The sequence below is a fragment of the Perognathus longimembris genome, chromosome 10 (genome assembly GCF_023159225.1).
Source record: "Perognathus longimembris pacificus isolate PPM17 chromosome 10, ASM2315922v1, whole genome shotgun sequence".
Classification (NCBI taxonomy): Eukaryota; Metazoa; Chordata; class Mammalia; order Rodentia; family Heteromyidae; genus Perognathus; species Perognathus longimembris.
In genome coordinates this window covers 28,783,980-28,928,158 of record NC_063170.1, presented here as the reverse complement: position 1 = coordinate 28,928,158, position 144,179 = coordinate 28,783,980, and the positions used below count along the sequence as shown (strand labels likewise).

The window sequence follows — 144,179 nt, the reverse complement described above, 5'->3', positions numbered from 1 at the left end:
CGCAAGCACAACCCAACAACCCAGGACTCGCTCTGGGAGGCATATCCCGCTAAAGTGCATGTTGTAGTGGACAACAGTGCACAGGAGGGCAGGGCCCCCGGCGACAGCGCCCGCTCTGGTAGGCGTGTACCCTGCACTGGTGGGCGGGGCCACAGCGGCAGCACCTGCTGCCGCAGATACGCCTATACAGGAGGGAGGAAAGAGCTACAAATCAAACCTGAGAAGGCACCCAGATTTCCAGATGCGCAAATCACAAAGAAACATAACTCAGTTCATCAAAGGACAAGCCAACTCGCCAGCTCCAAAAAGCAGCACAACTGAAGAGGAGATGGAGACTAAAAAAGCAAACGAGGCCATGTTAACAGGAATGATCGAAAGCGTCAGAAATGAAATCAGAAAAACAATTCCAGGAGTTTAGAGCGGAAATCTGGAAGGACACCCAGGAAGCCAAGAAAGAAATGGAAGCAAAACTGGATACAATGCAAGCCGCCTTTAAAGAAATGGAAGCAAAAATGGATACAATGCAAGCCGCCTTTAAAGAAAATCTCCACATCCTGAGAATTGAAATGCATGAAAAAATAGATTTAAAATACAACTCTTTAAAGGAAGAAATTTCCACGATCAGAGCTGATATGACAACCATGAATAGCTCTCTGACATCCATAAACTCCACAATTGAAACCATAACACAAAGAGTGGACCATATAGAATCCAGAATCTCTCGCCTGGACGATGAAGCAGCTGACAACAACCAGAAAATGACCACTCTCCAAGAAAAGGTGAAGCTTCAGGGAAGATTAATCCAGGAACTAATGGACAAAGACAAGAGATATAATCTTCACATAATTGGAATAGAAGAAGGAGCCGAATATCAGAACAGAGGGCTTAATCATGTTCTCAATAAAGTTATTGCAGAAAAGTTCCCCAATCTCACAGGGGACCCCATCCAGGTAATCGAAGCCTATAGGACACCTGGCAGGCCAGACCCCAGGAAAACCACCCCAAGGCACATAATATTCAAGACTACAGACCTCAAGATTAAAGAGCAAATTCTGAATTCAGCCAAAGCAAAGAAGGAAACTTTTTTCAATGGGAAGAGGATTCGAATAACATCCGACTTATCCACACAAACTTACCAAGCTTGAAGTGAGTGGAAGAACACCATCCAAGTACTCCAGAATAACAATTTACAACCTCGGATCAAATATCCAGCGAAATTGGAGTTCACATTCGAAGGGAGAACCAGATCTTTCCACACCAAAGAGGAGCTAAAGGAGTATGTGAATAAAAAACCAACCCTACAGTGAATATTAAGAGGGGAACCCCACCCAACAGAGATCGTAAAAGACACACAGACAGAATCAGAAAGAAACTTCAATAGCCAAAGTCCAGCAGAAAGACCAGCTCACTAAAGACAAGAAGAAAAAAAAAAAAAAACAGGAAAAAACAGCCCAACAAGAAAATGGAAGGAGAAAAAACACCCTTATCCTTGATCTCTTTAAAAATAAATGGCTTAAACTCCCCGATTAAGAGGAACAGACTGGCAGAATGGATCCGCAAACAAAAAGTTGACATCTGCTGTCTACAAGAGACCCACCTTACAGCAAGGGACAAAAACAGGCTTCGAATGAAAGGATGGAGCAAGATCTACCAAGCAAATGCACCCACCAAAACGGCAGGTGTGGCCATTCTGATCTCAGACAAGCTGGACTTCTCTTTAAAGTCCACTCAAAAAGACAAAGAAGGACACTACATATTAATACAAGGAAAAATCCAGAATCAAGACATCACGGTGATAAATGTATACTCACCAAACAAAAGAGGCCCGACATATGTCAAGCAAATTCTCACAGAATTACAGAGCAAGATAGACGCAAACACATTCATAGTGGGTGACTTTAATACTCCTCTCTCTACAAGAGACAGATCCAACATTCAGAGGATTAGTAAGGGAGCTGAGGACCTAAATAACACCATTTCCCAAATGGATCTAACAGACCTATATAGAACCTTTCACCCTACAGAAACCCAATACACCTTCTTTTCAGCAGCCCATGGTTCATATTCCAAAATAGACCACGTCATAGCCCACACAAAGAACCTCAGCAAATACAAAAGTATTGACGTCATCCCATGTATTATATCTGATCACAGTGGATTAAAGGTAACCCTCAACAACAAAGGAAACCACAGACACTATACACACTCTTGGAGGCTAAACCCCATGCTGCTATCCAACACTGGGGCCACAGACCAAATTAAAGATGAAATCAACAAATTCATAAGCCACAATGACAAAGAAAACACATCACAAAGAAACCTATGGGACACAGCTAAGGCAGTACTGAATGGCAAGATCATTGCAGTCAGCACCCACATTAAAAGAATGGAAGCAGAACAGGTGAATACCCTCACGATGAAACTAAAACAACTGGAGAAACAAGAAATGACAGAATCTAAAACGACTAGGAGGGGAGAGATCACAAAGATTAAAGAAGAGATAAATCTGATTGAAAATAGAAAGACCATTCAACAAATAAATAAGACTAAAAGCTGGTTCTTTGAGAAAATAAACAAAATTGACAGACCCCTTGCAAGACTCACAAAAAAAAGAAGAGAAGAGACTCATATACGTAAAATCAGGGACTCCACTGGAAAAATTACAACAAGTACACACGATATTCAAACAATCATAAGGAGCTATTTCCAAAACCTCTACTCAGCAAAAAACAATAATTTTACAGAAATGGATCAATTCCTAGAGAAGTACAAACTTCCCAAACTGAACCAAGAAGAAATAAATCAACTAAATAAACCAATCACTTACGGTGAGATACAGGAGGTAATCAAGAACCTCCCTACTAAGAAAAGCCCAGGCCCAGATGGATTCACCAACGAATTCTACAAAACCTTTAGTGAGGAGCTAATACCAATACTCCTCAAACTCTTCCGTGAAATAGAAACAGAGGGAGAAATCCCAAACTCATTCTACGAAGCTAATATCATACTCATTCCCAAACCAGGCAAAGATCCAACAAAAAAAAAGAGAACTACAGACCAATATTACTAATGAACACCTACGCAAAGCTCCTCAATAAAATATTAGCTAACAGGATCCAGAAACTGATCAAGAAAATCATACATCATGACCAAGTAGGCTTCATCCCTCAGTCACAAGGATGGTTCAACATCTGTAAATCAATCAACGTAATTCACCACATAAACAGATCTAAAATTAAGAATTACATTGTTATCTCAGTCAATGCCCAAAAAGCCTTTGACAAAATACAACATCCATACCTATTAAAAGCTTTGGAGAGAACAGGAATAGATGGAACATTCCTCAAAACAATAAAAGCCATATACAACAGACCAACTGCTAATATCATATTAAATGGAGAGAAACTTAAATCATTCCCCCTAAACTCAGGAAGAAGACAAGGATGCCCACTCTCCCCACTTCTGTTCAACATAGTGCTGGAATCCCTAGCCATAGCAATAAGGCAAGAGGAGGACATCAAAGGGATCCACATCGGCAAGGAAGAAATCAAGTTATCCCTATTCGCAGACGACATGATCTTATATCTGAAGGACCCAAAAAACTCAGTACCCAAACTCCTACACCTAATAAACCAATTTGGCAAAGTAGCAGGATACAAAATCAATCCACAAAAGTCAGCAGCTTTTCTGTACACCAGCAATAGACAAACAGAAAAGGAAATTATGGAAACAATTCCATTTACAGTAGCCAAAAAAAGAATAAAGTACCTAGGGATCAACTTAACCAAGGACGTGATCGACCTATTCAATGAAAACTACAAAAATCTAATAAGGGAAATCAAAGAAAACACAAGGAGATGGAAAGACCTCCCATGTTCATGGGTAGGCAGAATCAATATAGTGAAAATGGCCATATTGCCCAAATTGTTATACAAATTCAATGCAATACCTATCAAAATCCCAGCCACATTCTTCACTGAAATAGAGAAACCAATCCATAAATTCATATGGAACAGCAAAAAACCTAGAATAGCCAAAGCAATTCTAGGCAAAAAAAATAGTGCAGGAGGTATCACCATACCAGACTTCAAGCTCTACTACAAGGCCATCATAACAAAAACAGCATGGTATTGGTATAAAAACAGATCGGAAGACCAGTGGATTAGAATTGAAGACCCAGAAATAAAACCGCACTCTTACAGCCAACTGATATTTGACAAAGGAGCTAAAGACATACAATGGAATAAACATAGCATCTTCAACTACTGGTGCTGGGAGAACTGGGCAGCCATATGCAGAAAACTCAAAGTAGACCCAAGCCTATCACCATGCACCAAGATCAACTCAAAATGGATCAAGGACCTCAACATCAGACCTGAATCCTTGAAACTACTGAAGGACAGAGTAGGAAAGACACTAGAACTTATAGGCACAGGAAGGAACTTCCTGAATAGAGTCCCAGGGGCACAACAAATAGGGGAAAGACTCAACAAATGGGACTACTACAAATTAAAAAGTTTCTGCACAGCTAAGGACATAGCCACCAAAATAGAAAGACAGCCAACGATATGGGAAAGGATATTTACCAGCACAGCAACAGACAAAGGCCTGATATCTGTCATCTATAGAGAACTCAAAAAACTAAGCCCCTCCAAGCCCAATAAACCTATTAGGAAATGGGCAAAAGAGCTAAAGAGAGACTTCACAAGAGAAGATATAAAAATGGCAAAGAAACACATGAGGAAATGCTCAACATCCCTGCTAGTAAAGGAAATGCAGGGCTGGGGATATGGCCTAGTGGCAAGAGTGCTTGCCTCATATACATGAGGCCCTGGGTTCAATTCCCCAGCACCACATATACAGAAAATGGCTAGAAGTGGCCCTGTGGCTCAAGTGGCAGAGTACTAGCCTTGAGCAAAAAGAAGCCAGGGGCAGTGCTCAGGCCCTGAGTCCAAGCCCAGGACTGGCCAAAAAAAAAAAAAAAAAAAAAAAAAGGAAATGCAAATAAAAACAACCCTGAGATACCACCTCACCCCAGTTAGAATGGCCTATACTCTGAACTCAGGAAACAACAAATGCTGGAGGGGCTGTGGGGAAAGAGGAACCCTTCTCCATTGTTGGTGGGAATGCAAATTAGTACAACCACTTTGGAGAACAGTATGGAGGTTTCTCAAAAAGCTCAATATAGACCTACCCTATGACCCAGCCATACCACTCCTAGGCATCTATCCTAAACAGCAAAACCCAAGATATCAAAAAGACATTTGTACTTCCATGTTTATTGCGGCACAATTCACAATAGCCAAAATATGGAAACAACCCAGATGCCCCTCCACAGATGAATGGATCCAAAAAATATGGTACTTATACACAATGGAATACTACATAGCGATTAGGAATGGTGAAATATTGTTATTCGCAGGGAAATGGTCAGAACTCGAACAAATAATGTTGAGTGAGACAAGCCTAGAACACAGAAAACAAAGGGGCATGATCTCCCTGATATATGACTGTTAACAAAGGGAGACGGAGAGACAGTAGAGACCAAGTCTGTGAACACTGTATATGTGCTTGATACATTGTATATTACATATGGGTCTACCTGACCTAGACAAGGGATGGAAAAACAGGTTGTAAGATATCACAAGAAATGTACACACTGCCCTACTATGTAACTGCACCCTCTTTGCAGAACACCTTGTAAAAAAATTTATGTTCAATTAATAATAAAAAAATATATTAAAAAAAAAAGAAAACTGAATATTGTAAGAGATTTTCAAGTAGACAATTCCATGGAACTGATGGCCTGCTGCTAAATCTAAAGCGTATATGACGGGCTAGAGAGTCACTCCTAGGCAATGCCTGGGGTGGGGGTTGTGTCCAGATGGATTAGGGTGTGACTTCAGAAGAGAGGGAGGTAACTGCCCCCAGGTGTGCCAGTTACTTAGGTAACTGGACAGAGATTTAAACCGCTTGGGACATTGGCATGGAGCCCTCCTGGGGGTGGACCTTACAGATGCCACTGGCCAACCTTAGGCACTTAGAGGCACAGGAAACTGGAGAAATCCACTCTAAATAAATAACATCCTCATGATAGTTGGCTCTGGTCTGGTAGTAACCTGTTTCTTAGGAGCAGCAGTCCCATTGGACTGACCCTTGTCTCTGCTTTCCCCAACAGCCTGTGGGTGGAGTTACATTAAATTGCCTTGATGTAGTTGAGATAAACCTGATTCCACAAGCCGGAGGAAAAAATGTAGGCAGTTTTAAACTCTAGCAGCAAAGAAACTCCAGGAAATGTAAAGAGGGAAGTTAGTAAGGAAAGCCTTGGGAAAGGGATAGAGAAAACAAAATAGCTTCCTCTGCATAAAAAAGGGGTTTGAAAAGTAAGCATTGTCTTCAATTGTCACAGAATGTTCAAGTAAGTCGCTGAGGGTCTGAGTAGTGGGAAAAGACGTTAGAAAGAGAACTGGGGAAAACAAGTGATTCCCTTTAGATTAGAAAAAGGAAGACAATCCCTAGAAAGTTTGAGTATGTAGCAAATGGTGTGAGTATGTCTTAAAATTAGAGCTTATGAGTAAAGTTGATATATAATCAAATTGGCTATAATATAAATAGGGTCAGAATTGGGGCTTTGGTGTGAAACTATGTTTATGTGTACCTGCATCTGCAGGGTTAAGGGACTTGTGTGATGTCATCTAAATGTAAACCAGAAAGATGTGATGTAAATATCTGTAACTATTTGATTCCCTCGCTGAGATGGTCTTGCAAAGTAGCTGGAGCCTGGATTTGCTCCTCATGTGTAGCCTTAGGGAAAGAGTGCTGTTTGTTTGTTTGTTTGTTTGTTTGTTTATTTTGGCCAGTCCTGGGCCTTGGACTCAGGGCCTGAGCATTTTCCTTGGCTTCTTTTTGCTCAAGGCTAGTACTCTGCCACTTGAGCCACAGTGCCACTTCTGGCCGTTTTCTGTATATGTGGTGCTGGGGAATTGAACCCAGGGCCTCATGTATATGAGGCAAGCACTCTTGCCACTAGGCCATATCCCCAGCCCCAAGGGTGCTGTTTTTATGCCAATCAATCAGGAATCACTAGGGAAAACTTGGCATTTGGCAGAAACATATGGAAAGCAAAAAGGAGAACTGGTATCAGCCACTGTTCTCCTGGTCACCGTGGGCAACTATCTTGATAGCTGTGTTGGCAGGTTCTTTGGTTCTAGTACTTTGGGCACTAACTATTGACCCATGCCTTATCTCAATACCAGTCCCTAGACACTCAAGCCATTGAAATGGGCAGAAGGGGACCATGATTGGCCCCTTAATCACCAATAGAAGAGGGGAATGAAGAACCTGAGCAGCCAGTGTAATACGGAGGTCAGATCTGGCCAGCAAAAGAGGGCAGAAGTTGACTCCATGTCCACTATTTCCCCAGTCCCCCCCTGCTCAGAGACCCAGGAAGATTCCTCTCCCTGTAAACAATAGTGCCCCATGCCCCCTAAATCAGCATGCCAATTCTTTATGGGCGTGCCTGGATTCCTACAGGAAGAGAAGCCCCATCCCCAGGTAATGGGAGTTCCTGAATCCCAAGAGACAGGGGAGAGCATATGGCCTATAGGTTACTGAAGCTGTCTGTCAAGTGCTTGGAAATGGGAGCTCCCTGTGACCCAACTCTAATGCAATGGGCGAATGTTGCTATGTTATGACTTAAGACCACCTTTTTATGAGGCCATAGGACTTAACTCTACAGCTAGCCCCTCGGATGAAGTCGCTCCCACCCAATGTGACTGGGAAACAAGGAGAGCTAGGCCTGAGTGTTGGTTTCCTGGAAACTGTGAAAGGGGGTTGAACAATGAATCAAAAAGAAACACACATCCTGTCCAGATGCCCTGGTGACCTCACGTAGCTTGGTCTCCCCAAACCTATGATTTACTTGCTATGTAGGATTAACCCTATCCCCAAACTACTAAGCTAGAAAGCCCCTTCCCTTATGGGAAATGAGCACAGCCCTAGCCAATGAGTCAGAGACAGAGCTTGCCCGTGAAATACTGTCCTATCATGCGCTATCCTGCGAACTGCTGACCAGTCAAGTGTAAGCCGGCGAACTGCCACCCAATCGCAAAGCCACTGCTATGATTGTCCCTCCCCCTACCCCATTGTCAATAAAAACCCCGCTGAACAAACAGTCAGGACTCACAATCTCGGACCTGCTGCACCAGGAAGGGTTGTGAGTCCAGCTTGAGCTGCAATAACCGACTCTCATGGTCTTGCATTGGAATCAGGTCCTTGGTGGCCTTTGGCGGGGGGGCGGGGTCAAAGGCCTGGCATTTCACCTGTGATATAGGATGGGCTGGTACCAGCTTCCAAGGTACCAATGTTTGTTTAACACCTGCCTAAAAAGACACAAAGGAAAGGTTTTCTGTTCTTGTTATTGATGTTTGTTAAGCTTGGAGATTCTGTTAAATTTTGCCTGTTTTTGGCTAACTCCTAAGTTTTCTTTAACATTGACCATGTGGTGGACAATAGAATTGGTTTTAACAAGCACCATCTTGGTTCCATCAAGGTAAATTTCCAAAAGCTCTTGGAGGTGGAGTCCCACCCACCCCTCTGGTAATGGGTGTGCTGAATTCCTAGAGGCTGGGTGGGGGTGTGGAAACTTGGGCTCCCTGTAACCCTGCCCTGCTGAACTTGGTATCCGCTGCATTACAATTCAAATATTCAAAGGTGAAGGTGTCTTGCTGTGGCCCTGTTAAGGCTCTGACTGGCTCTGCCACCATTACACCATGCCATGTGTCTGTTCTGTTCATGTCCTGTCTCCCGTCTCCTGGACCTTCTCTGGTCATAATATCCCACTTCAGCCCCCCTTTGGAGCTGAATGGTTTTTTCAAAATGTGGCTTCCCTGTTTCCTTGCCATATAATTTGTGAAATTTTTTGTTTGCTGGAAACATTTTCTGTTTTCTAACTGACCACGTGGTTCTAAAATATGGGCAAAATCATGTCATTTTGCCACTGGAATTCCAGAAAACTTACATGGCCAATTAAAAAAAATCTAAGCATGCCTCAAAGCTTGTGCACAAGTGTCTGTCTCTGTGTAAAATATGTAAAAACTGGCATCATGGTTTCAAAATACGTGCTTTTGACTATTATTTTAACTTAAGTCTTGTGTTAAACTGATCCTTGCAAAATGCAAATAAAAACAACCCTGAGATACCACCTCACCCCAGTTAGAATGGCCTATACTCTGAACTCAGGAAACAACAAATGCTGGAGGGGCTGTGGGGAAAGAGGAACCCTTCTCCATTGTTGGTGGGAGTGAAAATTAGTACAACCACTTTGGAGAACAGTATGGAGGTTTCTCAAAAAGCTCAATATAGACCTACCCTATGACCCAGCCATACCACTCCTAGGCATCTATCCTAAACAGCAAAACCCAAGATATCAAAAAGACATTTGTACTTCCATGTTTATTGCGGCACAATTCACAATAGCCAAAATATGGAAACAACCCAGATGCCCCTCCACAGATGAATGGATCCAAAAAATATGGTACTTATACACAATGGAATACTACATAGCGATTAGGAATGGTGAAATATTGTTATTCGCAGGGAAATGGTCAGAACTCGAACAAACAATGTTGAGTGAGACAAGCCTAGAACACAGAAAACAAAGGGGCATGATCTCCCTGATATATGACTGTTAACAAAGGGAGACGGAGAGACAGTAGAGACCAAGTCTGTGAACACTGTATATATGCTTGATACATTGTATATTGCATATGGGTCTACCTGACCTAGACAAGGGATGGAAAAACAGGTTGTAAGATATCACAAGAAATGTACACACTGCCCTACTATGTAACTGCACCCTCTTTGCAGAACACCTTGTAAAAAAAATTATGTTCAATTAATAATAATAAAAAAAAAAACTGATCCTTGCAGCCAGTGAGTGGAGTCACAGTAAACAGCCTAGAGGTAATCCTGACTCCAATCACCTGATTCCAAGACAAAAGAAAAAAAACAAACCCGGTTTTAAACCCAAACTGGTCATATTTGGGTGCAAGCAAATATGCCTAAGAAAAACTCCAAAAGGTTCAAATATGCAGCACGTGGTATAAGTGCATTGATGTAAAACCAGCATGTTATTCTTTATGTCCAGCTATGCTAAAAGTCAAATGTACAACTGAACTGATCCTGGCAACTCTGGTAAAATAGGCTAAGATTTTGCTTCTCCTTTTTTTTCTCCTGTGCTCTTATAAACTCTTTAAAATCAAGGAACCAGAGTCATTTTGGAATTAGCATGCAAATGTGGGTGCTGACCTTGATTTTCCTGGCCCAGGATTGATATTTTGCTTTATAGGATGCAATAAGTAGTGACTCAGGATACGGGCTGATATGAGTGTAGCAGCTGTGGTGGCTCATGGCTACAGGAAACTGTCCATGGTCTGCTCCCAAACTGCCTGGCTTCAATACTGGTGGTTCCTTATTCTATCTCTCTTGCATGAGAGACTGTTCATGGAACAAATGAAGTGCATTTTACATCCTCCTCAGCATGGGTGTCTCCCCATGCCTGTCCTATCTAGGAATCACTGGTAGTGTTCCTGTGAAGATTTTCACTGGCCTAGAGTGCTCCTGCCCTGGCTCTGCCTGCCTCAAGTAGCTCAGTTCTGAAAGACTCACTACTGTGTATACTTCCAAGATTAGAGTTGGGTTTATAGCAGGCCTGTCATGGCAGAGGCAGCCGAGACTTCAAGTGTGCAGTAAGTTAAGACACAAAAGCTTCACTTGTGTTAACCAGTCTGTGTAGAAATCTGCAGGCAGTCCAACAAGAGGTGGGACAATCCATCTAAGAGCCACTGAGAGATGCTACTGCAGCCTCCCCCAGATCCACCCATCTCTCCTGCCTCGCTCCATCACACATGGCTAAGCCTGCTGATTCAGGATGGAAGACATAAGCCACTTCAATCCACTTAAGCTGAGACTTTTACATTGTTCTGACCCTTTGTCCTCTTGACTGTTTATTTGTGCTCTCTTCCACCTGCCGGTAATGTTAATCCCCATAAGCTAGACAACAAGGGACATACAGGCAAAGAAATGATACGATTTGGTTCTTATGCTATTTTGCAGTTAGATGCATTTTGGTAAATAGCAAAAAATGATGCGAAGTTTGGGTTCTTGCCATGATGCTAGTGTTTATAATTCTTTTTTTTTTTTTTTTTTTTGCATTTTTTTTGCCAGTCCTGGGGCTTGGACTCAGGGCCTGAGCACCGTCCCTGGCTTCTTTTTGCTCAAGGCTAGCACTCTGCCACTTGAGCCACAGCGCCACTTCTGGCCATTTTCTGTATATGTGGTGCTGGGGAATTGAACCCAGGGCCTCATGTATACAAGGCAAGCACTCTTGCCACTAGGCCATATCCCCAGCCCTATAGTTCTTAAAATAAGAAAACGTTGCTCGAGTTCAGAGGTTTTCTGAGAGTTAATTCAGATTACAGAAAATAGCCCAAGGAACTCTAAAGTGCTAGTCAGTGGCTGTTTGAAAATTCTTACCACATTTACTGAGTTTAATCATTCATTGTAGAACTCTGGCAAATATTTGTTGGTCAATCCTCAACAAGTTACAGGTAAGCTCTACTGCTATTGGTCTCCTTGTTGCTTAATCAGAAATAAAAAGCGCTTTTATGTGCAAGACTCCTTTGATTTCAGTTCAAAGCCATCCTGGACAGAAAAAAAAAATCCCTCTAAAACTCCATCTCCCAATTAACCAGCAAAGAGACAGACTGGAAGCATGGCTCAAGAGAATTGTATCATAACCATCCAAGTGCTGGAAGTGGCACTGTGGCTCAAGTGGTAGAGTGCTAGCCTCAAGCAGACGTTCTCAGGGACAGGCCTTGAGTTCAAATCCCACGAATGCCAACTGGGACAAGCTATCCAAGCAATGAGCACCTAGACCTTCAGGACAAGGTCAATCCTGACAATGAGGAACCATGGAGAGGAGTAAGAGGAGATGAAGTCACACCCTAAATGGAGTCACTTTAAACTTACCCTTTCAAAATTAATCAGAGCTGGGAGAACAAGAGGAATAGTTGCTTGCCTACCCAATGTCCATACCTGTCCATGTTCCAACTGGACAGGATCAAGAGGAATAGTTTCTTGCTCAACTAATGTCCATACTTGTCCACTTTTCATCTGGACAGGAACTTGCATTCTTGCCTTTACTTGCTATTTGTGTGTGTGTGTGTGTGTGTGTGTGTGTGTGTGTGTGTGTGCACCTCTGACTGTTTACTCCCAACTAGTCCACTAATCACTTGACCCACCCCCCACCCCAATACCTTTAAACACTGCTTCCTGCCCCCAGTCCAGTTATTCCTCCTTCGGATGCAATTGGGTTTATGCTCCAAATGGAACTTTTCTGCCTTGTGGCCAGGGTATGTTCTCCTGTGTCATTCATGTTAACCTTTTGCCTGAGCTTTTCAAAAGTCTTTTTTTAACAGATAACATTGTTTGGGAATGTGGCTTAGCAGTAGAGTGTTTGCCTAGCATACCTAGAGCCCTGAGTTGGATTCCTCAGCACCACATAAAAGAAAAAGCTGGAAGTGGCGCTGTGGCTCAAGAGGTAGAGTGCTAGCCTTGAACAAAAAGAAGCCAGGGACAGTGCTCAGGCCCTGAGACCCAAGCCCCAGGACTGACACAAAAGAAGAAGAAGAAGAAGAAGAAGAAGAAGAAGAAGAAGAAGAAGAAGAAGAAGAAGAAGAAACAGGACCCTCATCCAGGACACCACCTGGGAACTTGTGGTTCAAAGCCATCCTGTTACTACAGGCAACTGGAGGCTCCACCTAGACTGCCCTGCCCAGCTTAGATGTGGGTCCTGAAAACCCCAGCCTCAGGGACTCCTTGATGTGCCCAAGCTACAGAAGAGACCATGACACCCATTGGCTCTGGTAACCATTCTCATGGAAAAGATGAGGAGGACCTTTATCAACCAAACTGTCAAACAAATACTTCTTGGATGGTACCCAGTTGAAGGAAGAATCAGGGACCCATGACTACTTTGCCCCTTTATAGTAGGATGTAGCTCCAGAAGAAACAACCTCTGCCCATACTCCTGGCCTGGTACCCCTCCCTAGTTACTAATAAACAACAAATGGGGGAATGTTAGCATTTCTCCTGCATCAGGTCCTCAGCTCCTCCCATTAGCCCCCAGATGCACCCATACCTAAACTCTCTGCCCTAGAGCTATAATGGACCACTCCCATTCACCATCCAGACCTACCTGCTTCCCCTCTAGCCCATAGCCCCTCTTCCCCTCTCGAGCTATATAAGGGACCACCACCTGGATCAAGGCGCAGACACCATGTTGCTCCCTCTCCTGTGGGAGATATGGCCCTACTAATAAACCTTCTCTGGGATGGCCTGCCCATCTTGACTGCTCATTTCTGATCCTGTCCCACAGTTACCCTAGCCCTCTTGGAGTTCCTCAGACCTCTAGGTTTTTAGTGGTCCCTGTAATGGGGTCCCCTAAGGGAGGGGACCACAATATAATAGGGTCCGAGGGTGGGGGGATCCCCCATCTCTCCAAGAATCTACCACTTAGAGACAGTCTCAAGTAAAAAGATGGATTTATTGGGAAAGTAAAAAGTATACTGACTGGCCAGGGTCACGACCCAGACTCAGAAGCTGGAACCGCAACCGTTAAAAGCAGACTGGCCCTTGGGGCTGGGGATATGGCAAGAGTGCTTGCCTCGTATACATGAGGCCCTGGGTTCGATTCCCCAGCACCACATATACAGAAAATGGCCAGAAGTGGCGCTGTGGCTCAAGTGGCAGAGTGCTAGCCTTGAGCAAAAAGAAGCCAGGGACAGTGCTCAGGCCCTGAGTCCAAAAAAAAAAAAAAAAAAAAAAAGGCAGACTGGCCAGCCAGGGCCACAGCCCAGGCTCAGGAGCTGGGACCGCACAACCCAAGCCATGCTTGGGGTCGGGTTATAAAGGTAAACACCACATGGTTGAGCCTGCCACATGCAGGTGGCCAATGAGGTTACAACACTTACAGAGCATGCCAGGTTACACGCAGGTGGCCAATGGAGTTACAGCCTGTCTCATAGCAACTGTTTGAACCAACCTATCATTTTAGTTAGGCTTGGCTCATGGATTTGGCAGGGCTCACATGATGCAGGTGAATATGCCTACTCAGGGGAGGGCACAGGTTTAACCTTGAGCTTTCTACTACTCAGGTGGTCAAGCAGTTTACACAATCTTATCACAGTGAAGGGGAACTTCCTGGATAGGGCGGGGGAGATCTTAGTGAAGATGGAGTAGGCTTTTCCTCTCTAACTAATCTGAGATGGAGTCAATCTGACAACCCTCAACAGCCAATGATGGTGCTGGCCAGATCTGACCCCCATATTACAGTCCCTAACCTGGGAAGTTATCCTTACCACTGACAATGAACCAGAGTATTGAGTGCAAAATGGATATTTTGCAAGAGGAAGTGGGAAGAAACAGGATGAACAGAGAAAGAAAAACCTGTGATACAGGCCTGACGGCCTCTGGAAAAGAGGGCAGCCAGATTCTCGCACCACTGCTTTGCTCAGTGATTGTGTTTGCCACTAGTTACATAGAACTGTGAGCTCAGGCAAAGCACATCTCCTTGTCTACCAATACTGCTTCCTTTATCATCCTTTGGAAGCTCACAAGCCAGTTAACCTGGGAACCTTAGCTAAATTCTCTGGGCTCTTATCTTTTTCTTCCCAGTAGTTATCATAGTTTGTGTTCATAATGAGCTAGTTGATGTCTCTTTGCTAAGAAACTGTTCTATTCAAGCAAGGACAGTCTGTTTGACTTACTGACATCCCAGAATTTAGCCCAATGTCTGGTAGGTGTCCAACCTTATTGGTCTAAGGAGTCAAGATAGAAACTGTCATGGCAAACACATAGCTTTCCTAACTGTGTAGGTAGGTAATATTCAGTGTTCAAACTCTCATCTGATCCTTTGAATCAGATTTTGTCTTTAATATTTAGGACCCAGCTTCTAGCCCTCATCTGACCTACAGAGCAAAAGAAAAGCAAAGTTCATGCTGTTACCACCACCCGTTGCAATGACCACCCATGAACTTTAAAGCCTTAGTACATTGCAACAGGCAGTTCAAATTTCCACACTCAAGGTGTTACACAAGCCTGATACTGGGGGAGGGGTGATGTGGCATTGAATTAGAAATCACAATTTCCACTCCATACTCCATGTTTAGGTGTGCTGTCTGAACAAGCAATTTAACTTCTTTGAGCCTATGTAAAGAAGAGATAATACTGCTTTTTTGAGCAAGAAAGTGCTTTGCAAATTCTAGAGAGCAAGTAACACAGAAGCTACAAGAGGGCTTTCTTTTCCTATTGTTGTTTAGGTATGGGGATTAACTTGGGGCCTCAAGAATGCTAGGCAGGCTCTCTACCAAGGAAATCACACTCTCAGCCCCTGAAGCTTTCTTCCCCTTTTCTTTTCCCTTCCTTTCCCTTCTTTTCTTTATTGTGCTGGCACTAAGGCTTGAACTCAGAACCTTGAGTTCTCCTTTGGCTTTCCTGCTCAAGGCTGGCACTTGAGCCATACGTACTTCCACTTCTGGCTTTTTGCTGTTTAATTGGAGGTCAAGAGTATAGTCAGGCAGGGCGCTGGTGGTGGTTCACAACTGTAACCCTAGCTGTACATGAGACTAAGATCTGAGGATCACGGTTTAAAGCCAGCCCAAGCAGGAAAGTTCATGAGATTCTTATCTCCAAGTAACCACCAAAAATCTGAAAATGGAACTGTGGCTCACATCATAGTTCTGGAACAGTACCCAGTCCCTGAATTCAAGCCCAGGACCAGTGCGTGCACACACACACACACACACACACACACACACACACACACACACACACACGCTAATTCAGGATGACTTTGAACTGGGACCCTCAGGTCTTCGCCTTCTGAGTAGCTGGTCTACAGCATGAACCACCAGCAGTGGGTCCCTAAAGCTTTCTTATATAATCACTGGGAGACAAATTGGCAGAGGACATGTTAGGGACACTTGTTATGCCCAAGTTGCGAGAAGACCACCAAGAAGACCACTAAGAAGACCACCAAGAGCCAGATGTTCCGAAATGCAAAAGCAAAGCTTTATTCAGGTGAGCTGCAGATCGGGCCTCGACCCACCGACACAGCAGAGGTTAGGAGGTGTTAGGTCCTCTCCCTGAGGGCTCGATGTAGATGCCCCCACCTCATTAAGTCTCCACCCAGTTACCTGGGTAACCTGCAGACCTGGAGGCAGTTACCTCCCCTTTCCCTGAGGTCACATCCTAATCCACCTGGCCACACCCCTTGCCCCTGCCCTAGATATAAGGCAGGGCTGGGTGGGGGTCGCTTTCTCTCTCTCCTTTCTCTCTGGCCATGGATCATCTTGGTCACAGGCCATCAGTTCAGTAATAAACTTTCTCTCCTGCCTGAATACCGCGTGGCGTTCTCCTTTACCGGCTACCTACTTTAAAAACCTAACATATATGGTGCCGTGACTCAAAGAGAGAGAGAGAGTCTGAATATAAGTGACTTCTAATCATTTACCATTGCACCTAACAGGAGGAAGGCCCCGAGCTGAGATTTCACAGAGCTTATAAAGGCAAAAAACCAAGTTACAGCAATCAGGTGTTCAAGCAAGATTAGGATACAGGTACAAATCTGATTGGCTTAAGGCTCAAGGCATTCCGGGGAGGTTTGAGTTAAGCATTCCCAGGCGGTTAGAGTTAAGCAGGGAGTTTCCTGACTGGCTGGGCCCTAATAAGCTTGTCCTGCTAGCCGGGATAATTGGTGGCCTGGGTTACTCATAGTTTAAACAGACAACAAAACGGGGGCTGCCTGAAAATGGGGTTTACTTTAACTCTTCATTCCCCACTTCTGATAGGTAACTCGAGAACCAATCATGGTTCTCCTTGATTATTACTTTGATTCTGACTGAGAATCAGTAGGGACAGGTTGGTAGTGGCACTTTACTCAGTTGGTAGCGGGTGTGGCTCAGGAGGAGGTCCAGTCTCATAAAGGGCCTTTAGCTTGGGCCAGATCTCTTGGTGGACTTGCTATAGGGCTCTGAGGGGGGGATAAAAGCTCATAACAAATGCGATTGCAAGTTAGGAATAACATGTAGACGACATCACACAAGTCCCTTAGCCCTGAAGATGCAGGTACAGAAAAACATAGTTTTACACCAAAGCCCCAATTCTGACCCTATTTATATTATAGCCAATTTGATTACATACCAACTTTACTCATATGCTCTAATTTTAAGACATACTGATAGTGTTGTGCCAAGTCGCAAGACCACCCCCAAGAAGACCACCGAGATTTAGACACTCCGAAATGCAAAAGCAAGGCAAGGCTTTATTTAACGAGCTGCCAACTCGGGCCTCGTCCTACCCACCGACACAGCGGAGGTTAGGAGGAAGCCTCGAGCTGTGATTACACAGGGCTTATAAAGGCAAAGAACAAGGTTACAACAATCAGCTGTGCAAGCAAGATTAGAACACAGGTACAAATCTAATTGGCTCAGGGTTCCATTCTAAAATGGGGTTCACGTGGTGGGACCTGACTTCAAAGTCTGGCACCTCATTTCCCCCTTTTTCTTTTTGGTACCTTGGGAGCCAATCATGGCTCCATTCTGTCCATTTCAATGGCTTGCATGTCTAGGGGATGATATAGAGATAAGGCATGGGCCAGTAGGGCCCAATGTAGTAACCAAAGGGCCTGTCACCATTTCTTAAAAGAATAGTCTCTGTACCTCCGTTTTGCATGCCTCTAGTTTATCCTGCCTCATCTTCCCAAAAACAACTCTGGTCCCTTGATTTTAAAGGGGGGGCTGATGGGTGAAGATCATCCATCTTCTGTAACTTCTTCAGGCTGACTCAGGGGCGTAGACCTTACCTAGCCAGGAACCTATAACCTTAGTCTCAGTCTAACTTTCTTTTCTTGAGGCGAAGGCGAAGCGGCTGAGTTGGGTGCTTGGAGACCTCCCATGTTCCATCACGGTAGTTGTCATCCAGGGCAAAGGGGTCAGCTGGCCTGGCGTGGAAGCAATGAACCCAAGTGGCGATGCCGTCTAGGGTCCCTTCCACCGTGGTTAATCTGTTGATTGGGGGCATTGGCAAGCTGACAGGCCATTAACAGATCTCAATAAGGACACAACACAATCTCAGGTCTACAAGCTTTCTTTCCTAAACAGATGTATCAGCTTAAAATTCTTACTGCCAGTCAGGGCTTTGAGTAAATGCGGGGGGTGAGATTTTAATCTATCCTCTCATTTAACAAACTTACCCTTACTAACCACTATCACAGATGACTGGCAAATTCCTGCCCAGTAGACAGACATGGGCATTGGAAAGGCATGCTTATGAACTATTCTTCTAGGACTTCCCGGCTTTGATTAACTTTTGAAAGGCCAAATAGGAGTGACTCTAGGATCTGACACCATCTCTGCCATCCAAGCAGTGGCTTACTGCCTCTGGATGCTCCATCACTTTTGTCCCAGGAGGAGTGACTTTCCACTGGACTTGGACTAAGGGCCTGAGTGCTGTCCCTCAGCTCTCCAGCTCAAGACTAGCACCGTACCACTTTTGAGCTCCACACCACTCCGTTCCCAGCACTCTGCTGGCTGATTAGAGACAAGTCTCTCACAGGGACCTTTCTTTGCCCGGGCTGGCTTCGAACCGCAGATTCAGATCAATGAGTCTTATAAGGGGCCACTTTACTCCAATTATAAGCAAGAAGGTGGTCCACACAGAAGTAGTTTTTAAGCATGCTCTCTTACCTGGAACTTATTAAGGGTCAGTATTAGATCTTGACAAACTTGTAGGAATCACCTGTGCTTCTCTGTGGGCCTGCTGGAAACTGTTACAAAAAACCTACAAAGAAGCTGGAATGGCAATTAAACATTTTGGTAGCCATAATTCTCCCTTTCTCACTTTGCAATAATTATTTAGGACAATTTTACTTCCAAACTTCTTCCAAAAGGCTACAAAAACAAAACAATTAATACAAAAGGAGGAAAACACACAGGCCTAAGAAAAGTTACGAGTTGGAGATCTCCCAAGCTGGCCCACAACCTCCTACAAGGGTGCAGAAGGAATGGACCCGAGTTGGCCCACAACCTCCTGCAAGAAGGAGTGGACCCGAGTTGGCCCACAAACTCCTGCAAGGGTGCAGGAGTGGACCCGAGTTACGAGTTGGAGATCTCCCAAGTTGGCCCACAACCTCCTGCCAGGGTACAGGAGAAGTGGACCCAAGTTGGCCCACAACCTCCTGCCAGATAAGCAGAAGGAGCAAACCCAAGTACAAGGTGGGCGGGTTGAGTCTCGTTTAGGAGGTCCTCCTGGTCAGTTCCGGCCCAAAACCAAACTGACTCGCGCCCTACAAGCAAAAGCAAAACAGACAAACAGACAAATTACAGGACAAGACAAATGAACAGCGCTGTTTTCTTACCTTCGGAGTCTGGGATCTCGGGGTCTCTGGGGCTATCCCGGACGAGCCCCCAAATGTTGTGCCAAGTCGCAAGACCACCCCCAAGAAGACCACCGAGATTTAGACACTCCGAAATGCAAAAGCAAGGCAAGGCTTTATTTAACGAGCTGCCAACTCGGGCCTCGTCCTACCCACCGACACAGCGGAGGTTAGGAGGAAGCCTCGAGCTGTGATTACACAGGGCTTATAAAGGCAAAGAACAAGGTTACAACAATCAGCTGTGCAAGCAAGATTAGAACACAGGTACAAATCTAATTGGCTCAGGGTTCCATTCTAAAATGGGGTTCACGTGGTGGGACCTGACTTCAAAGTCTGGCACCTCAATAGCATTTGTTACATACTCAAACTTTCTAGGGATTGCCTTTCTCACTTTTAACATGCTAAAACCTTTTAATCTAAAGGAAACTGTTTTGTTTCCCCAATTCTCTTTCTAAAGTCTTTCCTTATACAGTTTTATAATCTGTGTCTTATAAAATTTAACATATCCCCACTCACACCATCTTCTACTGTTATGCCAAGTCGCAAGACCACCACCAAGACCACCAAGACTCAGATATTCCGAAATGCAATAGCAAGGCAAGACTTTATTCAAGCGGGGCCATGGCCGGGGCCCTGTCCTACCCACCAACACAGCAGAGGTTAGGAGGCAGCCTCGAGCTGCGATTATACAGAGCTTATAAAGGCAAAAGACAAAGTTACAGCAAAGAGGTGTTTAAGCAAGCAAGATTACAGGTACAAATCTGATTGGCTCAGGGCTCGAGGTATTCTAGGGGCGGTTAGAGTTAAGCATTCCCAGTCATTAGAGTTCTCGACCGGCTGGGCCCTAATAAGCTTGTCCTGGGTTTGCTCACAGGGCCTGCTTATTTTCAGGTTCATGTGGTAAAGTGGGGTTCGCGTGGTAAAGTGGAGCCTGACTTCAAAGTCTGGCACTTCACTACTTCCTCACGCCATCAGCGACTTACTGGAACATTCTGTGACAATTGACTTTTTAAATCCCTTTCTTATCCAGAGGACACCATTTTGTTTTCTCTATCCCTTTTTCCAAGGTTTTCTATACTAACTTTCCTCTTTACATTTCCTGGGGCTTCTTTGCTGCTAGAGTTTTAAACTGTCTACATTTTCTTTTCCTCTGGTTTGTAGTATCCGGTTTATCTCAACTACCTCAAGGCAATTTACTGACTTCACCCACAGGCTGTTGGGGAAAACAAAGATGGGGCAAGGGTCAGTCCAATGGGACTGCTGCTCCTAAGAAGCCAGACCAGAGCCAACTATCATGAGTTACTATTACAGAGTGGATTTCTCCAGTTTCCTGTGCCTCTAAGTGCCTAAGGTTGGCCAGTGGCATCTGTAAGATGCACCCCCAGGAAGGCTCCATGAAGATGCCCCCAGCAGTTTAAATCTCTGTCTAGTTACCTTGGTACCTGGCACACCTGACAGCAGTTACCTCCCTCTCTTCTGAGGTCACAGCCTAATCCATCTGGACACATTTTAATACTCTTGGACACACCTCCTACCACAGGCATTGCCTGGAAGTGACTCTCCAGCCTGTCAAACATGCTTTGAATTTAGCAGCAGGCCAGTCTGCTTGAAAATTTCTTAGAATATCTAATTTTTTTAATAGAGCTAGTTAACTCCAGTCAACTCAAGAATGTCCCCCCAAAATTGTAGTTTTAGCAGATCCAAAGCACTTTCCAGCAGAAATCAGCTGCATGTAATAAGAGTCCCATCTGAGGATGTACTGTTAGACTGTCCTTGATCCTCACTCAAATGGAATGGGCAGGGGCCATGGTGGTGTCAGGTAGCAGTGGCTTCCAGTGGTTCCAGTAGAATGTCATACCTTCTGCTGGGTTACCTGCAACTTTCTCCATAGACTGGTTAGAGAAGCTTAACCTAAGTTAACCTAAAGCCTAACTTTAGTCAAATTTCCTAGTATTTTCCTGATTCCTTCTTAAACACACTAGCTTTAGGCAATCAATGGCCCTTGGGTCATTTTGCCAGGGCAATAAGTTTAAATCAGATATTTCCAATAAGGCTAGGATTTGTTTTTTTAAGCCAACATAGAAGGCTTGGCCTGTAACCATTTCTCACAAGTGCAGTCTCTGTATACTGTTACCTCTGTTGTTTTCCATGCCTATAGTTTATCCTGCCTCATCTTCCCCAAAACAACTCTGGTCCCTTGGTCCTAAAAGGGGGGGGGGGCTGATGGGCAAAGATCATCCATCTTCTGTAACTTCTTCAGGCTGCCTCAGGGACGTTGACCTTACCTAGCCAGGAACCTATAAACTTACTCTACTTTACCAAGGGGTTGCAGGATCAGATGTCCATTAGGAGCTTTACTCCAAACTGGAAATTACATTCAACATTTAACTTAACTATACAGACTTCTTTTTGGGCTACTGCAGTGTAGCCTTTTAACATTCTAGTTTGTAAAAGCTTTTTCCTTACTGGCTGGGGAACTGATCTCTGATGACTTAAAAAATGCCTACATTACTTTGCAGGCCTTTAACAGATCTCAATAAGGACACAATCTCAGGTCTACAAGCTTTCTTGAACAGGTGTACCAGCTCAAAATTTACTGCCAGTTAGGGCTTTGAGCACATGCAGAGGGTTGGGATCTTTAAACTATCCTCTCATTTGACAAACTTACCCTTACTAACCACTATCACAGATGACTGGCAAGTTCCTGCCCCGTAGACAGACATGGGCAATAAAAGGCATGCTTACAAACTACTCTTCTAGGACCTCCCAGCTCTGATTAACTTTCAAAAGGCCAAACAGGGGTGACTCTAGGATCTGACACCAGCTCTTGGATCTGCCATCCAAGCAGTGGCTTACTGCCTCTGGATACTCTATCACTTTTGTCCCAGGAGTGACTTTTCACTTGACTTGGACTCAGGGCCTGAGTGCTGTCCCTCAGCTCTCCAGCTCAAGACTAGCACCCTACCACTTTGAGCCTCAAAGCGGCTCATGACTCTGTTCCCAGCACTTGTAATGCCCAGATTTCAAGGCCCCCAAAGACAACCATCAGAATCAGTCAAAGCCAAACTACAAGGGTCATTTATTATGAGTTTGAACCCGGACCCCCCCCCCCCCCCCGCGCGCACTCATTAACAGTGACGCTGAGAGGCCCCAGCACAATTCCAGCACAGCTTTTATAGACAAGTACAGGGAAGTTGGGGAAGACCCCCGGTTACAAGTACATGATTAGTTGACATTTGCCCTAGTTTACCAGTCACCTCAGGATTGGCTTGGATTTTCTTGCCGAACATAGGCGCCAGACAGCCTTAACCTTGGGGTACAGATTCGGGTGGGCCTCCAGGAATGGTCACGTAGCCACATTCCTGGAGCCAGATAGTTCTTGTCTCTTGTGCCCAGATCCGGGCAGGGGTCTGAGAACGGACACTTAGTCATGTCCAACCTTGAGTGGGCTCCAGGCGCGGACAATTAATCACGTCCTGGCGCCAGATGGCCGTTATCTCCAGTGCTCAGGTTCAGGTATGTACAGAGTTCACAGAGGGGTGGGGGGAGGTGGCGTGTGGTTACAGAGTAGCTATAGGAAGACTGCTGGTATTTTTCCACTTCCCCATGTGTTAGCAAGGTACAGAAGCAAAATAGCTGTTGGGGCATAATGGTCATAATTTTATTCTCTATGCTCTTCACACTCTGCTGGCAAACTAGAGATGAAGACTCTCACAGGGACCTTTCTCTGCCCAGGCTGTCTTCAAACTGCAGATTTCAGATCAATGAGTCTTACAAGAGGCCATTTTACTCCAAAAGCAACAAACTCCAAAAGCAACAAGGTGGTCCACACAGAAGTAGTTTTTAAGCTTGCTCTTACCTGGAACTTACTAAGGGCCAATGTTAGATCTTGACAAGCTTGTAGGAATCATCTGTCCTTCTCTGTGGGCCTGCTGGAAATTGTTACCAAAAACCTACAAACACACTAGAATGGCAATTAAACATTTTGGTAGCCATAATTCTCCTTTTCTCACTTTTCAATGATCATTTAGGACTATTTTACTTCCAAATTTCTTATCTAGAAATGTATTCTTGACTTCCAAAGCCTTTGTACTAACCTCTGCTTTAACACTAACACTTTAGCTTTTATCTGCATTGGAAAAACTCTGAAGTTTACAGGCATTCTGAAACCATGTGCGGCCCTTTGCCTCCGGGCTGCTTGTTTTAAAAGAGCCTCTTTTTTTTTTCTTCAGTCCCAGTTACTGCATGAAGACCTTTGAACTCAAATGACAATTTTTCCTTAATGCAAGAATTACAATTACAAAATTAGAAATACTTATCCATTTAGCTTTCCAATAAATTAGTGAGAAACGTTAGCCCATTTTGCCATTTCTTCCTACATACAGAGAGTTAATGAGAATTTACTTCTATCCCCATTAGTTTAACATATAACATATATCCTTTAAAATCCAAATTACAAAAATAGCACAGAAATCGAATCACATCAGATAAATAAACTTTTTAACCATTTAAAAAAACGTTTCCAATTCTTAGTACATCTCAAGGGACAGTCAAATCATTTTTTTAACAGTGATAAACCTTTACATACAAATTTCTGACACTTAGCTCTGATTTTTTTAATTAAACATTTTTTAACTATAGTTCCTCTTTAAAACAATGCAATAATCCTTTAAAGTATTTGGTAACGCCCAAACGTGATGAGCATTTGAATTTAAACTTTACATCATACTAACAGTCTTGAACATATTCACACTCACACATGCATACCCACATATTCAAAAGATCTTAAAGCGTGCAAAATAAACACCGGCCATACATTTTCCAGTGGCAAGAAGTATTTTTGTCAATCTTACTCCTGCAACATGCAAATTTTAAGACAAAACTTTTAACAAATAATTTTAGCATTCTCCAGCCTCATTTTCCAGGGCTTGATAGTCTTACTAAACATTTTAGCACACCAAATAATTTTCTGCTTAAGAAGGCTGGGTGGGGGTCCCCCAGAATTTTATTTGTGGACACTCACACTGATTGTGAGCTGTCGCCTGTACATCTTATGCAGGTTTGACACAGAAGAGCCTGTCAGAATCACAAACAACACAGACAACAGCACTGCGCGGGGGGGGGGGGGGGGGGGGGTCACTCCCCGCCGCCTGTGGGTGGCTTGGGCTGGACCCGCGTCCGTCCCTGTTGGCGGCTGCAGGCCAGGACTCGGGGCTGATGCATTCATGTCCTGGGCTGCCGGCGCCTGCAAGTTGACTGGGCGGCACCCTCCCGAGTGGAGGGCACAGCTGAAACATTTTCCTCAGAGTTCTCCTCTTGTAGAGTTAACTGGGGTGGGGAGTATGCAGGGGGAAACATTTCCTCCTCTGTGCTTCCTCCCTGGAAGACAGGTGGGTACAATTTCTTTTCTTCCTTCTTGGTTTCTCTCTTGTCTGGATGGCCCAAACAAGGTGTGTAAATTAGGCGTTGCAAAGTCCTGATCTTACCTATGTCAAAGCTCCCCGCTCGTGGCCAATTAGCTCCCTCAAAGGTGAGCCATTCTGACTTACACAAGGTGATCCACTTTCCCTTCTTAAGGGCCACACCTTGGTTCTGAGCTATCTCCTTAACCTCCCTCCAGTGAGCTAGGATCAAGTCTAGGGGGCCAGATGGAGGTACCCAAGATAGAACGTTACCCATCAGATGTTCAGTCCAAAAGGCTACAAAAAAAGTGAAACAATTAATACAAAAGGAGGAAAACACACAGGCCTGAGAAAAAGAAAAGCTACAAGTTGGAGATCTCCCAAGTTAGCCCAGGACCTCCAGCAAGGATGCAAAATGAGTGGACCCAAGTTCAAGGCGGGGTTCCAGGGGTCCCCCTTCAAGGGTGGAGAGTCTGGGGAGTTCCCCAGTCCCTCCAGTATTGCCGTGCAAGTGCATCCGCTTCGACAACCCCTTCAAGAAATACAAGTCGGAACAGCCATCCTCAAGAAGGAAGCAAAACAGACAAATAGACAAAAGACAGGACAAGACAAATCAACAGCACTGTTTTCTTACCTTCGGAGTCTGGGGTCTTGCGGGGGGGGGGGGTCTCTGGGGCCATCCTGGACGAGCCCCCAACTGTTACGCCCAAGTTGCGAGAAGACCACCAAGAAGACCACCGAGAGCCAGACGTTCTGAAATGCAAAAGCAAGGTTTTATTCAGGCGAGCTGCAGATCGGGCCTCGTCCTACCCACCAACACAACGGAGGTTAGGAGGAAGGCCCCGTGCTGAGATTTCACAGAGCTTATAAAGGCAAAAAACCAAGTTACAGCAATTAGGTGTTCAAGCAAGATTAGGATACAGGTACAAATCTGATTGGCTTAGGGCTCGAGGCATTCCGGGGAGGTTAGAGTTAAGCATTCCCAGGCAGTGAGAGTTAAGCAGGGAGTTTCCTGACTGGCTGGGCCCTAATAAGCTTGTCCTGCTAGCTGGGATAATTGGTGGCCTGGGTTACTCATAGTTTAAACAGACAACAAAATGGGGGCTGCCTGAAAATGGGGTTTACTTTAACACTTCATTGTTAACAATGATGCTGTGGGAATCCACATGAGGAGCCTGTGTGCTGGCTGTTGTTTTCTTGGTTGTGGAAATGGACTTGCATTCACTTCTGTCCCTAATGAGCCAAGGCAGATAGTGCTGATTCTGAGGTAGGTAGTGTTGTGCCAAGTCGCAAGACCACCCCCAAGAAGACCACCGAGATTCAGACACTCCAAAATGCAAAAGCAAGGCAAGGTTTTATTTAACGAGCTGCCAACTCGGGCCTCGTCCTACCCACCGACACAGCGGAGGTTAGGAGGAAGCCTCGAGCTATGATTACACAGGGCTTATAAAGGCAAAGAACAAGGTTACAACAATCAGCTGTGCAAGCAAGATTAGAACACAGGTACAAATCTGATTGGCTCAGGGTTCGATTCTAAAATGGGGTTCACGTGGTGGGGCCTGACTTCAAAGTCTGGCACCTCAGGTAGAAAGTGTATTTGTGTGTGTCTTCTCAAGTGGGCAGAGTGGATAATAATACAATATAGAAAGAATTTGGGTCTTAGACTTTTTAAGCTCATTTTGGGAGAATCTTTTTGCCTAGAGACTGAATGCCAGGCCACTGAGACAAACAGTGAGAAGTAGACCCTGAATACACAGGTATGGGGATGGTGAGGGGAGGGGTGTGTGTGGCATTGGGAACTACTAGATTAGAAGGCCAAATAATTTTTTTTTTTTGGCCATGGGGCTTGAACTCTGGGCCTGGGTGCTATTCCTGAGCTCTTCAGCTCAAGGCTAGCACTCATTACTTGAGGCACAGTACCACTTCCAGTTTTCTGGTGGATAATTGGAGATAAGGATCTTATGGACTTTCTTGCCCTGGCTTTGAACCACAATCATCAGATCTCAGCCTTCTGAGTAGCTAGGATTACAGACATGAGCCACCCATGCAGGCAATAAGCAATTGCTTTTAAGATAAGAATCCAAAATGTAAGTGTAAAGTCCATCCCTCCCCCCAGGCCTCCATGCAGTTGCTCCCCAACATGGTTGTCTCCACCGACTTACCTGGGTAGCCAGCATACCTGTAGCCCCTTCTCTGAGGTCACAACCTAATCCACCTGGCCACACACCCCTGCCCCTGCCCTAGACAAGGAGGGCCGCCATGTATCATCTTGGCCATTGGCTAGCAGTTTGGTAATAAACTTCATCTCCTGTCTGAATACCACTGGCCCTTAGGTGTTCCAGGAAAGGCATAGGAATTTCTCGTGCTGAGGCTAAGTTCCCCCACTGGTCAGAGGAATGTTGTCCTTTCACACCCAGCCTAAGCCTTGACTTTTACCAAGTTGCCTCCTTAACTTTCTCCATAGATGCATGAGGTATGTGTTGTTATCCCTATTTTACAAACAGGGAAAGTAGCTTACAAGGGCTAAGTGACATGCTCACAATGAGATAAATAGTAAATTACTACAAGCAAGGTTGAACTCAGGGCCACTGCCTCCTAGGTATTTTACTCATGGTCAGAACTCTGCCACTTGAGTCACACCTTCACTTCTGGGTTTTTACTAGTTAATGGAAATAAGAATCTCATGGAATTTTCTTCCCTGGCTGGCTTTGAACCATGATCCTCAGACCTCAGCTTCCTGAGTTGCTAGGATTACAGGCATGAGTCACTGGCAACAGGCTTGTTTTTTTTTTTTTTTTCTTTCTTTTTTTAATATAGTGGTTCTAGAGTTGAACCTTTAGTCTGGCAAGCATTCTACTATTTAGTTACACCCTAGACTTTGATCAAAATTGTATTAAAACTAAAATTTCCTGCCATCTTCCTCCTTACACTGCTGGGTTTATGAAGTACCTTCTGCCCTTCATACACCTAATGCGAATGCGTCTATTTGTGGAGTGTGGAAACTCTGGGTTGTATTTGTACCTGAAAATTCTTTTTTTTTTTTTATTTTTTTTGGCCAGTCCTGGGCCTTGGACTCAGGGCCTGAGCACTGTCCCTGGCTTCTTCCCGCTCAAGGCTAGCACTCTGCCACTTGAGCTACAGCACCGCTTCTGGCCGTTTTCTGTATATGTGGTGCTGGGGAATCGAACCTAGGGCCTCGTGTATCCGAGGCAGGCACTCTTGCCACTAGGCTATATCCCCAGCCCAGTACCTGAAAATTCTTACATTCAAAGAATTCACATGATAGAAAGGGACTGTAGAGGCCATTTAATCAAATTTATTCTGCAGATGAAGAGTGTGAGGCAGAGAGAAGGGGAGTGACTCCTCTCCAGGTTTTCTGTTGATTTTGGTGTCTTAATGAGATCCAGTGCCCACTCTGTCTGCTTTTTTGATATCTCCATTGACATGGCATCTTCTATTCCTACTGTAGCTTCACAACCTAGTCTTGCTCACTTGCTTTGCACAAGCCAGGGTAATCAATCTATTACCTTCACCAGAAACAACAGCAGTCCTATTATTAGTCCTCTACCCTTCAACCAGTACTTATGGAGGGCCTACTATGTGCCAGGAATATGATGTACAAGAAAAATGTGGAAACCAAGTGAAACGGACCCTCCCCCTGCCCCCCCCCCCCCCCCCCCCCCCGCTTTTTTTGAGTCCCTAGAAACAGCAGGCTTAGACAAAGCAGTGGGCCTGGAGAAGGGCAAAACCTAAGCTGAATAACTGGAGCCAAAAGCAGCTTGACCCAGAGCTGCTTGACTTTTGCAAAAGAAAGGAAGGAGAACAACCACTCAGTTTGCATGCTTTAGTTTAGGGGAAGTTCCAGAAAGAGAAAGATTTAAGGTTAATTAAGCTAAATAGCAAAATAGTCGCACCCTGAACCAAGAATTGTATTGCTTTGTTTACCGGAGTTTACTGGAATTGTAATCACTAACAATTCTGCTTCCATGTGTCTGCTTGCTTACTTTTCCCAACTTGCCTGTGTGGTACATGTGATTTTTGCCTTTAAAAATCCAGCCTTACTGAGGCCCCACAAAGTCCAGAGCTGTTTGTCACCATCCCTGTGGTGGTGATCAGACGCTGTGCACAGCTAAACAAAAGATTTATAGCCCGATTAAGTGCTGCTGACTATTTTTGTGGGTTCGAGGCCCACCCGGGTGTCCAGTATACAACAAAAAACATTGGTCTTGCCCTTCTGAAGCTTACAGAAGTGAGAGGCAAAGCATAAGCCAGCGAACCGTGCCTAAATAAGATCATTTTAAATGCCAGGAAGGAAATTAAATAGGAATAATCGAGATGGGAGAGTTTCCGGTAAAGGATCAGGAAAAGCCTTACCTATTTGGTTTGTGATTGTTCTTACTACCCTTGGGGGTTTTGCTGCCAGAACTGACATTGAGAAAAGGGTCGGGTGGCACAACCAGACCCCAAACGCCTTCCTATCAGCTGCCAGTGAGCAGCCGGTGGCCCCGGTGTGGCCTGGCTGATGAAATGCTGGGCAAGGACTGCACCATCTAGCTGCCTCGGTCACTGCAGGTGTTGGAGGGTGGGAGTGGCGGGGGCGGGAGGGGAGTCCAAGATGAAGCTGCAAAGACCTCCAAATTCACTAAAGCAGCAGACAGGATAGCCCCTACCCAACTCCTGCCATACCCTCTAAGGGGTCTCCATCTTCTCCTAGGGGACAAAGAGCCCTCCCAACCCAGAACTGGGGAGGACAACCGCTCCCGCCTCCGGCCCGCCTCGGTCGGGGCCAGCGCGGGGCGCTGTGGGACTTGTAGTTCGCCATCTCTCTGCGACTGCTCCGGGCAAGCCAGAAGGACTACAAGCCCCAGAGGGTAGCGCGCAGGCAGGGGGCGGAGCCGTGAGAGGTGGGTGTGCGAGCACGGGGGCCGCCGGTGCTGGCTTGGCGCTGGGATGCTGCTGCAGGCGCTGCCTGATCCCGGGAGCAGAGCAGGCGCGCGCCTTAGCCTGGCGCGGTGAAGGGCGACCCGGAGGCCACAGGCACGTGGCAGGCGCGTTCTGGATGCAGCCTTTGCAAACCACACCGAGAAACCCTTGGGTGCTGCGGTGGTCCGGCGGAGGGTGCCGGTCCCTGGGAATTGGATGAGCAGCGGTGGAGCTAGGCTGGCGTTGCCTGCTGGCGAGGCTTGGGGTTAGCGGGGAGGGAGGGTCCATCCTGTGCGGTGCGGGACGTGTTTGCGCTTTCTGTTTGTGCACAGGTTTCTCACGGGCGGCGCGCGATGCAGCGGACCGTGGCGCTGGTCCGGCGGGGCTACGGTCCCCGGGTCCCTGGCCCTTGGGGCCGGGGCCGGAGCCGGAGCAGCGCGGCGGCCGAGGCCCCAGCGATGCTTAAGGTGCGGTCCGAGCGCAGCCCTCACGAGCGGATCCTCACGCTGGAGTCCATGAACCCGCAGGTCAAGGCAGTGGAGTACGCCGTGCGCGGACCCATCGTGCTCAAGGCCGGCGAGATCGAGCTGGAGCTGCAACGGGTGAGCGCTGGCTTGGGGGCCCGCGAGCTGGGAGGCCCCGGGATGGATAGAGGGAGCTGGCTGGGGAGGAGGGCGGGTGGCAGCCTCTGTGTGGTCCTACTGCCAGACTGCCTCCTACCCTGTGGCCAGCTCCTTCATTCTGCCAAACTTGACTAAAACCACAGAATGCTGTCCTTTCATCCCTTCACCCACTAGTGCCCAGCACCTGGCACAAAGTAAGGCCTCCAAATGGTTCACTTGTTGAATTGTATTCAGTTATTGAGCGGCCTATGCTGGCAGGAACTGCACGTTCCTTATGTGTCCCACCCATGTGGAACCAAGATCTCCTGGAGGGAGAAAAACAAGAGGTATGGCGTAAGTGGTGGAATGCCTCCCTACCCAAGTGGTAGAGAGCGTCAGTTAGTGAGTAAGTGCTTAAAAAAAAAAAAAAGTTAAACTGGGAAATGGCTCTGTGGCTCAAGTGGTAGCGCACTAGCCTTGAGCGAAGAGCTCAGAGACAGTGCCCAGGCCCAGAGTTCAAGTCCCATGACTGAAAGAAAAAAAAAAAGTAAAACTGGCTGATAGAATGGGGTTTCTAAGTAGGGTGACAAGCAGGATGCCCTTTTGGGTAGTTGGAGGAGGAGGCTGTGGAGAGTTTCTTCCTGAAGATTTGTCTGCCTTGAGGCCTGTTGGGGCCTTGCTTTTGATGACTCCATGAGAAGTGGGGTGTAGAGCAGGTGGGGCAGAATTCCTTCTGTGTTCCTCCTGAACCTTGACTGACCAGCTGCTTCTCTGAGAGAACAGCCACAAGCTGTGCAGAATCCATTGAGAGGCATTTAGATCTTATTTGGTGGCCCTGCAGCTTTGTCTTGGTTGGCTGGCTGTAATCTTGGTTAGGGACCACAGAGGAGTGATTTCTGGCTCCCTTCAACAAGGGTGGTAGGAGTAGGTATGAGACATGCACTTGTAGGATACTAAGTTTACTGGGGTTTGGATTCAGAGTCTGGATCTCTTGCTTGGCAAGAGTGGTAAATTAACACTTGAGCCATGCCTCCAGTTGAACATTTTATTTTGCCTGCCAATTGGAGATGGAGTCTTTGGGTTAGCTTTGAACTGAGATCCTCTAGGTCTGTCTCCTGAAAAGGTAAAATTACAGGCATGAGCCACCGGCACGTGGCACTTGGCACTTCTGTTTGTTTTAGAGATAAGGGTCTTGTTATGTAGTTCAGATTAGCCTGGAGTGCCCTATGTTACCCAGACTAGCATTGAACTTCCAGTCCTCCCACTTCAGCCTCTGAGCTCCGGGATCACAGGCTTATAGATATATTCCTCAAGGTCCAACTAGGATACAGAGTTCTAACCTGGGTAGAATTCAGAAGGCAGGGTCAAGAAGGGTTATCTAAAAAAGGAAACAGGGCTGGGGATATAGCCTAGTGGCAAGAGTGCCTGCCTCCGATACACGAGGCCCTAGGTTCGATTCCCCAGCACCACATATACAGAAAACGGCCAGAAGCGGTGCTGTGGCTCAAGTGGCAGAGTGCTAGCCTTGAGCGGGAAGAAGCCAGGGACAGTGCTCAGGCCCTGAGTCCAAGGCCCAGGACTGGCCCCCCGCCCCCCCCCCAAAAAAAAGGAAACACACCTAAAGTATATAAAAGCGATGAAATAATTACCCAGATGCTCGCTTAAGATAGCTGACTCAGAATGTGAGTGGAGGGGCAGGTTCCATGATTTTGCTCCCAGAGAAACACCAGATCCCAATGTTTCCAGAGCAAGGTGGTCACATAGTGTCCTTGAATACATCTGAGGAAGTCCCAAGGAGGCAATGACACTTGTCCCCCATTCTCAGGACTGTGAGACTTTAATGAGTTTGTGGCTTGCTGAGTCCTCATTGGGACACAGTTTTGCTGACTCAAAACGGTGAGCTGCACAAGTCAGAGTCCAGTGTTTGCTGCTGACTCCTGGAAGAGCTAAGTTTAAAGCTTGGCTAAGAGAAAGCCAGCAACTTTTCTGTGCCTACTCGGCACAGAAAGAAAGCATGTCTTTCTTTCTTTTTTTTGCCTGTTTAGGGGCCTGCTAGTTTTTTGTCAAGTTTGGTATTCAACCACTGGAGCCACATCTCCACTTTTGAATTTTTGATTGTTGGAGCTAAGAGGCACAGGTACTTTTCTACCTGGGCTCGTGCCCAACCTTAGATCTCAGCCCCCCTGAGGAGCTATAGAATTACAGGCATGAGCCACCAGCACTGACAAAAGCTCCTCTTTGTGAGCTTTGCTCCTTGCTGATATCTGGCAAACTGCAGCTGACCCTTCTTGAGGCAACAATCTCCCTGCTAAAACAAAGCTGGGATTAAAATGTTCCAGGTTTATCATGTCACAGCTGATTTCTCTGGCTCCAGAGCTGGGAGGGGTTCCCAGGATTATGTCTACCTTTTGCAAAGTAGCAACTTTCTTGTAGTATGAAGATGACGAAGGTGCTATCTTTGCTTTTAGGGAGTTGACTGCCCTAATGTTCCTTCAGCCTCCTCTCCCTGAGTCCCTGAGGATTGGTGGGATTTTTCAGCAGGCATTGAAAAAGCGAGAGCTTTCCATGTAGAAGCCGTGCTGTGAGCAAAGACAGGGCCTTGGGAAGTTCCAGGGACTTGGAAAAAGGGATTAATACTGGAGTAGAGTTTATGTGACAGAGAGTTGGGAAGTGTGGTTAAGGTTCACCAGAAAGGAAACCCGCCAGGCAGAAAGGAGTTTACTGGGGGGAAAGCAAACTGCTAGCCATACAAGATAGAGGCATGGGGAGACAGAGGGGAAAGAAGAAGGGACAAAGAGAGAAAAGAGCAAGACAGAGTAAGAGAGAAAAATAAAGAGAGCGGGACTGTGGAAAATGTGGGGGATATGGCCAGGTAGATTGGATATGACCTCAGAGAATGGGGAGGTAACTGCCTCCAGGTGTGCCAGTTGTCTAGGTAACTCAGGTACTGGGTGCAAACTTAAACAAGTGTGGGGGGGGCATCTGCCTGGAGCCCTCCTGGGGGTGAGCCTTACAGTATGTGAAGTGGAAAAGAAGGTAGACTGGCTCAGAACTTTATGGTGCATTTTGGTTGGAATTGGGTCATCAGGAAGGGTTTCCAGTAGGGACGTAGCTTAGTAGTTGTCATGATTTCTTGGTCATTGGGCTAGAGAGGCAGAATCTCTTCTTTTTTGTTTCTGTTTCATGCATTTACTAGGGAATGAACTCAGGGCCTTGGGCTTTTGCTTGGCTTTTTTGCTTAAGGCAATTGAACCACATCTCTACCTCTGGCTTTTTGGTGGTTATTGAGGATAATTTTGTGAGAGACTTTTTGTTGTTGTTGCCAGTCATGGGGCTTGAATTCATTGCCTGGACGTTGTTATACAGGAATTTGTTTGGGTGACACAGAAAAGCCACATTTTGAGAGGTTGAATTGGGAGTCTTCATTAGAAAGCTGACAACTGCAGGTGGACTCCTGTCTCAAAGACCTGTAGCTGGAATGCAGTTTGGACAAAGCTTATTAAAGGTAGAAAACACATAACCAGAGTAAGAAATTAAACCTAACAAAAGTGTTAATCAGGGGCATTGGGACCCCATTATCTAGGGGAGGTTTTCCTTGAGCTTAACAACTCCTGACACATCTGTAATCCAAAGAATGTCGTTTTTTTCACCTTGAGAATTCTCAGAAAGTCCCCATCTTCTAGAAACTTCTATTAAGATGCCAAGATGGCGTCCACTATTCTTATTTCACTGTCTCTGAGCTTTTTTGTTCAAGGCTAGCACTCTACAACTTTGAGCCACAGCTCCACTACCTGCTTTTTTGGTAGTTGATTGGAGATAAAATGGGCTTTCTTGCCCAGGCTGGCTTTGAACCCTTATCCTTCAGATCTCAGCCTCCCAGGCACGAGTCACCAGCACCTGGTCATCTTCTGCTTTTTTCTTTTTTTGTTATTTTGTTATTGTTATAAAAGTGACATACAGAGGCATTACAGTTACGTAAATCAGATAAAGGGCGTTAGGAAAATGGAGGAGAATGGAAAAGGAATGGACTGAATTCTATCATTAACAGGCCAGGACTGTTTATTGCCAGTGAGGGGCACAGCCCTTTTGGCAGGTTTGGAGGTTGTACAAGGGACTGGATTTTGGGGTGGGCTTATATAGGCCTTAACAGTGAAGTGGAAAATTTTTAAAAATGGACTATAGTCTCTTGGCCAGGCCCAGAATGGAATGCTCACCTGGGGTGAGGGGCTACGGTCTCCTGAGGGCCAAGGTCCATGTCCTTGGCCAGGCCCAGATTGGAATAACCTGCCTGTGGACAGGCCTTTGTGGTCAAACCTGTTCATGTGTACTTGGTGTCTTGTTTGACCTCGGGGAATAAGACAGGAATCAATCCTTCAAAGAGTACTTTTCTTTTTGGACAGTGTCACCCCTTCCCTCATTCTCTCCCATTGTTCCCTCCCATACCACCTGCAAGTTGTACACTTCATTTTCAACATAGTCCAGTGAGTACTACGGCACCATCCTCTGATTTTTGAGACATTAGTTCCATATCCCTGTGCCTTACCCTATCCCCAACCCCGGGTTCTTTCTCCACCTAGATTCTTTTGTGTCTGCATTCAAGCTTGTCCCTCCCTGTTCTCATTTAATTGAGCCACAGATACCTAGACGCAAGAAATACAGCCCTAGCCTTGCCAGTATAGACTCCATTAATTCTGTCATTCGCAGAAGATAACCCCTCTTTGCCAGCTCAAACAATGCCCCTTCTGAGAAAGCCATATTTAAAATTTTCTTTTTATTAATTAGTTTAGTTTTACCTTGCCTTGGCTTTGCACAGCTTTGGCTTTTCTGTTTTGACATGTAGTAATGAGAGTTGGGCAAGTGTTCTAAGGGTATGATTTGGTAAAATGGGATGGACTAGAATTCATAAGTAGGGTGACTTGAGGTAAATTCCATATCCTTTTTTTTTGGCCAGTCCTGGGGCTTGAACGGCCTGAGCACTGTCCTTGAATTCTTTTTGCGCAAGGCTATAACTCTGCCACTTTAGCCACAGTGCCACTTCTGGCTTTTTCTGTATATGTGGTGCTGAGGAATTGAATCCAGGGCTTCATATATGCAAGGCAAGCACTTTACCAGAAGGCCATATTCCCAGCCCCCATATCTTCTTTAGGCCTTCATTTCCCTAGTGTATGTAGTCTGGCTGGCCCAGGATTTCCTGCCCTAAGCATTATATTTCTGAAAGTGTTATGGGACCCTGAGATAACACCTGGTAGTACTAGGACCTTTGTTGCCATATGGAATTATTTCAGCAGTGCTTTAAACGGTGTGGGCTGTTTGGCTGGCATGTAGCTGCACATGTGGTTATGGTGTTTGAGGTAACTGGAAGGACTGAATCCTCATCCTTTTAGCTCTTGTGACAGATGAGCCTGAAGAAAGCGAGGAAGAGGAGGCTAAGGAGTGTGAGGGGGCATGCTCCTCCACTTCAAGCTGTTTGTTCTTAGGGAGTCCTGTTTCTTTTGACAGCAACTCAAGGGGGTGCGGGGAGAACCTGTCTTACTTGTTCAGATCCTAGTGTTCTTTGGGAGCAGCACTTAAAAATAAGCTGCAATTGAAAAGATCTGACAGTTCTTAAACTACTTCTTTTTCCTTTGCTTTATTGGGGGTGGGATCTGGGGTTTGGCAAAGGTGAAGACAGAAGAATGGCTTTGCCTGTTCTAGGAGTATACATAAGCTATGTGTGGCGGTCAGCACTACAGTGCCAGCTACTTGAGAGACTGAGGTGTCAGGATCACTTGAGCCCAGGAGTTAGAAATTAGCCTGGGCAATTTAGCAAAAGGGTCTCCCCACAAAACAAAAATGAAAGTACACTTAGGCAAAACATTGAATAATAGAGGAGACTAACTGCTACAGCATGTGTGTTGCATGTTAGCACAGGTAAAGCAGTGTAACCCATGGCAGTTGTTCTTAGCTAAAAACTAAAATTGGTAACCCTGGGTATGCCAAGCTCTGGTGGGTCATTTTCATAGAGATTGCATATGGCTTTAAAGAAAATGGGATAATAAACTAGGAAAACTGTCGTTAGGAAAATGGAGAACGGAAAAGGAATAGGTTGAATTGGATTGTCAACAGGTAAGGACTGTTTATTGCCAGGTTTGGAGGTGTGCAAAGGACTAGATTTTGGGGTGGGCTTATATAGGTCTTGACAAGGAAATGGAGAATGAAAAATTGGCCATGGTTTGTTTGGGTCCCAGGGAGGTGTCTTTCGCCAGGCCCAGAGTGGAATTCTCTACCTGGGGTGAGGGGCTACTGTCTCCTGGGGGCCAAGGTCAGAATGACAAATGACACATGAGCACCCACCTGGTGCTTTGCTGATGATAGGGAATAAGTCAGGGGTCAGTCCTTCATAATCTGCTTCTTTGACCATCCCCTCCTCCAACCAAACTGCCGAAAGCTGGAGGAACCCCTTCTCGCCTTTACTATTGCTGGCTACGCATCCACCACACTTTATGCTAATGCAGTGGTAAATGCTTAGAAGTTCTGTAGGTTCAAACATTCCTTAAATCCTGGTTGCCTTAGCCATGTGACAGTTTATTCCTGAACCATACAACTGTAGTGTAGGTTTTCAACAGGATGACTCCAGCTCGGACCCACCCTAGTCACCTGGAGCCTGAATTTTGGATTCTGCCTTCAGGCACTCTAGGCCTCAAGCTTGTAGAACATCTTGGTCTCTGTTTATTCTTCTACCAAACTACACCATTGTTTCTTCAAAAGCTACCTTACAACGTAATATTCATGCTTTGAATAACTAGGAGCCAATTGAAATTATTACCTGTCTTTGTTCTCAGGCCTGTAGTCCTACATAGGAGGCTGAAGCAGAAGGGTCAGCCCAGGAGTTCTAGACCAGATTGGGCAACACAGGAACTTTCTCTTTGTGTTCAGGCTGATCAGAACTCTGTCTCCTTTTCTATTTATTACCTACGTTTCTTCCTTCCTTCCTTCCTTCCTTCCTTCCTTCCTTCCTTCCTTTCAGTACTGGGGCTTGAACTCAGAGCCTTGTATTTGATAGGCAGATACTTTACTACTGAGCCACACCCCCAGCCTTTTCCTACTTTCCGATCCTCTCTGGGACTAGGGACATGTCAGCAGGGCTTGCTTTTTCCTGCGTGGGCCTCAGCCTTGCTGTCACAAATGATCTGGTTTGTAGATCATTGAGCTTTCATTTCTATTTCTGCCTTTACAATTGTCACACAGACCTGGTTTTCAGGGGGCTTTAGGAAACCTGTCACTTGAGCTCTCACCTAATCTGTCAGTTATAGGTTTGTATTCTTCCTATTATCTCAGAGCTAGATGGTGTGCCGAGCCTGTTTCCTTCTCTGTGTTAGGCATATGGGTTCTGATTGGGTTTTGTTTCTGTAACCTCTTTGTGGAGCTCTCTGTAAGACTTCCTGTCTGTCCCAATCCCACTCATTGCTTACTTGGGATCAGGAGTTGGTCCTTTCACATAATGTTTCTGGGGCCAGTCAGACCTCTTCCCTAATCCCTTGCTAACCACTTTCCTCTCATTAGGGCATGGGTTATCAGTAGATATTGTTTTGGTTTTCTTTCCTTTTTTTCCTCCATTGGGAGTATTTGTTGAACAAATGGGAGGTTCTTTGGGGAGTAAACATCCCTATGAGTCTTGTGACAGGACAAGAGCCATCCCTGTACAAAGAATCTGTTTTGTTCTTCCTCTAGGTTTACTGACACATAAAAATTGCATATATTCAAGTTGAGTACTGGTGGCTCAAGACTGTAATCCTAGCTATTCAGGAGGCAGAGATATGAGGATTGCAGTTTGAAGCCAACCTGGGCAGGAAAGTCTGTTAGATTTATCGCCAATAAATTACCAAAAAAAAAAAAAAAAAAAAAAAAAGCTGGAAGCAGAGCTGTGGCTCTAGTGATAAAAGTGCTACCTTTGAGCAAAAGAAGCCCAGGGAGCCTGAGTTCAGTTCAAGTCTAGGACCAGTGCATATCCACGTGCACGCGCATGCGCGTGCGCACACACACACACACACTGCATATATTCAAGATGTGCAACATGATGATTTGATGTATGCATTGTGAAGTGACTGCCATGGTGATTTACATATTCATTATCACATGATGTTACTTTTCTGTGGGGAAGGGGAAGGGGAGAGGGGTGAGAATATTTAAGATCTACTTTTGCAAATTCCAAGAAGACAATTTATTATTATTAAATACTGCACATTTGATCACCAGAATTTATTCATATTAGAACTGAAGATTATATTATGACCCATATTTAATCCATGTTTTCCCATTTCCTCCAGACTCTGACAATTGTCACCTACTTTCTACTTCTGTACATTTCACATACAAGTTAGATCATGCCACACACCATACTTGTTTTATGGGATTTTTTTTTGTGTGGTGGTGAGGAGGTAGGTTTTTTTTTTGTGTGTGTGTGTGTGTGTGCTGGTAGTAGGGCTTGAGCTCTGAGACTTGATGTATCACTTAGCTTTTTCACCGAAGGTTATTGTTCTACCATTTGAGCCACATCTCCAGTTCTAGCTGTGTGTGTGTGTGTGTGTACATGTGTGTGCGCTGATACTGTGGCTTGAACTCCGGGGCTGGGCACCTAAGTTGGCACTTTCATCTTTTTGGTGGTAAATTGGAGATAAGAGTCTCACAGATTTTCATGCCTGGTCTGGCTTTGAACTGAGAACTTAAGATCTCAGCTTCTTTGAGTAGGTAGGACTACAGGTGTGAGACCAGCACCTGAATATGTTGATTATTTTTGAGACAGGGTCTTGCTTCCCACTTAGATCCAAGCCATGATCTTCAATTTAGGCTTCCTATTGTTGCTGGAACCATAGGCTTATGCCTCCATGTTCAGCTTCCTTCCATTGTAATGAAATCTTGTGGACATTTTCTGTCCCAGCTGATCTACAACCATGACCTTCCCAATCTCAGCCTCCCACGTTGGTTTAGATAAGAGTTGCATACCACTGCACCTAGTTATAGGTTGAGAGGGGCAGTGCTGAACTTTTCTTCCAGGGCTAGCCTTGAATTGTTGATCAACCTAGCCTCAGCTTCCCAAGCTAGGATTATAATCATGAGCCACTGGTGTCTGGCTGGTGAATCTCTTTTCCTCTCACTAATATCTTCTGAACTATACCATCTGCCACAGCCCAGGGGGCTTCTCAGCAGACCCCTGCTGAGCCAAAATGGTGGAGAGGGAGCCCTCTCTGGTTAAGACTTTCCTTCAGGGCTGGGGATATAGCCTAGTGGCAAGAGTGCTTGCCTCGTATACATGAGGCCCTGGGTTCAATTCCCCAGCACCACATATACAGAAAACAGCCAGAAGTGGCGCTGTGGCTCAAGTGGCTGAGTACTAGCCTTGAGGAAAAAAAAGAAGCCAGGGACAGTGCTCAGGCCCTGAGTCCAAGCCCCAGGACTGGCCAAAAAAAAAAAAAAAAGACTTTCCTTCAGAGCCATGCTAGAATGCTGGGTGAGATGTGTGCAGATGCATTGCAAGAGCATCCTGGTTTATGAGGATGCTGTGTGCTTTTCAGTCCTTGTGATCTGGCTTTAGGGGGCTGGGCTAGGCTGGGGGAGATATCACCATTGGGTATACTCTACCAGGCCTAGAGGAATCACTAGGAGCAGGAGTCTTTCCAGGGCTACTTGGTATTTCTCATCTCATGTAGGCTTTGTGTGCTTGGATGCAGGAATCTGCCCGAAACAGTCTCCTGAGTTGGTTGCTCTTGGCTGGGTAGGCTGGTTGCTTTGCCTATTCAAGGGAGCCAGTTTCCTGCCCCCAAGCTCATCCATCACAGCAGATTGTCTAGGACTGAGTCTCAAGAAAGGAGATGCCAGTGTTCCCAGGCTCTGTGTTGACAGGCTCTGAATTGAGTTTGCCTAGTAGAGCCAGGGTGCTGGGAGACAGGAAAAGAACATCCAGGGTTCTGTTTCAGGTATCAGGCTGGCCTAGGGCCTGAGTCCAGAGCCCACAGCTGTGTGTTGGTTCCTGGCCCTCATAGATATGACACATTTATTCCTTACTAAAAATTCGGCTCTGCCCCTCCACATAAATCACCTGTGTTTAGCTAGCTATGGGCCCGTAGCCTGGGGTGACTTAGACTAATGAAGGGCCCTATGGCAGGGGCTCAAACCAGTGCCAAGAGGTGTTTTGTGACTTGAATAACCTCCCTGCCTGCCTATGGAATAAGCAGCCCTAGGGCTCCATACCTGCAGCCTGAGTCTCTCCAGAATGTTTCTACCTCCCAGCCTAGCCTGGTGTAGTACACAGTATTGGCTGCTGTTGAGTTCCTAGGAATCTTTCTCCATGTTGTCCAGTCCTTAGGAGCTCAACAGAAGGGGTTTTCAGGCACCTTCCTACCCACAAGGTAAGTAACTTTCAAAAGCTTGGACCCTATTTGTGAAGACCCAAGGCTACTTCTGGGCTGCTTTCCTTAGCCCACTATGCTTCCTCATTTAGAAGTGGCAAATTAGAGTCCTAAAAACTTGCTTCACAGCTGCTTTTGTCTCTCAAACCTAGTGGTTTTTACTTAAGGTGTATACAGCACTGTTCTGAAGTTGTTTTTTATTCATGCATTGTGTGAAAGAAGTAATGAAAAATCAGTATCAATCAGGCACCAGCGGTCATCCATTATTTCAACTGTGAAGGGGGTTGAGATCATGAGGATTATGGTTGCAGACCAGACCCATAGCCCCCCACCCCCAAAATATGTTTGTGAGACCCTCAGCTCAACAGAAATACCTGGTCTGTTGGTACAAGCTTGTTATCCTAGCTATAGCAGAAAGTATAAATAGCATTATAGTCCAAGCCAGCCTAAGCAAAACGTGAAACTCCATCTAAACAAAATAAAACAACAACAAAAACAACAAAAACCCAAATCCAGAGCTTTTTGGGCATCAGTGGCTCATGCCTATAATCCTAGATACTCAGGAAACAGAGAGGTGTGGATTGCAGTGCAAAGCCAATCCAAGAAGGAAAGCCTACAAGACTCTCATTTTCGTTTAGCCACCAAAAGGATGCGGCTCAAGTGGTAGAGCACTAGCCTTCAACAAAAATGTCAGGGACAGCACCCAAGCCCTGAGTTCAGCCCCATGACACACACATAGAAACATAAACAGAGAAACAATAAACAAGAGCAGAGCTGGGTGGCTAGCTACTCCTCAGAGCTTGAGGTCTGAGGATCATGGCTCAAAGCCAGCCCACATAGAAAAGTCCAAGAGACTCTGTCTTCCAAAAAAATAAAAAAGGCTGAACCAAAGGCATGGCTCAAGTGGCAAAGAGTGCTTAGCCATGAATAGAAAGCAAAATGGAGCAAAAGGATGAAACCCTGAGTTCAAGCCCCAGTATTGGTACCAAGAAAAGACTGAAGGCATTCAAGCAGTCTGCCAACCCAATGTCCAGCATCCAAACCCCAGTAACACAAAACAAGCATCAAAATCATTGAATTATGACTTTAAGTTTTGTACTTAGGGTATCTTTTAGGGAAGAGCAACTAGAGATGGAAAAGTGGTCACCTGAGTGTTAGTGGTTCACACCTATAATCATAGCTACTCAGGAGGATGAGATCTAAGAATCATGGTTCAAAGCCAGGGCAGAAAAGTCCAAGAGAGTCCGTCTCCAATGAGCCAGAATAGTGCAGGACTGGAGGCAGGGCTGCAGTCAGGAGCTGAACCTGATCAAGGCCCTGAACTCTAAGCCACTATACTGGCCAAACAAAAAGGAAAGGAAAGTGGTCAGGCCTTTCCACCAGGGCTACCCCCTGGCATCGCTATCTCTGCCCTCCTTTGTTTCTCTTTCACATGTTTAGCTAAGATATTCTTTCAGCCACCCTGGAAGGTCCTATAACCTGTTAGCTTAGTTCCTCTAGGAGCTAATTTTGGATTTTTCATTGAGTTGTGTGGGCTTCCCACGTTTCTGTGATCCTATAGCCCTCTGTCAACCTCATTTTTGCCTTTACAGCAGCTGAGATATCTTTCAGTCACCTCCTAGGGGCATTCTTGGGTCTCCAAGCTCCTCACTGGGATCCTTTTCTGAGCAAAACACATGGCCCAAGCAGTGAATGACCTCAATTTTGCTCTTCCCTTCATCTCTGATGCTTTTTATAAAATTGTGAAAATCAGCCCATGTTCTTCAAAGCCAGGACTGCAAAAGAATAACTGAGCTGGTGGATATTTTCTTGAGAGTAGGGAGAACTCCATGTATCAGGCTATTTCTTTGTGTTGCTGTTGTAGAACTGTGTTTGGGGTAGAGGGCAGAACAGGGAGTCTGAGGTCTTCTTTGCTGACTCCTGCTGCTTCTATCACATTTGCCCCAAAGCCTTTTGTTAGTTTCTGTTTTTAGTTGTTTTGTTTTTTCCCCAGTACTGGCAATTTTTTTTTAACTTAGGGCCTCCCATTTTTTAGGCAAATACTCTACCACTTAAGCCACATCCCCACCCCTTTGCTTAGTCTGTTTTCCAGTCAGGGTTTCACTCCTCATCCACCCTGACCCCAGGCCTCCTAAACAACTATGCACCACCGTGCCCAACCCTGCAGAGCCTTTCTTTTTATGTTCTGTGAGGGATAGGTGGTGGGCCTGCTGCTGTCTCAAAGTTACCCAGAAAAGGTTTTCCAGCTTTTAAGGAAAGTGGTAGGCCATGGAGGAGAGTGGTTAAGGATAAACTTGAGAACCCAATTTTCTTGGGTTCAAATTATAGTACTTGTGTTTTATCAATTGCTTAATGTTTGTTTAGCCTCTTGTAGCCTCAGTTTCCTTATCTTAGAATGTGATAAATACTACTTCTTCATCTTGGGTGTTTGTGATAGTTAAATGGGATCAGGCATGTCAAAGACTTGTGATAAAGCTCAAAATAGGATGGCATATTAATATCTTGTGGGAGCCCTGCTTAGCCGCAGGAATCCAGGGTGTGAGAACTTTAAGTAACCACCTGTTGCCTTCTTTCTGCTTAGGGTATCAAAAAACCATTTACTGAAGTCATCCGTGCTAATATTGGAGATGCCCATGCCATGGGCCAGCAACCTATCACCTTTCTCCGACAGGTGAGCCAGCCCTTGGGAACAGAGGTTGCTGGGAAGGGTTGGCATAGCCTGTGGGGTCAGTCTTTGCCTCCTTGTCTACCCAGCCTCTTCAGGATATAGCAGGCACCAGAATCCCTCAGGGAGGTACCATTGAAGCACTCACTGGTCTTTGATGTCCTCTGGTTCTCTCCCTTAGCTTGTCAAAATTTCTTAAACTTAATTTTGGAGTTGCTTTGATGTAGAAAACTCACAGGAAGACTCTTCTGCAGCACAAGATCCTAGCTTAGTTAGAGAGGACATTTGTTAAGTAGCCAGCAACTAGGCAGAAAACTGTAGTCCCAGTGGGCTGGAAGGTGTTGTGAGAGTGGAGACACACCCTCCAGAGAGAGACTGCGGGGTTTTCCTGTTGGCTGTGCTGCCTGTAATAGGTGGTTTTAGGCAAGCAGAATTCCCCAGAGGACTGACTTAGAGAACTACTGAGGCCATTCTCCAGCCTGCAGGAACTTTGGGCTGTGGAAGCCTGTCACCTGCTGCTCTCCTGGCTGCCTCACTTTGGGCCAGCTCACTCCCAAGGGCCCTAGGTGGAAGCTGGTTTCAGGGGTTCAGTTTGAACACCACAAGAATGCTACATGGGCTGAAAGTGTGGTTTGGTGAACTGGAGGGAAGGAAAGCAGGCTAGGAGAACACCACAGGCAGCCTCAGCAAAGCTACTGAAAGCCTGTTTTACACAAAAATGTCATTCTGTGTATGGTTAAGGAGCACAAGCTGGGACAGCCAACAGAGTTGAGCACTGGCTACTCCACTCCCCTTTTCTCTACTTGTGTCTCCCATTGTAGAGGTGGCACAAAGGTGGAATGGTCCTTCCCCACCCTTGGGGGTCAGAGGACTGGCAGGGGCTGGGAGGCTACAACCCACAGCCTATAGACCTGAGGAACTTAACTCAGGAAATGGAAGAAAGCACCCAAAGCTGATAGTGGTCTAAATAAGGAATGTCCTGCGTTCACTACTGCTGATCTTCAGAGCATGCCAGCTGCCCACGGATATCAGTGTCCCCATCATGGGAAAACGGAACTGACCAAACAGGGAAGGGAGGAGAGCAAACTGTGGCTGTGCCAGAGAGAGGAAGGCAGGAGGAGGGTAAAGGGCCCAGTCCTGGAGGCACTAGCTTTGGAGGGAAGGGGCTAAATCAGCCTCTCATTAAGGCTCCACATGTGCATGCGCCAGGTGCTCTGGCAGAAACAGGCACCAAAACAAAACTTAGTCTCTACTGTCTGTCAAACCCTTCTTCTGTTATGCCCCAGTCACTCGATGACCTCCAAGAAGACCACTGAGAGCCAGACATTCTGAAATGCAAAAGCAAGGCTTTATTCAGGCAAGCTGAAGCTTGGGTCTCTCCCGTTCACCGACTCAGCGGAGATAGGGAGGAGGACCCGGGCTGAATTTTTGCTGGGCTTATAAAGTCAAAAACCACAAAGTTACAGTAACCAGGTGTTTACAGATCTGATTGGCTCTGGGCTAGGGGCAACATTCCAGGGTGGACAGAGGTTATCAAAACAGTCTCTCCGCTGTCTGTGTTCTGACAACCTGTCCTGCTACATGGAGTATTTGGCGGCCTGGGCGGGCTCATAGTGCCTGTTTATCTTTGGCTAGCATGGCTATTTCTCAGAGCCTGTGCAGGCCCAAGGTTACAGGCACAAAGTGGGGCCTGGCTGGCTTTAAGATAGCTTTGTTCAAGAAATTTACAGTTTAGCAGTCTCAGCAGAAACAAGTCAGTTCCTGGTATTCGGGTGGGCTCTGGGTTACTCAGTTTAAACAATAAACAAAATGGGGGCTGCCTGAAAATGGAGTCATTTTGGCTTTTCACTTCAAATCCAGCCCTGCCCAAGGTCATAGCAAACCTTGACTTTCCTGTAGCGCGCTGCCACTTGCAGCCTCTGTGTCTCCTATCAGTTTCGTAAGTGCCCCTGAGGACAGAGGGCAGACCACACTGTTGTTCATTGTGCAGAAAAAGAAAGGCTGGAAAGTCGCATGGCTGGTGTCAGATCTGCGAGCCAAGGACTCCACCCCCACCCTCCTTGGGTGCACCTGGCTCAGCTGGGCTTTGCTAGCACCTTAGTACACGTGTCCTTGGTTAATCCTCCTAATTTGTGAGCTTAGGCTGATTTTCTGTCACAAAGAAAGATGTCCCAGGATTTAAGTATGAGAAAGGGGGTGAGGAGAAAAGAACAGAGGGGGAAGCTGGGGTGGGAGGGCCTCAGCCATGGTTTGCAGGAGTTTTGCAGCCATGTTCCGGTCCGCTGGGCTTTGCCCTCATTAGTCCTGGCATCTAATCAGGAGGCCCCTGGTTGTCAAGACCTTGGATATCTGAGCTTACTATCCTTTATGGACAAGTTGAGGCCAACTGCTTTGTGGCAGCCTGTCTTCTTTGTTTCCTTATACAGCAACTCATTCTTGGTCCCCAAGCCCTGGCCATAGTATCCTCTGGCTCTTGACATTGAAAGAGCTTTCCCACAGAGCCCAATGTCCTGCTCACCCTAGGCCTTGATGGGCTCTACCTCAGTGGCTTGCTGTAGCCCTAGTTTGGGAATTTTCATTAACCCACCATCCCTAGTGTCCTTTGTGTCCCCATGTGGAATGGGAGTGTGAGGGGTTCCCCCTGTACCTGCTCCCTTAGGTGATGGCGCTCTGCACCTACCCAAACCTGCTGGACAGCCCTAACTTCCCAGAAGATGCTAAAAAACGAGCTCGACGGATCCTACAGGCTTGTGGTGGAAACAGTTTGGGTAAGACCCCAACTTGCTGGGTCCCCAGGGGTGTGAAATGGACATGGGTATCCAGAGTGGGTCTGGTCCCATCTTGGAACAGAGGGCTGTGCCTGGAGAGAGGAAAGGAGAGGGGATAGAAAGGGATAGGAGAAAGGGAGAGGGTCAGGGTCTGTGTGTCTGTATGTAGGGGGTGGCTGGTGAATAGCGTGTGCAAAGAAATCTTCTCATTTGTGTTTTCTAAATCTGTGGGGGATTGGACACTTCATTTAACTGGGTTTGGGATTTATAGCTAGGCAAAGGTGTAAGCAAGTGATTACCTTAGCTTTGAGGTTAAGAGTATATGCAGGGGCTGGGGATATGGCCTAGTGGCAAGAGTGCTTGCCTCGTATACATGAGGCCCTAGGTTCGATTCCCCAGCACCACATATACAGAAAATGGCCAGAAGTGGCGCTGTGGCTCAAGTGGCAGAGTGCTAGCCTTGAGCAAGAAGAAGCCAGGGACAGTGCTCAGGCCCTGAGTCCAAGCCCCAGGACTGACCAAAAAAAAAAAAAAAAAAAAAGAGTATGTGCAGTGCTCAGCTTTGCTCCAGTTTTCAGCCTTTCTGTGGCTAACCATGGTGACTGTCACTTGCTGGAGAAGGGATGTGGCCAGGATCCCTGTGATTTCCCTTCTGTGGCTTCCTTCAGTCTGATTTGACCTTCCAATGTTTTCAGGCTCCTGTCACCCTGGCTATGGTGCAGAGAGCCCACACAGAACTTGACTCCTGGCAGAATACTAGGCCCCAGAGGGCTCCACAGAGAAGCTCCTGGAATTTGCCCCACGGATGTGAAAATGATATTTTCTCTTCCTCTCCTGCCAAGATGGATTTCCAACCCCTGGGCCTCTAGTTCTTTGTTCTCATCTCATTTTCTTTCCTGTGTTTATTTTTGCCCCACTCCTTATCCCAGCACATACACAGAGAATCCAACTTGCCTTGCCCTGAGGAAACCTGTGTTTCATATAGCATTCTTAGGACATGTGCTTTAAGGTTCTGAAATGTGAGGATTTTGTGGCTTGCTCAGCCAGGGATTGTTCCCCCTCCCCCACCCAGCCTCAGTCTCTCTCTGCCTCTCCCCTGGACCCACCCTGCCCTGTGCTTACCTGTCTGGCAGTGGTTCTGCTGCCAATCCTTTCTCTGGGCACTACCCTTGTAGTATCCCTCACTGGCAATAACTAACGCCCCTTGCCTTTCTGCCTGCCAGTCTGAATGGGCTGTGAGCCAGTGCCTTGTGTGCCCAGGCCTAAACACAAGCTGGCAGAAAGCAGCCCATAGTCCAGAGTCCTGTTTACCATGCTCCTTTTTCTCCTGACCCCTATATTCAACCCAAAGGACAAAGGTGCTTCTCAAAGACCCCATAACCTCAGGCTCCTCAAGGCCCCAGGGGAGAGGCAGAGAAGGGATTTGGTGTTAGGTGTGTCTGATGTAATGGGAGGTAAAGAGGTGAAGAAGCCAGGTTGAAAGTAACACTTAAAAGAGCTTACCCTAGTAAGTATTCAGTAAATATTGAGTGGGTGGATGAACAGACAAAGAATGTATCAGATACATATGTGGTTGAGATGTTTGCCACAATTACAGGGCCCAGAAAGGTGGGAGTTCGACCTCAACCCATCTTCCCCCACTGACTACAGAGCCAGACACCCTGCCCCTACTTGTTCTCTTGCTGTTTTACAGGATCCTACAGTGCTAGCCAGGGTGTCAACTGCATCCGTGAAGACGTGGCAGCCTATATCACCAGGAGAGATGGTGGTGTGCCTGCAGATCCAGACAATATTTACCTGACCACCGGAGCTAGTGACGGCATTTCTGTACGTGTGGGTGTGATACGCTCTTACCTACTGTTCACTCACATGAAGAACAGGCTTGTATGTAAAGGTCTGAATATTTAGCTGGCTATCAGGGAGACAATCGACACGGACAGTGCTTTACCCTCTGGTCTTTCTGTCCTGATAGCTTATAGTACTGACCTTTTAGACTTCGTAAACCAGATTCCTGCTGCAGCCTTGATTTCCCTCCAAAGTACATACCAGCAGGTCATCTGGAGAGGAGTCCTGGGACATATAAAAGTGGCTCATTGGCCTCTCTGTCACTCAGTGAGTACCAGAGTTCCTCCTCTGCCAGGCACTGTGCCAGGTGCTAGGGAGATCTTGAGCAACCAAACATGTCATTTAGGCTCTGCCTACACACTAGTGCTGGGCAGATGACTATTAATGTCATGTAAATAAATGTCACAGCACTAGTTTTCAGTTTCTCTTCTACTTGGAAGAGGACAAAGTGCATAGGAGGGAACAGAAGTGACGCTGATATGGTGGGAGGGGGTCAGGAAGGTTTTTCCAAGCAAGCTCAGATACAGCGGCAATGGGGAAGACAGGAGAAGGGGGTGTGTTCTGAGCTGAAGATCCGTGTGAGCTGGAGGAAGCATAGCATTTGGCACTAGAGAGACAGGAGAAAAGTGATAGGACATGCAGTGAGAGACAAATAACAGAAACAGGGTTGGGGAGGCAGATGATGGCAGAGCCCTGCAGGGGCTTAGAGACCATGCTCAGCATTGGTGTAATTGTTCTAAAAACCTTGGGGAGTCATTGAAGTATATAAAGCAAGAAAGACACCAGACACCAGAGGCTCATGCCTATAACCCTAGCTATTCAGAAGGCTGAGATCTGAGGATCACAGTTGAAAGTCAGCCCTGGCAGGAAAGTGGATGAAACTTGTATCTTCAATTAACTACCAAAAAGCTGGAATTAGAGCTGTGGTTTAAGTGGTAGACAATCATTAGCCTGGAGAAACAAAGCTAAGGGACAACATCCAAGCCTTGGATTCAACCTCCAGGACCAGAACAAAAAAATATAAACCAGGGCTGGGAATGTGGCACAGTGGTAGAGTGCTAGCCTTGCATGCATAAAGACCTGGGTTCGATTACTCAGTACCACATAAGCAGAAAAAGCCAGAAGTGGTGCTATGGCTCAAGTGGTAGAGTGTTAAGCAAAAAGAAGCCAAGGACAGGGCTCAGGCCCCGAGTTCAAGCCCCAGGACTGGTAAAATAAATAAATAAATAAACAAATAGAAGCCAGAAGGACACGACTCAATATTCTTTTTTCCCCCAGTCCTGGGGCTTGGACTCAGGGTTTGAACACTGTCCCTGGCTTCTTTTTGCTTAAGGCTATAATACTACCATTTGACCCACAGTGCCACTTCTGGAGTTTTCTGTTTATGTGGAGTTGAAGAATCAAACCCAGGGCTTTATGCATGCAAAGCAGGCACTCTACTGCTAAGCCATATTCCCAGCCCCATGATTCGATATTCTTAAATTAAACTTTGACTTGTCTAGGAAGAGCCTCATGACGGATGGGAGGGAGTATTAAGGATTGAGAGAAGAGGTGGCTTTGGATTGGAGATCAGCCATTGATTGGGGGTAGAGCCACTAATAGTAGTTATTGCCAGAGGAATCTGGAATCCTGGACTTGGGGAAATGTGTTGCACTCTTTCTCCTCCACTCCCCTCTTTCCTGCTCCCCTTCCTTCTCCCCTCTCCACTGTCCCCTCTCTTACCTCTCCTCTCTCTTCTCTCACTCTACACCCCCATCCCACCCACTTTCAGTGCTAGGGATAGAAGCCAGGGTTTCCCTGATAGGCAAGTTCTCTACCACTGAGCTACATACATCCTTGCCATTCCTTTTGTCAGGCTCCTTCTTGGAGCCAGTGCTAGATGGTGTCAGCTTATTTTTTTTCTCTCTATTCATGGAGCCATATGTTATCTGGTCCACTTCTTATTGGAGCTGTGTTTGTTGTCTCCTGACCTCAAAGACTCCTGTTTTTGACGCTGAGTACTTAGCTCATTTGCTGAAAGCCATTCACATAAATGCATTACACTCTTACTTGAGCTTAAGGAAACAGGCCCAGAGATATTAAATAGCTGACCAGCTTTGTTTCCATTCTTGTGATGTTTGGGATTGTGATGGAATTCCAGCCCCCAACCACAACATCTTCCATTTCTTTTTTCTTTTCCTTTTTTTTTTTTGCCAGTCCTGAGGCTTGGACCCAGGGCCAGAACACTGTCCCTGGCTTCTTTTTGCTCAAGGCTAGCACTCTACCTCTTGAGTCACAGGTCCACTTCCCAGTTTTTCTGTTTATGTGGTGCTGAGGAATTGAACCCAGGTGAGCACTCTACCACTAGGCCACATCCCCAGCCCAACATCTTCCATTTCTTGTACTGTTAAGCTCCTTCTCCATTCCCTGAGAAACAGTATTGGCCAGGTCCTGGAGGAGGAAAGGGATGTGTCCACAAGATTCAGTGAAAAAGCTGTTTGCATTTTGCAATCTGGTGACTTTTTTTTAGTCTCTTCTCTGATAATTTTTTAAAAATTAATTTACTTTGTTGTTATTATAAAGGTGATGTACGGAGGGATTGCAATTACACAAGTCAGGTAATGACTACATTTCCTTTCATATAGTGCCTTCTATTCCTTATTCTCTCCCAGTCCCTCCCTTCCTGTCTCTACCTACAAGTTGTATAGTTCATGTTCATCAATGTCCAGTGAGCTCCATTGCTGCACTTTTTCACCCTTTTTCCCTAGAGCTGGTGACCTTCTTGCAGCAAGCAACCCAACAGTCTGGAATATGCCCACGTGTAAGATGGAGGCTTCTCCCTTCAGAGGGCTTTGGCTTATTAACTCTGAATTATTACCTCCTCCACCAACACCGGGCTGGTTTCCCACAGCTTATATTCTCAGGAATCCTACATAAACCCCGCTTAGCCTTGAATACAGGTCATCGCCATCTGGTGGCAGTGATCAGGTATTTCATTTCATTTCAACTGTTCCCTGGTCTTTCCAATCATGGGCAACTGATTGGGCTTATAGATAAAACACCCTCTCTTTCAGCCTAAGGTCAGACAAATGCTAAGAAAGGACTGGTTTGGGGACTTCTATTTAGGAAGCATTAAAAATACTAACAAGTGTTCAACTATATGCCACTCACTGTGCCAAGAACATCATAATATTCTACTTTGCTTATTCTTAGAGCAGCCCTTATGTTACAGATGAGGAAACGGACTCAGGGGTGTGAAACAACTTTTGAGTGAAAGGCTGAGGTTCAGACTGATCACGTTTGTGTGGCCCTCAGCTTCCAAAGGCTGGGAGAGGGGCAGGGACCCTCTAGCAGTGACTTCTTCATTGCAGACCATCTTGAAGATCCTTGTCTCCGGTGGTGGCAAGTCACGGACAGGAGTGATGATCCCAATTCCTCAGTACCCCCTCTACTCGGCCGTCATCTCTGAGCTTGATGCCATCCAAGTGAACTACTACCTAGATGAGGAGAACAAATGGGCACTCAATGTGAATGAGCTCCAGCGGGCAGTGCGGGAGGCCAAAGATCACTGTGACCCCAAGGTGCTCTGCATCATCAACCCTGGGAACCCCACAGGTCTGCACTTAACTCCTTTGCCACTTTCTTGGGGGGTGAGGGTGGCTGAGGTACTGGGTGTTTATGGAATCAAGTGAGATACTCTCGACTCCCAGTTTCCCAATACAATTCTAGGCTTTGCTAAAATAAACCGGAAGATTTTCCTTAGGTAGCCCCAGGGAGTGAGTAAACACAGGCAGTTTCTTAAGTTTTATTATTAAAACCAGTTCTTTTTCTTCTTCCTGTTCTCCCATTTGCCAAGACTAGCCTCCTTGAGATTATTCATGCACAAACTGTCATTGATCTTAGGCCTTCATTTACTTTCACTCCCACTTGTTTTTCTGAACCAATTTTTACAAGACTGGTGTGCACATTTTCTCTTTGATACAACATTACCATGTCGTACCTTGAGGTCTGAGAAGGAAATGGCCATATTCAGAACAAAAACAAGCCACAAAACAAAAAAGCCTATTTCTACAAGTTGAAAAGCATCCCCTTCCCTGCAATACTCAGCTGAATGACTATTTTGATCGTTCCGGGCTGCTAGCTTTATATGCCTCCAGTACTATTTTGATGCTGAGAACAAGGGCTCCTCTTTCCTCCTTTGTTGAGATAAATTGGATCTGGGCCCAAAATGCATTGGAATTCATTGTGGAATCTGCTTTTCCGGAACATCGGATGATGCTTCAATCAACTGAAAGCACCACTTGAATTCCCAAGTACAGAAAGGGGGTGCAGCTGCTAGGGCACTGGCATATTTTCCCAGTGCATTCGGGGGAGGGATGAAGACTCTACCCATGATGCTGTGGAAAATTGACACCTTAGAGTCACACTCTCAACGTGAGCTGTAGGTCAGAATCACAAGGGAGTTGGGGAGACATCTCAAGACTAGGCCTTATCCCAGACTTCTTGGGGATAAGTTCCTTGCAGCTGATGAAAATCATTTCTTTTAGCACAGTGGTTCTCAAACTTAAGCTGTTGGAAATACATAGTTTGGGTCCAATTCCTGCATATTTTGATGTCATTGAACTGGGTAGAGCTTGAGAATTTGAATTTTTAAGCAGATGTCAGGTTGGTGAACTATACTTGGAGCATCTTAGGGCTACATACACTTTTGAATTAGTACTTTCTTGGCCAGGTGTTTACGTGAATCCTTTTGACTAGCTAATCTGTGAAGAAAGAATTTTCCTGTTTTAAATAAAGGGGTCATATGAATATATGTTAATTAAGTACTTTGTATAAAAAGCAACTTTATGAGTTGTCAGAATCAGGTTTTATGCTCTGGGGCCCTTAATTTCTGTGGGTAAAGAATCAATCATCTATTAGAAGGGGGCTATTGGGAGGTGGATATGACCTGGGATGACTGTATCTTGTCTGGACCACACAGTTTACTAGTTTGACTAAGCCAGTCAAAATAGGCTGGTATAGTAAGCACTAGTACTCTTGTCCTTTCAAGATAGAAATCCAGTCAAGACTAAAGAGATTGGGTAGTGGAGCAGCGAAGTCCAGGGGTAACATAGGCCACCTGAATCTCCACCATTTGTCTGGAGAGCCTTGCTTCATCCCACAGCTCTGCTGTCCCTAGGTTGTATTTCTTCTCAGAAAAGACATGTCCTTGGAGCAGCCTTGCGCTTCCCAAGAGTGGAGTAACCTTGGAAGACAGTTTCTTTCTCTCATGGTTTCACCAAAACTCCCAGATTGGGTGTGTACTTGAACCACCTGCCCATCTCTAACCAGTCAAATCACTGGCCAGTTTTGTGTCACATACCCCTTGATATGTAACTCACAGAAGCCAGGGTTGTGCAGCAGGCACAAGCTATAGTCAGTTCACAGGGAATTCTTTGGGCCCAACCTCCGCCAAGGGGTTCTTGAAGTCCTCCCTTTGCAGGCCTAGATCAAAGTCATATCAACAGAGTTGTGCCAATGCCTCTCTAAATACACATAGGACTTTCCTTTCATCACTGTTTGTGTGTTTGTCTTGTTAGTGGCTTGGTGGACATGCTCTGAGTGACAGCTGTGCTCATACTCTAGGGAGACATAAGCTGTGTCTTTATCTGCAAGTTTGCATATGTACATTTGTGGGAATGAGATTATTTGCCTCCATTTGATCTCATTTCCTCTACTAGGCTGAGGGTTTTATTCTTTTGTTTCTTAAGACAGTCTCCCTTTGTGCAGCTAATATGTATATACTGTTATACCTGGCCTAGGCTGAGGGCATTTTGATCCCTTTTGGCAGCTTCCTTTTATGGTCTCCTTGGTATTTAGTGAACATGTTTTCATATGTCCTCATGCTCAAATCCTTGCTTGTATTCTTATTTTTTTGGTACTGGGGATCAAACCCAGGAAGTTGCACTTGGTAGCCATGTGCTTTGCCATTGAGCTACATCCTAGCCCTTGCTTGTATTCATAACAGGATACAGTTGTGGGATCACCTACCTGGGAGGGCGAGACCCAGGAGGGTTTGTAGACAGCTTTTGCTCTGCTCTCTGCCCCCCCGCCCCATTTCTGAGGGCAATGGCTGGTTCTACATAGAAATCAGGGCCAGATGCTGATGGCTCATGCTTGTAATTTTAGCTACTCAAGAAGCTGAGATGTGAGGATCATAGTTTAAAGTCAGCCTGGGCAGGAAAGACCATGAGATTCTTTATATCTAATTAACCAACAAAACGCTGGAAGTAGAGCTGTGGCTCAAATGGTAAAGTGCTAGCTTTGAGTGAAAAAGCTAAGGGACAGCACCCAGGCACTTAGATCATGCCCCAGTGCTGGCACATAAAAAAGGAAAGAAAGAAAGAAAGAAATCAGGGCCTGCCATTCTCCTACAGTCTCAGAGCCTTGAGTTTGCTGTATATGAAGCTCAGCTGGCACTTGATTATGAAGAGAAATTGTTTTATAAATAGTTCAGGACACGCTTGGCACTGGTGGTTCACACTTATAATCCTAGCTACTCAGGGAGCTGTAATCTGAGGAACACAATTTGAAGCTAGCCTGTGCATGAAAGTCTTAAGACTATTTCTCCATTTAACCACCAGAAAGCCAGAAGTAGAGCTATGGCTCAAGTAGTAAAACAGAAATTCTGGCTAAATTCTATCATGTTCTTACAAGTTATGTGTATATAAATAATTTATACATATGTACATATTATATATATGTGTGTATATATATATATATAATTTGCCAGTCCTGGAACTTGAACTCAGGGCCTGGGCACTGTCCTTGAGCTTCTTTCTGCTCAAGGCTAGCATTCTACCTCTTGGGCCATAGTGCCACTTCTGGTTTTTCTGTTTATGTGGTGCTGAGTAATTGAACCCAGGGCTTCGTGCATGCCAGGCAAGCACTCTACCACTAGCCACATTCCCAACCCTTATATTTTCTTATAGACAAGATTATAAGCATTTTTAACAAAAAAAAATATTCTATATACTGTTCTACATTGCAATATATGTTTACATATAACATGCATTTATGTGGGCAGATATATACACTAATGTGTATATATAATATACATAAACATACTAGACATACTGTATATCTAGTTTAGAAACAGTTGTGTGGAGGGGCATGTATGTACATGCATGTGTGGGTGTGCCTGTGTGTGCCAGTGCAGGGGCTTGAAAACTCAGGGTCTGAGCTATGTCTCTTAGTTCATTACTCAAGGCTGGTGGCTCTACCACTTGATTCACAGCTTCGCTTTGGTATTTTGGGAGATAAGATTCTCACGAGTTTTCCTGCCCAGGCTGGCTTCTACCCATGATCCTCAGATCTCAGCCTCCTGAGTAACTAGGAGTACAGGTGTGAACCATCAGTACTTGGTTTAAAAACAGTCTTTTAAAAGCCTGATGGTAGTGGTGCTTTTCCAGTGGGTAGTGTGAGCAGATCACCCACTCCAGTGAAGTCTCAGAAAATATTGTAGAAAGATTCCATGTGCACTTTCTTGCCTTTGTTGCTTTGCCCACTTGTACCTGAGGTCTGTCCTGTGAGCAGCTGGGTTATTACTCATTTCTTTGAAATGGCTATCTTTCCTGCTGGTGTTGAGTTTCACCCTGAAGGTGGGAGTTTCACCCCAGGAAGACCACAGCATGCTTGTCGTGGTCCTTCGCAATGCTCAGCAATCCTTCAGCTCCCAGGAGACACTACCACTGTTGTCCGAGTTATATGACTTAGTATTTGTTCTGCACATATTTATTAAGCACCTGTTAAGTGCCAGTTCTGAGGGTAGATGGTGAGGCAGGGTAGACCCTGTCCCCACCTTAGAGAGCTTCTGTATGCGTTTGAGGAGAAAATATTTCCAGAAAATCTCAGTAATTTACTTGTGAATTCAGCCAGTGTGGTCATCCCTTTATGTCACTGCTGGTGCATATTAGGGAGAGCAGGGGTAAATTTAATTTTTGTTTTTCTGCTCCTTATGACACTTCAATGACTTCCTATCCCCCAGAACAGATAAACACTGCTCACACGCATGCATGCACGTGGACACAGACTCAAGGAACAGCAAGAGCTAGGCACTGGTGTCTCAGGCCTATAAACCTAGCTTCTCAGGAGGCTGAAATCTAAGGATTCCAGTTTGAAGCCAGACTGGGCAGACGAATCTGTGAGATTATCTCCAATTACCAGCAAGAAGTTCAAATGGTGGAGTATCAACCATGAACAAAAAGCCAAGTGAGAGCATGAGTTCAAGTCCCTGTAGCAGTGCCAAAACAAACAAAAGAAAAGAACAGCAAGAAAGTTCGATATGTAGCAGTACTTCCTCCACCTACCTGGCTTCTGTGGGATCCCTAGAGATTGACCTTTCACCAACATGCACACCGCTAGAGGGGGGAGGGGTCTCCAGAGTCTCAGAGAACACAGGACACCTCAGTGATTCTGCATGGGATTCTGGCCTGGAGTCAATTTAAACATCATTACAACCTACATTTTGGTTTTCTTGGGGATTTTATAGGCCAGGTACAAAGCAGAAAGTGCATAGAAGATGTGATTCACTTTGCCTGGGAAGAGAAGCTCTTTCTCCTGGCTGATGAGGTAAGAGCAGTCCCAGCTCCCTCTCAGAGATGGGTGGGGGTGAGAGTACCTTCCTAGGGGAGGGATCCAGGTCTGAGTGTTCTGAAGCCAGAGAGAACTTTCTGGCCCAAAGGCAAAGATGTCATTTTGTAACCTAATTATCCCTATATTGACTCAGATTCATTGTAAATCTCAGAAATTTAACACAGATTACTTAAGCTTTGGGAAGAAAAAAGGTAAAGAGGAAAAGATGTTAGGGCCACAGGAGTGCTACTAGATATAGGAACTCAAAGCAAACCTTCTAAGTTCTCTCTCCTTTCCGCTCTCTATGTTGACCTCAGATGCAGAACTATTATCTTTGCAGCCTAGAAAGTGGGCTTTTTATCTTGGTAGTTTCAGCAAAAGTCTGTTGTGATTCATTGATTGAGCTTAGGTTGCAGCCTGATTGCAGGTTGGCTAGACTTAGAGCAAGGAATGGTCTTCTCTCTGTCCTCCCCAAACCTCCAAATAGAAAGCAGGAGAGGAGGAAGGGAGAAGCCAGGGAACTCTTGCTGGAAAAGCGAGAAAGGCTGCCCCATGAAAGAAATGACTGATGTCTGCACCTCAGAAGGTGCAGTTGTGTGTCCTGCTATTTCCATAGCTTCCTTCTAGTTTAATTCTCTTAATAGCCTATGAGGATAAGATCTTACATTAGTCCCATACTGTTGCTTCTTGAATCCGAATTCTGATGTGAGCCCTGCCCATTCTTTCCCTGCCCTGCAAGGTATAAATGAGGATCTATCCAATTCCATTTTCATTTCATCCTCATTTTTGCAGTTTCTGACGCACTACCTTTTTCACTCTTAGGATCCTTATCCTGCCTCAACACAAAAACAACTTACCTACCAAATGTTGCCATAATTATAGATGGCTCTGAAACCTTGATTTCTGCAGGAGGGAAAGGGCAACACAAAGGCCCATGGTTTTCCTTGTGGTCTGGGAGGAGGAACAGGGGACAATGCCTGGCCGGTTGATGGAGCCCACTGAACCTCCTACTGACTTCAAGGAAGCCATTGTTTTCCTAGTCTCAAAAATGAGGGTGGAAAGTTAATTTCAAAGGGCAGAGTGGGGTGCTAGCAGGCTATGAGTGCTAGATTGGGTTAGGGAGGAAGAAAATGGGTATTCTGCTCTGACAATGAGGAACAGGGAGAAAAAGCAAATGATTCCAGTTGGGTAAGTGAGGAATCTCAGTAAAGTTAACTCCTTAAGTGGGAAGTTCAAAGAATAGCACTGCCAACATTTCATAACTTTGACAGAAGAATGCTTTGTGCTTTAGGAAGAAAATGTGCTTGGGAAGATGGGAATCCTTGGTGTCTGGGTAGAAAGATGAGTTGGATAGACAGTTTGGAAATGGTATGAGGATGAATGTGGGAGAAAGTCAAGTGAGCTCCTGAGCTTTATCAAATTCAGCATCTAGTCTGAGACCCTTCTTGCTTGCTTGTTCTGGAAGGTTCCATCAGGAATAATCTGGCTTATCCCTGGAAGTAAAGCTCATCCCAGCCTGGGCTGGCTAGGATGTTCAGGGCTGGGTCCTGTGACCCCCACTGTGACCACAGGTTAACTGAGCATCCATGCCTGCCCTTCCTTGGCTTTTGCACCCTGAGCCACGCTCAGGAGCAGCCTTCATAGGCTCCAGCTCTCTGAGGGACTTGTGGCAATGTCCCTGTTGTGTCCTCCCTGCAGGTGTACCAGGACAACGTGTACTCTCCAGACTGTAGATTCCACTCCTTTAAGAAGGTGCTTTACGAGATGGGGCCTGAGTATTCCAACAACGTGGAGCTTGCCTCCTTCCATTCCACCTCCAAGGGCTACATGGGCGAGTATGTTGGTCTTAGTCTCCCTTTGCCCCTGGGCCTGCCTGGATCTGCTACTGGCCCTTATCTACCCACTTTTATACTCTGCCCTGTGAAGAAAGTAGACCTCCATTACTTCTGTGATCTAAGAATCAGGAGGAAAGAGGCTGCATGTCTCCTAGGGGAAGCCCATTGGTACTAGAACTTGGTACTAGAATTGAAGGGGTTCAACTGAAATCAGAGCATGCCTGAAAGAAACCGGATTGTAGATAAAAGAGGGAAATGAAGCTGGGTGCAGGTGATTCATGCCTGTAATGCTAGCTACTCAGGAGGCTGATATCTGAGGATCACAGTTCAAAGGCAGCTTGGGGTCTGTGGCTCAAATGGTAAGAGCGCCAGCCTTTCGTGAAAAAGCTAAGAGACAGTGTCCAGGCCCTGAGTTTGAGCCCCAGAACCAGCATAAAAGAAAAAAAGATGGAAATGAAAGCAAGCTTTGACAGAAACTTACAAAACCAAAAATTTTCTGTCACCCTATTCCTGTTACTCTAACATTGACTAAGGCGCCAAGAAAGCAGATTGACTAGACATGCCATTTAAACCAGTGGGCCAAAGGGTCAGCTTCAATTCTTTATTTGTTCATTTGGCTAATATATACCAAGTTTCTCTTCTGAGTTTAGTACTGATTTCAGCATGGAGGATATATACTGCCTTCACAGAGCTGATGTGCTAGGGAAGTAGAAAAGCAAGAGAAAAAAAAGTGAAGCCACGTGATAGATGGAGAACAAGGCTCAGAGAAGATGTAGGAAGGCCAGGAGGTGGAGATAGAATGCCAGGCATGAGCCTTAAGTAGTGCAGCCTCACTGAGGAGCTGGCATTTGAGTTAAGACCCAAAGAAGGTATCTGGCTAAGAGCATTCCAGGCAAAGGAAACTGCGCATGTAAAGACTTGGAGGAAGAAGTATGCATGGCTTGTTAACAGAGTGGCAAGGAGGCTGGAAAGGATGAATTAGGGGGAATGTGGTAGAAGTTAAGACCAAGGTCATAGGAAGCCAGATTGCTTGGGCCACATGACATACTACTTTTTGCTTTTACTGAGTGAGATGGGAGCCACTGAAGGATTTTAGCAGAGCCTTGCCTTCACCTGCCTCTTTATGTCCAGCTAGAGATGGAGGTGTAAGTATATCAGGTTGACATCTGGCTAGAGATGTCATTTTGGAGGCATCAGTCTCTGGGTTGTTAGATTGCTGGAACTGTAGGTCTCCCATGGAGTAAGTGCAGCAAAGAAGCCAAGAACTAGGCCTGACCTCCCCCTGCTCAGAGGCTTGGAGACAAGGAGCTCTCAAAGGGAGACTGAGAAGAAAAGATAATGAGTTTGAGTTTGCTTACCAAGAGCGTCCTTCTCATTGCTGGGGTTTTTTTGGATGCCAGGTATCAGCATGGGAAAGATACTCATTTATTAGGCTGGAGGCCAGTGTAACCAAAGTTTGAAGAGATATTTTGGCCTGGACAAAGGACCTGTAATAATTGCTTGGCTGTTCTCTGTGGTCTACCAAGGTAGCAATGCTAGCTTCATGCTATACTTATGTGTGCTATGTAACTTTTTTCTAAACAAATTTGTTCTATATTCATCATGTCTATAATCCTAATTATTCAAGAGGCTGAGATCTGAGCATAGAGATTTGAAGACAGCTCCAGCAGAAAAGTCTATGGTACTGTCTCCCAATTAACTACCAAAAAACCAGAAGTGGAGCTATGGTTCAAGTGGTAGAGTACCAGCCTTGAGTGAAAAACTAAGGGACAGTGCAAAGGCCCCGAGTTCAAGCCCCATTACTAGCACAAAAGAAAATGAAAAAGATCTTTCCATAACTAGTCATTGTGTGCCTTCTCAATCCTCCAGGTGTGGCTACAGAGGAGGCTACATGGAGGTGATCAATCTACACCCTGAGATCAAGGGTCAGCTGGTAAAGCTGCTGTCCGTACGTCTGTGCCCACCAGTGTCTGGACAGGCAGCCATGGACATCGTTGTGAACCCCCCAGTACCAGGAGAGGAATCTTTTGAGCAGTTCATCAAGGTAAGTTTGCTGTGACATGTTTTACTGCTACTGTTAGGGTCACTGGTGAATTTCTACTATGATTGATCTGATGGTTTGCCTGTCTCTAGATGGCCATATACCTACTTAAAGTCTGTGTGTCTGTCTGTCCCCCATCCACCCTCCATGGTGCTTCTTGGTACCTGATCTTCTGTTAGGAGTTGAGTGAGTCTGAACTTTTAAGTGAGATGACTGTGCATATGGGTAGATGGACCTGTCTTCTCTACCTGTCGTCATAAGCACCTATAGAGAATCCTATCCTGATAACACATTGGGGGATTCTATCAATAAGCTGAAAAAGAAGGGGGCATGTGGACACTATTGTTTTAAGTCATGGGCTTGCCTCTGTCCTAACCAGGCATCCTCACAGCTTGACACCATCCTGTCTTGCACAACAAGAATCCAACTCTGACTAGCTTTAACAGCAACAAGAACAAAAAGAAGAAAAGCTGATGAAGCTGGGTGTGGTGGTGCATGCTAGAGCCTACGCTTCTCATCAGGACCTCTGCAGCCCAGGAGTTTAGGACCAGCCTAGGCAACAACTGAGACCCTGTCTCAAACCAAGCCAGGGGCTGGGAATATGGCCTAGTGGCAAGAGTGCTTGCCTAGTTTACATGAAACCCTGGGTTTGATTCCTCAGCATCACATATATAGAAAAGGGCCAGAAGTGGTGCTATGGCACAAGTGGCAGAGTGCTAGACTTGAGCAAAAAGAAGCCAGGGTAGTGCTCAGGCCCTGAGTCCAAGCCCCAGGACTGGCCAAAAAAAACCCAAAACACAAAAAAACCAAGCCAAACCAAAACACAAAAACAAGGAACCTATGACTCATGTAACCTAGAGGTCAATTCTTTACTGGTCAGATGCAGACCTTTTAAGTTCGTGGAAAAGACACACACAGATACATATATAGAATATATATATACATATAATAGATATGCATATATAATAGATATACATATATAATAGATATACACATACACGCATCTATACAATATTTCATACATTATAATTATATAACAGTAATATGCAGTGTTATATATTATAACAATTATAAATTTTATTTTATATGCTATATAGCATATATAATAAATATATGTTAAATATGCAAATCAACTATTAAATACATAAATTAAATGTTGACTATATAAAATCATATATTTAATTATATATTTTACCATTTTTAAACTGTTAGGTTTAAACCTAACAGTTTAAAAATGTGTGGGCCTACACAGGTAACAGGTGCCTTTCTGACAGCTGAGTGCTGTGTTATTGTCTATCTATACCATACTATTTACCTGTTCATCTGCAGGCTGGCACCTCTTCATGCCCCATTCCCAGCAATATTTGCAGAAGTCATTGACAACTCTGCTTCTGGCTGGACACATACACGTGTAAGCTCTGGACCAGCCACTGACAGATTTACTTTGTTTGAGTCTATGTCCTATGCACACATCACGTAGATTAAGATTGGGAAGGTATCTCCTCAGATGGCAAGGTGGGGTCTGTCTTTAGAGTATTCTAGAAATATTTCTAGTTCGTTCCATACAAAGAGTTGGTCACCTTCCTCTGTGTCCTCCATACCCAGCCTCAGAGCACTTGACACAATGAGAAGCTCACTAAAACAGTTTTGGGATCATGTAGATGGATAGAACTGGCAAAGACAGATTCCTATCAGATCCCAGTACTGGATTTTCCAAGCAGGAAGATAAATTAGATTTTCCAAAACAAAGCTGTAAGAATGAATGTTTAGGGCTGGGAATATGGCCTAGTGGCAAGAGTGCTTGCCTCCTACACATGAAGCTCTCGGTTCGATTCCCCAGCACCACATATATGGAAAACGACCAGAAGGGGCGCTGCGGCTCAGGTGGCAGAGTGCTAGCCTTGAGCAGGAAGAAGCCAGGGACAGTGCTCAGGCCCTGAGTCCAAGCCCCAGGACTGGCCAAAAAAAAAAAAAAGAATGAATGTTTAATCTTTTTCTGGTAAGCAAAAAATCAAACTTTGAAAAGTAGTCTAATCCTGGATAATAAGGATCTGAGGAAAAACAGTGCTTATTGACATCCAGAATTTGTCAAAAAATACATCCATATTAAACAGAGAGATGAATAGGTATATGATAAATAGGTTCATTCAGACAGAAGGGTAGAGGCTGTTTTTTCATTTTCTTTTTTTAAATTAAATTTTATTGACAAGGTGATGTACAGAGAGGGTACAGTTACATAATAAGGTAGTGAGTACATTTTTTGTCTTATTTGTTACACCCTCCCTCATTTTTCTTTCCCTTCCCTAGTTCAGATACGCATATATACAATATCCAGTGTCATATAACTGTAACTATGTCAGTTTTTCTCATTTTCAATGGTATCCTGTGCAAGAACAGAATCCAGGACACAGGCTATCCAGGATCTACACTGTGGCCTGAAACCCACCATGTAACAGCACATTGGCAGTCTCCTCGGCTGAGAATGCTGTGGCAAATGTCCTGCAGAAGTTGTTTTTATTAACCTTCCTGATCTCAGCACTTGGGTATCTACAAGCTCATCTTTTCTCGATCTACAGTTGCTGGACGTCAAAGAAAACACCTTCTATGTTGAGAGACTGATTCCTGCCCTTTCTCTGTCTTTCCTCAGGAAAAAGAGTTTGTCCTGGGTAATCTAGCCAAAAAAGCAAAGCTGACAGAAGACCTGTTTAACCAAGTCCCAGGACTTCACTGCAACCCCTTGCAGGGAGCCATGTACGCCTTTCCTCGGATCTTCATTCCGACAAAGGCTGTGGAGACAGCTCAGGTCTGGGGCGCAGCTGGGCTGGTCTCTCCTTAGGCTCACTTTCTATGTTTGGGTTATGGGAGGCATCTTGCCTTGGGAAGTAAAGGTACTGGCTGTAAGAGTTCTGAACTTTAGGGACCTCTGGCCAGATGCTGTTTACTGCATAAAGGTGGTAGATTCTCAGAGGCCCAGCCATAGGGTTGTGGTAATGGGGTAAATGTGAGGTTGCCTCAGATGAAAGTGGTGTCTGCAGTCTGTTAATGCTGCTCAGAAGGGAAGGACCCAAATGTAGTACAATGCTGGGGAAGCAAGGGGAGCCTCTTCTCTCCATCTCTTGTAGTGTCCTGAAGCAGTATTTCCTAAGCTTAGCCATGCACCCTCAGTCACCTGGCAATTTTGCCACTCCTTCCCAGTTCTCTAAGTCTGTGAGGGACTGAGATTTGCCTTACCCAACCCCAGAATCTGAGTGCCTTTTTTTTTTTTTGGAAGTACTGTAACTGGGGCTTGAACTCAAAGCCTAGGTGCTGTCCCTTACCATTTTTGCTTAAGGCTAGTGCTCTAACATTTGAGCCACAGCTCAACTGATAGCTCGTGGGGGGGCAGGGGGGGAAGTGGCCTGGGCTGTGTCCCTGAGCTTTTTCACTCAAGGGATAGCACTGGGCACTGACCCATAGCTTCTTTTGCTCAAGACTGGAGCTCTACCACTTGAGCCATAGCTCCATATCAGCTTTTTGGTAGTTAATTGGAGATAAGAATCTCATGGAGCCAGGTGGTGCTGGCTTACCCCTGTAATCCTCACTGCTCAGATGGCTGAGATCTGAGGATCATAGTTATCCAACAAATTACCCAAAAATGCCGGAAGTAGAACTATGGCTCAAGTGCTAGAGCTCTAGTCTTGAGCGAAAGAATTTCTGGGACAGTGCCTAGTCCCTGAGTTCAAGCCCTGACTCAAACAAACAAACAAAAAAAAAAGGTGGGATGGTTTTGAACCTTGATCCTCAGATCTCAGCCTCCTGGGTAGCTAGGATTACAGATGTGAGCCCTGGGCAGCTGGCTTCTGAGTACCTTTTTAACCACCGAGAGTTTAAGCTCAGGATGAGATCCCTGGTAGTGGAGCTGGAGGCTCTGTATTTTACAGGCTCCTGGTTTGTGAGCAGCACATTCACCATTGGCCTCAGGAGAAGCTCTTTCCCTGAGAGCCCGCTCTGGCTGCAGCCCCCAGGGCCTTGTTTTCAGATTGTATGTAGCTTGGTACAAAGGCAGTTGCTGTCAGTGGCTGTTAAACAGTCTCTGGAGGTACAATTATGACGAGAACAGAGAAGGACAGAGGTGCCATAGCCAATGGCTGTCTTGCAATAGTCTCAGGTATCTAGTACCTGGTGCCACCTACCAGCCTCCTGTCTTGCTCTGTGGGCAGGGGAGAGACAGGGCCCTGCCAAGGAACAATAACCTGCCACTTAGATTTGGTATGGTTTTGAATGGTGAGTTAGTGCATTGTGAAGGCAAGAAGGAATCTGAAGTTCTCCCCTGATCCCATAGGCCCATAAAATGGCTCCAGACATGTTCTACTGTATGAAACTCCTGGAGGAAACTGGCATTTGTGTGGTGCCTGGCAGCGGCTTTGGACAAAGGGAAGGCACTTACCACTTCAGGTATGACAGCTCCGCCCATTACCCTGGGAACCTTGGGCTTCTTAACATGGAGCATAGTGTGGCTCCTCTGAGACTGTGGCGTGGTAAGGCTGCCATCTGCCAGCCACCATCTCAATGCCCCTTTTATTTGGCTGCCAGAGAGTAGGAAAAGAGATCTTCCTTGACTGTTTGGTCTCTCCCTCTACTTCCTCCATCTGTCACATCACTATTGGAAGTTGGGATTCAAGGCCTTGTGCTTTCACTCAGGTTTTTGGCTCTTGTCTGGTACTCTACCACAAGAGCTACTCCCTTAGTCCAGCATTTTTTTTTTTCTTTGCCAGTCCTGGGCCTTGGACTCAGGGCCTGAGCACTGTCCCTGGCTTCATTTTTGCTCAAGGCTAGCACTCTACCACTTGAGCCACAGCACCACTTCTGACTTTTTCTGTTTATGTGGAATTGAGGATTCCAACCCAGGGCTTCATTTTGCAAGGCAAGCACTCTACCACTAGGCCACATTCCCGGCATTTTTTATGGTTACTTGGAAAACCAAGGTTCATGGACTTTGAACTTTGATCCTCAACTCTTAGCCTCCTGAGTAGCTAGGATTACAGCGGTGAGCCACCAGTGCATGGCAGTAGGTGACATGCAGGTACCAGGACAGTGCCTGCACATGGTAGTATGCCATAGCTCCTTGGCACTAGCACTACTGAGTCCCAAATCCTGCTGCTGCTGCTGCTGCACTAACAGGAATTAGATGACTTACTGTAAGGTCTTTCCTAGGTGCTCCCTGGCTCAGCCTCCTCCCCCATGCAGATGAGAATGCTCAGCTCCCAAGCTGAGCTGCTCCTCATGAGCTTCCCACAATTCCCCACAGTTTTATTTCTCTCCCTGTGGCAGATGCTAAAAAAAGAAATAACATGAGTTACTGACTAAAGGTGAAGTCTTACTTAATCAAGATTATGAGTAATAACCAGGAGCAGTGGCCTCAGTCTTAGGAGGTAGAGATTTGAGGATTGTGGTTCAAAGCCAGCCCAGGAATAGAAGTTTGTAGACTCCATCTAAACCAATGGCTGGGCATGATGGCGCACACCTATCACCCCCGGGTGGGAAGCACAATGGGTAGGTGGTTCACTGCTGTCATCCCCAGTGACACAGGGAAGCCCAAGTGGAAGGATCAAAGCCCACGCTGATGTAGGCCTAAAAACAAGACCCCTACCTTCAAAATCACCAATGCAAAAAGGGGCTGGATGTATGACTCAAGTGGTAGAGTACCTGTCAAGCATAAGACCCTGGGTTCAAATCCCCAGTACTGCAAAAGAGAGAAAGAAAAGAAAGACAATAGGTTGTCTCCCAGAGGGACAAACCATTTCTAGTTAGCTGTCAGGCTCCTTTCTGTGATTCATGGCCCATTCAGAAAGTGGTGCTGGGATTGGGGTAGCCCAGATCATATGCCAAGTTTAAGGCCCTGTGTTCTGTCCCTAGCAACCCTCTCAAAAAAGTGTAATCAAGAGGGCTGCTTGTGGGTTGAGGCCTGTAGTTAGGTCTGGAGGGAAATGTTAGTTAACTGGCAACTGTGGCTTAAACTCACTCGAGGTTGTCTCTGTTAGAGATGGAGTGGTGGAAATAAAGAAATGTGCATGCAGCACAAGTAAAATATTGTTCTTTTTAAAATATTGTTCTGTCTGTAAGAAAGACTGAGTCATGCCCTAGAAAGTTTTGCACACCAATCAATATATGGTACAGGCCTTTTGTGGTAATAAGTGAATGTGTCTTACTAAATGTTGTACTAGATTATTGCTTTCATTTACATGTGTTATTTGATTTAAAAAACTAGCTATGAACTGGGCCTGGTGGTTCATGTTTGTGTTCCTAGCTACTTGGGAGGCTGAGACAGGGGTTGCAGGGGTCCATGGCTAGCCTGATCAACATGCCAGACCCCTTCCTTTTCCAGAGCAGACAGACTGATAGCTCTTCTCTTGACAGGCTTCACTGAGCCTTTTCACACATTGCCCTGCTGGTGGCAGCAGAATCCAAGGACTCCCTCAAGGAGAGAGGGAGGGGTTTGAATAAGTCCTGGAGCTTGAGCTTTTAATGCAGACAAGATAGCCAGCCTCTAGTTAGTGGCTCATGTTTGTAATCCTAGCTACTGAGGATGCTGAGATCTGAGGATTGTTAGCCAGAAGTAGAGGTATGGCTCAAGTGATAGAATGCTTGACTTAGGTGAAAAAGCTCAGATAGTGGTGCCCAGGTCCGAATTCAAGCCTTAATACAGAGAGAGAGAGAGAGAGAGAGAGAGAGAGAGAGAGAGAGAGAGAGAGAGAGAGACCAGTGATTGGGTTGATCCTTTTTCTTCTTCTAGAGCGGACAGACTGATGCTGTTCTCTATCATGACAGAATGACCATCCTCCCTCCCAGGCAGATGCTATTCACTGTCTTGACAAAATGACCATCCTCCCTCCCAGACTGATGCTGTTCTCTGTCTTGACAGGATGACCATCCTTCCTCCAGTGGAGAAGCTGAAGACAGTGCTGCAGAAGGTGAAGGACTTTCATATAAAGTTCCTGGACAAGTACGCCTGAGGACGCCTCAGGCCCTGGAGGAGACCCCCTCCTTGGGTCACCCAGGCCTCTCCCCCAACTGCCTCAGATCTCATGGAGGTTGCTGGTTCTATTCATGGTTATTTTGCCCAGGAGACTTCCTTCTTTGTGCCTTGATGTTGGGAGTACTTCTCTTCTGAGCAAATGTAAATGCACAATGTCTCACAGGCCCTGATTTTTTTTAATGCAGCTGAAATAGAGAGGATTTGCTTAGCAGATGTGGCCAATGTTGGAAAGTTTCTTTGGGGTTAGAAATAGCTAGGATATGTTGGGTGAGGTGTCTCAGATCTAGAGAAATCCGCAGGTACCAGGAAATATATGGCTCCATCATGGTGAAGAATGGAAACCGAGAAATCAACAACGTGATCTATGAAATAAAGCCCCTGATGGTGTAAAAATCTAGTCCTTTAGAGCCTGAAGTACAGTGGAGGCCCACATCTTTCTGGCAGTCCATCTTGGACAAGAATGGTGATGGCAGGAGTGCAAGGGAGAACAGGATGCCAGGCTAGGTTGTGGTAGACGCTGAAGGACATGGCCAAGGTCAGAGGTCCTTTGAGGGAGAATGGATATGGCTACAGGTAGAGTTGAGTCTCCTCTTCTGAGCAATACAGCAGGTAGTAGAACTCAATATACACTGAGGGCCTTACAGAGTGGTCTCTGTGGACTTCTGGGACACGGTACAGCCCAGCAGTATCCCAGCTATGTAGAGTTCTTCCTGGTAGCATGTTGATCTATCCCAGTGGAAAAAATAGTAACAATTGTTCTCAAGGGCTTCACTGAGCCTTTTTACACATTGCCCCCTGCTGGTTGCAGCAGAATCGAAGAAAGACTATCTGAATTTTGGCCATTTTGGAGCTCTTAATAGGTAAAAATTCTTGGTAGACTGGCTGCTGTGGTGAAGTGACTGATCTGACTGGACACTAGCTCTTGCTGCCGGTCTTAGCATTAGAGATATCCTAAAGCCTCTGCCATCACTCCCAGCTACACTGTTAGCATCTACCAAGCATGCAGGTTCTTTGGCGTCAGCAGTCTGGGGTGGAGCCAGTCCAGGAAGCAGGTAGAACAGGCTAAGTACTCTCATTCTCCTTAAGAAGCCTTTCCCTTCCTACCTGCCTTCTCCAATGTGAAGTGAGGAAAGCGATGACCAGTTCAGGAGCCTGAGGACCCAGCACATCCCACTGTGGAACTGAGGGATCTGAAGAGAGAAATGAGAAGGGCTGCAGAAGGAGTTTGAAATCGGTTCCCATGCCATAAATTTTCCCTCTGCAGGGAATGTAATAGGAAATCTCAAGCTGTTAGCATTGCAGTTGCTGCAAAACATCCATAAATCTCAAATAACAAAAGGGAGTGTTCTGGAGCTTTTCCTTTCTGAAAAGTTAGAATGGTTGTACTCGTGCTTGCTGTACGGCATATAAGCTAGATATATCCCAGAGTCTTGTGAATTCTGGTGGAAAGGTTAAACAGTAGAGGCAAGTATATTTTTTTATATTTTTGTAACAATTGGTTTTTTTTCATGGGGGGTGGTAGAAGGGTTAATATTTATAATCTTAAGTCCAGTAATTTTTTATGTCCTCTAGATTATAAATAACCCTCAAAACTTTGCGACGTTTACATGACTTTTAAAAAATACTGTATATACTTGGTTTGCATTTAAAATAAAAGAATAATAAGATCAGGTAGATTAGTTTCAGGTAAAAATGATGACCATGATAGATTGGATTTTCTATAGATTCTGATGCTTTTCCTGTTTTGGTACTACCTAAGAAAGCTTTTTGTTACTTGGTGTCACACTTTGAGTGGACACATTGCAGTTTCTGTTGTTTACCCAGATCTGCATGTGGGTGGCCAACCCTGGTCCCTCCACCACCTCCTGCCTCAAGGCCAGGATGGCTGTTTCTGTTCTCTGTGTGGAGTTTTCAGGAAGAGCCGTCACAACCTGCTCTTGACTCCAGTCTCAGTTTTCACAGGCATCTGAGGAAGGTACGCGCTGGAAATTTCTAAACAATAAAATCTGTGTCCAGAATAGTGGCTTGTGTTTAACTTTGATATTTAAATCTAAAAGTTGAGTGACTTTCACTAAGTTCATGTCTTCATTCTTTAGTTTTTGTTTGTTTGTTTGTATTGGTACTAAGGCTTGAACCCAAGGCCTAGAAACTGTCCCTTAGCTTTTTTTTCCCTTTTTTTCCCTCAAGGTTAATGTTTTGCAGCTTGAGCCCACCTTTGCTTCTGGCTCTTTTTTTTTTTTTTTTGGCCAGTCCTGGGGCTTACTCAGGGCCTGAGCCAGGGCCCATCCCTGGCTTCTTTTTGCTCAGGCTAGCACTCCACCTCTTGGGTCACAAAGCCACTTCCACTCCCGCCCTTTTCTGTTTGTGTGGTGCTGAGGGCTTCGTGCATGCTAGCAAGCACTCTACCACTAAGCCACATTCCCAGGCCCTGCTTCTGGCTTTTTGCTGGTTAATTAAAGGTAAGAATCTCATGGACATTCCTGACAAGGATGGCTTTGAATTCAGACCTCAACCTCCTGAGTAGCAAGGATTACAGTTGTGACCAACAGTGCCCAGTTATCATCATTCTTTATATGTTCCTAGCATAATAGCAAATAATTTTGAGTTTAACTCTAATAACTCAGCTACTTTTTCTTTTGTTGCTTGAGGTAAACAAACTTTATGGATTCCTTGGGATAAAACAAATAGTCTATGAATACAGTCTGTGTCTCTCTGGTAGAAGTGAAATAAGAATTGACAGTGTCTTCATGGGGTGGAGGAGGGTCGGCAGAAGCCGTGGATCTTGGAGTTGCCTACACAAGGGATTATATTAGTTGCCCCCAGGTTTCCTATATCTACATTGGTGGTGATGTGTAGTTTTTATATCAGATCTCCCTGGAGTAAACTTTCTAGTTCTTTATTGAAGAAAATTTGGGATATAAACAAAGGGAAACATTAAGACTCTTGGAGTCATTAGGAGTACCATTAGCACCAGTTAAGCAGGTTAGAGAAATACATTGCCTTGTGCAGTGGAAAAATCTGGCTTTGCTTCTAATAGTCACTCTGTGTTGTCAAGTTACACATGGAAAAACCCCAAGGAAGGACTCTGGTTGTCCTGGCCTATGTGTCCTTCATTTGAGGCAATCTCTGTAGCTCAGGAGAATAGACTGAGTATACACAGATAGAGGATCACCAACCTCATGGAAACTATAGTACTGAAGGGGAAGAAAAGCTACTGGCCATGGAAAAATGGGTGGGAGCTGGACACTGGTGGCTCCTGCCTGAAATCCTAGCTACTGAAGCTGCTGAGATCTGAGGATCATGGTTCCAAGCCAGCTAAGGCAGGAAAATCTATAAAACTCTTACCTCCAATTAATCACCAAAAAGCTAAAAGTGGAGCTGTGACCCAAGTGACTGGGCAAAGAGCTAAGGCTGAGGGACAGTGCCTAGGCCCTGAATTCAAGCCCCAGTCCAGTCACTAGAGATTTTTGGAGGTCGTGGTACACTAACAACTCTCAATTTTCCATAGGGGCTTTTATGAGAAAGATTTATAAGAGATGGATATGTTAAAGGTAAGTTAAGGGTTATTGCTAGTTGATACCAACTCAATTGGAGCTATTCTCTGTATCTTGATGTTGTACACACCCACATGAGCAAACAGACCTTGTCTGAAGAATAAAAGGTATAATTTATTGTCCAATAACATCTATTAATAGTTTGGCAATGGTAGTGTTGCTCAAGGTTATTTTCAGCATGGAGTTTGCCATTATCAGTCACAGAAGGCCTTCAACACTTATTCTATAAGAACCCAGTATGAGCCATGGACTTCTAGGAATAGAGAGTCAAAACTAAGATGTGGTCACTGTGAGGTGCTGGTAGGACACGTCTGTAGTTCTAGCTACTGAGGGGGCCAAGATCTGAGGATCACAGTTAACAGCTAGCCTGGGCAGACAAATCTAAGAGGTGCTTATCTCTAGTTAATAGGCAAGAAGCCAGAGGTTACTTAAGTGGTAAAGCACCAGCCTTGAGCTAAGTGAGAGTGCAAGCCCTGGGTTCAAGTCCGAGTTCTTGTGCACATGCACACATTCACACACACAGGTGAAGCAAAGGGAGGAGGAGATTATGCCCACTACTGACATGAGGGTGAGGGCCACCTACTCATTGCTCAGTGGCCTTTGAAGTCTTCCAGACATGATGCTTTTGATTTCCACCCTGTGCCCAAGCCAAGACACTCCCAAGAAAAAGGGAGATGAAAAGGAATTGCTAGCTGCTCCCCAACTCTCAGGGACACAGATCAGAAGTTTCCTAGTAAGGTTTCATTTCCCACTTGAAAAGATTCACATTGGTTTTTTTCTCTCCTGAATGTCAGCTGCCTTTTCTCTTAATGCAACGTTGCTGTTGAAGTCCTTTTAAAGATGTAGTTTAATTTTATACATGGCCTAATAAAAACATCACCTACCTCTTAAACAAAAACAAAAAACAAGGTGGCTGGGAATATGACTTAGCAGTAGAATGCTTGCCTTGCATGCATGAAGCCCTGGGTTCAATTCCTCAGCACCACATGAACAGAAAAGGCCAGAAGTGGCGCTGTGGCTCAAGTGGTAGAGTGCTGTCCTTGAGTAAAAAGACACCAGGGACAGTGCTCAGGCCCTGAGTTCAAGCCCCAGGACTGGCAAAAACAAAACAAAAAGGAAAACAAGCCCCAAATCTTAGTGATGCTTGGAATGAAGTAGAACATAAAGGGTACATATACATGTCTTAAATTTCCTTAAGAAATGTCAGACTGTCACATCAAAGTAACCTGTTCTTGTGAAAAAGCTAGAAAGATTTGGAAACTGCTCATTGGACATTTTTATTGACAGTCACTAGGGAAAGCTAGAATCCATAACTACACACAAATACATCTCAAAGTATACTGCAGAATCTTTAAAATATTTCTGGGGGGCTAGGAATGTGACTTAGTGGAAGAGTACTTGCCTAGCATGAATGAAGCCCTGGGTTTGATTCCTCCATACCACATAAACAAAAAATAAAGTTACTTTAAAAAATAATATTCCCATGAACACCCAGGTATGATGGCTTAGACTTGTATTCTCAGCTACTTGGCAGGCAGACATCAGGAGGATCAAGTTTCAACACCAGCCTGTGAGTCATGGGTTCCATAAGGACCCATGTCCACCTGTAAAATGTAGGTGTGGTGGCGCATGCCTGTCAGATATCTGAGCTACACCTGAAACATAAATAGGATTCTAGTCTAGCCTGGCTCTGGGAAAACCATGAGATGCTTAAAAATACCAACAAACAAAATGGGATGTGCCGGGCTAGATTTACCTCCCCTGGTGCAGGGATGCTAAGCTTACTCCCTTATCAGTGCTCCCCTTTTCACCCTCTCCCCTGGGCACCTGACCAGCAGGCGGCCAAGGTGGAGCGAGGGACACGGGCTAACCTAAGGTGCACATGGTCGAACGAGATCCCCTTTTCCTCCCTCCTTATCCACCAAGGAAGCCAGGCGCAGATGGATCTCGGAGACGCTTTGGAGAGCAATCCGGTTTATTCGGAAGGGGCTCACAGTAATATAGTAGTGATGACAAGGATTGAGCATGAGCTGGCGATAGGCTGGCGAGCTTGTTCATCCAAGAGCAGCTCCCAAGGACCTCCCTCACTTCCCATAGTACCGCCCTGTGTGCTCGCTGGCGCAAGGTGGGGATGGTCTCAAAGCTACCCCTTCTGGTTCCAGACCCAGAAGGAGATAGGTGTGGCTCACTTACACACTGCCCCAGGGCTGGGGGAAGGGCGGCGTCTTGGGAGTGCTCTCCTCACCCTTCCCCCCTTAAGGCCAAGATGAATCCCCAACAGGGATGGGTATGGGTCAACACTTAGAGCACCAACCTAGCAAACGAAAGGCCTTGAGTTTAAACCTCAGGATAACACGTGTGCCTGCGCGCGCGTGCGCGCGCACACACACACACACACACACCCCAACTTACAGATCTTTAATTGTGAATTTCATTGTTTCTAGATAATAATTCAATAACTTCATGAGGTGGGAGATTATATATGTCCCTTGATCTAAAAATTACTCTTGAGCGACACCTCCACTTCTGGCTTTTTATTGACTAATTGGAAGTAGTCTCTCAAATTAGTCTGCCCAGGCTGTCTGTGAATCTTCTTCCTCACATAGTGCTCCTGAGTAGCTAAGATTATAGGCGTGAGCCACTGGATCCTGTTCATCTCCTGAGTTTTCTCTCCAAATAAGTTATCTACCTTACTCTTAGATATGTTATGTCTCTGGTCTTTTGATGGGTTAGTAATCCATTCCCAGCATTATCTAGCCAAAAACACAGAATCTCATTCTCCAGAGGCTGAAATGATCTTTAAAACACAAAGACCCAAAGATGAATACAAACCATAGTTCATGGAGAGAAAATCGTCTTCAGTAGGAATCAGATGACAGACACACCCACGTTAGCACTGAAATTCTTTGGACATGTTTAAAAAGTCTTCAGCAAGCCAGGTACCAGTGACTCATACTTGTAATCCTAGCTACTCAGGAGGCTGAGATCTGAGGATCATGGTTTTAAGCCAGCCCAGACAGGAAAACCCATGAGACTTTTATCTACAATAGACTACCCAAACAGCTAGAAGTGTAGTTGTGATTCAAGTAGTAGAGCACTATCCTTGAACAAAAGAAGCTCAAAGACAACACCTAGACCCTGAGTTCGATCCCCAGGACAAACAAGAGTTCTTTCCCTAAATCCCCCAAGTCTTTAGTTACAATTCTACCTTTTCTATAGCTTGACCGTGTGTGTGGTGTGTGTGTGTGTGTGTGTGTGTGTGTGTGTGTGTGTGTGTGTGTGTGTGTGTCCTGGGACTTGAACTCAGTCCTAGGCACTGTCCCTAAGGTTTTTATGTTTGTTTTCTGCTTAAGGCTAGCAATGAACCCCATGAGCTATAGTTTCACTTCCAGGCTTTTTGGTGATTAACTGAAGGAAAGAGTGTCATGGACTTTTTGGCTCACACTGGCTTTGAACCAAGATTCTCAGCCTCCCGAGTAGCTAGAGAGAGTTACAGGCATGAGCCACTAGCTCCCAGTGACTTCTTGGACATTAAGAGAAAATAAAATCCATGTTAGTTAAGTTTCTGTTGTATGAAGCTAAACCACCTATCGGAATGGGCACAAGGGGAAAAAAACAAGTTATTTGGCTGGTAGATTCTTAAACAAGCCTTTCTGCTTGGTTTTCAGCAAAGAAGATTGGGAGAAAAATGTGTGACTATCCACATATCCATAAGTTATCCACAGCCATGATCACTCTTGCAAGATTAGTAAATGAGGCTGGTTGTTTAAAAGTAGACAGGAAGGATTTTGAGCAGGCAGCAGAAGCTTAAAATAGCCAGATAACACTGTATTGAGATACTATTGGCTATCTGTATTTCTCTTATCAATATAGGACCCCCTCCCTCAACCCTATCCCATAATGTTGTTCTATTCTGAAATACTTAAACTATAAAATCCTTAAAAAGAATTCATTGGGATTTCTACGAGGTATTAAGCAACTAAAACATTACAGAGTCTTCCCTTTAGAGTATTGCTGGACACATAAGATTCAGGATTTGTTTCATGTATATAAGCTGTGTTTCTAGAAAAAGGGTACATTGAAGGATTCTCTTTTTTGTGTGTGAATTTATTCATTTATTTTTGTGCTAGTACTATGCTTGAACTCAGGGCTTCTGCACTGTCCCTTAGCTTTTTTGCTCAAGGCTGGTGCTCCTGGGTAGCTAGGATTACAAGTGTCAGCACCTGTACTCAGCCAACCCAGGTTTTCATGGCATGCAAAGCACATGTCCTACCATTAACTTACATCACCTCCAGCCTGAAAGGCATGAGTATAAAAACAGTATTATTCAGAATGCATTCTCAACTATTATGTAATTAACATCATGTCATAAAATATTCTTTATGGGCTGAGATGTAGCTCAGTGGCAAAGCACTTGCCTAGCAAGTGCAACGTCCTGGGTTTGATCCCCAATACCAAAAAAGAAAAGACACACAAAAAAATCTTTACCACATCATTTTCTAATAACTACATACTGTACAAAAAAACTTAATGAAGGGCACTTAGAGGGGCTGGGAATATGGCCTAGTGGCAAGAGTGCTTGCCTCGTATACATGAGGCCCTGGGTTCGATTCCTCAGCACCACATACACAGAAAATGGCCAGAAGTGGCGCTGTGGCTCAAGTGGCAGAGTGCTAGCCTTGAGCAAAAAAGAAGCCAGGGACAGTGCTCAGGCCCTGAGTTCATGGCCTAGAACTGGCCAAAAAAAAAAAAAAAAAAAAAAAGGCACTTAGATTATCTTCAGTTTCTGAAAAAAAGTATCAAAGCCTGAGCAAATAGTCTGCTACTCAGTTTTGTTATACTACCATATCTGGCCTAAAATAAAATTTCTAGATGAAAAACCAGGTTAGGCGCAGGGGGAGCTGGCTGCCGACTCGTGTTGGTTAATGCAAACACTCTGACCTTGAAGTTGTCAATGTGGGCTAATAGGTGTGCAGAGACTGCCACCTCTTGCAAGTCTCAGGACCTTCTAGTGAAAACAGTCATTCTCTGCCCCCTCCTTTGTACCTCCCTCCTTTTGTCCCTTTCTGCCTCCTGCTCTCTTCCTTCATTTTTGTTGTGCAGGGAGAAGCTCAGGGTCTCACACTGCTAAGCAAGCACACTTCCATCCATTAAGCTCTTTGAATATGTACATTTTGGCACTGTCAGTACCAGATCATGTCATTTAGGTGACTAGACCCTAACTCAAGAGTCCCAGTTGGGCACAAGGGAGGACCAGGCCTGGCCAACAATGTACCCTGCCTGACCTTCGTGATGGAATCAAAATAGTATATAGCGTTTACCAGACCAATGAGAACCCTGAAAGCAGCCATTCCAGAGGCCACACAGACACAGTCACCTACAGGAGAAGGCGGCTTATAAGGAAGTTGATCAGAGGGGCTGACAAGGCCTTCTCCCCCACAGGAGAGGGAGCAAAATGGCACCTGTCCCTATCCAGGGGGCATTCTTGTAACACTGGGCTAGAGGTGGGAGGTGCTCCATGTTGCAGCGAGGTCTGGGCAGAGTGGGAATGCAGACTATCCCTGGGAGAGGCAGGATGGAGTTCAGGTTTGGATGGAGGGCATTCTGCTGGTGCAGCTGGGCCCATACAAGTGAAGTGGGAGGGGCTGAGAACCTGAGATGGAGGGAATGCTAACAAGCCCCATTAGGGATTTTTACTGGTAGTGTGGAGAAAGATTTGCTGCTTTTACAGGGGTTGTCAACTTGATTACATGATTGAAGAGCAAGGACTTTGGATAATCGACTAGAATTGGAATCCCATTGCTAGTCATGTGACTTTTCAGAAATTCCTTCCTATTCTCTGAGATTTTATTTTCTATTTGTAAACTGGGGTAATAATTTCTGCTTTATATGTTGTTGCGTGTTTCATGAAGTAGTGCTTAGCTTGGTATGTTTAAATCATTCCATGATGCCACTTACCTGTTATGATGTAGCTCACACCCTGGAATGTGGGAGTAGCAAACTGCCATCTTGCTGAGATTGTTAGTCCATAGCACTGCTGCTCTCTCATCAAATATGTGAATTCATATAATGTTAATATATAGTTGTAGAAACATAGATTGTACAATATACATATTTATTCTATATGTATCTATTGTATGCCTAAATTTACTGTTACATATATCATTCATATATGCATATATGTGTGTATATTTCTTTTTCTATTGCCAGTGAATGTATAAATGAGGCATCCTTAGCCAGCTGCTGGTGGCTCGTGCCTGTAATCCTAGCTACTCAGGAGGCTGGCATCTGAGGATCAAGGTTCGCAGCCAGACTAAAGAAGAAAGTCTGTGAGACTTATCTCCAACAAACTAACAAAAAGCCAAAAGTGGGGCTGTAGCTGAAGCTCAGGGGCAGTGCCTAGCCCCTGAGTTCAATCCCCAGTACTAGCATACACACACAATTGTGTAAGTATCTGAGGCTTTGCAGAATGTAGTGTTGTGGCTGGATCTTAAATATCCCCCAAATGCCAGGTGTTGAAAGCTTGGTCACTAGCATATGGAACTATTAGAAGAAAATGAGACTTTCGGGCCTAGTGGCAAGAGAGCTTGCCTCGTATACATGAGGCCCTGGGTTCGATTCCCCAGTACCACATATACAGGAAACGGCCAGAAGTGGCGCTGTGGCTCAAGTGGCAGAGTGCTAGCCTTGAGCAAAAAGGAAGCCAGGGACAGTGCTCAGGCCCTGAGTCCAAGGCCCAGGACTGGCCAAAAAAAAAAAAAAAAGAAAGAAAGAAAATGAGACTTTCATGAGATGGAGCTTAGTAGAAGGACTTTAGGACATTGAGGGGCGCGTCCTTGAAGGGAATACTTCACTTGGCTCCTCCTCTCTAGTTCCCTACCAGCATTTGTTCTGTGATATGCTGCTTTACTACAGGCCCAAAGTGACAGAGCAAGAGACCATGGTCTGAAACCTCTGAAACCATAAACCACTCATTTCTTTCATCAGTTGATTTCTTTGGTTGCTCACTAAGACATATGGTTCCCTCATTGCAACAACTAAACTCTGTTCATGTAAAATACCTAAATCAGAACAAAATTCACCTTCAGCACCACACTCTTAAAACAAAGCAAAACGAAAAGTGGAAGTAAAATAATGACTGTGGGCTGGGTGCCAGAGGCGCATGCCTGTAATACTACTCAAGAGGCTGAGATTGAGGATCATGGTTCAAAGCCAGCCCAGGCAGGAACGTCCATGAGATGGTTATCATCAATTGATCACAGAAAAACAGGGAAGTGGTGCAGTGGCTCAAGTGGTCAAGCCCTAGCCTTGAGCAAAAGGAGCCCAAGAACAGCACCTAGGCCCCGAGTTCAAGTCTTAGGACAGACTGGCGGAAAAAAAAAGAATGAGAGTGGGTATATTTTTAAAGCCTTTATTTATAGACTAGTTGTAGTGGCACATGCCTGGAATACCATGTGCTCTGCAGAGGCACAAAGATGTTGAGTTTGAAGCCAGCCTGGGCATAGTATTTGATAGTAGTGACACCCTATGTAAAAAACTAACTTCTAGGCACTCATGGCTTATCCCTGCAATCCCACTCAGGAAACTGAGATTTGAGGATCAAAGTTTGAAGCCAGCCAGGGCAGGAAAGTTTGTGAGACTATTTCCCACGTAACTACCAAAAAGTCAGCAGTGGAGTGGTGGCTTACGTGGTAGTGTTAGCCTTGAGTACAAAAGCTCAGGGACATGGTCCAAGCCCTAGTAACGGCACAAAAAGAGGGAGGAGGGAGACTGAAGGCTTGGCTCAAGTGGTAGAGCATGAGCTTACCATGCTTAAGGCCCTAGGTTCAAACTCCAGTTAATGGAAACCAAAACAACCTTTATTTACAAAAAGTCTGGTTAGCAGAATGGCTATGATTTGCAGACTTGGCTATAGAGAAAAACCAGAATATAGTTACCCAAAGAGGTGTTGGGGGTGGGGAAGCTTTCATATAAACCTTAAATTGTCTTGGCACAATCTGCCTTTTCTGTCCTCTTAAAGCAAGGGGAAATGAGGTGACTAGCCTAACCAGGATCATGTCTGTGGGATTAAACTTAACGAGTTTCTGTCTGTGGATCTAGTTAGTTTACCAATGGATTAAACCTAAAAAGCTAACGAGCTAGGTTTTTTTTTTTTTTTTTTTTTTTTTTGTGCTAGTCTTGCCACTTGAATTCAGGGCCTTGATACTGGACCCTTAGCTTCTTTTGCTCAAGGGTAGTGCTCTACCACTTGAGGCACAGCTCCACTTTTGGCTTCTTTGGGGTGGGGGGAGTACAGGGAGGAGGAGGAGGATGGTTAATTGGTTAGTTGGAGAGAAGTCTTATGGACTTTCCCACTGGGGCTGGCTTTGAACTACACTTCTCAGATCCCAGCCACCTGAGTAGCTAGGATTAAAGACATGAACCTAGCTAAAACTTTTTTTTTTTTTGGCACCAGTAATGGGGCTTGAACTCTAGGCCAGGGCACTGTCCCTAAGCTCTTATGCTCAAGGCTAGTGTTCTGCTACTTGAGTTACCACTCTAATTCCAGCGTGTGTGTGTGTGTGTGTGGTTGAGATGAATCTAATGAACTTTTCTTGCTCTGGCTGGCTTCGAACAAGCCTCAGATCTCAGCCTCCTTTGCAGCTAGGATTATAGGCATCAGCTACCAACACCTGACTGAAACTTTTTTTTCTTTTCTTGAAGCTGAGGACTGAATTCAGAGTATTGCATTTGTCAGAAACGTGCTCTTTCCCTGGGCTAAATCTCCAGTTCCCCCAAATTTTACTTTTTAAAAGGCTGGTTTCACCAGGTGCTGGTAGTTCATACCTGTAATCCTAGCTACTAAGCAGGGCTGAGATTGCAGTTTGAAGTCAGCCCAGGCAAAGTCCCCATGACACTAACCACTCAAAAACTAGAGGTGGAGCTGTGGCTCAAAGTGGTAGAGCACTAACCTTGAGTAAAAGAGGCTCAGGGACATAGCCCAGGTCCTGAGTTCGAGCCCCACAATTGATTTAAAAAAAAAAAGACTAGTTTCTTTTGTTCCAATGCTATTTTGTTGGTTCTCCTTTCTGTATTTTTTTTGGGGGGGGGGGAAGAGTATTTGTATTTTGAGATAGGGTGCCCTAGTAGCCCAGGCTATATAACACTTAGCCTATAGCCTAAGTGCTGGTATTACAGGCATGTATCACCACACCAAGCTCTAGTTTCTTAAGCAGGTTTCTGGACCCATGAATTAAGATCCTTGGACTTTCAATGACAGAATGTAATTTCTAGGTGTACCACACTGTAATTGTAACTAGTTCTGTAGTCACTGGACTCATGCATTAGATGTATACACTGATGAACGTTAAGAGAATGTTAACCTCCCATGATAAACTCAGGTTTTAGGATGCCTTGATCAGATACAAATGTGTAATAATTGGCTCTGGTGGGGGGGGGAAATCCCAAAACAATATATACTTTTAAAAAGAAAACAGTGGTTCCCTAATCCTCATACACTAACAGAGGTATACTGTTTTCCTAGAGTTCCTTTCCAGGGACTTAGATAATCAGACTTGGTTGCAACAACTTGATTCAACAACCATTCATTGCTTAGATTCTATCATGTGTCACTGAAATGTGATATACTTTCTATAAAGGTAAGCGTTGTAAGTTATACCTCAATAGTTGAAAAAATTCTGTGATATTATGCTTACTTTTTAGACAGGTACACTACAACAGGTAGATTGAGTCAAGTAAACCCATCTAAGAAGGTCTCCCCTTCTTCCAAACATTTTTCTTTGCTAAGGTTAAAAAAGGAAAAAACAAAACCTGGGTAGTCAAAAAACACAAAATCTGAGACCTGAAAGAAAGACTTCACTGAGGAACTGTTTCATAAACCTTTATTGGAAAGGCTACAAAGTTTATATTGCCACTGCATTGCTTACTGCTTAAAGTGCTGTGGGGAGGTAACCTTGGATACAAAGTATTATGCTGTTCACTCTTGCCCAGGCTTGTTGCAGAAGTTTTTGTACAATGGAGGTAGAGTGGATAAGGGCAATAATTTAAACCTCATAGTCTTGATTAATGTCGGCACATCTTCTGTTACTTAGGTTCTAACAGACCTAGAAATTAACAGTAATGTACTGAGGCTCAGAGATGGCATAACTTTTAAAAACTAGGTTTCAGTTTTCCACATTTGTACCTTTACACATGTAAAGGGTACATCTTATGCCCCTTTTCCCTCAAGTAATATGTTCTAAAATGATCTACTTCAGGAGTAAAAAGGTAGTAAGATGGATGAGGAACAACCTTTCATAGTTTTACCTGATTTATTCCTCATACCAGCCTGAGCCTATCCTATAAAACATTATTTTTTTAAAAATCAAAATTAATAGTTAATGTTCCCCCCAACTTTAAATATTCAACTTAATGGACACAGAGCTTTTGAAACTTAACATTTAATGAAAACAGCATGTTGACAGATTCTATGCAAACATGGTTCTACTACTGATTTGCTTTATTTTTAAAAAGAGGCATATGAGGAGATGCAGTTCTGAATCATAACTTAAGATGATATCCTTGACCCTATCAAGCATCAACTGAAGTCAATAAAGCCTGTTTCTAGCATCTTTTAAAAACTACAAAATGGGCAGGTGCCTGAGCATTAGCTTCAGGTCAATGGGTTTCTTAAGGGCTGTTTAAAAAACAGAACTAAAGGTACATTCTTCAGTTTAAGGATACATTCTACACTTCAAAATATTCTTCCTTCTAGAAATGTGACACAGAATAATTTACACCAACTGCTTTTTATTTTCTGAAACCTTTCACAAGATGGTTAAAAAAAATTTACAACCACCACTAATGTAATTTTTCCCATTGTTCCCAGTCAGCTCCAAACCCATTGTGTGCAAAGCCCATTTTTCCATGCACCTAAATGATAGACACAGGCTATGAAATTCTTTATTCTATTTGTAGCAGCTTATGCAGGTGCAGCCAAACACAAAGCTTCAGGACAAATTGTACAAACTTTACAATGTGGGATTTGAATTTAAAGTATGAAACATAAACTCTACACAAAACTGATAAAAATCAAGCATAGATACCAGGACTGAAACTTATAACCCATGTGTGAAAGGGAGTCTTGTTTCCTTTCAAGTGCTTTATTCTGCTACAGAACAGTTGAAATGAAGATGTAAAGCTTTGTGGTTAGTTTAAATTATACACTCTGTAGATACTATACCAATTTAAAAGTTACACATAGACCAACAGATGTCCATCAGTTCATCTGGATTGATCAGACACTCCAATAGCTGGATTACTGAGAACAAATCACGCAAATGTGGAAAGAAACTCCACCTGTGCAATTGTTTGCAGTTTACTGATGGGCACACTGCACTCCAGGTCCATGATGGCTGCTGCTTTCTTCATCAGAGCTATCATTATAGGCTTCCCGCCGCTGACCACTTCCTGAGCCTCGAGTGCTATCAAATTCCTGAAGCTCTACCTCCTCGGTTTCTCCAATTACATTAGGAACTTCTGGCCTAGATGGCAGAAGATCTTCTAACTCCTTCATTGAAACAGACAAAAATGCCGGTTAGCTACAGTATTATCATCAACTTTCCTTTTAATATAATCCAAGTATATGTTTGAGAGCCCAAATAGAAAAGTGGTCCTTGCGCACTTCAAGTCAGAAATCATAAATTGATGATCCACAGGCCAAACCTCCCTATCTTTTTTGTAATCTATTACTTAAATTAATAAAGAAAAAAACCCACCTTAGTTGCTAACATATAAACACTGGAAATTTTCACTGCAGACATGTCCTCCTAAATCTCTAATGCAGAGTGTTAGGAGGGGGTGCCTCCCTTCAAGTAAGGGATTCCCAAGAATCCCAACCACCACTTACAATCTCCTTGGTTAGCACCACAAACATTTACATTAGCCATCTGCATTTTCATAATAACCAGGCAAATCCATCAGCTAATACAAATGTTTTAGGCGTACACCTATAGTCCTAGCTACTCATGAAGCTCCAACCTGAAGGATTAGAATCCAAGCTAGCCAGGGCAGAAAAGCTGTGAGGCTCTATCTCTAATCAGCAAAATGCAGACTGAGCTCAGGCATGGCTCAAGTGGCAGAATGCCAGCTGTAACTGAAAAAGAACCAGAGCACGAGACTCTGAATTCAAGTCAAAATCTAGTACCAGCACACACACACACAAAGGTAAAGCTCAGCTCCTGGTCACCTACACATATAATCTCAGAACTTGGGAGGCCAAGCAGGATGATTTTCAATTCACAACTATCCTAGTCTGCAATAGCAAGTCTGTCTCAAAAAACTAAACTCAAACTAATCTTAGCACTTAAATTGAACATACTGAAGAAACAATAAACTTTAATGAAGAGGTTAAAACTGCTCCACACTCAAATCTAAATCCAACACCAACCTGGACTAAATATGAAGACAATGTTCTCAAACAGAACAAAAATGTTCTAGATGCTTAAATTGAAAAAGAAAAAACACTCACAGAAAGCTTGTCTGGGTTGATCCAGTTGTTTTCAGGAAACTGCACATCAAATTTTATGTAAAGATCACCTTTTTCAAAGGGATTACGATACTGAGGCATTCCTTCACCTCGAACTACACGAACACATCCTATTATTTAGGAGGAAACATGGTAAAAATTTACCAGAGAAATGAGCTCAATACTGAAACAGAAAAACCTGTGAGTTACTACAGTATATGGACACATAAATCAAAATTAAGACTTACCTGGTTCAATTACTTTGCCAGGGGGGTATCTCACCACAATCTGACGTGCATCAAGGTGCTTAAATGTGAACTGAAAGCCACATAAAGCTTCAACAAGTCCTATCTTATATGTCATGTGCAAGTCATTCCCATCTCTTTGGAACACCTAAAACAAAATACACAAGCTTACTTTCAAGAAATTATTCTGGAAAAAAAAGAAATTATCTGTTGTATATCTTTTAGTCAATATCAAAACCTTAATTCTACCATTCAACGCCAAGAAAAAGTGCCACTATCCCACATTTTCTAAATTTGTATTGGGAAGCAGAATGCTACACGCTTCTATTAAGAAAACTCTGGAATTTGAAAAACACTAGGAAGAGAAATAGAGCTGAGGCACCAAAAACTAGCAACAGGTTTACTTTGCAATAATTTTCTAATTCTATCCTTGGGCTGAAAGGCCTATGGCTTATTTCTAGAAAACCAAACAGGCCAACCTGGAGTATTCATTCCCAAACATGATCCTAAACAAGGGATGTTTAATACTGAAAAGTTCAGCCAAGCTGAGAACTGGTGGTTGGTGGCTCAAGCTTCTCAAGAGGATGAGATCTGAACATGGAAAAGTCCAAGAGACTCTTATTTTCAATTAACCAACAACAGCCAGAAATAGAGCTGTGAACAGAAAAAGCTAATGGATAGTGCCCAAAGCCCTGAGTTCAAGTCCCACTACTAACACACACACACACACACACACACACACACACACACACACACACACACACACACACACACACACACACACAGTTCAGCTATAGCCAGGTGCCAGTGGCCTATGCATCTGCACAGGATTATCTAATCCTAGCTTCTTCAAGAGGTTGAAAATTTGAGGAGCTCGGTCCAAAAGCCAAAGTCCAACTAATTAGCAAAGGCTGGAAGTAGAGCTGTTGGTTCAAGTGATAGGGTGCTAGCCTTGAGCAAAAGAAGCTCTGGGAAAGTAACCAGGTACTGAGTTCAAGCCCAAGGACCCGGGTACCCAGAAAACAAAACTGCAGGGGAAGGTCAGGTAGTATATGTTGTGTGAGTATATGAACTGACCAAGGCTTAATTAAAAGCTCAAGGCCTGGGAGCTCTCCCTGAGCTTTTGCATTTAGTCTGACACATTATCACTTGAACCACAGCTCTACAGTTGGCTTTTGGTGGTTAGTTTAATGGACTTTCCTGCTCAGACTGGCTTTGAGTTGAAATCCTCAGATCTCAGCCCCAGGAACCACTAGTGCCCAGCAGGGACACCTAGCTTTTCAAACCAAGTATCTGCTGCTACTGTCTTAAGTGACCTAGGAGAATTTTCCTCCCATTCTTATCTTTTTTGTTGCTGGTCCCGAGGCCTGAACTCAACACCTGGGCATTGCTGCCAGCCTTTTTATGCTTTTGAGCCACAGCTCTACTTCTAGCTTTTTGGTGGCTAGTTGGCGATAACAGCCTCGTAGACTTTCCTGCCCAGGCAGGCTTTGCACTGAGATCCTCAGATCTCAACCTCTTGAGTAGTTAAGATTATAGGCATGAGCCACTGGTGCCCAGCTTCATCTTGCTTATGGACAAGGAGGCCTAGAGGCTAGAAGTCTTGATGCAGGATCTGTTGGATTTAGGATAGATGCCAAAGCAACTGCCAGAAAATTCTATAACATAATCTTACAGCATGCTAAAGGACACATTACTCTCCAGTGTCATGACAGTTAACAATTGTTGTGCTGCAACTAGAATCATAGAATTGAAGAAATCCTGAAATACTGGAAAGTAACTATCCATACCCAAAGACATGCATATTCCTCCTCTTTATTAACCTATTTTTTTCTTTATATATACATATATAACCTTCCAAGACCCACAGATTGAGAACATGTCTTCTTCACTGTTCAACTTATGTCAGGTTGCTGATTTCACAATTCCTAAGCAGGTATGGGGGAAGAAAACTGGTTGATATTGGTTCTGAAGAGGAATCTTGCACCAGGCTCATCCTAGCTATGTAGGAGGAGTAGGTTGGCCAAGCAAAGAAGGCAAGACACTGCCTGAAAAAGTAAAGCACAAAAGGCTGAGGCATAGCTCAGTACAGCAACTGTCTAGCAGACTCAAGATGGCCCTCAGAGCTGGGAACTGGTGGCTCAGTGATCCTAGCTACTGAGGAGGCTGAGATCTGAGGACCACAGTTTAAAGCCAGCCTGGGCAGGAAAGTTCTTGGGACTATATCCAACTAAGCCCCAGAAAATGGGATGTGGAGCTATAGCTCTAAATGGTAGAGCACTAGCCTTAAGCAAAAGAGCTAGGGACAGCACCCAAGCCCTGAGTTCAAGCCCCATGACTAACAAAGGAGTGTAGAACCCTAATTCCATACCTAGTACTAACAACAAACAAACCACCCACAAACAATAAAACCACAAACAAAAAGCAGTCTTGGCTGGTGTGCTAGAGAATCTGAAAGATATACTCTTTTCCCCTAAATTAACCTATGATATATGCAGTGATTTCTCCGAGTGTAGCTGTGGACCAATAGCTTAAATAGCACTCTGCCATTACATACTGACACCCTATTCCACATGCTCTGCCAGAAACAATAGAGGTGGAGTCTAGCAAACTACATTTTTTGCCAGTCTTGGGGCTTGAACTCAGGCCCTGAGCACTGTCCCTGGCTTTTTTTTGCTCAAGGTTAGCACTCTGCCACTTGAGCCACAGCGCCACTTCTGGCCTTTTCTATATATGTGGTGCTGAGGAATCAAACCCAGGGCTTCATGTATACAAGGTACCACTAGGCCATATTCCCAGCCGCGGTTTCCAATTTTGATTAGCTCAGTTCTACTAAACACATATTTCATTTCAGGTATCTAAGAGTTTTGCCATCTATAGGTTTGAGCTTAGCAATATCCAGAAAGAACCAATAGTAACTGCTAAAGCATGAAATATGACTAGTGTAGTATACCCTGAATAGTCACAACCTTGTGAGTAAATGCAATTAAAGTCTCAGAATCTGCTTCTCAATATGCCCTGTCTTGAAGGGATTTAAACTTTCTTCTTTCCTAAGCTTGAGCTCAGTTCCTGGGCCCTATCCCTGAGATTTTTGCTCAAGGCTAGCACTCTACCACTTGATCCACAAGCTTACTCCCAGCTTTTGTGGTAGTTAACTGGAAATAAAAAGAGACTCACAGACCTTCCTGCCAGGCTGGCTCTGAACTGAGATCTCCACATCTTAGCCTCTGGACTAGTTGAGATTATAGGCATGAGTCACTTTGATCTTTAAAATTAAATGACCATCAAACTGGGAGGAAATTTTAAAAGGTTAACCACCTTTTAAATTTATTTTCAAAATGCAAGTGGCAGGCCAGATGTGTAGGTACATGTCTGTAATCCCTGCTACTTGTGAGGCAAAAAGCAAGGAGGACTGAGATTCTCTATGACTCTATAAAATAAGTAAAAGAATAAAAAGACAAAAGCAAGTCAAGTACCAGTGGTGCACTATAAACTTACCTATTTAGGAGGCTGAGATCTGAGATTCATGGCAAAGCCAGACTGGACAGGGAAGTTCTTAAGACTATTTCCAATTAAGCACTCTGTCATTTTTGCCACTCCTCCAGCCACCCCTTGTTGGTTTTATACATGTCAGTTCTTGTATAAGCTGTGCTGAGTGAACTGAACGTAAGGTCTTGAACAATTTCATTTATATTCAGTGTTATTCCAAAATATCCAAATAGATCTATTTCTTAAAAGCAAGACCAAATTCTGATTAAAATAAAATATAACTGGGGATGTGGCTCAAATGGTAGAGTGCTTGCTTACCAAATAAAAAGCCCTAAATTCAAACTCCAGTTTAAAAAAAAAAGTATGCTATGTACAGGTGGCTCACATCTGCAATCCTAGCTACTCAGGAGGCTGAGATCTGAGTGTTGCAGTTCAAAGTCAGCTGGGCAAAAGTCCATGAGATTCCTATCTCTAATTAACCACCAGAAAACCAAAAGTAAAGCTGTGGCTCAAAGTGGTAGAGGGCTAGCCTTGAGTCTAAGAGCTTAGGCACCCAGGCCTTGAGTTCGACCCCAAAAAACAAAATGACAAAAAAGAGAAAAGTATTAAAAGAAAGGAAGTTACCTCATGTTCCTTCTCCTGTAGCAAAAGAACAATGTCCCCGGGTTCCACTCCTGGGGCCTGATCTGCTTCCCCAGTGAAGGTAATCCTCTGTCCATGTTTCATGCCTTTGTCTACATGGACTTCAAGAATCTTGACTTCTTTAATCACCTTCTTCCCCTCACACTTTTTACAGCGGTCCTTTTCATTAATTACCTCTCCTGCAAAGATAGAGAATTATACATAAAGTTCCAACAAAAGTACTATGTGTTGCACTCTTTTTTTTTTCAAATTTTTATTATCAAACTGATGTACAGAGAGCTTAGAGTTTCATACGTTAGGCATTGGATACATTTCTTGTACTGTTTGTAACCTTGTCCCTCATACCCCCTCCCCCCTCCCCCTTACCCTTTCCCCCCAAGGTATTCTGTTCACTTACACCGAACAGTTTTGCAAGTATTGCTTTTGTAGTTGTTTGTCTTTTTTTTACCCTGTGTCTCTCAATTTTGGTATTTCCTTTCAATTTCCTAGTTCCAATACCAGTATACACGGTTTCCAATATACTCAGATAAGATTACAGAGATAGTGTAGGTACAACCACAGGAAGGTGATACAAGAACATCATCAATAATAGAATCTACAGATACACATGGGATGTTGAAAGTAGTCACAACTGTGATATAACAATTGTCTCCATAACATGGAGTTCATTTCACTTAGAATCATCTTAGGTGTTCATAAGGGTATAGCTATTGGGCCTTGTGATGCTCTTCTATGACTTGCCTAAACCTGTACTAATTATTCCCAATAAGGGAGACCATAGAGTCCATGTTTCTTTGGGTCTGGCTCACTTCACTTAGTATGTCACATAAGTGTTGACAATGTCCTTATCTTGTTAAATATATTTCCTAGAGGACCCAGCTATACATTATTTCAGAGCACTATGCTTTTCAACACCTCATTCCTTGATTCTTATTCTGAAAGTTAAAAACGATGCCTAAGGGCTGGGAATATGGCTTAGTGGTAGAGTGCTTGCCTTGCAATGAAGCCTTGGGTTTAATTCCTCAGCACCACATACAAAGAAAAAGCGAAAAGTGGCGCTGTGGCTGAAGTGGTAGAGTGTTAGCCTTAAGCAAAAAAAAAAAAAAAAAAAAAAAAAAAGCCAGGAACAGTGCTCAGGCTAAGTCCAAGCCCCAGGACTGGCAAAAACAACAACAACAAAAAAGCCACGAAGCCTAAGGTGGTGAAACGTTTGTGACATCAAATGTTAGAGCTTCTACAACTGCTTCTTCAGAAGAGGTTTACTTCCAGTTCTGATTTTAAGTGAATTTAACAAGGGACAGGAAAAATTCAAGTAAAATTTTAAATATTCTTTGTGGCTCATTATTAAATTGCATAGTTGGTAGTGAAGTTTATTTCAGACCAAAGACTGCTCATTACATTTTTCTTTTTCCTCCACTGGAGCAGAGGATAAAAACTAGGGTTTTGAGTATGCAAAGCATGCATTCTACTACCGTGCTCTACAGCCAACTTTGGATCTTACTTTTTTTGGTGCCAATCCTGGGCTTAAACTCAGGGCCTGGGCACCTGGCTCAAGGCTAGCATTCTCCCACTTGAGCCACAGCTCTACTTCTGGCTGTTTTGGTGCTTAACTGGAGAGAAGATTTCACAAACTTTCCTGCCCAGGATGGCTTCGAACTGCTAGCCTCAGATCTCAGCCTCCCAAGTAGCTAGGATTACAATTGTGAGGCACCAGTGCTGGCTCTGGCTCTTCCTTTTATTTGCTTGCACTGTCACTAAGAATTTCTCAGAGCTATCTGGGTTTTAGCTGGCAATGATATCTCTACTTCAGGACAACATAGCCTTTACATGCTTCTGAAACATTACAGTATGACTCCTCAGTCTCCTAAACAGCTAGCTTCAGAAAATGAGAGGCTGGAAATGTGGCTCTGCAGTGTGAGATAATGAAAATTAAAAAATGAATTCCTCAAACAAACCAGCCACATCTCTTCGTTTTCCCCAGTGCTGAAGATCCAAACCAGGTTCCTCAGTATTTATTCAAGTGCTCTACCACTAAGTTATATACATACTCCAACTCCTACATCAAGCTACATTTCAAGTTCTCAAAGTGGCACAGTGCAATTGCAGATAAACATCTTCATCATTGTAGAAAAAAAAATTCTACTAGGTATGGGTCATGTAGCCAGGGGTACAGTGCTTGTCCAGCATGTAACAGTCCTTAGGTTAAGATTCCTTCTTGGGCTGGGAATATGGCTTAGTGGCAAGAGTGCTTGCCTCCTACACATGAAGCTCTCGGTTCGATTCCCCAGCACCACATATATGGAAAACGGCCAGAAGGGGCGCTGTGGCTCAGGTGGCAGAGTGCTAGCCTTGAGCGGGAAGAAGCCAGGGACGGACGGTACTCAGGCCCTGGGTCCAAGGACCAGGACTGGCCAAAAAAAAAAAAAAAAAAAGATTCCTTCTTAACACTGTAAAAACAACAAGTAAGAAAATGGACAAAACACACAAGAAAAACCTGCTGGACAGTAGTGTTCCAGAAATATTCCGCAGGCTAAATTGGGAAACACATCTGTTTTGATAAAGCTGTATTTTAAAACACAGCCATACCCATTTGTTTACATACTGTCTTGTGGAGGGCAGAGGTAAGTAGCTGTGGCACAAACTTGGCCCTCATTTACTTCTGTGAGAACAGCTTAATTCTAATATATAATCTCAAAGCTAACCACATTTACCGCAAAACCTTCCACTTTGCTGTTTCATCAGATCAAATACAGTTTTTTAAAAGACACAGGGCTGGGTGCTAGTGGCTCATACCTGTAATCCTAACTATGCAGGATGCTGAGATCTGAGGATCAAAGTGCAAACCCAGGCCCCAAAAGAAGGTTATGAGAATTTTATTTCTAATTAACCACCAGAAAACCAGAAGTGGAGCTGTGGCTCATTCCCTGAGTGAAAGAGCTCAAGGACAGCACGCAGGTTGAGTTCAAGCCTCACAACTGCCAAAATAAAATAAAAAGACAAAGGGCCAGGCTCTAGCAGCTGACAGTGTAACCCTAGCTACTCAGAGGCTGAGATGTGAATATTGTGGTTTGAAGTCAGCATGGACAGGAAAATACCTGAGACTCTTACCTCCAATTAACCAGTAAAAAAGTTGGAAGTGGAGCTGTGGCTCATGGCAAAGTGCTAGCCCTGAGTGAAAAAGGATAGGGTCCTGGCCTTGAGTGCTAGTCCCAGAACAAGCATAAGTAAACAAATACAAAGGAATGGCTAACAGTCTTGTCGTCAATCTCCTTGAAATTAATTGACTAAAAACCCAGGAATAGGAATTCAGTAAGAGACACAGTACATGCTAAGCATGAGCCAGGCACTGAGTTCAATCCTCAACACTAATTAGCCAAATGATGTTATCAACCCAAGGCTGATAAAGATGTTCAAATATATATAATAATAAATCATACATATGTTCATATATACAAATATTATTTGCAAGGAAACAGATGGAAGTGGAGGGCCTAATACTGAGCAAGGTAAGTCAAATGCAAAGAAGATACTGCTGGGAGCCAGCGACTCACATCTATAATCCAAGCTACTCAGAAGGCTGAGATCTGAGCATCATGGTCCAAAGCCAGCCCAGACAGACAAAAATTGAGTCTCTTATCTCCAACTTATCAGCAAAAAAGCCAGAACTGAAGGTGTAATTCAAATAGTAGAGCTGTGTGAAAGCTCGAGGTCCTGAGTTCAAGTCCAATACCAGCACAAGGGAAGGAAGGAGAAAAGGAAGGCAGGAGAAAGATGAAGGTGGGGAGATTGGAATATACTGCATATTTGACAAGAATGTCACAATGAAATCTTCTATTGTATAGCTAAAGTAAAAAGACACAACTTTTCACTGTATATAACAAACCTACTGTTTATGTATACTAGACCTATACATAATAGAATATTTCTAGTTTTAGAATCCCACTGTTTAAGAAAATGAAATACAATTATCAAAAGCAAAATTGTGGTGTTTCCAGTTTTTGCATTCCTAACCCACTCCAGTATAAAACTACAGACATACCTTCTCCATTACAATCAGAGCACACAGACTGCATCTGTTGTACCATTCCTGGAGCCAACTGTCGGATCATGATGCGTACACCTCGACCCCGACAAGCACTACACTTCTGAACCGCTCCAGACTTCCCACCTTGACTAAAGCAAGCAAATATATAAATCACATTTTTGCCCACACACAATTCCAACCAGTCAAACAGAAAATTGTACAATTTGCTTTCATCTTCAACTTCCAAGAGTTTATTTCTTAAATTAACAGTGGTATCAAAAAGTGTTCTGTTGTGTAGTGAATTTTAAATCATAAATTTTTTTTGCCAGATAGACTTTCTTTTTTCTTCTTTATTGTCAAAGTGAAATACTGAGGGGTTACAGTTTCATATGGAAGGAAAGTACTTTTCTTATCCAACTTGTTACCTCATTTTCCCATCTCCCTTTTCCTCACTCCCCCACTCCCAGATATACTTTCAACATACCAAAGAACAAATAAAACACATACGTACCCACTGCATGCACTACAGAGTACATTCTTGCTAAGTTGTAGTTTGGTTGTCTTGCCATTGTACAGATCTTCTAAAGACACTCTGAGGAGAAAAGAATCACGTTCAATCTAATTTTGTCCATCAATTTCTCCCCCCGCCCCAGGCCTGGTGCTTGGACTCAGGGCCTGAGCACTGTCCCTGGCTTCTTTTTGTTGTGGCATAATTCCTGAAAGAGCTAGTAACTATACAATATCACTATGAACTATAACCAACATTATTTTGCTTGTTTTGTTTTGTTTTTGTTGCCAGTCCTGGGGCTTGAACTCAGGGCGCCTCAGCACTGTCCCTGGCTTCTTTTTGCTCAAGGCTAGCACTCTGTCACTTGAGCCACAGTGCCACTTCTGGCTTTTTCTATGTATATGGTGCTGAGTAATCGAACCCAGGGCTTCATGTAGACGAGGCGAGCACTTTACCACTAGGCCATATTCTCAGCCCTATGAACCAACATTATGTTTGAACAACTTTTTTACCAAGTTTTCAAAGGGGCCCATGACCTCAAAGGTTGTATAAAAAGGAATTTCATTATCCAAATTTACCAAGTTATATACATTTGATGGACATTTTTGTATAAAGTGGTCAAAAAACAAAGCTTATTAGAAACATGCAACTGGTAAACCTCAAACATGTTTATTCATACAAATGTTTGACAGTTATGGGGACAACTTCCAAACTAACTTAAGGTATGTGTAGGGGTATGTGTGACTCAAATGGCAAAGTACTTGCCCAGTGTGTGCTAGGTTCTGGATTCAATCCCAAGTACTGTAAAAACAAAACAAACAAGTAAAAAATTAAGAGCTGGGAATATGGCTTAGTGGTAGAGTGCTCGCCTAGCATGTGTGAAACCCTGGATTTGATTCAACACTATATACATAAAAAAGGCCAGAAGTGGGCTCTATGGCTTAAGTGGTAGAGTGCTAGCCTTGATCACAAAAAGGAGCCAGGGACAGTCAGAGCTCAGGCCCTGAGTCCAAGCCCTAGGCCTGGCAAATTAATGATGATGATGATGATGATGAAGTGCACTGGTGGCTCACACCTGTAATTCCTGGCTACTCAGAATATCTGAGGATAGTGGTTTAAAACTAGCATGCAGAAGAAATTCTGAGTTTAAGCTTCAGTATTGGCACATGCACACACACAAAAAAGCCTAGTGACCTCTCACTGCGGTTAATTTTGTTTCAACTGGCACTCTTCAGTACACCAACCCCTTACAAGGTAATTTATATTAATCAGCCCCAAAACACTGATGTCTGCCTGGTAATACCTGCCAAAGAGACAAAACTGTAAAGATGCCAAGCGCCAGAGGCTCACACCTGTAACCCTAGCTACCTAGAAACTGAGATCTAAGAATCACGGTTTGAAGCTACCTGGGCAGGAAAGTTCATTTGACTCTCATCCCCAATTAATCACCAAAAAGCCAGAAGTGTAGCTGTAGTTCAAGTGTTTTTGAAGCTCAGGGTCAGCACTCAAGCCATGAGTTCAATCCCCAGGACCAGCAGACATACACACAAAAACAAGCAACATTATTACTCCTGCCCCCCCCACCCCAAGTCAATAAGGATTAGTATCAATCAACATGCAGTGTATTTATAAACTGAATTGTTGACTTACAGCTACAGATTTAAAAACATTGCCACAACCTAGGTTATACGGCAGTACTTCATAGGAATTTTAAATCATACACAAAATCATTTTACTGTATAGTATGAAATCTTTTAAAACGGAGCATATATATTACTCTTGAAATGACATCCAAATAATACTTTTGAGGGCAAATTCTCTTAAAATACACACAAAAAATTTAGGAACAAAACTGAAACAAGATTACAATTTAAATTATACACATAATTTTTTAATGCCAGTCCTGGGCCTTGAATTCATGAGCCAGGTGCCACTGGCTCACACCTGTAATCCTGAGATCTGAGGATCACAGAAAGCCAGACCAGGCAGGAAAAGGAAAGTCTCTGAGATTCCTATCTCCAATTAGCAACCAGAAAACTTGAGTTCAAGCCCTACAATTGACTACAACAGAGTCTCATGGACTTATTACACGCAAGCCACCAGAACCCAGCACATAGAGAATTTAAAAAATTTCATTATTTTTGTGATGGTCCTAGGGCTTGAGCTCAGTCTAAACACTGGTTCCTAAGCATTTCTGTTAAAAGGGTGGCACTCTCCCACTTGGACAACAGCTCCACTTTCAGCATAAAGGTAGTTTATTGGAGATATGAGTCTCATAGACTTTCCTGCCTGTTCTGGCTTTAAACTGCTATATTCAAATGTCAGCCTCCTGAGTAGTCAGTATTACAGGCGTGAGCCACTGGCACCCCAGAAAAATTTTTTTTATTTTTAAAGAAATGAAATGTTTTAAGCACTTGAGCTGAATTCAGGCTCTCACATTTGCTAATAAAAACATTTTTTTAATCTGTGAAAAACTATCAGTTATTATACAAAGTGAAATTGTTATTTTCAGATTATAGAGAGCTGTGGATTGATTCCCAGTCTAAGACCAAGGTCAACACCATTCTTATGCTGGCAAGTTAATGCCAGGCTGAAAGCCAGAAAACTCCATGGAAACCATTTAAGAGTGTTTACTCTGAAGACCAAGGAGTAAATGACTGTAACATGTACACAATCACTCACTTTATAAAGTTTTAAGTAAAAAGTAACTTGGGAAGGAGGTAAGAGAGAATGACAGAGCAGGTGAATTTGATTGAGGATGATTGTATGCATGTTTGGAAATGTCACAATGTAAGAGAGAATGACAAAGCAGGTGAATTTCATTGGGGAGGACTATATGCATGTTTGGAAATGTCACAATGAAAGCTCTTTTTTTTGCCAGTCCTGGGGCTTGGACTCAGGGCCTGAGCACTGTTCCTGGCTTCTTTATGCTCAAAGCTAGTACTCTGCCACTTGAGCCACAGCACTACCCCTGGCCTTTTCTATATATGTGGTGCTGAAGAATCGAACCCAGGGTTTCATGTAGTGGCAAGCACTCTTGTCACTAGGCCATATTACCAGCCCTGAAAGCCCTTTTGTAGGTGCATATAAGACAAATAAAGCAGTCTCAGTAGCCTACAAGACCATCTTCCTATTCCACAAATAGCCATTTTTTATGACCTGAAGCAAAATACAAACATGCAATTATAAAACTCACAATAAAATTGTGCAATAATGAAAACAGGAAGATTCACACCCCCTACCCCCCAATCCTGCAAAGAAAATTCTGTGACAATTTTCCTCAGTATTACCATTAGAAAAAAGGTACTTAAAACACGGGAAAAAAAGTATTTACTTCAGTGGATGCATCATGTCCTCTCCTCTTCTTCTGCCATTTCGACTTCTACTCTGATTGCCCATGAAGCCAAACAATCCTCCACCAAAAATGTGAGAGAAAATATCATCCATGCCACCACCTCCGCCACTACCTTCCCGAAGACCTTGTTCTCCATATCTGTCATACAACTCTCGCTTCTCTGGATTTGACAATACTTCATAAGCAAAGCTTATTTCTTTAAACTATAAAGAAAAAGTAAAAAATGAAAACAATTGGATTTTCAAGTAGAAGACTACTTAATTTTAATAAAAGCTTCATGTTACCTTTGGTTTGCTTCTGGTTCTAGTTACTAAATATAAGTGCTCAAAGTGTTAATATTTCTATTACAAAACTATTCTTTTTGTTTTATTGAGGCTTAACCTTAGGGCATTGCACTTGCTAGGTGAATGCTCTACCACTTACGCCACAACTAAAATATTCTTGTATGTATGTTTGTGTTGTGTGTGGTCCTGGAGCTTGAGGTTTGAACTCAGGGCCTGGATAGTGTCCCTGAGTTTTTGCTCAAGGCTAGAGCCCTATCATTTTAACCATGGCTCGACTTTTGGCTTTGATGGTAGTTAACTGGAGGTAGGAGTCCTATGACTCTCCTGCCCTGGCTGGCCTCGAACCCCAATCCTTAGATCTTAAATCTCATTAGCTAGGATTGCAGGCACCAGCACCTGCCCTAAAATATTCTTAACCTAAAAATTTGGCTTTGTGGGCATAGATGGGTTCTTTTCCTATATCACTTTTTCCAAGGGAAGTTTGGTTTAAAGCTAAAACCCCAGGAATAAGTTTCAAATAACTGGGGCTGGGGATTTAGCTCGGAGGGAGAGCTCTTAGTCTGACAAGTGCAAGGCCCTGAGTTCGGTTCTCAGCTCTAGGAAAAAAAGTTTCAAATAACTTACTTTGTCTCCAGCATTTGGATTCTTATCAGGATGGTATTCCTTGGCTAACTTTCTGTATGCCTTAAAAAAAAGATTTTAAAGAAGAGTTAAAAACAAACATCAATTTAAAGACTTTACGATAATATCCACTTTTTTTGAGAAGTAATGTCCCAAAGTTAAAATGTTCCAAAACTATCAGCTATTTATCAGGACCATTTGGCATTTTCATGTTAATGATTTTTACTTGCTCATGTTTTATAACAAAGATAGTACTTACAACTGAAAATGGGTGGTACTCAAGCAAAATACAGATACAAGCAATAAATTATAAAAAAAAAAGTCCAAAATACCGAAACATAATCTTCACTTGTGTCAAATATCTTTTATTGCAGTAAATAAGCAGACCAAGACTAAGAACCCAGCAAACTGAGATAAATTACTATGCCTTATAGACACCAAAACATTAATATGAACTATGCTAAGAAAGAACCACACTACCCATGATGGCTCCTGTCTTCCCTCTTAACTGTAAAGTCGGGAATAAGCTGAATGGGCCCAGGTGGTAACTTTGGCCTTATCCGCACACGGTGGAATTACCTGGAGCATACAGCGACCTCCGCAGCAGCGCTCTCAAGCAGGCCATATGAACACAAACCGTTTAAATGTGTACATACACACACACTCATGAATTATATAATCTAGCCAAGCATTTCCGGTAGAGTAACAGGAAGTCCATTTTACTTTTGACTTGCTACCCTAGAGATGCGGAGGGGCTTGCTTAAATGTCTCAAGTGCTCTGAAGTCCTATGATCAAGGACTGGGTACCACCTCAAAGGATGACAACGGTCAGGGGTCGGCTGGGACCACGACGCATTCCAGGAGCCGCACCTGCCCACAGAACAATGCATCCAAACAGACCCCCCTTCCCCTTCCTCCCGCCCCCCCCCCCGGAGAGGGCGGAGCAGCTCCGGGAGCCGGCCGCCTCGGCTCCCAGGAAACAAACCCTAGCAGCCAGGAGGCGCCCAGGGCCTTCCCGCCGCGCCGCCCCGTGGCGCCCGAGAGCCGGCGCCCAAGTCTGCGGCGTGAAGCTTCTCCAGGGCTGAGATGCGCCAAGCACCTCGGTCCGACCTGTTTATCCGGGGAAGTGACCCAGTCACGGGAAGGGGAGGGAAGGGCCGAGCGAGTGGCCGCGGCCCGGGGCGTCGGGCGGAGGACGAAGGAAAGGTCTCTGTCGCGTTAGAGCACAGTGAGTTGTATTTGAGGCATCGCCCGGCGGGCGGGCGGGGCCACCGGCCAAGGTCAGCCGAGGCCGGTAAAGCGCGGCCCGGGCCCCACCGGGCCCCACCGGCCCCGCCGCCGCCCTGCGTTCGCCACGGCCGGCGCCGGCTCGCGGGCCGCCTCACAGTGCGGCCTGGACGTCCGGCCGCGCAGGCCCCGCGCCCCGCACACCCTGCCTGGTCGACCCGCTCCCATTACCTTCTTCAGCTCGTTCTCGCTGGCGCCAGGAGGAACTCCCAGGATATCGTACAGCTTCGTGTCAGCCACGTTAGCCATGTTGGCCAGCCGGGCAACTCTGGGGAAGGAAAGTGGCGGAGCGGAACCGGGCCCACACGAGCGGCGTCGGCGGCAGCGCAGGCCAAGGGAGACAGCGAGAGGGAAGAGGGGGTGGGGCCGAACTTTGACCCGACGCACGACGCGCCGTGACGTCACGGCGCAGCGGTTGGGCTCTGAGGCGGCGTGGAGAGGCTGCTGGCTTCTGCGGGCCCGGGAGGCGGGACCGGGAATGGCGGGGAGGAGCACTGTGCCTGGTGCTCTTCCGGAACCGGCTTGGCCTCGCGTGTAGGTCGCCCCCGGGTACTGTCGCCGCGGGCCCTGAGGAAGTGCGGAGCCCGGTGGCTGCCGCCTTGTTACCCGCGAGCCCGGTGCTACCTTCGCGAAGGCTCTGGCTTCGCAGTCCGGGGACGCCGGCCGAGCTCAGCGTCGGTTCCGGTGGAAACCGGCGCGCGAGGGTGCGTGTGCACGGGAGTCTCCGGACGTCCCCGGAGCAGCGCGTGCGCCGTTGACTTCACCCGCCCAGCCCTCCACACCGCTGGTGTGTGAGGGAAAGCTGCTTGCTTTCCCCACGAGCACACAGGATTTGCTAAGCCTTACAGTAACTTAATGAGACTTTGAATAAAGCCAACTGCGCGTGTGCCAGGACGGGTGGGCGCGAGCTGAGAACCGTGGCACTGCCTCTTAGCTTTTGCTCAATGGCCCTCTACCATTTGAGCCACACTTTTCTACTCATGGCTTTTTGCTGGCTTAACGAGGTAAGATTCAGGGACGTTTCTGCCCTCCCCAGCCTCGAATTTGGATCATCAGCTCTCAGCCTCCTTAGGATCATAAGTGTGACCTACAGCTGCCTATCTCCACTTTTTAAACTAGTTCCCAGCCCGTGCTTACCCGCCCCCCCCCCCCCCCCATTTCACTGCTGGTTCGTGGCCTTCAGATTCAAACCAAGGTCAGTCCGTTTCACCTGGATCAAGTTTCAACATTCCTTTTAAAATTAGCCACCTCCAGCGGTCTAGATGGCATGAGGCACCTGGTGGTGGGTACCCTCAATTTACATTTGGTGTATTTTAGCCCAGAAAATGCTGTGTGTCTGTCACGTGCTAGGATGTACCCTTGCCTTCAGACCTGGTACTTCAGAAAGATAACGTTTTCTGATTAGTTGCAACCTGAGACTTCAGCATAAGTTAGTCACTCAGGAAAATCTTTCTTCCTTGACATTCCCCCTGACCTAGTAGTTGTGGAGAGCTTCAGTGCCAAGTCAAGGACTTGGAAATTCAGCCTGAAAACCTGGAGGGGGGATGGTGGTGATGTGTCTGATGAGAGGTGATGATGCTATTTGCAACCCATGGGAAATGCTACTCTCTCTGTGAAGTTTCCCTTGTTCTCACAACCTGGTGAACTTTGAACATTGCTGATTGCTGACTCATTTATGTTAGTGTGTTGCCTCCTTCAAGAGTATGTTGTGTAGCATACTTAGGAGCCAACAGCAACTATGTACTGTATTAGATACCTATTGTTTGGATCCATTTGCTTACAGAATGTTTCTGGTTTCTGTGTGTGTGTGTGTGTGTGTGTGTGTGTGTGCGTGTGTGCGTGTCCGTGTCCGTGTATCCCTCCCTGTCCGTTCTGGGGCTTAAACTTGGCCTGAGCAGTGTCCCTTAGCTTTATTAGTGCTCTATCACTTGAGCCACCATTCCACTTGTGGCTTTTTGGTGGTTAAATGGTGATAAGACTCTCACAGACTTGAACCTTGATTCTCAGATCTTACTCTCTTAGGGAGCTAGGACTTAAAGATGTAAGTCTTGGGCATCTGCTCCTATTCTTAATTCATTTAAATTTCTGGCTTAGCTTCTGGGGTTCCCCAGATACTTCCATTCCCCATAAGGAATGCCCCTCAGTCTCTTCTTAGGTCTCCCTGCTTGCCAATTAATATAATGTTGTTATTTCTTCTAGTTTCCGCTGAAGGAAATACGAACTGAAGGCTCTTTGTCACAACTTTCATATTGTTAGTCTGTTGATAAACTGTTGACAGAGCTGAATTTTCCTCTTTGTTTCATTTTTAATTTTTTTCTCCATAAAGGAAAAAGCCCTCAACTGGTCTAATTTTAGCTTCTGATAATTTAGTGAACAGTATATGGATAAATTTACTCCTTAGCTCTAAAAGTTATTAACTTTTTAATCTTAATTCTAAACCAGTAACCAGTTTCTATTTCAAAATCTTTCATTTATTTACAATACACATTTCTGTATGTTAACTGTAGTCATTTGCTAATTTCGTAGGTCAGCAAGGTAACTTCAGAACAGCTGTGGGCTTCCTGTGACACAGGATCTCTGTATTCACAGATTTGAATTAAACCTCTGTCATTGTGAGCATTGTAACATTTCAGCCACTGATTGTGCTTTGGGGGTAATTCATTTAGCATTTTTTAAACTTAAAATAAGAACTCATTATTTAGCTAGGGCCATGAAGGAGAAAAGACATTTCATGTCACTGACACTATAAAATGCTGACTCGGTATCTGAGGCAATGGTAATTTCAGAGGTCTCAAGGTTTACATGTTCAGTTCCTACGTCTTCATAATTTTCAAAGCTATGTGGGATTAGGATGGGAAGAAGGGAGATAAGGACTACATAAAATAGCAGTGCCTTATTCATTTTATTTTATGGAGCTTGAACTCTGGGCCTGGGCGCTGTCCCTAAACTCTAGCCTAGAGCTCTACCACTTGAGCCACAGCACCACTCCTGGTTTTCAGGTGATTCATTGGAGATAATAGTCTCATGGACTTGCCTGCCCAGGCTGGCTTTGAACTGGGATCCTCAGATCTCAGCCTTCTGAGCTGCTAGGATTACAGCCCTGTGCCACCAGTGCTCAGCAGTGCCTTATTTTTGAAGGCTATTCCTACTGTTCACAAGTAATTGAATACAGAGACATGTAATCCAGTACTTTATACAGCCAATGTAGATCACTCAAGCAGCTTACAAAGTTTTATTTTCTGTCTTTAATTTTTATTTTTAAGCTGGTCCTGACGTTTGAACTCAGGGCCGCATCATTGTCCCTGAGCTTTTGTGCTTCCAGTTAGTGTTCTATCACTTGAGCCACAGCTCTACTTCTGGCTTTTTGGTGGTTAATTAGAGATAAGAGTCTCAAGGCTTTTCTTGCTCAGGCTGGCTTCAAACAATGATTTTCAAATTTCAGCCTCCTGATGTAGCTAGGATTACAGGCCTGAGCCACCAGCACCCGGCTCTGTCTTTCGTTTTGACCATACATAGTAGGTGAAACAAGATAATATACATTGTTCAGCAATTCTCAGAAGGTGCTAATGGTTCTTGTTATGAGATGTGAGGACCACAAAAGTTAATGACTGCAGATACTTTGGAAAAGAAAAATTGTGGAATTTGGATCACTGGATAAATCTAAATTCCTAGCAGTAACTAAACTAGTAGTAAACTATCAGTATTAAACCATTACCACTGAGGGGGCAGCAGGGTTGTTCATAGTATTCCAATTCCACTACGCCAACTGAAGGTTTGTGAAGTTTCCCTCTAAAAGTAGGGATTCTTCACTTAGGGTCCTTGACCTTCATCACAGTAAGAATTTCTGGACAAGAAAACCTGGCAGAGCTTTATTGAATCAGCAAGTAAGCAGGCAAGCAGACAGGCAAACAGGAAGCAGAAGGCTCAGATTGTGGGCGCTCTCAAAGGAAAAGACTCCCAGCTCTTTGGCTGTTGGGGCATTTATAGATAAAGGCTGGGGTCTGACTTAAAGATAGGAGTTTTTCCTGAAGCTCTTTGTCACTCCTGGTGTCACGCTTTCTGAGTTCCTGGACATTTGGACATTTCTTCCAGGTAAGAATACGTCCTGCCATAAAACAGATGCTTCTCCTTGAGATAAGGAAGGAGTCCTGTTGTCTGCATTTTGTGTAGGATGCTGCTGACATTTGGAGGAGCATTTTTTCTCTGGAAGGCGTACATCTTGCCAATCAAATGTTAATTCTTGGAGTGAGAAATGCATCTCTCAGGAAGGAATGCATTCTGTTGTCTCTCTTTGAAGCAAAGATAGTACTTCTATATTTTTAAATAGTTTGTTCCTGAATTGCCTTCACCAGGCCTCATTTTCTCCTAAAATGACTTCAGTCCCTTAATCTTAAGGGAAGTAGATGAATGAATTGCTTTGGTATTTACTGTAAGCTTAAGTTTTTTTTAATTCCTCGCAGTCATTTACCATGCCTCAGTTTCTCTAGTCTATCCTGCTCGCTGTGATCTAAAGGATATGAGATAATTAGCTGTGTGGACATAAGAGAAAAAGCATTTCCCAGGCAGAGGGGCCCACAGAGGTCCTAAATCAGAATATTCCTGGCTGGTTGCAGAAAGACAACTAGGACAGGGCCAGCAGGGCCAGGAAACAAAGAGATTATAGAAAGAGCTCATGTCAGAAGTTGTCTTTTAGTCCAAGAGGGGGAGCCATTAAAGAATTGATTTTTGTGTATGTGCTGGTCCTTAGGCTTGAACTCAGGGCCTGGCCTGAGTTGCTTTTCTGTTCAAGGCTAGCACTCTATTACTGGAGCCACAACTCTAATCAGACTTTTTGGTGGTTAGAGATAAGAGTCTCATGGAATTTTCTGTCCAGGCTGGCTTTGAACTATAATTCTCAAATCTTAGCCTCCTGAGTAGCGAGGATTGCAGACATGAGCTCCTGGTGCCTGGCTGTAATACGTCATTTGAAATTAACAAAAATAGATTAAATAAATAAAGCCCAGGTGCCTGGTTTGTGTTATTACTGGCATGTAGTGTTGCAGACGTGAAAATCCCAGATTTCTGGCATTTCCAACAAACAAAAGTGGTAAAGCAAGGAGTTTTTTTTAAAGTATAAATGTTATTACTATGGTGTTATTCAAGAGGGGTTACCATTTCCTAAGTCAGGTAATCAGTACATCTCTCTCTTCTTTTTCTTTTCTTTCTTTCTTTTTTTTTTTGCCAGTCCTGGGCCTTGAACTCAGGGCTTGAGCAATGTCCCAGGCTTCTTTTTGCTCAAGGCTAGCACTCTGCCACTTGAGCCACAGTGCCAATTCTGGCCATGTTTTTGGTGGTGGTTTTTTTTTTTTTTTTGACAATGCTCCCCCTCCCTCACTTTCCCCAGTTCCCCCCTTCCATCCCTGCCTAAAAGTTACATGGTTCATTTTCCACATAATTTATTCAGAATAGCATGATTGCATTTGTTCACCCTTCCTCCCTCTCTGCATCCCTTCTTTAAAAAAAAAAAAAAAAAAGCAAGTCACCAGGCACTGGGTAGCTCAGGCCTGTCATCCTAGCTATTCAAGAAGCTGAAATCTGAGGATTATGGTACAAAGCCAGCCTAGGCAGGAAAGTCCATGAGACTCTTCTCTCCAGTTAACCACCAGAAACTGGAAGTGGCGCTGTATCTCAAAAGTGGTAGAGCTTTAGCTTTGAGCTGAAGAGCTTAGGGACAGTGCCCAGGCCCAGAGTTCAAGCCCCAAGGCCAACAACAACAAAGCAAAGCAAGGAGTTTAATAGAAAGTTATTCCTCTTGCAGGAAATGAGAGTTAAAGGCTCAAGATGGCAGCTGGTACCTGTTGCCTTTATTCTGTCAGAACTGGGGAAATACATATGATTCACAATCATATAACAACCTCCAACCCTTAGCCAAGAGTTCAGTGTAGCCAGAAGGGTGTTACAATTTCTAAAGCTGTTTCAGCCTACCAAAGCATAGGGACAATAGGTGAGCTTTAGGGCTTCCTTTCCTCACAAAAGCTTTTCTTATAACTGTACTCCTTCCAGAGAGTTGTCAATAAATGTTTACTATTTCAAGGAGAGAACTAGCCTTTTTTGAGTCTCTGAGTTTGGAACTTAGCAGTTAAATGGAGGGAAGCTTAACTGTTTTGTTAGTTGCTTCCTTATTTCAGCTTCTGAGTGTGGCCCTTTTTATATTGATTTTAAATATTATTCCTGTCTCCTCACCTTTCTCTCTGATCACAATTTGCCACTTCCAATCTTAAAAGGGGTACAGCAAGAATTCCTGAGTATCTGGTAGAGTACAACTAGGAAAAGGGATTGGTTTCAATCTTCTTTCCTCATAGCAAACGTGCCTCAGTGTCACTCAACATACTATGTCCTCCACAGTTGTTCAGTCAAAAATGACAGAGTTGTTTAGTCAAAAATGACAGAAATTCTTTTTTAAAAATGAGTAAGGTGGGAGCCATTGTTTCACCCTGTAATCCTAGCTACTCATGTGGCTGAGATCTGAGGATGGTGATTTAAAAGCCAGTCTAGGCAAGAATGTCCATGGTCTCTTGTCTCCCATTAACCTCCGAAAAGTGTGAAGTAGAGCTGTGGCTCAAGTGGTAGAGTTCTAGTCAAACACAAACAGCTCAGGAACAGCACTCGGGCCCTGAGTTCAGGTCTCAGGACCAGCACACATGCACACACACATAAACACTGAGGATTAAAAAGTATTTGTGTGTGTGTACACCACATTTTATCCATTGATGGAGGCTTAGATTGGTTCTATATCTTGGTTAGTTAATTATGCTGAACATGGGAGAGCAGTGTTGTGTAGTAAAACATACCTTAAATCAGGTTTAAAACCAGTCACAAGAAAAATAGAGGAGCCACATTTTGAGAGTTCAAACATGGGGATCTTGATTGGGACGACTGCAGCCGGGAACAGAGCTTGCATCAACCTTTTTTTTTTTTTTTTTTGGCCAGTCCTGGGCCTTGGACTCAGGGCCTGAGCACTGTCCCTGGCTTCTTCCCGCTCAAGGCTAGCACTCTGCCACTTGAGCCACAGCGCTGCTTCTGGCCGTTTTCTGTATATGTGGTGCTGGGGAATCGAACCTAGGGCCTCGTGTATCCGAGGCAGGCACTCTTGCCACTAGGCTATATCCCCAGCCCCTGCATCAAACTTTTAAAGACAAAGGCTACATGTTTGGTGTTGATCAAGCCTGGACAAAGCATTATATATCAACAACACCTGGGGCTAAAATATGGTGTATCTACATATTCCTAAGTCCAGGCCCTCCTTTTTTACCCATTGAACTAGGTATCTCTAATTCAAAAGATGGCTTCTCTCACCTCTAGGCCTTGGAGCTGGGAGGACAAGACCCCATCTAGCTAGGCTCCAGAACGTGTGATACCAACAGCCCCCAACACTTGGCCTGGAGCCAAGATGGCTATGACTCAGTTTCTGCTTTACAGCAGTTTCCTTTAATTTTATTTTTGTGCTGATACTTGGGCCTGATCCTGTTGTCCCTGACCCTTTTTGATCAAGGTTAGTGTTCTACCACTTGAGCCACAGCTCTACTTCTGGCATTTTTGGTAATTAATTGGAGATCAGAGTATGAATTTTCTTGATCAGGCTGTCTTAAAACCTCGATACTTAGATCTCAACTTCCTGAACACTAGGAGTTATACTACTAGTAGTTATACTGTGATGTCCTTCAGAGCCTGGAAACTGACTAGCTGGCATCACTGGCTCTCAGCATAGAAAAACAGCCATGAATTCCCATTTGAACAAGTCAGAAGACTTGTTCAGAGAACTTGAGAGTATCAGGATTTGATGGTCAGAGAACCCCAAAAAGCACAGAAAATTTCAGACATCAGATAATTCTAACATCTGCTCCTATCATCCTATTGAAGTGATGAAGATAATCTGTTGCTGCACTAGCTTTCAACAGCCAAGTATTACTAATACTGCTGTGTAGTATTCAATGTAAAACTTTTCTGAAGCTGGCCCCTGCTGTAAAGTTATGTTGTTGTATTTACCCAACTTGCTTTGAACTTGTTTTGCTCTGTATTGATCATAACTGTAACCCCCCTCCCCCGAGTTTCATCCTGTTTTGCCACCTGGTTGTTAGATGGTCTCCAGTGAAGATCAAGATGCCCTGATTTTTTGTGACCAACACCTTGTGGAAGTAACAAGCCTCTATAGTTAAGCTAAAAGGAAAATTCCTGTAATTTTTGGGTATATAAGCAGCCTTCTGAGATGGCCCAGGACTGCATCTTGAGATCCCAAGCTGCAGTGCCAGTATTTTCTCACTCAATAAAATCTTTAAAAAATTTTTAATCTGAGTGTCTCATTGCCTATTGATCAATGGACCCCACAACACTTATGATGCTTTGTGTGTACATGTGTACTCCATTATTTGGCCTTGAACTCAGGGCTTGGCTGTTGTCCTTTAGTTTTCTCACTCAAGTTTGTGCTGTCACTCAAACCACACTTTCACTTCTAGCTTTTTAGTGGTTAATTGAAGATGAGTCTTAAAGTGGTGAAGATAATTAATCTGTTGCTATGCTAGCTTTCAACAGCCAAGTATTACTAATACTGCTCTGTAGAATTCAATGTAAAACTTTTCTGAAGCTGGCCCCTCCTGTAAAGTTATGTAGTTGTATTTACCCAACTTGCTTTGGGCTTGTTTTGCTCTGTATTGATCATACCTGTAACACCCCCCCTCCACTCACCCCCCCCCCCCCAAACTTCATCCTGTTTTGCCACCAGTTGTTAGATGATTTCCAGTGAAGGTCAAGATGCCCTGACCTGTTTGTTGTGACTGACACCTCGGAAGTAACAAGCCCCTATAATTAAGCTAAAGGGAAAATTCCTGTAGTTTTGGGGTATATAAGCAGCCTTCTGAGTTGGCCTGGGACTACATCTTGAGGTCCTGACCTGCAGTCCTGGCTTGCTAGTATTTTCTCACTCAATAAAATCTTAATTAATTTTTCTTTTTTTTTAAATTAAATTTTATTGATAAGGTGTTGTGCAGAGAGGGTATTGTTTACATAATAAGGTAGTGAATACATTTCTTGTCATATTTGTTACACCCTCCTTCCTGCCGAGCCAGCCGGCAGCGAAAAGGGGATCCTTATTGAGGGGGTGAAGACTAAAGAAAAAGAAAGATAGATGAGAGAAAAAAGAAGACAAGAGACAAAAGATGGAATTCAGGAGGTCTGCACCTCAAGACTGCAGCCAAGTTTATTTTCAACTCCCAGCTTATATGCAGTTTTGGAACCAGGGAATAGCATAGGGTTGTTAAAATTCCAGAACACAAAGAGGCTTAGAAGTTTGCAACATTTGATTACAGTAAACACAAGGTCACAAAGCAATTCCGGATAGTGGCTGTGGACAAATATCTTTGCATTTAGCACATCTTGGTGATAATAGCACAGCCAGAGGTGATAATGAACCTAGCTGCAAGTTTGGCTCCCGACATCTTGGCGACATCAGCACAGCCAGCGGTCAGGATGAGCTTAGCTGCTACCTTGGCTCCCAACATCTCCCCCGTCTTTATTAAAAGAAGCGAACCTGCCTGTATTAGGTGGGGTGGGTCGCCCAGCCTGCCTTACCCGTCCTAGGGAACAACTTCAGAGCAGTGCTGAAGCCCCGTGTCTTAGGTCGGTCAAGCTGGCCCCGCCCTCAAACCCGTCTCTGGCTGCGGTTCCTCTCGGGCGAAAGTTTATTCACTTGGAGCTTGACCTTATGCAGCTGACTAGCTAGACTCATGAAAGAGTTTTGCAATATGCGTACAATGCAAAGAAGGCATAGGAAAGCCATCAGCAAAAGTATCCCTGGGCCGAGCAATGTCATCAGCAGCCCCTTAACATTAGTCAAGGAAGGGATATACTGTTGAAGTTGTTCAAACAGTTCTTTTGCTGTTTCTGCCACTTTAAAGTCCAGAGGCGGAGCTTGCTCTAGTCCAGCTACTTGCCTATGGCGCTGAAAGAGATCTAAGGACAAATTATTATGGTGCCAAATACTATTTAGATGTGCTACAACTTGTTCCCAAGGATAGCTCGACCTATTATACTTATGGAGGGTCACATAAAGTCAAACCCAGCATAATAGCGCACCCGTTGCAAAGTTTGCAAAGCACGAATTTGTTCTCCCAGTGACAACACAAATTCATACAATGCTTCTAATTTTTGTTCTACCTTATCTTCAATCCTGCCTTGAAAGTGCAGGGCTTGCGTGGTATTATGAGCAAGCTGATTAACATAGTGAGCTGTCTGCACACTTTGTGTTAAAGCCACAGTAGCCACTGCAGCAGAGGCAGCTAAGGAAATAAAGGCTACAATGCCTGCTATTAATAGCCCTACAAATAGTCTAGGGCGCATAAGCTCTTTTAAATGTTTCAACACTTGAATACCTGTTTCTTCATACCAAGCTTCAGATATGTTCACAGGAAGCATAACAAATGGTGGCTGCGTAATAATAATTACAGAATCAGTAAGACCACTATACAAGCAATTTGAAAAAGAATAGTTAGTACAAGTAACATTGAAATACATGGCTCCTATAGAAATATTAAAAGGTCCATGCATGATGGCATAAAGGGATGTTACACAACTCATAATATTTTTTAAAGAAGAAGTGGGCCAGGAGATATTATTCAGGGAAGCCACTAACATCCAGACATTGTTGGGTTTTTTTTTTGCCCCTCCCGGCTCAGACTCTTTCTTCTTTCTTTCCACCCTCCTTTCTTGCCCTCTCCCCTAATCACCCGACCTGCAGGTAAGTTAGAGTGGAACGGGGGGGTCAGCTCCGACCTGACATGCACGGGATCTGCCGCAGATATGTAATCGCCTCCTTACGCTAGAAGTCTGGCAAACATATGCAACAGGGTCAGCTTCTTAGAGCGAACTGACTTTATTAAGAGAAGGACAAGGGGAGATGATTCTGAGGGAGGGGTTTGGCCAGGATGTCGATAGGCTGAAAGGTATCACCTGACCCCCACGGGCTAACGTCACTCGAGCGTGCCGAACCAGGGCGGCGCCAGGCTGGCTAGAGGGTTGGGGGGGCTGTTTGCCCAACCGGTTCCTCTGGATTCCAATCCAGAGGGGGTAGAAGGGCCGCATTCCCCAGGGCTGGGGGAGGTGCATCAAGCCCCTTCCATCAAGGGGGAAGATGGACCCCAACAGACATGATGTTGAGGGTGTCCATTCATCCACCACAGACCTGGGTTGTACTTGTTGGTGAGATTGGCTCCAGACCAGTCCATCAGCTGAGAATTAGTTCCTGAAATATTGGTTATAAGAGGATGATCATGTCTACACTTTATGGGGTGCAGTTCTCCCATGGATTCTACAATTTGAGAAGAGTTGATGCAGCTAGGTATCATGAAGGACGAGGTAGAATTGGCATGAACAGGAAACCCAGTAGACAATGAAGTCATTCATATATTATATACTTGACTATTATCAGGAATCCAAATTCTATGATTTATGGGTTGCATTACAGTACAGCCTGGAATATAGCTGTTGGAGTCAGTTGTAAAACATAAAGGGGTTCCAATGCCAGAAGCTGCAAAGTCTCCGATTTTAACGTGTTGGACAAAAGGGTCTGGAGCTGTACCGTACGCTGATCTGTTGACATGGATCAATACCTCAGCTCCTTCCCAAGTCGCAGGGTGCACAATCGGTGGATCTGGCATGTAAGCCCAGTGGGTCAGCGCTTGTACCATTCTGATGAGCTTCCACAATCCGAATACAACGCCGCTCAGGTAGCCAGCGGGCATCATTTTCATCCTGTGAAAAAACACAGACATGTCCTCGACCCCATGTCAGTACTGGATCGGGCCCGTGCTAAGCATTTGTTAAAGGATCTTTCCACTAGACTTGGGCAAAAGCCCTTTGCTCTCTCTTGTCCCAGAACCGCTGTGCTGCGGAGTGGCCATTGCAGTTCAAATTTTAAAAAATTAGTACAAATAAAGCATAAGAAAGAATATTATCAGGAGAGAAGGGGTATAATTCCCCCCCCCCTTTTAATTTAGAAATTTGGTGTTTTAACAAATCGTTGGCCCGTTCAACAATTCCTTGACCTTGAGGATTATAGGGAATTCCTTGAACAAATTCTTTTTTCTTTTTTTTTGGCCAGTCCTGGGCCTTGGACTCAGGGCCTGAGCACTGTCCTGGCTTCCTTTTGCTCAAGGCTAGCACTCTGCCACTTGAGCCACAGCACCACTTCTGGCCGTTTTTCTGTATATGTGGTGCTGGGGAATCGAACCCAGGGCCTCGTGTATACGAGGCAAGCACTCTTGCCACTAGGCCATATCCCCAGCCCCTATAGGGAATTCCTGTAGAGTGAATAATTTGGTAAGATTTGCAAAAAGTTTGAAAAGCTCGTCCAACATATCCTGGACCATTATCAGTTTTAATTTGTTTAGGAAGTCCCATAGTAGCAAAGCAGCATAAGGCATGGGAGATACAATGTTTGCTAACTTCTCCGCTAAGAGGAGTAGCCATAATAAAATTAGAGTAAGTGTCTATGGTAACATGGACAAAGCAGAGCCGTCCAAAAGAGGGAATGTGGGTAACATCCATTTGCCAAACATGGTTGGCCACTAAGCCTCGAGGGTTAATGCCATTGGAGGGCACAGGTAGGAAGGTAGCACAGTTGGGACAAGTTTTTACAATTTGACGAGCCGCCTCACGTGTGATATGAAATTGCTGATGTAAGGCACGACTGTTTTGATGGTGGGCAGCATGTGATTGCTTTGCTAAGTCAATTTGAGTGAGAAAAATTTGAGTAGCCTCATCCATAATAGCATTGCCCTCAATGGTCCAGGAAGCTTAGTATGGGCACATATAAATCCAAAAAAACATGGACAGGTGCAAGAAAAAAGAAGAAGTTGTATCTGGCAAAAAAGAGTTTGGATAGTGGAATTAGCTGTTCCAAGAAAAGGGACAGTTTCAATGACCTGAAGGGCTCAAATAACATAATGAGTATCCGAATATAGATTAAAGGCTTTAGTAGGTAAAAGTGTAAGGGCCTGTAAAACTGCTTGAAGTTCAACTTCCTGGGCAGAAGAAAGACCAGTGTCCCAAGATTTAGTTTCACCATCAATAGTAAGAGCTGCCATTCCGTTAGAGGATCCATCTGTAAACACCAAGGCAGCCATAGAAAGAGGAGATAGAGATACAACCTGAGGAAATATAAAGGCGTAAGAAGAGGCAAAGTGAAGTAATTTGTTGGAGGGATAATGATGTGAAATTGTGCCCACAAAATTGGCCCAAGCAATGGCCCAGGAATCACAATGAATATAAAGCCATTCTTGCTATTGTAAAGTATAGGGTATGTAAATAACCTGTGGATCTCGTCCAAGATACTTACAAGATTCCACACGGCACATATGGACTAAGGTGGCTACCAATTCATAATAAGGAGTTAACACTTTTGAAGGAGTAGCAGGCAAGGAAAGCCATAAAAGGGGTCCCTTCTGCCAGAGGACCGCTGTTGGAGAACGAGGTGTAGTTAAAATATAAGCTTCCCAAGGGGCTGAGTAATCAATATAATTTACATGTTGGGAAGAAATGGCAGAATTTACTATGCTTAAGGCTTCGGCTGCTTCAGTTGTCATTTCTCTGGGAGATGTAGGGTCAGGGTCCTTCTTTAACAGGTCAAATAAGGGTTTTAATTCAGCTGTGGATAATTTAAGATAAGGGCGAAGCCAATTAATATCTCCCAGAAAATTTTGAAAATCATAAAAAGTACGCAAATGAGAAGTTTTAATTTGTAATTTCTGACTAGTAAAATAATAAAGACCTCAAATATGACCAAGAGGGAATTTTATTTTTCTTTGCCTGGGCTGGCTTTGAACTGTCCGAGGAGTCTTAGCCATAAAAGCCCTTTTTATTTCCAATTAAAGCAACAGGAGAATAAAAGGAGTAGAGTTTATCTGTAAGTTGTTAAGAATTGACCAACAAATAGTTGCCAGAGTTTTGCTGTAACACTTAAAGAACAGCAGACTGAATGGGATCCATGTGCCATTAAATCAAATCATATTATTTAACCTTACCTTACTGGCACGTGAAAGAGAAAACAAATGAATAACAATAAAAGTCTCAGCTTCAGTGGATCTCCAGTGGCTGTGTCTTCCATCCCCAATTAGCAGGCCAGCAGGAGAGATGGCTTGTATCTGGATGAGGCTGTATTAGAGTTCCCTGGATAGGCTGTCACATTTCCTGCTTGTTGCCTGTAAATTTCTACACAGACTGGTTAAGGGCATTTTTAAACAGATCTTAGAAGGCTTGGGCTTTTAACCATCTTTCTAGTCACAAAATCCACACAGATTGAAGGCCAACCAAGTTTGCTCCCTGTAGCAGACAGGACAGTTTGTGAGTCATGGAGGGAGAAGACATCAATGCTACCCCAATGCAACCCTGTGGTCGCCAAACACAACTCTGATGCTTTTAACCTTGGAATAAGTCTCGGTTGCAATTCTGTCATGATAGGCCTGTTATAAACCTAACTCTAATCTTGGGGCAGGCAGAGCCAGGGTAGTAGCCTTTGACAGCCTGGGCCTGTCAAAATCCTCACAGGACTCCTAGATGCCTGAGCAAACCAAGCAGTTTGGGAGCTGACTGTGGAGGCAGCTTCCTGTAGCCACAGACTGCCACGGTCCACTCAGCTAGCACACATGTCAACCTGTATCCTATAAAGCAAAATGTTAATTTTGGGTCAGGAAAATTTAGGTTAATAGTTACATCTGTGCAGTTATTTCAAAATGACTCTGGTCCCTTGATCTTAAAGAGTTTATGAGAGCACAGCAAAAAAAAGAAAAAAAATGGAGAAGCAAAATCTTAGTCTATACCAAAGAATTGTCAGGATTAGATGTACACTTGACTCTTAGCATAGATAGACATAAAGAATAACACACTGGTTTTACATCATTGTACTTATATCACGTCCTGTATATTAAAACCTTTTGGAGTTTTTCTTAGACACATTTGTTTGCTCCCAAACATGATCAGTTTGGGTTTGAAACCTGTTTTTTGTTTTGTTTTTAAGTTTTACCAACAGACAGACATACATACACATACAGACAATGTGCACACGTTTTGAGGCGCACTTAGAATTGTTCTTTAATTGGCCATGTAACTTTTTCTGGAATTCCAGTGGCAAATGATATTATTTTGCCTATATTCTAGAACCACGTGGTTAGATAGTAAACAACAACAACAAAAAAAAAACCTTTTCAGCAAACCAAAATTTTCAGATCATCCAAGAAGCCACATTTTGAGAAACCAGTTTAGCTCACAAGGGGAGCTTATGGGAGACAGGACATGAACACAGACAGTGAGCTCACAGTAAGACACCTTCATCTTCCAGCATTTGAATTGCAAGGCCACAGGACTCCAAGTCCCTGCCCAGGCTCCAGAAATTTGGCATGCCTGTCACCTGGGGGATGGGCAGGCTTCTACTCCAACCAATCCTATTGTCGACCATGTGCTCAATGCTAGAGAAAGCTTATGATTTAGCCAAACATGCAGAATTTAACTGAGTCTCCAAACTTAACACCAATAACAAGAATAGAAAACCTTTCTTTGAGTCTTTCAAAGCAGATGTTAAACAAATATTGATACCCATCCTATGTCACAGGCAGGCAGGCAGAGTTTAGAGGGAGGCAGGAAAAGAGGCAAAGAGAACTTCATCTGCCTGCGCACTCATAGAAGTTAGGTAAGTCTTGCAAAATATTCCAAATATATAAGATTGGGCTCAAACTTGAGCAGCTTTCCTGAAGCAATTTAGACTTGATGAGCAACCAGCTGAGCTGAACTAGAGATCAGTTGTCTCCAAACACCCACAATTGCTGATCTCCTTGACCTAGCCCAGTGGCTTTATGGAAAATGTAAGCTCCAGGCTAATGGTCACTCACCCTGGTTGGGGTTTCAAATCTGTCGTGGTGGATGGAAATAGAGCGCTCGGTCAGAAGAAGTTATCTCGGTGGTGTTAGCATTTCCCTAGCCTCAGGTCCCTCACCCCTGCAAGCATCCTGCACCTAGGAGAGCTGTAAATCTGCCAGGACTGTCGGTGGGGGCTCACCAGTATGTACCTTTAAAGGAGTTTGTTGTTCTGGATGAAGCTATGATAATAGAGCTGTGCTAATAACTGGTTTAAACATATTCTCAACATGGGTCATTCTATCTTTAGTAGGCTCATTGCATAATTTCTCCTTGGTGTCTGAGCCATCTGAGTCTTCCTTAATATCTAGCCCATTGGGTTCAGATCTTATTAATTCTCTCAGCTCTTCCTGGGCAGCAGCATACGCTCCTGGGGCTGGGCAACACTCATCAGGTCCCTGTTCAGTTTCTCCAATTGACCAATCGAATTTAATCTGTTCATGTCTAGGATCGAAGCAATCTCGGACCAGATACCAAAGAATAATAGCATCCACTGGGGTTTTCTCAGGGCCATTTGCATCATAATGTTCCTGAATCTCTCTCTCTCTCTTTTTTTTTTTTTTTTGCTGAGTTTCTAAACTAATGGTTCCTTCATCTGGGAACCAGGGGCATATTTCCTCAATGAAGTGAAAGAAACGTTCCAATTGACTTTGCCTCACTTTCACTCCCCGGGCATGAAGCTCCCTTTGAGGGACTGCACGTACAGCATGCAACTGTTACCTAGTCCCATTATATTTTACTCCCGACTATATTTTTCCATACTCTCTCCTGCTCGCTTTCCCAAGTTATCGGACGTCCTCTTACCTTAGCGGGGGTCCTCTGCCTTTGTCCCAGGTTTTCAGGTCCCTGTTCCAGGCGCCACACCTGCCGAGCCAGCCAGCAGCGAAAAGGGGATCCTGATTGAGGGGGTGAAGACAAAAGAAAAAGAAAAATAGATGAGAGAAAAAAGAAGACAAGAGACAAAAGATGGAATTCAGGAGGTCTGCACCTCAAGACTGCAGCCAAGTTTATTTTCAACTCCAAGCTTATATGCAGTTTTGGAACCAGGGAATAGCATAGGGTTGTTAAAATTCCAGAACACAAAGAGGCTTAGAAGTTTGTAACATTTGATTACAGTAAACACAAGGTAACAAAGCAATTCCGGATAGTGGCTGTGGACAAATATCTTTGAATTTAACACGTCCTGGTGATAATAGCACAGCCAGAGGTGATAATGAACCTAGCTGCAAGTTTGGCTCCCGACATCTTGGCGACATCAGCACAGCCATCGGTCAGGATGAGCTTAGCTGCTAGCTTGGCTCCCAGCACTCCTTCATTTTTCTTTCCCTTCCCCAGTTCAGATAAGCATATATACAATATCCGGTGTACCAGAATCATATACAGTAACTACAGGGGGTACGTCAAAGGAAATTCACCTAGTACATTAAACATTGACAACAGTAAAATCCTCCTATTTCCATCTCTTGGAGTTCATTTTGCTTAGCTTCATCTTATATAATCATGTGTATGTAGCTGTTGAGCTATTGTGCTCCTGGCAGGTCTATCCTAGACCTTTTTATGTTTATTTAGTAATTGTTTGGCTTTAGAGATATGATGTAAAGTCGCTGACCAAAATATGTAGAAATACCATTTGAAAAGAAGCTTGTTGCTTTACAGACATGATCTCTACTCTTCTCCCCTCCCCCTCCAACAACCACATATCAGGGAGACCATGTGCCTTTGCCCTCTGTGCTCTAGGCTTGTCTCAATATTATTCGTTCAAGATCTGACCATTTCCCTATGAATGCCATTATTTTATAATTTTTTTGCCATTAAGATTGCCTTTAAGTACACATTAAACATGAGATTGATTATCTAGCATCAAATGTAACACTTTTGAAAGAGACATATTCTAAAATAACTGATTTCAATGACAAATTAAAAACTTACTGAGTAGTCTGATTTCTAAGTTTATCTTGCTGTTAATTTCATTAAACATATTGACTATTTTTCAGTAGGCAGACAATTATGTTTACTTTAGAAACAATATTTTTTGTTGATTATTCAGTAGAATTCATTATGTTACCTAATATGCACAGAATGGACTTATCTATGAAATGATGTAGGATCTCATGTTATCTTCTCCATATTAATAATGAAGTAAAGTGTAGGCTGGGAATATGGCCTAGTGGCAAGAGTGCTTGCCTCGTATACATGAGGCCCTGGGTTCGATTCCTCAGCACCACATATACAGAAAATGGCCAGAAGTGGCGCTGTGGCTCAAGTGGCAGAGTGCTAGCCTTGAGCAAAAAGAAGCCAGGGATAGTGCTCAGGTACTGAGTTCACGGCCTAGGACTGACTGGCCAAAAAAAAAAAAAAAAATGAAGTAGAGTGGGGGTTCGCTACAATGAAACAGGGTCCTCCCCCACCAAGGCAGAGGGTTCCTGGTTCCCCAAAGAGTCCACCAAACAGTCTCCAGCTACAAGATGACAAAAAGACAGATTTATTGGGGAAGTAAAAAGTGAACAAAAAGTGAACCAACCAGCCTTGGTCGCAGCCCAGACATGGGAGCTGGAGCTGCAGACCACGTGTGTAGGATCAGGGCCCAGACTCTGGAGCTGGAACCGCCCGCACGTGTGCTGCCCAGACTCGGGAGCTGGGACTGCATGCCCGTGTGGCCTTCCAGCCTGGTTATAAGGCAAACATCACAGACAAACTTGCCACACACAGGTGACCAATGAAGATACAACACTTACAGAGCATGCTAGGCCGCACGCAGATGGCCAATAGAGTTACAGTCCGTCTCATAGTATCTATTTGAACCAACCTATCATTCTAGTTAGAATTGGCTCATGGATTTGGCTGGGCTCACATGATGCAGGTAGATATGCTTACTCATAGGAGGGCATGGGTTTAACCTTGAACATTCCTTGAACTTTCCATGCTTCAGGTGGTCAAGCAGTTTACACAATCTTATCACAGCAAAGGGGAACTGCCCTGGATAGTGTGGGGGAGATCTTAGTGAAGATGGAGTTGGCTTCTGCTCTAATATGACCTGGAGTCAACCTGAAGTTCCTCCACAGCTAATGATGGCACTGGCCAGATCTGACCTCCCTATTACAATAACCTAATTGTATTTTCATATGTGCAAGTAAACTTTATGAGCAATATTCTTTGTTAGCTCTCTCTACTCTGGTTGCTGCTCACCACATAATCTGAGCCTGTTTTAAGAGTTCTTTTTAAAAAATGGATTTACATTCACAAGGCTTTTATCCTGCTTGGGTTCTCTAATGCAAACTGAGTTTTCTTCCAGGTGAAAGACATTCCACATCTATTACATTCCTAATGTTTCTCACATGTGTGAATTCTCTTAGGCCTGCTAAAGTGTGAATTTCGGTTGACTTTCTATGTTTACAAGGTTTCTCATCTGTGTGAATTCTATTATCCATGCCAAGTCTGTCCACATTTGTTGTATTCATAAGGTTTCTGTCCTGTGTGTTCTCTGATGAACATGAAGGTCTGTCCGTCTTCTAGGTGAAAGAACTTCTTCATTTGTTACATTCGAACTTGCTGCTCTTTGCGGCAGTGTGGAAAATCTGTACTGCCTGGTCCGTCGTTCCTCCTCCAGGCTGGGAATTGGCTGAAATGATCCCAGGGTATCGCAGACACCAGAAATCTAGGCCATACCAGTAATGATAATATTCTCCCATGAGCTCCGCATGCACCTTGGACATGCCATAGATGGTCCTGGGTCTCTGAATACAGAGGTCTGGGGTTGGGTTCCGGGGAGACCTCCTCAGATGACCAGTTGGTCTCCTCAAATGACCTGTGGGTGCAGCCGCCCAGGACGCACCTGGCGCGGGAGCCAGGACGCGGAGCCAGGGTGCAGGAGCTAGGACGCAGGAGCCGGGCCACGGGAGCTGGGGAGCAGAAGCCGGGGAGTGGAAACGGGGGCGCGCAGTCGGGGCGCGGGAGCTGGGATACAGAGCCTGGCCATGAAGTTTGTTTTCATGAGTTCCAGTTGTTGTGCCAAGTCGTGAAACCACCACCAAGAAGACCACCGAGATTCAGACATTCCGAAATGCAATAGCAAGGCAAGGCTTTATTTAAGCGAGCTGCAAGGTGGTTCACACAGAAGTAGTTTTTAAGCATGCTCTTACCTAGAACTTATTAAGGGCCAGTATTAGATCTTGACAAACTTGTAGGAACCACCTGTGCTTCTCTGTGGGCCTGCTGGAAACTGTTACAAAAAACCTACAAAGAAGCTGGAATGGCAATTAAACATTTTGGTAGCCATAATTCTCCTTTTCTCACTTTGCAATAATTATTTAGGACAATTTTACTTCCAAATTTCTTATCTAGAAATGTATTCTTGATTTCCAAAGCCTTTTTACTAACCCAACACTTTAGCTTTTATCTGCATTGGAAAAACTGAAACTCACAGGCATTCTGAAACCAGGTGTTGCCCTTTGCCTACGGGCTGCTTGTTTCAAAAGAGCCTCTTTTTTTTCTTCAGTTCCAGTTACTGCATGGCATGAAGACCTTTGAACTCAAATGACAATTTTTCCTTAATGCAAGAATTACAATTAGGGCTGGGAATATGTCCTAGTGGCAAGAGTGCTTGACTCGTATACATGAAGCGCTGGGTTCGATTCCCCAGTACCACATATATAGAAAATGGCAAGAAGTGGCGCTGTGGCTCAAGTGGCAGAGTGCTAGCCTTGAGCAAAGAGAAGCCAGGGACAGTGCTGAGGCCATGAGTTCACGGCCTAGGACTGGCAAAAAAAAAAAAAAAGAAAGAAAGAAAAATAAAGAATTACAATTAGAAATACTTATCCATTCATCTTTCCAATATATTAGTGAGAAACATTGGCCCATTTTGCCATTTCTGCCTACATACATAGAGTTAATGAGAATTTACTTCTATCTCTCCATTAGTTTATTTTTATTTATTTATTTATTTATTTATTTTTGATCAGAGTTTTTTTTTTGTTGTTGTTTTGTTTTGTTTTGGCCAGTCCTAGGCCTTGGACTCAGGGCCTGATCACTGTCCCTGGCTTCTTCCCGCTCAAGGCTAGCACTCTGCCACCTGAGCCACAGAGCCCTTCTGGCCATTTTCCATATGTGTGGTGCTGGGTAATCAAACCAAGAGCTTCATGTGTAGGAGGCAAGCACTCTTGCCACTAGGCCATATTCCCAGGCCCCCAGTAGTTAAATATATGTCTTTTTAAATCCAAATTTCTGACACTTAGCTCTGATTAATCATTTTTTAACTATAGTTCCTCTTTAAACAATGCAATAATCCTTTAAAGCATTTGGTAATGCCCAAACTTGATGACCATTTGAATTTAAACTTAAACTCACTCAATTTTACATCATACTAACAGTCTTGAACATGTTAACACCCACACATTCACACACACATACATATTTAAAAGATCTTAAAGTGCGCAAAATTGGCATCAGCCGTACATTTTCCAGTGGCAAGACATATTTTTGCCAATCTTACTCCTGCAACACGCAAATTTTAAGACAAAACCTTTAATATATGATTTTAGCATTTTCCAGCCTCATATTCCAGGGCTTGATAGTCTTAGTAAAACATTTTTAGTCTTAGTAAAACATCTTAGCACACCAAATAATTTTCTGCTTAAGAAGGCTGGGTGGGGGTCCCCCTAGAGTTCTTTTTGCGGACACTCACACTGATTGTGAGCTGTCGCCTGTACGTCTCATACAGGTTTGACACAAAAGAGACTGTCAGACTTATAAACACAGAGATGACAGCGCTGCGCAGTGCGGTCACTCTCTGCCACCTGTGGATGGCTTGGGCTGGCCCTGTGTCTGCCCCGTCAGCAGCGGCTGCGGGTTAGGACTCAGGGCCGACGCCTCCGTGCCCTGGGCTGCTGGTGCCAGGATTGGTCGGGACCCTCCAGAGCGGAGGGCACAGCTGAAACATTTTAAGAAAGGCGAACCCAAGCTGGAGTGCCCCTGTCAACTAGTTCCCTCTAGGTGTCTGAGCTATCTCCTTGACCTCCCTCCAGTGAGCTAGGGTCAAATCTAGGGGGCTAGATGGAGGTCCCCAAGATAGAACGCTACCCATAGCTCTGATCAGATGTTTAGTTCAAAAGACTACAAAAAAAACAATACAACACACAGGCCTGAAAATAAGAAAAGTTATGAGTTGGAGATCTCCTAGATTGGCCCACAAGCCTCCTCCTGCTAAGCAGCAGGAGCAGACCTAAGTTGGCCCAACCTCCCGCAAGGGTGCAGGAGGAGTGGACCCAAGTAGACTCATAGTCTGGGGTGTCCCCCAGTCTCCCTGGGATTGCCGAGTAAGTGCGTCTGCTTCCAAAACCCTTTAAAGAACCCCTTTAAGGGGTAAGCAAAAGCAAAACAGACAAACAAAGAGACAAATTACAGGACAAGACAAATGAACAGCGCTGTTTCCTTACCTTCGGAGTCTGGGGTCTTGGGGGTCTCTGGGGCTATGCTGGACGAGCCCCCAAATGTTGTGCCAAGTCGTGAAAACACCACCAAGAAGACCACCGAGACTCAGACATTCCAAAATGCAATAGCAAGGCAAGGTTTTATTTAAGCGAGCTGCAACTCGGGCCTCGTCCTACCCACCAACAGAGCAGAGGTTAGGAGGAAGCCTTGAGCTGCGATTACACAGGGCTTATAAAGGCAAAAACAAAATTACAGCAATCAGGTGTTCAAGCAAGCAAGATTAGGACACAGGTATAAATCTGTTTGGCTCAGGACTCGAGGCATAGGGCTCGAGGCATTCTAGGGGTGGTTAGAGTTATTGACTGGCTTGGCCCTAATAAGCTTGCCCTGGGTCTGCTCACAGGGCCTGCTTATCTCAGGTTCACGTGGTAAAGTGGGGTTCGCGTGGTAAAGTGGGGCCTGACTTCAAAGTCTGGCACTTCACAGTCATCGGTTTGAACTTGAGGTGTTTTTTTAATGGCTACAGCTCTATTACTTTCAGCTTGCTGGTGGTTAATTCGAGATAAGAGTCCCATGGACTTTCCTGCCCAGGCTGGTTTGCACCAGGATCCTCAGATTTCAAGCTTTTTGTGTAATACTCTTGGTTTTCCATGGGACACTTATCTCCTGGATTGAGTAGATAGGCCATTACAAGGCAGAGGATCTGAACTGAAAAGAGCAAGAGAGAGAGAGAGAAAGAGAAAGACTTAATTTTTTTAATCTGTGTGTCTCATTGTCTGTGGGTCCATGAACCCCACAACAGTCTCATGGACTTTCCAGCCCATGCTAGCTTCGAACCGCTATTATCATATCTCATTTTCTGAGTAGGTAGAATTAGAGGCATGTGCTACCTGTACATGGTTCCAATGTTGTTTTTATAAAAATGTGGATCAAAGACCTCAATGGAAGACCTGAAACTTTGAAATTACTTCAAGAGTAGGAGAAACACTAGAATTTAGGCATAAGCAGAGACTTTTTGAAAAGAGTTCCAGATGCACAGCAGAGAGGAGACTTGACAAATGGGATTATATAAAAATAAAACTTTAGGGGCTGGGAATATGGCCTAGTGGCAAAAGTGCTTGCTTCATATACATGAAACCCTGGGTTTGATTCCTCAGCACTACATATATAGAAAACGTCCAGAAGTGGCGCTGTGTAGACTGCTAGCCTTGAGCAAAAAGAAGCCAGGGACAGTGCTTAGTCCCTGAGTTTAAGGCCCAGGACTGGCCAAAAAAACCAACCAACCAAATAAATAAAATAAAAGTTCAAAAAAAAAAAAAAAAACTTTATGCACAGCAGAGGACATAGTTACCAAATAGAAAGACAGAAAATGGGTTGGGAGAAGATCTATACCAGCAGCACATCTGACTGCCAGGAGCCAAAATAGCTGTCAGGATGTAACCTAAAGAAACTATAAAACTTAACTGACAAGGATGTCTGGTGCTGGCTGTCACAATGTAACATAAAGAAACTATAAAACTTAACTGATAAGGAAATCTGGCGGCCGGTTGTCATGCTCTAACAATAAGACACTGTAAGACTTAGCTGATAAGAACATCTGATGTTTTCACAACCCTGCCTGTTAGACCTAACACCCTGTATGACTTTGATGAACAACCTTGTGTACCTTCTGACTCACCCCCTGTCCCGGGAAAGAGCATCCCACAGTATTGTAACCCAGCAATCTAACGACCCTGTCTATGTGAGTTATCCCTCGCTGACTACTATATAAGCTGCCCTGCAAAAATAAAGTTTGAGACCTTGATCAGAATCCTGTGTTGGTCTCCCTCCTTGTGTCAGGTTTGTCTCTAATTCAGGTCAATTCCCCCTCGGGCTCCTGTTGACGAAACCCCGCAGGCCGGGGCAGAGTGGTGCCCAACGTGGGGCTCGAGGAAAGGAGTTTGGTCTGAACGTTGGCTTCATAGAGCAGCACTGCACCCTCCCCTTGGATCGCCACCCAGCCAGTGAGTGAAGATCCACGCTGAGATCACCGCAAAAACGCCCATCTGCGATACAGATCCGTAAGGTAAGAGAGGCGACACAATTATGGGACAAACACTCAGCAAGGGTGAGCTGTTTCTCTGGGGGCTTAAGGCCTCTATCAAGGCACAAGGAGTACGGGTCAAGAAAAAGGACTTAGTAGAATTTTTTTATATTTTTGGAAGATATTTGTCCATGGTTCCCACAGGAAGGGACGATAGATGAAAAAAGGTGTCATGTTGGTGATTGCCTTAAAGACTATTACCAGACTTTCGGTCCCGAGAAGGTACCTGTGCAGGCCTTCTTCTATTGGAATCTTATACATGAGGTTCTTCAAGTTTGCCATTATCGGGCGGAGGTTTCCAAGGTAGTTGAGGATAGTGAAACTTTCCTAAAAGAAAAATTCAAAGGGAGCCAGGCTCCTCTCCACAAGGAGCCTGCTAAAATGTCCCACCCTCCCTCTGTTATGTCTCCTTGTCCCTCTGTTTCCATTCCCATGCCTGAAGTCAGCAGTGATCCCCAGCCTAGAGGCCCGAAGTCCATTTATCTGGTCCTTTCTGGTTTAGAATCCGGTGGCTCTAATGATGATATGCTTCCACCGGGAGATGGGGCCACTTTAGGGGAGGAGGCAGCCAAATACCATAATCCTGACTGGCCCCCCCTTGGCCACTTCGGGCACATGGCTGCCTCCTTACAACATAGTGCTTCCCTTTTGTGCTCCCGCTCCTGCCTCTTTGCCCTATCTTGAGGAAATAACCAGTCAAGCAACAGTTAAACTCTCCCGGGAGGGTCAGTCTTTAAAAGCCCTCCTTCAAGCCAAAAAGAAAAGTCTCAGCTACTTAAACAGTTGTGAGATCTTGACTTAGAGTTAACATCTCTGCCCACCGCCCACCTGGCAGAGTTACAGCTCTCCTAGGTGCAGGCTGCTCACAGAGGGGAGGGACCTGAGGCTAGGGAAGTGCTAACACCACCGAGGTAACTTCTCCTGACCGAGTGCTCTACAATGGGAGGAGCACAATCTAAAAGCTGCCCAAGTTTGAGCCCAGCCTTACAAATTTGGAATATTTTATTTAACTTCTATGAGCACTTGGGCAGACGAAGTTCTCTCTGTCTCTCTCTTTTTCTGCCTCTCTCTAAACTCTGCCTGCCTGCCTGCTTGTGGTATGTGATGGGCTGGTGCTAGCTTCCAAAGTACCAATGTTTGTTTAACATCTGTTTTGAAAGACACAAAGAAAGGTTTTCTATTCTTGTTATTGATGTTTGTTAAGTTTGGAGATTGCATTAAATTCTGCTTGGTTGGCTAAATCCTAAGTTTTCTCGAGCATTCAGCACATGGTGGACAATAGAATTGGTTGCAGGTGGAAACCCACCCTGAACTCTGGAACTGTGGCCTTGCAATTCAAAGGTGCCTTGCAATTCAAATGCTGGGAGGTGAAGCTGTCTTGCTGTGAGCCTGCTAAGGCTCTGACCAGCTCCTTTGCCATTATGCCTTGCCACCTGTCTGTGTTCTTTCTGTTCATGCCCTGTCTCCCATCTCCTAGACCTTCTCTGGTCATCCCACTTCAGCTCCCCATTGGAGCTAAACTGGTTTCTCAAAATGTGGCTTCTCAGATAATCTGTGAAAATTTTTGTTTGCTGAAAAAGTTGTTTTCTAACCACGTGGTTCTAAAATATGGGTGGGCAAAATAATATCATTTTGCCACTGGAATTCCAGAAAACTTACATGGCCAATTAAAAAACAATTCTAAACGTACCCCAAAGCTTGTGCACAACTGTCTGTCTGTATGTCTGTCTGTCTGTCTGTCAGTAAAACTAAAAACAAAAACAAAAACAAAACAGGTTTTAAACCCATGTTTGGGTGCAAGCAAATGTGTCTAAGAAAAACTCCAAAAGGTTCTAATATACAGCATATGATATAAGTACAATGATGTAAAACCAGTGTGTTATTCTTTATTTCTATCTATGCTAAAAATCAAGTGTACATCTAATCCTGAAAATTCTTTGGTATAGATTAAGATTTTGCTTCTCCATTATTTTTTCTGTGCTCTCATAAACTCTTTAAGATCAACCCAGAGTCATTTTAAAACAAGTATACAAATGTGGCTGCTAACCTATATTTTCCTGACCCAGAATTAATATTTTGCTTTATAGGATTCAGGTTGACATATGTGCTAGTTGCACATGTGCTAGCTGTGTGGACTGTGGCAGTCTGTGGCTACAGGAAGCTGCTTCCACAGTCTGCTCCCAAACTGCCTGGTTTCACTGATTCCTTACTCTCTCTCTCTTTCATGGAAAACTGCTCAGGAAATCTAGGAGTCCTGTAAAGATTTTGACAGGCTCAGCTCTGCCCCACCCCCTCCCAAGATTAAAGTTGGATTTATAGCAGGCCTATCATGACAGAGTGGCAACCGAGATTTACTCCAAGGTTAAAAGCATCAGAGTTGTGTTTGGTGGCCACAGGGTTGCATTGGGGAAGCATTGGTATCTTCCCCCTCCATGTCTCAGAAACTATCATGGCTGCTGCAGAGAGCAGACTTTGTTGGCATTTGGTCTTGGTGGATTTTGTGACTAAGAAGATGGTTAAAGGCCCAACCCTTCTAAAATCTTTTAAAGTTGTCACCCTGCTTAAACCAGTAGGGCACCAGCCAACAAAAGCCAGAGTACTCAGGGTAAACAACCAAGGAATACTGGAAGGTTTCAAATGTCTTTAACCAGTCTGTGTAGAAATTTGCAGGAAACCCAGAAGAAGGTGTGACAATCTATCCAGGGGACTCAGAGATGCCACTACAGCCAGCACCAGACATCCTTGTCAGTTAAGTTTTATAGTTTCTTTATGTTACATCCTGACAACTATTTTGGCTCCCAGTGTTAGGTCCTCTCCCTGAGGGCTCCATGTAGATGCCCCCACCTCATTAAGTCTCAACCCAGTTACCTGGGTAACCTGCAGACCTGGAGGCAGTTACCTCCCCTTTCCCTGAGGTCACATCCTAATCCACCTGGCCACACCCCTTGCCCCTGCCCTAGATATAAGGCGGGGCTGGGTGGGGGTCTCTCTCTCTCTCTCCCTTCTCTCCGGCCATGGATCATCTTGGCCACAGGCCAGCAGTTCGGTAATAAACTTTCTTTCCTGCCTGAATACTGCATGGTGTTCTCCTTTACCGGCTACCTACTTTAAAAACCTAACACCCAGCATCTGACAAAGGCTTAATATCCAAAATATGAAAGGGGCTCAAGAAATTAACCTCTCCCAAATTTAATAAACCAATCAGTAAATGGGCAAAAGAGCTAAGGAGAGACTTCTTAGAAGAAGAGGTAAGAATGTCAAAAAACAAAAGCAAGGAAATGCTTATCATCTCTGGCTATAAAGAAAACATAATCACCAGTTAGATTGACCAACATTATGAATTTGAACAACTGATAGTGGCAGGAATGTGGGGAAAAAGGAACCCTATTGAACTGGTGAGAATGTAAACTAGTACAACCATTCTGGACACCAGACTGACTGGAGATTTTTCAAAAAGCTAAACATAGATCTTCCTTATGACCCAACCATACCACTCTTGGGCATCTAACCAGAATGTCACAAGCCAGGATACCATAAAGACATTTGTAACCTCCATGTTCATTGCTGCACTGTTGACAGTAGCCAAGAAACAGCTTATATGTATTACAATAGATGAGTGGATCAAAAAAAAATGTGATGCGTACAACAATTGAATTTTATACAGCCATTAGAATAATATGTCATTTGCAAGGAAATGGATGACCTAGAACAAGGTCAGGTTAAGTGAGGTAAGCCAACAGTGCATGTTTTCTCTTATATGCAGAAGCTAGAGCTAAAATATACAAGGACATGATAAATGATACAGGACTCTAGGAATTCACACACAGTGAGACAAGAGGAAGATATTCTTAGGGGAGGAACATAAAGGCACAATGCCTCTGTGCCTCTGATCATATAAAATAATATTTATTGACATAAACTCCAGGAAATGGTAATAATAGGGTTGTTTTTTTTTTGTCTTTTCTTTTTTCTTGTCTGATTATCTGTCTTTGGCAGGGTACAAAAATGGAGGGACAATGAGTGAACAAATGCAGCAGTGGTATTCACTAGACACTTTGTTGAAAATGAACTATATAACTTGTAGGCGGGACAGGAAAGAAAAACTAGAAGAATGTAAAGGAAGGAGTGACATTGTTCAAAAAGAAATGTATGTACTACCTGACATGAAATGGTAACCCTTCTATACATCACCATTATAATAACAATGGAGGTATTTTATAATATATAAATATTTATTTTTGTACAGGTACTAGAGCTTGAACTCGGGACCTAGGCACTGAGGATCTAGGGTCTAAGCACTGGCCCTGAGCTCTTTTTGCTAAAGGCTAGTTTTCTACCATTTGATCCACAGCCTCACTCTGGCTTTTTATAGTTAATTGGTAACAAGAGTCTCAGACTTTCCTGCCCAGGCTGGCTTTGAACTGCAATTCTCAGATCTCAGTCTCCTGACTAGCTAGAATTACAGGCATGAGCCATTGGCATTTGACTCCAATGTTGGTTTAAAACAGTTTCAAATGTAGCATAGTTTCTAGTGTAGTGTATTTGGAAATTAAAAAAAGAAAAAGAAAGTGGCCAGAAGTGGCATGAAATTAAAGAGCTCCCAGGGGACTCTGAAGCCAGCAGCCAATAGCATCAGCATTGAAGTCATTAGCTTTCGTCTATGATTCAGGAAAAAGATATCTAGAAATTATGAGAAGAATAGCTTTGAATTACAGCTTCTAGGTCAAAGTAATGGAGACATTACTTTAGCTGTGAACTTAGTTGCACATTTTCCCTACTAAGAAACAAGTTACTCAGGTCTGACTGGGAACATGCGCAGGAGAATTCTAGAAGACTCTTGGCCTTGGTCATGGAAACCCTCTTTGCCTCTAATAGAGAATACAGTAAAACACACTTTAAACAGATCTCCATGAGGGAAGTAATGACTGTAGTCTGATTCACCTATGAAAGCAGACCCCACTTTGAAATTTTCTTTCAGCAATTTAAAGATTTTTTAATAGTCTTTTCTTTTTATTATTATTATTTTTTAATAGTCTTTTCTTGAGAAGGGCAAGGAGTGTAGAAAGCCATCATTTCACACTGGCCCCAAGGCAAGTGCCCTGCCTTAAGTTATGCAAAATTCCTCAAAGGGTTTGTTGTTTGTTGTTGTTGTTTGGCCTTTTTTTTTGCCAGTCCTGGGGCTTGGACTCAGGGCCTGAGCACTGTCCCTGGCTTCTTTTTGCTCAAGGCTAGCACTCTGCCACTTGAGCCACAGCGCCACTTCTGGCTGTTTTCTGTATATGTGGTGGTGGGGAATCGAACCCAGGGCCTCGTGTATATGAGGCAAGCACTCTTGCCACTAGGCCGTATCCGCATTCCCTTTTGGCCTTTTTTTGTTTGTTTTGTGATACTTGGGATGAACCAAGGGCTTTACACACACATACCAAGCTGACAGCTTTAACACTGGCTAGAACCCCAGCCCAATAACTCCTTTATCTTTCTTCTCAGCAGGATTAATAAAGTTCTAAACATTAATTGTGACCATTTCTCCAAAAGCCAGCACTGTGGCTGTTCCCCATGTTGAGGTCATCAGTAACAGCTAGCATGTACTGAGTATTCTTGTGTGGGCACTGTGGAAGAAGCATGGCCTTTTCCATCAAAGACCCAGCCACAGGAGGCCTGCTTGGGTTTCCCAGAAAGCTGCACATTGAGAAATGAATGTGGCTTACCACTAATGTGAAGGATTCCTTTGCTTAGACAATGGAGATGAACAATGCAATACTGCTAGGACAAATAAAATGTCATCTGTAGACCTGTATAACATGTTGGGAGCCAAGCGGCAGCTAAATTCTTCCTGACCTCTGGCTGTGTTTTCAAGGACATGCAAGGACATGGCTTAATGGAAAATTGGAAATGCTTTACTATGTCTGCCAGAGTCCATTCTTATGTTAACCAACCTCATCCTGTCTTAGCTATTGTCGGGTATTACTAACTCCAAGCCTTTTTGTGTTCTGGAATTTTAAGCCTATGCTATTTCCTGGTTTTCAAACTGCATATAAGCTGGAAGGTAAGAATAAACATGGCTGCAGTTTTGAGTTACAATCTTGAACTGCAGACCTCCCGGACCCCATCTTTGTCTCATGTCTTTTTTCTCTTGTCTATCTTTCCTTTTCTTTAATCCTTGCCCCCCTCATTCAGGATTTCCTTTCGTTGCTGGCTGGCTCGGGCAACAACAGACTAAGACCCTTGGCTAGAATGTTTTGTTGTGCAGTAAGTCAAGTTAGTCAGTCCCTCCCACTTTCCTTTCTTCCTTCCAGGCCCTCATACTGCTTTCCACTTGCATTACACTCTCAAGCCTCTGTGTGTGTGTGTGTGTGTGTGTGTGTGTGTGTGTGTGTGTGTGTCCTAGGGATCATACTGCTCTCCACTTGCATTACACTCTCAAGCCTGTAAGTGTGTGTGTGTGTGTGTATGCTGATTCTGAGGATTGAACTGCTCCTGAGCTTTTTGTTGTTACTTGTTTTGGGGTGTTTCTTTTTTTCTCTCTCTCTCAAGGCTAGCATTCTACCACTTGAGCCACAGCTCCACTTCTAACTTTTTGGGAGTCCATTGGAGATAAAAGCCTTATGGACTTTCCTGCCTGGGCTCACTTTGAACCCTGATATTCAGATCTCAGCCTCCTGAGTAACTAGGATTACATATGTGAATGTGAGCATCATTAGCATTTCCCTAGCCTCAGGTCCTCAGCTCCTCCCACTAGACCCCAGACCCACCCATACCTAATGAGCCACTCCTACTCACTACCTAACTACTTCCCCTTTACCTCCCTAGAGAGAAGCTGCCACCTGGATAAGGTGCAGATGCCATGTAGCTCCCTCTCCCGTGGGAACTATGGCCCCACTAATAAACCTCCTTATGAACCTTCTTCTCCTGTCTGTGATTATCTCCACATGGTCCTCTGAGATGGCCGATACCTATGCTTTCAAGCATCAGTGCCTAACTTCAAAAAATCTTTTATGTTCACACACAAACACACACTGGGTTGGAGTCATGGCTCAGTGGTAAGTGTGTTGGCCTCACAATTATAATATTCTGAGTTCAACCCCCAGCACACACATACAGATGCACATGTTGAATGATTACTAGCATTCTGCTCAGAAATTCTGCTGCTTTTTTTTTTTTTTAATGTTTTTAATTACTAGAATGAAGACTGAGGAGGCATTTCTTTGCTTGCTTGCTTTTTAATTTTTTATTGCCAGGAAGTTTGTTTTGTCAGTTGTTGGGTTTGAACTCAGGGCATGCATGCTATACCTGAATTCTTTTGCTCAAGGTACTATACCTCTTTGAACTACAACTCCACTTCTGGATTTCTGGTAGTTAACTGGAGATATGATTCTCAAGGATTTTCCTGCCCCCAACTGGCTTTGAACTGAGATCTTCAGATCTAAGACTACTGAGTACCTAGGATTACAGGCACCAGTGAGACACCAGTACCTGGCCTACTAGGAGATATTTTTAAGAGTTTATTTTTGGCTGGTTGCTGATGGCTCATGCCTGTAAACCTAGCTCTTCAGGATGCTAAAGTCTGAGGATCACAGTTCAAAGGGAGCCAGGGAAAGCGAATGTGTGAGATTCTTATCACCAATTAACCATCAGAAATCCAGAAGTAGAGCTGTGGCTCAAAGTGGTAGAGTGCTAGTCTTGAGCCCAAATGTTTAGGGACAATGGCCAGGCCTTGAGTTTAAGGCTTAGGACTGGCACTTAAAGTATTTTTGGCAGTACTGGGGTTTGAACTCAAAACCTTGCACTTTGGAGTAAAGTGCTCCACACATTAGCCACAACCTCAGCCTAAGGAAGTTTATGATGAGGAAAACATTCTTGCTCATTACCCTTTTCCCCATGGCTCTTCAATGCATCATAGAAAAGAATTTTAAGATGGTTCACAAAGTAGATTTTATTAGGCAAAGAGAAGCAAGAAAGGAGAGAGATCCATGAAGCAGAGTATAAACATGGATGGTGTACAAAGGGCATTTACAAGGGATGTTTATACTAGTTACAATAGACTAAGTACTTTAGCGTAACTCCTCCCCAAATCAGTGGTTTCTTTGTGTTTTAGCTATCTAGTAACTTTCAATCATTCAATTGTTGTAAGACAGATATTATCACCCAAGCTTAAAGACTTTGAGTCTGGGGTGATTTTGTCAATTTCTTATTGGCTAGGCATAGTGATATATACCTGCTATTTGAGACACAGAGACAGGAGGATCATAGTTTGAAGGAACAAGTTAGTGAGACTGTCTCAAAAGGAATTGGGTATGATGACAGATTCCTGTAGACTCAGTTTCTTGGGAGGCAAAATTAGGAGGATTGCAGTTTGAAGCCAGCCTGGGCAACAGTAGCCTGAAAAGCAAACTAAAACTGTAGCTAAAGTACTGAAGAAATGGGTCAAATAGTAAGTGCAAGGTTCAGAGCTCAACTCTCAGTACTGCAAAAACTGAGAAAAAGGAGGGGAGGTTATAACATGGATGAGATATCTATTTCATGAAACCTTTTATTGGTATTCTAATTAGGTATTCTGATAAAAAAGAGTTTCTAAGCTGGGTGCTAGTGGCTCATACATATAATCCTAGCTACTCAGGAGGCTGAGATCTGAAGATCGTGGTTCAAAGTCCAACTGGGCGGGAAAGTCCATGAGACTCTTTTCCCAAATTAACCACCAGAAAACTGGAAGTAGTGCTGGGGCTCAAAGTGGTAGAGCACTGTCTTTGAGTGAAAATGCTCAGGGACAGTACCCCAGGCCCTGAGTTCAAGCCCCACAATGGACAAAAAGAAAAAAAAATTTTCTATATCATGGAGTCACTACTCATTCAGGGTAAAGTCAGAGTAACTGTTCATCTAGTACTTTGTACTTTGTACTATTTGTAAAAGTACTTTGTAATAGTACTTTGTAATATTACTTAATGGGAAAGGTTGTGCTGGAATGAGATATGGGTGTTGTGTATTTAAAAATATTCAGGGCTAGGATGTAGCTCTGTGGCAAATCACTTGCCTAGCAAGTACAACATCCTGGGTTCAATCCCTAGTACCCAAAAAGAAAAGACAAAAAGAAATACAGTTTAAAAGATTATTCATCAAGGACTGGACATGGTGGCTCATACCCAACTACTCTGGAAGCAGAAACTGGGAGGATCAAATTTCAAGGCCCACCCAGGGAAAAGGTTAGTAAGACTTCATCTTAACAAACAAGCCAGGTATGATGTTCACTAGTGTAATACTAGCTATTTAGGAGATACAGGAAGGAGGATTATGATCTCAGGCCAGCCTGGGCAAAAATGTAAGACCCTATCTGAAAAATAACTAGAGCAAAAAAGTCTATGGAGGTATGGCTCAAGTGGTAAAGTGCCTTCCTAGCAGATGCAATACCCTGAGTTCAAATCCCAGGACTGCAAAAAATTAACCAAGATTTCTAATCAGTTCTAATTTGCTCCTAATTATGCTTACTCTTGATTTCTATGTCATGCCCCTCTAGCCTGTCTCATTAGGTTTCAAAAATAATAATAATATTCCTAGCTTCCTATTAAATTACACCAATTCAATACTCTGTCCATTATAATGTGCCTTTGAGAATTTATTCTGTAATAAGTTTAATTCCCCCTCCCCAATCCTTGGTATATGGTCTTGTTTTGTTTTTTTCTTTGAGAAAGTATAGCTTAGGTTGACATCAAACTTGCCATCCTCCTGTCTTAGCCTCTTGAGTGCTGGGATTACAGGTGTGTGTTCCTGTATAAAGCTATAGACCTTTAGTGTCTGACATGGTAACTGGCAACCAAAGTTATATTAAATTAGAAAAAAATAAAATCAGTCCTTCTGGATCTTTTTCATTTCCCACATCCCATAAACCACCTGAAAATGGAGTGGCAGATTAGGATTTCCTTCCGAATCTATAGCAGTTGTTACAGATCATCTGACAATAATGTCTAATAATTTCCGAGTACATATTATTTGGGAAACAATGTTATTAGTATATATTTTATAAAATAATGTATTGTATTTTGCCATTATTACTGTGTATGTAGCCCAAGTTGGCTTTGAACTCTTTTTTTTCCCCCCTTTTTGTGCCAGTCCTGGTGCTTGAACTCAGGGCCTAGGAGCTGTCCCTTAGTTTTTTTGTTGCTGTTGTTGTTCAAGGCTAGCACTCTATCACTTCAGGCACAGCTGTAATTCCAGATTTTTAGTGGTTAATTGGAGATAAGAGCTTCATAGACTATTTTTGCCTGGGCTGGCTTTCAACCAAGATCTTCATATCTCAGCCTCATGAGTAGCTAGGACTATAGGCATGAGCCACCTGAATCCAACTAAGATATAAATTTTTATTATTTATCTAACCAGTTTTTCTGGAGAAAGCAGGGAAGGATTTCCATGCTGGTTTGATACTGGCTTGAGAGATCAGAGGAAGGAGACTAGCTTGAGAACTTTTATAATAGTTAGGGGATGAGTCAGGGTTGAACACTCCCTGAAAAGTATGAACCACAGAGACCACATCTTCTTTCTTATAAGCTTGTCCAGGTGTGGGGCAAAAAGGGAAAAAGAAAGGGCAAGACAAGTTGGATAAGAAATGTACACACTGCCTTACATATGAAACTTGTAACCCCTCTGTACTTCACTTTGACAAGAAATAAATATTGTTTTTTTTAAAGAGGGCAAGGCTTGGAGGTAATGGTACTCAACATCAAAAGATAGTCACTCTTCTTTTTCTTCCCAGTGCTGAGGATCAAACCTAGGGCCTGTATGTGAGAGGCAAGGACTCTGCCACTGAAGTAAATAAATCTCAGCCCGAAGATTATAACTCTTTATTGCAAAATAAACCAAGCAACCTAAAAAGTTACAAATCTGCATAGCCTTGATTTCAGTTCAGCCTGTAAGCAGAATTAAAAAATGTTTCAAGAAAAGGAAAAAAAGACGCCATGCGCCTAGGCCCCCAGTCTCCCATGGCTTCCTTCCCCAGGCAAGGCCCAGGGCATCTCCTCACTATGGCAGCAGCACGGCACAGCACGCTCGACTTCATGCTCAGCTCCAAAGCTGATGGTGAGACTATCCTAAAAGGCCTCCAGTCCATTTTCCAGGAGCAAGGAAAGGCAGAGTCGGTGCATACCTGGTAGAACCATGGCTATTTAGCAACCTACACAAACAAAAATGGCAGCTTTGCCAACTTGAGAATTTATCCACATGGATTGGTGTTGCGGGACCTTCGAGTTATAACAGCAATGCACAGGGCAAAGATGAAATTGACAGCCTTCTGAACAAAGTAGAAGAAAGAATGAAAGAATTGAGTCAGAACAGCTCTGGCCGGGTGAAACAATTACCACCCATAGTTGGAGGAGGAGCCATTGACAGATACTGGCCCACTGCTGATTGTCGCTGGGTTGAGTATGCCATAGATGAAGTGGTTATACGATGAAGATTCACCTTATCAGAACATTAAAATTCTGAACTCAAAGCAGTTTGGAAATATTCTCATTCTTAGTGGGAATGTTAATTTGGCAGAGAGTGATTTTGCATATATCCAGGCCATCATGGGAAGTGGCAAAGAAGATTACACTGGCAAAGATGTACTGATTCTGGGAGGTGGAGATGGAGGCATATTATGTGAGATAGTGAAACTGAAATCAAAGATGGCCACTATGATAGAGACTGACCAAATGGTGATTGATGGATGTAAGAAATTTATGCGAAAAACATGTGGTGATGTCTTAGACAATCTTAGGTTCTCATAGAGGACTGTATTCCAGTACTGAAGAGGTAAGCCAAAGAAGAGAGAGAATTTGATTTTGTGATGATTTGACAGAGGCTCCAATCTCCACATCTCCAGAAGAAGATTCCACATGGGAGTTTCTCAGAGTGATTCTTTTTTTTTTTTTTTTGGCCAGTCCTGGGCCTTGGATTCAGGGCCTGAGCACTGTCCCTGGCTTCCTTTTGCTCAAGGCTAGCACTCTGCCACTTGAGCCACAGCGCCACTTCTGGCCGTTTTCTGTATATGTGGTGCTGGGGAATCGAACCCAGGGCCTCATGTATATGAGGCAAGCTCTCTTGCCACTAGGCAATATCCCCAGCCCTCAGACTGATTCTTGACTTCTTCATGAATGTACTGAAACAAGATGGGAAGTACTTTACACAGGGGAACTGTGTCAATTTGACTGAAGCCCTGTCACTCTGAAGAACAGCTCGGGTGTCTGTATTGTCCTGTGGAGTTCTCCAAGGAGATTGTCTGTGTTCCTTCATGCTTGGAATTGCTTGGAATTGGGAGTATTTTACACTGTTTGGAAGAAAGCTAAACCTTGAAGATGAACCTCCCTCAGCTGCGAACAGCCTTCCTGACCTCCACCTTCTGTAGATGACATCCAAATGTGTCAGGCAAATAAATTGTGAATTCCTTCAAGTTTTCTCTTTTTAGTAATTATTTTTAATTTTAAAAAGCCAATGGAAAAATATATATTTTGATGAGCTAGGGCGTTCATTTTTTGAAAGTCAGTTGATGGACAATTAGACAGCAAACAAAGACTAGGAAGTGCACTGACTCCCTAGAATGTGATTTTTGTTACTTTTTATTTCTGTGTGGGTTTTGTTGTTGTTTAGTTTTGTTTTGTTTGGGGCAGATTTTCAATTTGGACATTTGGAGGAATGAACATCTTTGCTTTGTTCTGGAGGGAAGTTCTTTCCCACAAAATTGATTTAGGTATTAAATTTGGTGCTTGTAAGAGAAAGAGTTCAAAATGAGTAGGAATGTTTCAATTAAAGTTACAGAAGAAGAAAAAAGGGGACTGGGAATATAGCTCAGTGATAAGAGTTAAGAGTGTGGACTTAGCATTTATGAAGACCTGGTTTCAGCTTTTTATTTAATTTTATCATTATTATTATTATTATCATTTTAAGTGATACTGGGCCTCACACTATTAGGCAAGTGTTCTATTATTGAGTTACACAGAACCTCAGCTAAAATATTAGACTTTAGACTCAGGTTTTCTAAAACTCAAAGCAATATTAATCAGCAGTTAAAATTTATTTCAGATTAGAAAAATAAGCACATTTTCCCCTTCCATTCTATACTCATGCCCCTTTGAAATGTGACTTTGCAGTGTCCCACAGCCTTCATTAAAATATGAGATCAAAGTCAGGCACTGGTGGCTCACACATGTAATTCTAGCTACTCAGGAGGCTGAGATCTGAGGATTGTGGTTTGAAACCAACCTGGGCAGCAAAGACCATGAGACTCTTATCTCCAATAAATTATTCTGAAAAAGCCAGAAGTGACACCATGGCTCAAGTTAGAGCACTAGCCTTGATCACAAACCTCAGGGACGGAAACCAGGCCCAGAGTTCAAATCCCAGGACTAAGGGAAAAATAATGTGTATGTATATACATATGTGTATGTATGTGTATGGGATACATACACATACGTGTGTGTGGGGTGGGGGAGAGAGAGACAGAGAAACAGAGAGTCTATTTTTTTTCTTTGTCTTTGTCTTTTCTTTTGTCAGTCCTGGGGCTTGAACTCAAGGGCCTAAGCAGTGTCCTTGGCTTCTTTTTGCTCAAGGTTAGCACTCTACCACTTGAGCCACGGTGCCACTTCTGGATTTTTCTATATATGTGGTACTGAGGAATCGAACCCAGGGCTTCATGTATATGAGGCAAGCACTCTACCACTAGGCCATATTCCCAGCTCAACAATTTGAGCTTTTTTTTTTTGCCAGTCCTGGGGCTTGAACTCAGGGCCTGAGCACTGTCCCTGGTGTCTTTTTGCTCAAGGCTAGCACTCTACCACTTGAACCACAGCACCAATTTTGGATTTTTCTATATATGTGGTTCTGAGGAATCAAACCCAGGGCTTCATGTATATGAGGCAAGCACTCTACCACTAGGCCACATTCCCAGCCCACAAGAGTCTATATTTTTTATCTCATGAGTATGGCCTGGTCTTGTGTGCTGCTTTGGCCAATGGAGTATGGCAGAATGTGGCCTTCAGGAAGACTTGGCAGGCTTCTGCCTTCTCATTGGAACCTGTTGAACTGCCATGTAAACCACTCAGGCTAGTCTACTAAATTATAAAAGACATGTGGTCTATCTTGCCTGTCAACTCAAAGGTTGAATCAACTTCCAGGCATGTCAATGAGGTCTGTCCTCAGACTGCCTTCCAGTATACTAGCAGTTTCTGCAGACTTATGGGTGAGCCATGACAAACAAGAATAACTACCTACTATACAACCCAAATTGCTAGCTCATAGAATCATGAACTAAATATGTAGCTGTTGTTCTGGGATTGTTTGTTGTGTAGCAGCAGATAAACAACACATCACTGTATAGCTCAAACTTTTCACGAGTAAATATGTATGTATGTATGTGTTGGTCCCATAGCTTGAACTTAGGGCCTAGGCATTGTCCCTAAGATTTTTTTTTTTTTGCTCGACTAATGTTCTACCACTTGAGCCTCAGCTCCACTTCCAACCTTTTGGTGGTTAATTGGAGATAAAAGCCTTACAGACTCTCCTGACAGGGTTGGCTTCAAACCAGGATCCTCAGATCTCAGATTTCTGAGTAGCTAGAATTACAAGCATAAGCCACCAGCACCCAGAAATTCTGTTACTGTTTTAAACATCAAGAGACAGATACATGCTTTGAGATCAAGCCCCAATACCAGCATGTGCATGCGCGTGCACACACACACACACACACACACACACACACACACCCACACACACACCCCAATTTTCTCTTGGGAGGACAAAGATTTATTTCTACTAAAGATATTTAAGAAATATAAACAAATGAAACTATAGGCTCTCATAGCATCCTAATAGTGGGACATGCAAATTGTTTTGTTCACAGAAAATATTGTTGGAATTAAGTGTGTGTCCTAAAATTATTATTGCGGTTATATATAGCAAGGGAATAACCAGTCATGTTGACATTTCTGTATGTTAAAATGCAGTTGTGTTGCCTTTCTTTGTCGCATACAATTTCTGCTGGCAGATTTCACTTACATCTCAGCTGGTATCCCTTGTATCCTCCATCACCCTCTCCCTCCTTCCTTTACAGACAGCTCAAATTCCGTGCATATTTCTCTGATGGTGGCCCTTCCTGACAGAAAGAGAATTATGTGCTATAACACTATTGCACAGTGTAAAACACAGTGTAAAAAAAACAGATACCGATTTCTTACAGCTTAGAGGATGGGAAGTCCAAGCCAAGGTATCACTGTGTGGTGATATTTTTGTTGCATCCTTCTGTGTTGGAAGAGACAGAAGGGCACAGAAAAGAGAGCAGTGAACTAGTTTGACGCTACTGTGGTCAGATGGGATGCAAGAAATTATGCCAATCCTCTGTATTTGCTTAGGTTCTTTGAGTGTCCTATGATATGGTCTACTTTGGAATATGTTCCATGGGCTGCTGAGAAGAATGTGAATTGGATCATTGTAGAAGTCTGTTAAGTCCATTTGAGTTATGGTGGCTTTAGTTCAGAGGCTTCTTTCGTTAACTTTTTTTTTTTTTTGCCAGTCCTGGGGTTTGAACTCAGGGCCTGGACACTGTCCCTGGCTTCTTTTTGCTCAAGGCTATCACTCTACCACTAGAGCCACAGGGCTCAAGAATTGAACCCAGGGCTTCATGCATGCTAGGCAAGCACTCTACCACTAGGCCACATTCCCAGCCCTCTTTGCTTAGCTTTTGTTTGGTTGACCTGTCCTTTGGTGAGAGCAGATTTTTAAAATCTCCCACTATTATTGTGTTTGAGTCTATCTTGTTCTATAAGGCCAAAAGTATGTTCAATATATTTAGGTGTCCATTATTTGGTACGTAGATATTGACCACTAACAATTTCTCTTTATGGATCATTCTCTTTATTACTATATAATGACCTTATTTGTCTTTTAGAACTGATTTTAATGAAAAGTCTATTCTATCAGATATCAATATGGCTACCCCTGCCTTCTTCCAGGGTGCATTTGCATGGAAGATCTTTTCCCATTCCTTCGCTAAGAGTTAGCTTTTTTTTTCTTTTTTTTTTTTTTGCCAGTCCTGGGCTTGAACTCAGGGCCTGAGTCCTGTCCTTGGCTTTTTTTTTTGCTCAAGGATAGCACACTGCCACTTGAGCCACAGCACCACCTCTGGCTTTTTCTATATATATGGTGCTGGGGAATCGAACCCAGGGCTTCATGTATACGAGGCAAGCACTCTTGCCACTAGGCCATATTCCCAGCCCCAAGAGTTAGCTTTTATCTTTGTCTGTGAAGTAGGTGTCTTGGAGACAACAAATAAATGGACTTTTTTTTTATCCAATTTGCTTTTCTTTTTCTTTAAATTGGAGAATTGAGTCCATTAATGGTTAGAGTTATTATAAAGGGATGTATCGTCTTTCCTGCCATTTTTCTTGGTTTCCTGTATTTTGCTTCTTTCCCCCTCCTTTGCTTACTAAATTGGTCTTCTAATGATTTTTGTCTGATGTGTTTTCTTGATTTTGATTGTTTTCTTCAGACTGTATACTTCCCTTTAGTATTCTTTGTAATTCTCATTTAGAGTTCATGGATTCCTTTAATTTTTGTTTATGGAAGGTTTTAGCTTTACTATCAAATGGAAATTACAGCTTTGCTGGGTATACCACTTTGGGTTAGCAGCTGTTGATCTTCAAGGCTTGGATTATACCATTCCAGGCTCTCCTTGTGTTGAGAAATTGTCTTGAGAAATTTTCAGTGATTCTGATTTTCTTTTAATATAGCTCCTTTTTTGATTTTGCAGCATTTAAAATCAATTCCTTGCTATTCAAGATGTTTTTCTATGACATCTCTAGAAGTGTTTCTTCTTGGATCCTGTCTCCTGGAGGTTTTGTATGCTTCTGTCAGGTGAGTGAGATTTCTCTCTCTTAAAATTGGGCAAGTTTTGGCTGGGAATATGGCCTAGTGGTAGAGTGCTTGCCTCGTATACATGAAGCCCTGGGTTAGATTACTTAGCACCACATATATAGAGAAAGCCAGAAGTGGTACTGTGGCTGAAGTGGTAGAGTGCTAGCCTTGTACAAAATGAAGCCAGGGACAGTGCTCAGGCCTTGAGTTCAAGCCCCAGGACTGGAAAAAAAAATTGGGCAAGTTTTATGTTATTATTATTATTTTTTTTTTACTGAATATGTTTTCAATGCCTTTGGTATTGAATTCTTCCCCCTTGTCCATCCCCACTACTAAATGTGATCTCTTGTTTGAGTCTGACAATTCTTGGATTTCCCTTTGGAAATTAGTGTTTTTTCCATATCTTTGACTTTTTTTTCTAGCTCCTCTGCTTTATCCTCGACTTGGTTTGCAATGTGGAAATTGAACTTTTTATGCTCCTGAGATCAGTTTATATAGTGTTAATTTTGTTTTTTAATGAGGTGTATAACATTTCTATTTTTTTGGTTAGTCCTGGAGCTTGAACTCAGGGCCTGGGCTCTGTCCCTGAGCCTCTGTGTACTCAGTGCTAGCTCTCTACAACTCCAGCCACAGTACCACTTCAAGCCTTTTCTGCTTATGTAGTACTGGGGAATCAAACCCAGGGCTTCATGTGTGGGGCACGCCCACCCAGATGCCTTGCACCATTAATAAGTGGTTCTAGCTGGCCCGCAAGGCGGCTCTAACTGGCCCCGCCTCCCAGCCTCAGGACCACGTGTAGCCAAGATGGCCGCTGGTGGTGAACCCGGAGGCAGTCCTGTGGGCTGTGATGTAGATGTAAGACACCCTTAGGGAGGTCCTGAAGTAGAGTGGGGGTTCGTTACAATGAAACGGGGTCCCCTCCCCAAGGGAGGGGATTCCTGGTTCCCCCAAGAGTCCACCACACAGTCTCCAGCTACAAGATGACAAAAAGACAGATTTATTGGGGAAGTAAAAAGTGAACAAAAAGTGAACCGACCGGCCTTGGTCACAGCCGGGACTCGGGAGCCGAAACTGCCGACCACGAGTGCAGGACAGGGCCCAGACTCGGGAGCAGGGACTGCCCGCACGTGTGCAGCCCAGACTCGGGAGCTGGGACCACGTGTCCGTGTGGCCTTCCAGCCTGGTTATAAGGCAAACATCACAGACAAACTTGTTACACGCAGGTGACCAATGAAGATACAACGCTTACAGAGCATGCTAGGCCGCACACAGGTGGCCAAGAGAGTTACAGTCTGCCTCATAGTATCTGTTTGAACTAACCTATCATTCTAGTTAGAATTGGCACATGGATTTGGCAGGGCTCACATGATGCAGGTAGATAAGCCTACTCATAGGAGGGCATGGGTTTAACCTTGAACATTCCTTGAACTTTCCATGCTTCAGGTGGTCAAGCAGTTTACACAATCTTATCACAGCAAAGGGAAACTTCCCTGGATAGGGTGGGGGAGATCTTAGTGAAGATGGAGTTGGCTTCTGCTCTAATCTGAGCTGGAGTCAACCTGAAGTTCCTCCACAGCTAATGATGGCACTGGCCAGATCTGACCTCCCTATTACAGTCCCTCGGCCCTCCACCCTTGATGGACATCCCAGGCCGCCAATCATAGCCCAGAGCTAGGTGCACTATACCCCTCCCCTTCCTGCTGCCCTCTGGCCTTTATAAATGTGATTCCCTTAATAAAGCGGAGAATGAGTGACATCCCCCGAATCATCTGATTGTCCTTCTGCCGAAGGGGGGCTGGGTGCGGGCGGTTTGCTACTCTTTACCTCCTCTTGGCTCACCCCGTGGGCTACACTCCCTGCCTCTCGCACTGGCCAGGGGAACATTGGGGGCAAAGGACCCCGGCATCATGTGCACTAGGCAAGCACTCTACTACTAGGCCACATTCCCAGCCCAGCATTTCTATTTTTACCACCATATCTTTTTCAAGTCCTGGATCTTCTTTGTGCTCTTGAAATTGTTTTTGCATCCCCTCTTTTATTTCATAGGCCAGTTCTATCATCATTTCTTTAGTGTTTCTTTTGTCCATCTCTTCTTCACTCTCACTGGGGTCCTTTTCTGGGTTGTTGTTGGCTTTTGGATTTGTTTTGTTGTCTTGATTGTTCGTGAATCTTGAATCTTCTGTTGTGATTTACACATTTGGGTTCAGGGATTGTCAGGGCTGGGGCCTGCTGGTACCTGGCAAGGGATGGCTCATGCTTGGCCCAGGATAGATCACACTGGGTAAACACTCTTGGCCCCTAGGTCAGCAAATGCTGTGCACACATGATTGGTCCTAGGCTAGCTGAAAAGAGCTTGGCCTTAGGCCAGCAAGCTGGGTCTGGTCTGCAGTGGGGGCTGGGAAGGCTAGAGTCAGGCCTCTGGGATGGGCATGTGTTTTGGAAGGGATGGGCTTCCATGGGGGGGCAGCAGTTTGCCTGCACTTGTGCATCCAGTTGGGTCTCGCTCCTTAGGTGATTGGACCAAGGAGCTCTGTTTGCAGCCTGGCTGTTGGTCCTGCCTGTGGAGGGGGATAGGAAGGCTAGATTCTAGCCTCTGTATTGTGCCTGCGCTTCAGAAGAGGTGGAGGTTGTCTACACTTGCGCCTCTGATTGAGTTTTGCCCCTTAGGTGGCTGGGCGCTTGGCTACTGACTTGTGTATGAGAGTACACATGTGCTTCCCTCAGTCCTGGTGAGACATCTCTCAGCTGGCAGCCAGGCATTTGGTCCAGTCTGGAGTGGGGACTGGGAAGGCTAACTTCAAGCCTAGGGGTGGGGGGCTTCAGAAGGAGTGGGTTCCTGTGGATGGGTGGGATTTTGTTTGTGTTGTTTATAAATGGGTTAAGTTTCCCTGCCAATATAGTGAGGGCTGTGCACAGAGGATGCAAGGTTCTAGTGCCCACAGGTTTTGGTGGCTAGTTGCCTCCAGCTTGAAGCTGACAGATGGAGTTAGAGGTAATGAGGAAGGTCTCTGGCTTCTTTGTCCTCTTCAAGTGTGGCAGCCCTTCTTGGGTGGATGGAAGGGTCCAGGCCAAGCTCTGTGGGTTGCCACCAGCGCTGGTCTCCTGTTGTGGGGGTGGGGGAGTCCCGGCATAGTGCTCACTGATTCCGGAGTTGCTTGTGGTCTGACCAGCAGCACTATGTAAGATCTCTGGGTCTGGACTTCCCATTGCTGTCTGTGCTGTCTGGGTCAGCTTCTGGGGAAGCTTTCTGTGTCTGGATGCTGTAGTCTCACTGGTTGGCAGCTGCAGGGCTTATTTGGTGGCTTAGCTGCACTGTCCATGCAGTGTGGGGTTTTCGGGAGGGTTCTTTGCAGTTTTCCAAACTTAAGTGTACAAGTTACAAGTTTTTTTTTTTTTTTTATCTTTTCCTGTGATTCACTATTTGTTTATGTATTTGTTGCTGTCAATCTCTTGGGGGAAAGTGTGTGTTAGGACCCTAAATCTCTGTTTGATTTGAGAGAGCCAGAGTGAGTCTCTGTTGCTTTTCTGCCATCTCCTTCTGTCTTGCAAAGACATTTTAAAAATGACAAATTCTCAGGAATTTATCTTTCATAATTGACAATTTTTTTCAGTATTAGGGATTAAATTCAAGGCTTTGTGCACAGTGGGCAAGCACTGTATCACATGTCCTGAATCCCCAGCCCTTTAATTTGTGTAATAAAATTACAGTAACTACCCAAATGGGCTGGTTTTGCACTCAAAATCCTTCTGTCCCTGCCTCTAATAGCTGGGATTACAGGTATGCACCACCACGCCAGCTTACTATAGGGGATTTGTATTGCTTTTATAATAAAATATACCACACTATAGTCTGTGGGCCAAATTCAGCCTCAGTCTGATTTCTTTTTCTTTTCTTTTGTGTCTGTGCTGGGGCTTGAACTCAGGGCCTTGATGCTGACCCTGAACTTTTTGCTCAAGGCCACATCTCTACTTCCTCCATTTCTGGCTTTTTGGTGGTTAATTGGAGATAAGAGCCTCATAGACTTTCCTGCTTGGGCTATCGTTGGACCACATTCCTCAGATCTCAGCCTCCTGAGTAGCTAGGATTACAGATGTGAGTCACTGTTTGCAGGGTCCAGAAAGCAATTTCTGTTGCTACTAGTCTCTGCATCACCTTTACATTTCTAGTCACATAGATGCCCATTTTATATAAAATAAAGGTATTAAATATATGACTTCCCATTTCTACCAAATCTGAATAAAAATTTATCCCTATATACAGATTGGTTTGCTAATTTATCATCTTTGGCTGAAAAATTCAGCAACACAGTTTCTATTTTCTTTGCAGTCTTGAGTATTTTTTAGTCTTCCTTTTTCCAAATCAGATGAGCTCTTGGGAGGCACATTTAAAGCATTTTAAATCTAGATCATAAAACAAACCACTCATTCCCAATAAGCAGTACAATATCATGTATTATTCATTTCAGACACATTGATGGTGGCTGTGTGGAGCCAGGAATGTTTTATGACTTCAAATTCATAGTGTTGTTGACCTTGGCCAAAACCAGTTCAATCTGTATTTTGTAATGGGTATACATGTGAAAGGTGCAAGAAATAGAAGTTTGTTGTTTCATAACTCCAGTTCTGCTCTAGACACCCACTTGACCAGGGTATGGAAACATGGGCTTTGTCCTTATTATTGTGTTTTCTTCTAAGCTCTTCAGAATTTTTGTTGTTGTTACCAGTCCTGGGGCTTGGACTCAGGGCCTGAGCACTGTCCCTGGCTTCTTTTTGCTCAAGGATA

At 44.2% G+C, this 144,179-nt stretch overlaps 2 protein-coding genes and 1 pseudogene across 2 annotated transcripts; 2 read left to right on the top strand and 1 right to left on the bottom strand.

Moving 5' to 3' along the window:
- Positions 1-29,830: 29,830 nt before the first annotated feature.
- On the top strand, positions 29,831-68,993 carry Gpt2 (glutamic--pyruvic transaminase 2). Its single transcript, XM_048355682.1, has 12 exons — positions 29,831-29,934; positions 30,153-30,422; positions 43,389-43,478; positions 46,132-46,240; positions 47,934-48,067; positions 51,436-51,679; positions 56,595-56,674; positions 58,376-58,512; positions 60,382-60,556; positions 63,201-63,356; positions 64,875-64,987; positions 67,455-68,993. The coding sequence occupies exons 2-12, from the start codon at positions 30,174-30,176 to the stop codon at positions 67,543-67,545; spliced, it is 1,578 nt and encodes a 525-aa protein (XP_048211639.1). The 5' UTR covers positions 29,831-29,934; positions 30,153-30,173; the 3' UTR covers positions 67,546-68,993.
- An 11,993-nt stretch (positions 68,994-80,986) lies between these two features.
- Positions 80,987-98,446, bottom strand: Dnaja2 (DnaJ heat shock protein family (Hsp40) member A2). The gene is made up of 9 exons (XM_048355681.1): positions 98,254-98,446; positions 96,799-96,858; positions 95,870-96,093; positions 92,539-92,619; positions 92,043-92,176; positions 87,986-88,182; positions 83,876-84,020; positions 83,631-83,758; positions 80,987-82,670 (listed from the first exon to the last, which is right to left on the bottom strand). The coding sequence occupies exons 1-9, from the start codon at positions 98,329-98,331 to the stop codon at positions 82,479-82,481; spliced, it is 1,239 nt and encodes a 412-aa protein (XP_048211638.1). The 5' UTR covers positions 98,332-98,446; the 3' UTR covers positions 80,987-82,478.
- A 35,061-nt stretch (positions 98,447-133,507) lies between these two features.
- Positions 133,508-134,845, top strand: LOC125357994 (annotated as a pseudogene).
- The last annotated feature ends 9,334 nt before the right edge of the window (positions 134,846-144,179 follow it).

Coding starts and splice junctions, on each gene's coding strand:
- Gpt2 (XM_048355682.1), top strand. CDS start 30,174: ATGCAGCGGACCGTGGCGCTGGTCCGGCGGGGCTACGGTCCCCGGGTC. Junction 43,479..46,131: donor CTATCACCTTTCTCCGACAG/GTGAGCCAGCCC, acceptor CTGCTCCCTTAG/GTGATGGCGCTCTGCACCTA. Junction 64,988..67,454: donor GAAGGCACTTACCACTTCAG/GTATGACAGCTC, acceptor CTGTCTTGACAG/GATGACCATCCTTCCTCCAG.
- Dnaja2 (XM_048355681.1), bottom strand. CDS start 98,331: ATGGCTAACGTGGCTGACACGAAGCTGTACGATATCCTGGGAGTTCCT. Junction 92,177..92,538: donor CTCTGTAGTGCATGCAGTGG/GTACGTATGTGT, acceptor TGCTTGCTTTAG/TCAAGGTGGGAAGTCTGGAG. Junction 82,671..83,630: donor TCAACCCAGACAAGCTTTCT/GTGAGTGTTTTT, acceptor GTTTCAATGAAG/GAGTTAGAAGATCTTCTGCC.